This window comes from Dipteris shenzhenensis, chromosome 1 (genome assembly GCF_047967505.1).
Source record: "Dipteris shenzhenensis isolate YYH24624 ecotype China chromosome 1, Dip_SZ_1.0, whole genome shotgun sequence".
NCBI lineage: Eukaryota > Viridiplantae > Streptophyta > Polypodiopsida > Gleicheniales > Dipteridaceae > Dipteris > Dipteris shenzhenensis.
In genome coordinates, this window is record NC_141596.1 from 70,872,052 (window position 1) to 71,016,230 (window position 144,179).

At 44.1% G+C, this 144,179-nt stretch overlaps 2 protein-coding genes across 2 annotated transcripts; both read right to left on the bottom strand.

Moving 5' to 3' along the window:
- Nucleotides 1-11,644: 11,644 nt before the first annotated feature.
- On the bottom strand, nt 11,645-116,713 carry KAPP (kinase associated protein phosphatase). Its single transcript, XM_087377982.1, has 12 exons — nt 116,237-116,713; nt 115,975-116,140; nt 115,723-115,886; nt 115,460-115,627; nt 105,100-105,261; nt 104,908-104,969; nt 69,134-69,269; nt 34,548-34,642; nt 20,161-20,276; nt 19,748-19,877; nt 19,607-19,661; nt 11,645-12,127 (listed from the first exon to the last, which is right to left on the bottom strand). The coding sequence occupies exons 1-12, from the start codon at nt 116,345-116,347 to the stop codon at nt 11,957-11,959; spliced, it is 1,536 nt and encodes a 511-aa protein (XP_087234108.1). The 5' UTR covers nt 116,348-116,713; the 3' UTR covers nt 11,645-11,956.
- Nucleotides 116,714-137,047: 20,334 nt separating this feature from the next.
- Nucleotides 137,048-138,748, bottom strand: LOC147906316 (DNA ligase-like protein). The gene is made up of 8 exons (XM_087384215.1): nt 138,614-138,748; nt 138,281-138,370; nt 138,126-138,185; nt 137,995-138,034; nt 137,817-137,910; nt 137,674-137,733; nt 137,470-137,561; nt 137,048-137,349 (listed from the first exon to the last, which is right to left on the bottom strand). The coding sequence occupies exons 1-8, from the start codon at nt 138,730-138,732 to the stop codon at nt 137,269-137,271; spliced, it is 636 nt and encodes a 211-aa protein (XP_087240341.1). The 5' UTR covers nt 138,733-138,748; the 3' UTR covers nt 137,048-137,268.
- Nucleotides 138,749-144,179: the final 5,431 nt, after the last annotated feature.

The following is a 144,179-nucleotide window of genomic DNA, read 5'->3' on the forward strand; positions in this document are numbered from 1 at the left end:
TATAGAACTAGTCCAATCGTACAAAATTGGGGTATTGGACTTCATCCAATTTGAATTGGATTATCTAGCCTAGCTCAGCCTTGCCCAGCCCTAAACAATTGGGTCAGTCCTGCAGAAGATAAATTTATGCATAATATCATATCAGTCCATCATTTTGCAAGATGGAAAAAGCTTGTGAAACCTACAAATCCTCAAGAACACAATAAATACTATATGAAAATATGCACAAACTTTCAAAGCTCACAAACAAAAGAGACAAAACAAGCGTGCTGGGTGCAATCTCCCCCCATAGGAGTGATTCTCTCCTTCCATCTCCTATGTATTTGAAATATGATTGAATAACTTCCAAGAAAAAATCATACAAGCTTCATGTACATCTTGAATTGGGAAAAATCCCCACAAGTCACTTCCAAACCTGTTGGCATTGGTGCTTATCTTGTGTATAAATATAGGTTGCAGGTATGGATGTTTTCTGCATGATTATATATTGAAGAATATCAGTTTGATTAGCTTAAAATGTTACTTATACATCTGGGCTGATACTGGCTTTTCAGGCATACATGAACTCTGGAATCAGGGCTATTATGGCACAATACATGCCATTAGATAGCCAGAATCAGCTTCACTAGCATTTGCAAGATGAGGAATGGCAAAAGCTATGGCGCGTATGGGGCTTATTTGACTTGGCCACGCGATGCCTAACACATTTGCGGCAGAACACATTTGCCGAACACATTTTTGGGCTCCCTGCGCGATGTCGAACACATTTGCCTTCTGCCGCATAGTGAAAAAACATCATTTGACCACTCAAATTCACACTGAACTTGCATAAACTGATGGAAAGCATCATGTAACATGTATAATAACATGGGAACAGTAATAGAACATAAAAATATCTTTTATTCATTGGCCTCAAAGGGCAGAGATTTACAAAATGATTCAGGTTACACCAAATGAACCTAAACAACATCAAGGGCCTAAGGGAGGGATTGGAGCGAATGCGCTTGGCGAGTGCAAGGTCCTTGTCCATCACTATTACTCTTTTAGCATGGATAGCACATAAGTTCGCGTCTTCAAAAAGACCTACTGTCATATGCTCCGTTGCCTCCTGAATTGCTTCCATAGTGCCTGAAGTGAAACGCACATCACTCTTGTAATGCTGTGCTATTTCACGTACAACACGCTGGAAGGGTGCACGGGGAATGAGATTGTCCACAGTGGTTTGGAACTTGCGAATCTCCTGAAGTGTCTTCACTCCTGATTTTTTGCGCCTCTTAATCTTTGGGGGACCCTGCACTGGCCTTTGGACATGGCTCCATGGCCGCTTGTCCGCTTTGAACTTCTTTCGCCTCTCCTCCCTTGCAACCACCTCTTCAGACTCCTCTTCCTGTGTCTGCTGGGTCATTCGAGGTGGCCTCTCGCGCCTAGGGGTCTGCTTTGTCCTTGGTCTCTTTTCCTTTTCACGAGGCTATGAGACAGCAGGCTAAGGATCTTGCTCAGCTCGTACTAGAGGCTCCTCATATCTGATCATCTCGAGGCACAGAGGGTTGATGGTGCTCTTCCGTGCGGTCTGCTTGGCTGGAGGATTGGGGCCAAGGTTCATTATATCTGCGAGCCCGCCAAATACTTCCTCTTGTTGTGGCCCCTGTAATCTCTCCATCTCCTCTCTTTGCCTTTCTTGCTCCCCTTGTTGGTCTAGATGCTCCACACCAGGACCCCATGGAGGAGGGAGGGGCAGTTGATCAAGATTGACTGGACTATTTTCCCCCTCTCGGGAGACCTCTCTACTTCCACGATTAGTTGTGTGGAAGGACTGAGAGGACCCCTCATCGTGCTTGGATCCTTCATCGTGTTGGGATTCCTCATGGTGCTAAGATCCCTGGGATCCCCCATGAGAGTCAGATGGTGGGGACTCGTGTTGCTTGGACTCCTGATGATGAGAACCGCCTTCAGATCCTTGGTGATCATTGCCCTCTTGGCCACTGGGGCTTGCAGTGTGTTCGGAGGCCATGGCGTTGTAAGGAGGACAACGAGTAGCGTCTAAACGATGTCGAGTGGGTCTAGCAGTTTGTTTAACTCGTGCCATAGAAATGAGGGATTTTAGGGTTTTGAAGTGCTTTATATAGTCTTTTTTAAAGCATTTTAGGGTTTTTCTTTTAAATTAGGGTTTTTTGAGTGCACCTCCTCCCCCCTAAGTCTTTTGTCGCCAGTTCGGTAATACTTAATCTTCACCACCCTCCCTCCCAACCCACTCACCCCTCCGCCCTGCCATGTTGCACATGTAATTCTCTAATTTTCAAACAAATTTGTGAATTTTGGAATCTATAATTGACTTAAAATAGTGTTAACTTTATTCATCAAACATTTTACATTTGGGGCTCTCTTAGGACCCAACGCCTCCCCTGTCTGACTCTACGTTGCAACCAAAGCTTGCAACCAAAGCGCAACCCCTTGGCTCCCTGTTGAGGACTTCCAAGCAGCACATCTCCTTGTCTTCTTGACATATTGAACCGCTTTTGCGAGACTTGAGACCTCTACCTTATCGCGCTTGAGAGTCCTGGCCTCTAGACATCTATAAAACTAATCGAACATTTCATGCAGTGTATTGCTTCGTGCGATACCACCCCCATGCCTTGTATTCTTAAAGTATGTTGCCTTTGCTCTGTAGTGTATTTCTCCATTCCTTGAGTATTCCAAATGGACAGAGGGCCCCATTGCTCCACAAACCATGGTGCATGTGCATAAAGAATATGCTGTAAAGAAAAACATTGTATTAGAAACATAAATTGACTCAAGTTTAAAGCACAAAATTTCAACCTAAGGAGGATTACCATGTAATGTGTAATATGTGACTCCCCCCATGCCTCTACCATCAATGATATGAATTCTCCCAATGCTGTCCTGAATCTCTCATAATAAAGCTCATCTGTTTGACCTTATCTAAGCAACTTTATAAATGCATCAAGCTTTGTCCACAGTTTTGCTCTCAAAGTAGCAATTTGTACTCGTTTTATCGACTTCTCTATTCAGGAATGCATAACTCTTGGCCCAAGAGCTACCTGGCCCTCCCATTTCTTTATGGCTTGCCCTAAAAAGAGTACTCCTTTCTAGGAGACATGTTCCCGAAAGGATTGGAAGGCACATGGACTATACTGTTGATCATGGCATGTGACTATCGAGCATGGCAGAAAAGAGCACTACGAAGATATACATTAAGGTTCTTATACATTCTCTGCCTTTAGGATCTGTAGCATCGTGTTCTCCACAATCCCTTACACCTTGTGTCCTGCTGTTTGAAGCATATGCCTCAGACATTGGCTATGCAAGCAAGCGAGGTGCAGAAAGCCCAAGCAGAAGAACTTGCACATTTGGAAAATATTACTATTGTGGCAATGCATAATAGTATGCAGGACCTCCAATTGCAAAACAAAGAACTCAGTGACAAAGCACATGCATTGGACTTGGAGCGACATGAATCGGAACAATCAATCCAGAAGCTTGCTGAAAGCAAACAAGATTTGGAAAGGTCTATCTGTGGCCAAGTTCAACGTGCTGTGGAGAAGGAACGAGAGAATGGTTCAATCGATTGCAATAACCGAGCAATCCAGCATGTCCCTTGCCAACAAACCGAACATCATGCACTGTATGAAAAGGAGGACTCTTTTGGGTGGCAAGGTCTAAAGGATACAAGTTTCCATCCACCCAAAGGTCAAGATGCTTCTTCCCTTGCAATCGAAGACTGTGGAGCACACTTTGAGGAGTTCCACTATATCTCAAAGAACGTGTGCTTGCATATTCAGCCTCCAGTTGTAGGTTCACATGGTACTTGGATATGTCCTCGAATGGTGCCATGAGTACTTAAAGAGAGGTGTCAGTGATGCAGGCTAAAATGTAGGGGAGAGCTGGCAAAGATGTAGAGAGTAGCAAGGAAGAGGGAGGAGGAGAAGCAGATGAGGGCAAGAGGAAGAGGAGGAGAAGAGTAGGCAGGACCTCCAATTGCAAAACAAAGAACTCAGTGACAAAGCACATGCATTGGACTTGGAGCGACATGAATCGGAACAATCAATCCAGAAGCTTGCTGAAAGCAAACAAGATTTGGAAAGGTCTATCTATGGCCAAGTTCAACGTGCTGTGGAGAAGGAACGAGAGAATGGTTCAATCGATTGCAATAACCGAGCAATCCAGCATGTCCCTTGCCAACAAACCGAACATCATGCACTGTATGAAAAGGAGGACTCTTTTGGGTGGCAAGGTCTAAAGGATACAAGTTTCCATCCACCCAAAGGTCAAGATGCTTCTTCCCTTGCAATCGAAGACTGTGGAGCACACTTTGAGGAGTTCCACTATATCTCAAAGAACGTGTGCTTGCATATTCAGCCTCCAGTTGTAGGTTCACATGGTACTTGGATATGTCCTCGAATGGTGCCATGAGTACTTAAAGAGAGGTGTCAGTGATGCAGGCTAAAATGTAGGGGAGAGCTGGCAAAGATGTAGAGAGTAGCAAGGAAGAGGGAGGAGGAGAAGCAGATGAGGGCAAGAGGAAGAGGAGGAGAAGAGTAGGCAGGACCTCCAATTGCAAAACAAAGAACTCAGTGACAAAGCACATGCATTGGACTTGGAGCGACATGAATCGGAACAATCAATCCAGAAGCTTGCTGAAAGCAAACAAGATTTGGAAAGGTCTATCTATGGCCAAGTTCAACGTGCTGTGGAGAAGGAACGAGAGAATGGTTCAATCGATTGCAATAACCGAGCAATCCAGCATGTCCCTTGCCAACAAACCGAACATCATGCACTGTATGAAAAGGAGGACTCTTTTGGGTGGCAAGGTCTAAAGGATACAAGTTTCCATCCACCCAAAGGTCAAGATGCTTCTTCCCTTGCAATCGAAGACTGTGGAGCACACTTTGAGGAGTTCCACTATATCTCAAAGAACGTGTGCTTGCATATTCAGCCTCCAGTTGTAGGTTCACATGGTACTTGGATATGTCCTCGAATGGTGCCATGAGTACTTAAAGAGAGGTGTCAGTGATGCAGGCTAAAATGTAGGGGAGAGCTGGCAAAGATGTAGAGAGTAGCAAGGAAGAGGGAGGAGGAGAAGCAGATGAGGGCAAGAGGAAGAGGAGGAGAAGAGTAGGTCAACAGGTATAGAAGGGAGGGAAGGAGCTGCTATAGAAGGGAGGAGGGGAGAGACGCTACAAGAGGGAGGAGGAGGGGAGAGATTATGCAGGAGGGAGAAGCAGAGGAGAGGGATCCTGGGCGGCTGGAGAAGGAGGGGAGAGGAAGGAGGGAGGAGGAGCCAGGAGGAGGAGGAGCCAGAAGGAGGAGGAGGAGCCAGAAGGAGGAGGGAGGAGGAGGAGCAAGACGGAGGAGGGGAGAGGAGGAGGGAGGGGGAGGGAGGGAGAGGGAGAGGGAGAGGGAGGAGGAGGAGGGAGGGAGGCAGGGAGGGAGGGAGAGAGAGGGAGGGAGAGAGAGAGAGAGAGAGGGAGGGAGGGAGATTCGAAATTTGAAATTCAAATTTCAAAAAGTGGCCCCCTCCCCTCAGTGATGGGGGGAGAGGTGGGTTCAAATGTGGGCTTAACCCACCTACGTTGGGCTGGTTAGGCCTCTTTGGGACCCTCCAAGCCCCTTGCATTAGCCCACTAAGCATTCCCTAATCCATTCCTTATGAGGCCCTTTTGAGACCCCAATTCTCCCCTAATGTAAGCATCCTTTCATTCCGTTGATGAAAGAGAAAATTCCCGTTGATGAAAGAGAGAATTCCGTTCATGTGAGATTTTTTCGTCCAATTCATTTGAGAATTCCGCTTATTGCATTTCTTTCGTGTGAGAGATCTTTGAGTTCTTGAGAGATTTCAATTTAAGCTCTTGTGAGTCCACTCTGTTGAGAGAAATCTGTTGAGAGAGTATTCATTAAGAGAGTTCTTGCTTTGAAAGGTCCGACTGAGAGGTTCATTTACGTAGTAGCTAAGAGAGTTTCTTTCTCTCATGGTTCACAAAAGAGAGAGTTTCTTTGAACAACCTGCGTGCCTCTCCAACAGCATGCAAGACCAAGCTCCTTGCTCTTCAACACACCTCTTGTAAGCGGCTCCACCCAGTGACCATCTGCGTGACAAGCCTCTCCAATAACCTACTACAGCAAGCAACTCCACAAGCTTTCAAGCGCAGCGGCTCCTACAGCACCGAAGTAGCCGACCTACATGCAACGTCGAGCTTAAGGCTCTTCCAACAACAACGCACGGGCCTTATTCACCACCTACAACATAAGCAACTTGAGCTCCTGTCAACGAGCTTTCCATAATCTCCAACATCCCTGACGGAGGCACTATAATAGCAGGTAGCCTACAACGCACAATGCCATAGCCAAACGAGCCCAAAGCTCTGCCATAGCGACAGCTTCCATAGCTCTAGTGCAAGCACATGGGCTGCAGCCTCCAACTACTATCACTGACGACAAGCTCCATCTAACAGCCTTGCAACGAGCAACGCCTCTGACAAAATGGCCTCCTAAGCTGACTTTGCAACCAAACTCTACAGCGCCACTCCACGCTCAACAAACACAACTCCATCGACGAGCAGTCCAATGCGGACGACGGGCCCTGCTCAACGAGCTCCACCTCTATAGCCCACGACTCGACAAAATTTTTACACAGACAAAATCTTCAATAGATTCCGGTAGTGGCATAATTCGACACGTGGTAGATTTCAATCTCCATAAAGGAGACACGTGGAGGATAGCTTATCATCAGGTCAAGGCCACCACATCCTAAGGTTTGGTCCATAGATTGCCACGTGGTAACCTTATCGCCTTTTGCCACATCACCAGGTCCACATGGACTGCCACATCATCAATACAATCATCAATGCCACGTGGCAACCGCCTGCCACATTAGCAACAATAGCTAGTTCACTGGGGCCACATCAACATCCACTCACCTGCCACATCATCTGGCACTACCATCTCAATGCCATGTGTCTTGCCACATCAACAAGCACAGTCCTCTGCCACATCATCTGACAAGTCATCAACTGACCTTGGTCAACCTGACCTTGGGTTAGTAAACCGAAACCTGGGTTAGTCAGCTTGACCATGGTTGGGTTAGGATGACCCTGGGTCAAGTCAATCACTACTACCTCATCTCCCAAGTGGCACAGATCCTCTGTAAGCACATACATTGCTCCACAGGCACTTCATGTGCACCTACCTGCCACATCACCACAATGCTCCACTGGCACACCTCTTGCTAAGCACAGGGCCACATCATCACTACATGTGACTCAGTGCCACATCAGCACAATGCATTTTTCACTCTTTTTTGTCCCTCCACCTAGATCAAGCCATATCTCTTGATCCAAGAGGAATTCGAGGGTGCTACAAAAAGGTGAAACGATCAAATTTTCGTGCTCTATGCGCTTGTCACATCACGTGCACATTTCAGTGCAAGTTATAAGCTTCGTCAACAAATCCACCTACACGCACATCCCTCTCTACATCGACGCTTCTGACCCAGCACATAAAAAGAACCAAAGAAAAGAAATTATTTGCTGTTCTTTCATCGATCGACGGTTGGTATAGATCTAGATCATAGTAGAGTAGATCGCCATAGAGGGGACGCTTTGAATTTTCCCAAGTTGTCAATCTAAGCCATGTCCCAAATTCCCGACTAGTTCCTACTTGGAGTCAGTCCCTATGCTCACATACGGTTTCACATCATCACATTATCTGAAACCTGACGTTCATCAGTTCAGTGAGCAGACTTCGCAGTGTTCAAAGGCATTGCCGGATTGATCAGTGGGCAAATATCACATGAAATGATATTTGCAAAAAGGTAATTCTAGAAGAGAATCTACTAAGAAGAATTCGAAGTGAGGACTTTTGCATTGTTAAAAACAGCTAAAAGCTAAAAAAGAGCAAATAAAGCTCAACAAAGACCAACAACCAAGCCCCACGACACCATTAGCAAGCAAACGTGTGCTTGGCCAAAATGAGTTGCCAACTAAGTACTCTAACAAGCCCTGAAGAAGAGCTTGAGGTGTACCAATGAGAGTGCTTCTTTGTGTGGGACACTGGTATGTTGTGTTGTACAAAAGGACATGTTGAGCATTTATGATTGGGGAGACCTCTCACCCATGGTTTAGACCCATGGTTCTCACTCCTAGCCATTGATTTAATCTCCAATCCAAGGGTCACATTCAAATTTATGGTAGAGCACTCCCAGCCATTAGATCAATAGGTAGATCCAAGGGAAGGAATGAGGGAAAAATATGCTTCAATCTAGTCCACGGATCAAGGGGTGGATCTAAGGGAGGAGATGAGAGTAATATGTGCTCCAATTTGGGCCATAGATCAAGGTGTGGATCCAAGGGAGGGATGAGTGTAAAAGGCACTTCAATCTAGTCCATAGATCAAGGTTAGATCCAAGGGAGGAGATGAGAGTAAATGGCGCTTTCAATATGGGCCATCCAAATAAGCGCTTCAATCCGGGCCTTGATCTTGGTCTTCATCTCCACCATCCAAAATGTGCCTTCATCCTAGCCCTCCAAACACGCGCCTCCATCTTGGCCATTGATCTTGGATCTAGATCAAGGGTGCACATGAAAAGACGCCTTTCCCTCTTAATGAGGCTTCCACAAAGTCAAACCTTGCCCTCCCCTTGTCAGATCTTGCCACTTGGAGCCGACCAAAGCCATCCTAGGCCTTTGATCCATCCACTACCCATCTCCATCCAAAGGCTAAGGTTGATCAATTTCAAACCATGTCAACTGAGTAAATGCTAAGGGGCCCTTACCATAGTGGTTTACTTGTAATTAATAATGAATTCCTTATGAGACCCTTTTGAGACCCCAATTCTCTCCTAATGTGAGGTGAAAAGGACCATAACCTAGTGTCCTCTGCTTTCATGAATATCACATGCATTCCTTTGTGAAGATCCTTTTATGAACCCATGGAGGAAGCAATGAGGCACAAATGTAAATATTTATTCTAAGAGTGGTTACATATATAAGCAATTGCCTCCATGTAGGTAGATCCCAGATCCATAATCATCTCCCTGATTATCTCAATCAATCACCTCCTATCATCACTCACTCATCACACCAACCTCACACACCTAACTAGAACCTTCTAGCACACCTACACTCACACACTTCTTGCATAGGACTCCAAGCCCATAAGCACACACACACACACATCAATTTGCCCCTTCATTCCCCCCCACAAATTGATGACCTCATCCCTCAATAGTAGTATATGGGATGCTCCTCATCTTCTTCTTCCTGATTCTTCTTCTGATTCTTCTTATTCCTCAATTTTTGCTTCCTCAACAAGATTGGCTGAAGTGTCCAAGTTTGCCATAAAAGTTACATTTCATTTTGCTCTTTCTCTTGAAATTGCTTAAGTTGCTTCTGGCCAAATATGCCCCTTCTTTGTAATCACTTCTTTGTTTGATCTTTCTCTCCTCTTTCAAGAGTGATGCTTCAATTTCTACCAGACTTATCTTTGGAATATTGATGAGTGTGGTTACAATAGTACTATATTCTTCAGTGAGACCTTCTAAGTAAAATGGCAATTACAATATCTTTATAAGATTAAACTTAATGCCAGACAACTATGTCAAAATGCTCTTCATTGAATTTAGATGTGAAGAGATGGACTCCCCTCTATCCAATTTTAAGTAAAAAAACTCAATAAGCAAGCTAAACTTAGAGCATCTTCCCTGTGCTCCAAACACATGCTCAAGATGAGTCCATGCAGCATGAGCAGTCTCACATCCATCAAAGTGATGAATAAAGGAATCACTCAAACCAAGAGCAATTATAGCAAGTGCTTTTTCATCTTTTGGAAGCCATGAAGCTTCTCCTTCTCTAGTTATAGGTTTAGTTTCTTTTCCATTTGTTACCTTCCATATTTTCTTTTTCATGAGAATAAACTTCAGATTTGTTTGCCAAGAGTGGAACCCCTCTCCTTCAAACTTACCTATTTTCAGTTTGGAAGCCATTTTGGGAAGGTCTTACCAAATTAATGACAGCGTCTAATCCCTTTACAAAAGGTCAATCTTTCTGAACAAAAAAATCACCTTCACCATATAGATGCAAATTGCAAGATAAGAATTCTGAAAATCCTAATTGTTTGGCATATTCATAACCAGTTGGCTTCTCCCACAACCTCTTAACTGAGGTCTTCTTTACCTTGTACTTTGTCTTTGTTGTCTTCTTGGCACTTGAAGAAGAAGATTGATAGTTTGGTATTTTGTCAAGAAATCAACATCAACTAAACTTCAAAGAGCATTCTTTGATCTCAAAAAGAAATCTCTGAATCTCTAATTTGAATTTTAACTCCTCAAACATCAACTTAGCATTTAGCGTAGCATCTATTTTTTAAAAAATACTCAAGGACCTTGGAGGATTGCTACCTTACACCACAAGGCATCAACCATAGGGCATTTGCTATGCAATTAATGATCCTTGGGAGTAGAAGACTCAATGCAAGTCTTAGACCAAAAAGAGGTTCACACCTCCAGGGGTAGCAACATCTTCTCCACCTCCAAACACGTCTCCTTGAAAAATCCGACTAGTTTTTCTGTAGTTTCTCCTCATTCCTTTGTCCATTTGCTCTTAAAATTCACCACCAGGTAGTCCATAGGGTCGCCTAAGTGCACCTCAGACCATTTTTGAAAGGTGGCTCCAACAAGCTGTATCATCAAAAATGGCGCGGAATAGGGCAAGTGTAAGCACAGGCTGTAGAGTGGCTTGTAGGAGGAGAATGAGCTTAAGGAAATTCATGGAAGGAAGAAAGAAGAAGAAAACTCCATTTGGGGAAGAAGAGAGAACCTAGAGGGAATCTTCAAAGAATCTCTTCAAAGGCACTAGGATCTTCAGCAAGCTCTGATACCAAGAGTGGTTACATATATAGGCAATTGCCTCCATGTAGGTAGATCCCAGATCCACAATCATCTCCCTGATTATCTCAATCAGTCACCTCCTATCATCACTAACTCATCACACCAACCTCACACCTAACTAGAACCTTCTAGCACACCTACACTCACACACTTCTTGCATAGGACTCCAAGCCCATAGGCACACACACACACACACCAATTTGCCCCTTCACTTTTCTATACAATGATTTGGATCAATTGTCCAAACCCTTATCGAAATTACATACCAAAAGTGTATATACTAAAGCACGGTGCCTCTTTTGCTCAGGACACAATTTACTCTACAGGTAGGACCTTCAAGTATGTCTCTGACCTTCATTATTGGCATGTACTAGCGCATTAGGATCATGCAAGCAGCTATTCAATTGTGACAAGACAGAGAGACTGTTCTTAATCCGCCATCGGCTTCAATCACATTAATATATTTCTTGCTATTTAGTCCAATACATATGTTGACTAAATCAATCCAAGAATAATAAAAGTAAAATCATGACCAGACAATACTTGAGAACGTGCTTTGTTGACTTCAGGCAGGGCAGAGAAAATGTACTTTGATAAAACTAGACAATACTTGAAAATGTACTTCGTTGAAACTAGACAATACTTGAAAATTGATCCACACAACGACAAACATACAGGTCATTAAAAAGAAGAAAAGAAAACATAATGACACAAGATGTGGCACTAGGATGCAAAAATGGATCCTCATGGTTTCCCCCAAGGGAGGAGGGGGTGGAAATAATAAATAACCATTTTGATACTCTTCTTTTGTGCAAATTGCAGTAAATCACGACAGTTATCAAGGTTGGTACAGACCTCTGTACTGTCTCGAAAGTTCACAATAAACCTAAATGTGTGAAGATGATGCAGGCAAAGTAAGCCTGTTATAGGCCACCTACCTGATACAACCTACTGGAAGAAACAGTATATAAACCTGGCAGGAAACACATGGCGAAGGCTACACAGTTGTGAAGGCGCATACAAATTCGCTCACATCAATCTAGCAATAAGTGATACTTACATTGCATTGCAGGAGGGTTTTAGACCACTTACGAAATCCAAAACAATGACAGAAGTGTTATCCTTAGTCCGTAACAAGCGGGCCTTGTTTACAAGCAATTCAGCTATACCTTTTGCTGAAAGTGGTCCTACTTCTGTGCCCTCATTCATGTGATGTCCGTCTCTAGCCTGTACACACCGTAATGCAAAAGCAAGAATAGTTAGATGAAGCATAGAAGATCTATCCATCCCTCTGCCTGTTTCCAGAAACAAAAATATATTGAAGTCATTCAGTGTAATAGTGTAATTCAATGCAACCAACCCAAAAAACTCTAGGAAGGACTACAACAAACAAAAAAACAAAACAGAGCGTTGTGTATGTGTATGTATATGTGGCTGTATTTCCATGAAAATATGTATGTATACAATGCATAGAAATATCCATATGTCTTAACTTTATGTCGAGCTGATTTCTCATCACTTCCATTGTAGAGGATTGTTTGGCAACCTGCTATTTTATAAAGGCATCCAGAATGCCTAGTGCATTTTTAGCCTTAACTATGATTATATCTATCTACAATCTAGAAAATTGCCTCTTACATGCATGCAGTCTGTGGCTGATATGATATTGAATCAAAAGTTATGCATAGTCTTTAGATTGAGCTTCTGCTTTACCAACTTTACTTTTAATCCGCTTTGCAGTTGGCTATCAACTGTCTTATTTGTCACATTCATCAGTGAAGATCATAGTTTGTTTATCATTGACTCCCACTGCATAGTTTGCACAAACCCTTTAGCTTCTCCCACTGAATTACCAGTTTGAAGAAGATCCTTGAATACTACTGATGGATCGCCTCTGCCAGGATGTTCATCATCTGACAGCCCTATCACGTCATCAAAAGATACAGGTGCAACATGCAGTGTAATATTCAACGAGGTAACAAATGTGTGATAGCAGGGGGCAAGACTATTAAGTGTGACTGAAATCATTTTCTTATCCCCAATGCTCTCAGTAAATTGATCATGCAGATCCGTCAATTTCGTGATATGCTCAAGAATCGTCTGATTGTTCTGCATTTTAAACTCCTTGAGTTGAGTTTCCAAGAACAACAATCTGGCCTGATTCTTAACATTGTACATACTGGCAAGTTTATCCCAAGCATCCTTTGCAAATATAGATGATTTCACATCACCAATTTCTTAACTGAATTCACTATCACTGACATAGTGCACTTGCCAAAAAATTTCTGCTCCTTTGATGAAGTGACAGTTGTAGTAGTAGATGCAGATGACGTAGGAGTCGCAGGTGTCAAGAGGACGAGTCTGTTCTCCTGTCACTATAAGGCCTTTGCCAATTACAATATGCTGACCATGAATACCCATATGGCATAATTTGTCCCATCCAATAGTCAAATTCTGAAAAATTAAAGGAATTCTCTTGTGACACGATTGTGGGGAGACCTGCACACAGAAAATCCTATACCCAACTACTAGGTGGGAGAAATAAAGCTTGCAGAACAGTTGGAAAGCTAAACAACCCTTGTTCGTGCTACTGATGAGCGATTTTCTGTGAATTAAAAAATGCACTATAGGTTAACGGACTATGAAAAGCAAGCTTTGAATTCCACCTATGATTTCACGTACCCAAACTTTGTAATCTCAATGAGCTGCTGCCTGCCTGTGTGGAGAACTTACAAGCATATGGAGTTGTTGATCGACTAGCCTGAAGACCTTCTCGCTTGCATACGTTGAGTATCAACAACCAACACAAAGACTAGTCTGTGTTAATCCACAGGTGTACAAGCTACGGCAAATCCTGACCCTTCACGGGAATCTAAAATCGCTGCCAATCTCCACAATAAGAACCCGGCCAAGGTTAGCTAGCTAAAGACTACAAGAGCTCCTCGCTCTACCTTGCCTAATCATCAGGCACTGTGATTGAAGGCGTCCGGTTCTATCTATGTGCCAATAGGTGGTGAAGTTGTGTATGTCAACAGTAGGCTACCACCATGCTTCTGCTCCTATCTCGCTCCTCTCGTCTCTGCTACTAACATTTCTGGAAACAAGAACATGAACACCATCACTGTCCTTCCCCACAAATCTGCTGGAATGTTCCTTCCGATAACAGGTGCACCACTCGTTCAACACGATGAGCCAGAGTCAAGAAAGACCCGTCTGACTACCACGTCAAGAAAGACATGTCTGCCTCCCGCTGCTCAGGACCTTGACGAAGCTTCTACGTGCATCTAAAAATAAAAAAAGAAGCAAAGCTTGCACGATTTGAGAGTCACATTACTAACTTCGTCACTTCTCCCCTGCGTGCACATTTTCCTGTGCCACTTCTTTACGAGACTTCTCTTGTACTAACTCCTCAAGGATGCAGCAAACAAAATCTCCACGCTCACCGCACCAAATGGTGCTTCAGAGGCTGAGCCTCGCACTAGGAACACCAAGTACCTCCTCTCTTGCAATCTCAGCAAGTCCAACAATCGACACCCTCAGCAACCTTGCTTAGATACCATATGTAGGACCACGAAGCGAGGGAGAGAACTGGACAGTAGCATGAGCATACACAGCAAACACGAGAGAGAGAGAGAGAGAGAGAGAGAGAGAGAGAGAGAACCAACGTGAAATCTGGATAAGGAATGAACACAAAATGAGTGATTGTACATTTAGTGATCACTGGGTATATCTATGGACCCACAGTGTCACATAACAGGAGCAAGTCTAAAATAACTGAAATAAATCTAGACTAGCCTACATGTCCATACCAGTGACATAAATGTCCTACAACCTCCTCAAGACACATAGACGAGATCAGGGTACTCAGCCAAATTCTGCCAGATAGCACGAACCAACAGGGCACAGGGAGACATTGAAGGATAGGGCCATCCTCTATTGTCTTTCGAAGCTACTACATGAAGACTCGTTGTACAATCCTCATTGTCGAAGAGGCGAAGCACAAAGTGTAAGGACCCTATGGAAAACTGAATGCGGAGGGCTTCCTCCCAAAAATAAATGTCAAACACAATTCCCTCAACATCAACAATCTTGAGTCATTCCAATCAAATCAATCTGAAGTAGTCATCATGCGACGAAAGCTCGATATGGTTTAAGCCGAAATTGAGCCATTTGTAAGTCAATAAAACATAATTCAGACTATGGATTCTAAAGTAGTCTAGACTTTAATGCAAATTCCAATATACTAAACGACAAACGCTTAACAAGCTCACAAATCATAAATTATAATTCATGAATCATACTTGCTAAACACCAAGAGAACATAGCCAAACTATGTCTTCACGGCTCTCACAAGCTCCCACTCGCACTCCCTTCATAAATAGGACTAGCACATGTCTACTCGCTCAACCACACGAGACACCCACCATGGTAGCTTTCTAATGTTCTCCATCATCAAATCAACAGAGCGTGAAGCGCAAACGTTGCACACAATCTTCAAATACTTCTCCTTAAGGAGACTTCCATCCTCTTGTAATTGGAGTCATCGTTGGTTATGACTTGCATCACATTATCTTCACCAACCTCTCTAATGGCTGCCTCAATATGGTCCCATATCCACTCTCTTGTGATGTAAAGGCCAGCATATGAAGCATCAACCACTCTCAACAAGATACTTTCCACATAACAACTTACCAAGATATTAAATCATGTGCCTCCTCTTTGTGTCACTCCACCCATCAGAGACTCTGGTGCATTCCAAGCCTCATCAGCCACATGTGCTCTTCAGACATGTGCAGAGTGCCTTAGAACTAGCACGTGCAAGGGATGATGCTCTTGCTTTAGCAACAACTCAAAGTGCATCATAAAATTTCTTGTTGCCAGGAGTCCTTGCAACATGAAAGGAAATATTGCAAGACTGATCCTCTAAACTTTTAACCTCTTGCTCTAGGCGTGGTGTCCAATAGCATGTCTAGAAGTTACTCTCGGATTAGATGCTGCTACCCCATGTGCCCCCTTTGTAGGAGATGTGGAGAAACTGCCATGGTAGAGGAAAACCCAACAGATATGGATGGACTAAATACATGTAGAGGCTCAGTAGATGTACTCTCATGTCCCTGTGATGCCTATGGAGCTGTCACAATGTGAGTATAACACACCCAAACACTCCACATCGAGGTATCTGAATGGGATGATGTTTTGCCTCTATGCCCTCTTTTTGCTGCTCCATCAACACCATAGCTTGAATAATTGATCCGTGACTACAAGATGGAGAAGGAAATGATTCTTTGCACATCTAGATGGGGTAAATCCATGTGCCAAGATGATCACACGATACCTGAAGACTCAAAGTCACATGGTGACTGTGACTTAGAGGGGAACTACAACAAAGAACCACAGTTGGAGCTTGATGGTCCAGGTAAACTAGATTTGTGCCTGGGATATGATGTCTCGGGTATGGTGTTTGGTTGCACACCTAGCCAAATGGAGGACGGGCTACAACAGACTCTAAGAGCTTGGTGCATTGACGACTTCAAGCTGTTCACCCATCCCTGCAGAGCTCGAGTTCAAAGGAGGGCTTGTGACTGAAGGCGGTGGTGCCATCAGGTGTTGCTTAAAGATAGACCTGTGTATCAGACTAGTGTGCGAAAGCGGAACCTGACTTGGTGGAGCAAGAGCCACTAGCTGAAAAGCCAGATAAGGACTCTGATGACATCAAATGATTCCAGAGGGCTACAACATGAGAGCTACTAGAGTATCGTCATCGACGTGTTGAAGAGATGCTGAATGGAGCAGAAAAATGTGCCGAATAGATGCAGAAAAGAGGCATGCGGGAGTTTCTAGGCGCAGCAATCCCTAGGTGTTTTGCGAAACTCTGCACGTTTTGGCAAAACATTTCTATGCCTTCCGTGGGAGTGAAACAAGGTTTTTGGTCACACTGCACACACCCCGTGTAGGACCTTTGGCATCCTGCTTGCAAATGATTACATTCAGCTCTCGACAGGTGCTCCTTCCAACAATCTGCTCAGTGCTGCCATTCTGTCTACAGCTTAAAGAAATCGACTTCATGTTGTCTATTGGGAAAATACAAAAGTCACAAGGTGGATATGATTCTATCCTTGTGGTGGTTGATCGTCTTACCAAGAAGGCTCACTCATTTTAACTAGGGAGTCTGTTAGTGCCCCGCAAGTGGCGGATTGTTTATTAAACATATATTTTGTCTGCATGGATTACCCAGATCCATAGTGTCAAACAGGGATGTTAAATTTACCAGTCATTTTTGGATTGCAGTGTTTGAGGCACTAAGGACTGAGTTGGGAATGAGTAGTGGGCATCATCCAGAAATAGATGGTCAGACGGAAATAGTCAACCAGACTTTAGAGGATATGCTGAGAGCATATGTTTCATTGAGGCAACATACGTGGGACAAGTGGCTGCCACTATAGAAATTTGTCTACAATGATAGATACAGGAATGAGTCCGTTCGAGCTGAACTATGGTTATAGACAAGCAAATCCAACTACGGTTGGAATACCTCAGAAAGTGCCTAGTGCCGCGAACTATGTGGTTCAGATGCGGGAGATGCTAGCGCTTGATGCGAGAGCTAACATCCGCCAAGCTATGGATAGAGCTAAGGCATATGTGGATGAATATAGATCAAGGGAATTTAAGGAAGGAGAAAAACTTTTTCTCTTAATTCCTTCACACTTCAAGTCTTTGACTGCAGGAGAGTGTGCTAAGTTATCACCCCGGTATTGTGGGCCGTGGTTAATTCTTAAAAGAATAGACAAGGTGGCCTATAAGTTGGAATTACCACATGGTTGTAAGGTGCACCCAGCGTTTCATGTTTCTCGTTTAAAGTTGTTCTTGCACACAGATGACTCACTAATCGAGGGTGTTGTTTTGTTTCAGGAGATAGAGGATAATGCAAGACGCAAGCCAACAAGAATCCTCCACCGAGGAACAAAAAGTACGCAATCGGAAGATACCCACGGTGTTGGTTGCATGGCATGGTCTACCTCTATCTGAGGCTACTTGGGAATCCATGCACAGATGCGGAGAGCGTTCCCATATTTTATCATCGAGGATGCTGATGCCTAGAGAGGGAAGGAATGTTATGCTCAAGCTGAGATAACATGACCTCGGAAGGGTCGGTGGACATTTTCCTTTAGAGGACCAACTATCGTATTTTATTTAAAAGCGTTTCAAGTATATGGTTAAAGGAATTAATGTCAAGGTCCTTGGTGAGGGCGAACTAGCACTGACTAGATGGTTCTAAGGTCAAGGGCCTAGGTGCACCAAAATGTGTAATTGCCAAGGGGCAAATGGAATTAAGTGATACTCCAAGAGAGGGGTAAATCGTACACCTAAGGATGGCCCTAGGAATGTGACATGTGGCATGTAGAACCATCTAGGGAGTTGTGGGCTTTGTGTACGGCTTGCAGGAGAATTAACGTATGATTTAGAATTGAGCTTGCTGTCACGAAGATTGGCTGGGAAGATTGGCTGGGAGGATTATCTAAGTGCCATCGCCCGTGATTAAAAGGAGAAACTGTATTTCTGCGTTTCATTTTGGTGGCTAGTTATGTTGGTCATTTCAGGTAGCAATCAGTGATGGACCTGAGGAAGCCCAAGAAAACTAATAAAAAGAGAAGTAACCTTCTTGTGTTCCTCCACTAGGTCAAATCCCAAGGTGAAGGGATGAAAATCTTTTTAGAGCTGAGGGCTAGTCACCCTACTGTTGAGGCAGTCTCTGGGCAAACTGAATGTGGTACTTTCCGCTATAGCTTGCAAGGGGAGCTAAAGGGGAACCTAAAGGAAGAACAAGAGTTGAGTGTGAGGTAGGAGTGAGGCGTGGAGGGGACAAGATGGATGGGAGGAGCAAGGGGTAGTGTATAGCCTCTATGGAAGGCTGTATAAGTCCGTATGGTTTACAGAAGGGAAGAAAGAGGGCACTGGGGAGGGGGTGGGCTGATACGAGGGGAACTGGAGGAGGGTGGAAGGAGGCCGAAGGCGCATGACAATATGACCTGCTGTACAGGTCCATATGACAGAGATGGAGGGTGGGGGAGGCTGAGGATGACAAAGTGGAAATGATGGTGGCTAACGGAGGCTTGCAGAGTCTGAAACGGGGGCTGGCAGGCAGAAGGTCGTAGGGACCAAGCAGCGAGCTGTATTTCAGGAATCAGATTTATACTCCTGGCAGCATGGCAATACTGACCGCTTCCAAGGTCTTTCTGGACTGGGTCCTTAACTACACATCAACAAGTGCTCGCTCCTCTTGAAACTTAGTTTTGTATGGAACAGCCCATTTACTGATCCTGGAAGCAGAAAAGGGATCTGAAAGGGATATTTGCAGGCAACAGACAAGTAGGGAGGATGCAGGGGGGAGGGGAAGGTTTTTGTTTTAGTTGGGGTTGAGGTGGAGAATTCAGTACTGTCTGCATAGTTTAGTATGCATGGCTAAGACGATTCCTCTTCAACCATATGCCTTTGCATTTATTGCGAATGTTCCCAGACAAAAGAATGGTCTTAAATTTTGCAATTCACCACTACAAACTGGATTTTATGAAGCCCCAACTTTGAACAACACCATGTAGTCTACACCAAGTGTTCACAGAACAACATCCGTTCTACCATTATCCAGAAGCAAAACACAATGAATATTCTTGCCCAGAAGCAAAACACAATGAATGCAAGCAATGTCACCTCGAGGGCCAGTTGTAAAGCGCGTCTTTGGCTAAGCACATCCCAAAGACCATCACTGCATTACAAAGTTCAGAATTGAATCAAAGCCAGAATCTTCTCTACACCAATAAATTGGATTAATGTGAAATAATGGATTTGAACCTTGCTATGATTGCCAGAGCCTTGCTCTCTTTGGTTATCTGCAATACTTCACTGACAAACGGTTGAGATGAAAACCGAACATCTTGCTCTTTTAGGAATTTGTCACCGAGTACACGAGCAATATTCATGCCTGGCATGGAAGAATAGCATATTAGGCGCAAAAGATGGGGTAACTTGTTTTGTAAAGCAGACATGGTGCAAACAGGGATGAAGAGATTCAACACTCTAATATACCAGAGCTTGTGTGCCTAAGCAGATGCAAAAGGCAACCACGATAAGATTTTTTTACTTACCTAGGATTCCCTAGAATATCAGCAAACTTACCAACAAACGCCAAAATCAACATCAGTGTACAGATTTCAAGCTCCCCTTATAGACATTTGACATATTTTTACAAAATGAAAGGGGCATACCACAAAGACGAGTCTCTCCATCACGCAGCTGTTTACCCATCTCTAACATTCGAGACCTTTCAGAGATGCTAGTCAGCCTGTGATCTTCAGTCATGCTAACATGCTTCCCTCCAATACTGCAGTAACATCAGATTTCATAACGGTCATGAACGTCTTTAAAAAATTACCCTAAAGTCCTCAAAGGGACTACAATCATAGCAAAACAAACAATGCTCAGCTTAGCAAATCCTCTCTGTACACGACCCCTCCCCTCCCCCAAACCAACCAACCACAACCAAAAACAAAACAAAATGATGTGCAGGTTTTTTACTCTCTTTTTTTCCAGGAGGGTAAGGGGTGTGTCAACACAAGTCCAGGACATGTCCATGATCATGGCAACATTTTCTAAGAAAAAAGGCCGCATGACTTTTTCATTAATGGAATAAATGCAGTCTCAAAACTTACTGTTTCACCACTCAAGCACTCAAAGCTGACACTTGTAACGGCATAGAAGTTCTTGCACTGTTCTTGCACTTCCGAAAGCAAGCTAGAGCAAGATAGAGATTTAAAAATCACGCTTTTATGTATGCATGCACAGTGTGGTTGTATGCATGCACAGTGTGGTTAGATGAATTTTCCTCTCTTTTTCTCTTCATTTTCGATGCAGCCTGAAACTAGCCGTCTTTGCTGCCCATGCAGTCACAACTGCCCTCAAATTGCTTCCGGAACCTCCTTGCTTTAAACCTTCAAGAAGACGCAACATTGCAGCCCAGAGATTTGCCAGCCTAGTTCTCAAATTGTGGTTTTATGTTTGAACATGTTTTAAAGCTTCTATCTTTTCCTTTATGAAGTAGAACCAACTCCCCTTGGATAATTATCAATGAGTCAAGGTCATTCCTTAGGCAGAGTGTTCCCCTAAATGTCTATGAAGATCTGCAAAACATGTGTGCTTATAGGAATATAGGTTTGTCTTCTTTGGTTTCCCATATATACACACAAACACAATTTGGGTGAAAAAAGTAACTGCATTTGAGGCAATGAGACTCACGAAAATTGAGATGTGCATATCATACACAGCTAGAAAGGATCTGGCCACAGTGTCGTAAAGTATGTCATAGGTCACTTGCTTTTGCCTCACAGGTTTTAGATCTCACAGTCCACACGCTTATGCTAAGGGCTGACCACTCACATATATCCTTCTATCTAGCTTTGCCCCACCCATCCAACCCCCATGCACCAACGTACTATCATTATGACTTCAACCACCCGCTAGAACACTTATATGGGAGTTACTTGGCTACATTTCTGAAGGATATAGATATGCAACCATCCATTGATGCCCAAACCCAGCTTCTCACTCATTCCATGCACCTAGCCAAACAGCACTCATTTGCTTGCACAATAAGAGAAGATGCTAAACGACATTCTGACATTGTTTCTCGAAATGGTTGGTACTATGAAGAAACAAAGCGATTAGGCAATGTTTGGCACTGTAAAAACAGGGCCCAAACAAGGAAAAGACTGGGAGAGAGTCCTGATGCTTGGTGAGGCGCAAGAAATGACAACAAGGAACTCTGAACATCCTATACCACAATAACTCCAAGGAGTTATGAATGAAACTCTTGGAGAAGAGATCAACCTGCCTCATCCAAGTCCCACTCTTTAGAAGACTTATGCTAACATGCTGTGTTCCCAACCAGCCTGTGCCGATATCACAAACATTCCTTGCCCGACTAGCTCTACACTCTTCACCACTGTATGGTTTTAGGAAGCCACAAAGACACTTTACAATGTGAGTGCCAAGGATAACGGGGGCCTTAGAGTAGAGCTCTTGACCCATGGTTCGGAAAAGTTTCACCGATCCTCTCGAAGCTCTTCAGTGAGGCCTTTGGCAAGGGCTTCTTCACAGCATGGACCATTAACACTATCTTCCCAATCCACATAGCAATAGACCCTATGGATGTAGGGATACCAGACCCTTATGGTAGGCCACTTGATCGTCAAGGTATATGGATCAGCATTTGAGAAGCATATTAGTGAGCAGGCAGAGTGGGCAGATATCAGGGCTCTCAATCTACAAATGAAAGGCACTATTGTGCTTCGATTCATTGAAAGACTGTCATATTTTTGGCAACAGACTGTAATACCGTCTACCCTGTCATAAAAAAGGCGTCACTGAATCTCCAGGGAAGCCTCAACAGCAGCCTGCGACAGTTAGCATCCCCAAGACAAAAACCAACAAAATATGTCCTCTAGCTTGAACTAAACTGGCACCATTCATTCTGGTCAAGCTCCTGAAGCTTGAAGACGAAGTGACGTTTGTTGTGATTAATGAGCTGCATGGTAGGACAGTTCAAAATATGTCATACACAACAAACCACAAATCCATCTAACAAACCGTGCTCATGCTGCTTGGACTATACTAAAGAGTCAATACGAGCGCGACAATTCTACAAGGACCTTAAATCTCTAAAATCAACTCTATACACTAAAGCTGGCAGAGGGCGAGGACTCTGAGGAGTTACTCAACAAGATTAAGCTGTTTTAAGACCAATTAGCCTCGGTGGGGGAGAATCTACCTGGCAAGGCTTCTGTTGAGCAAGCTTACCAAGGGTTTTTGGCGGCACTATCTACAAGTCAAAGGAGCAGCCTGATCACATATGAGGAGCTTGAAGCCACAATCCTTGAAGAACTCCTCCAAATGAAGATGTATGATGGCACGAACACTGACAAAGCTCTAAATGCCCAAACTAAGGCGGAGGCAACCAACATCTCCAAGAAGGATGGGCAAGAGGGGACATCTGCTGACCAAAGAAGAAGAAGAAGACGATGATGATGAAGGTTCAGTGCTTCTACTATGGTTACATAGGGCACTGCGCCAAGGAATGCACGAAGAAAGCAACTGACAAAAAAGAGGGCAATGAGAAGCGACAAAGAGCACCCATAACGTCGTCATTGACGAGCTATTACTCCTCATCATTGAGAGATACCACTGATAGCCAACGTGGTAATAGAAATCAGAGAATATCTGGTATGTTGACAATGGTGCCATCTGACACGAGACCAATAAGTGGGAATGGTATACTATCTTTAGACCGATGGATCCTTTGTCAATCAGTTAGAGTTGGCAAAAACTCAAAATGCCCAATGGAGGGAATAAATAGTGTTCCCTTAAGGAGCTTATAGATGTATTTCTTGTTTCTAAGCTCTGCAAGGATCTTCTCTCTGTTCATGCCATAACGAAGAACAGAATGCATATAGAGTCATGAAGTTAAGATCCTTGATTTAAAAACGGAAAGGTGGTTGCACGAGGGGTATTAGATAATGGTCTCTATAGGCTCTAGCAAGCTATGGTACGAGAGATACAGGCATCTACACATGGATGTGCTCTTTGCCACATGCATTAAAATTGAACTAGTGGATGGTTTAAAAATGGATTAGTGGATGGTTTACCCGAAATCCATTCATCTATTGACATTTGGCCTCCTGGCATGATGGGCACACAAGCAATCAAGCCAGCCATTCCCCAAAGAATTCACACTCACGGCGAATGGTAGAAAAATCTAGGAATATTCCCTCAAGAAAAGTCTGAGGCATTTGACAAAATCAAAGACTGACTAGCAATGGTAGAGAATCAAACTAGAAAGAAACTAAAAGCTATGAGGACAGGTAGACGAGGAATTCTTGTCAACATAAATCAATTAGTTTTGCAGCTCAAAGGGATCAAGCATCAGCTTGCTACGTCACTTACTCCATCCTAGAATGGGGTAGCGAAATGCAAGAACAAAATCATAATGGAAATGGTGAGGTCAATGCTGGCTGGCAAAGGACCTCCCAAACATTTTAGGGCAGAAGCAGTACATAACTACACTGTATTAAATACGAGTTTGACAAAAGCAGTAAAAGAAAATACTCCACACGAAGCCTACTCAGGTAAAAAGCCACCGGTCAAACACTTAAAAGTTTTGGGTTCTAAATGAGAAAAAGGACGAAGGTTGATATGAAAAGTGAAGAATGTATCTCCATCATATACGGTGTCAGCTGAAGGGATCTGGCTCTACTATCTAACCACCAAGTACATTGTAATTAGCAGGGATGATGGGTTTCAACCCGTAGCCCCATTAGAAACACCTACAATCATGGATGTAGGTCACAAGGAGGAAGAACCACTGGAAGAATTGAGGTTCTGAGAGTTCCAAAGCAACCACAACCGACCACACACACAACGAAAAGAGAGACTCCCCAACTGGTACCTATAGACTCTCGAGGAGCTAGGCACTTCTATCGAAGATCCAAAACCCATTACAAATGCTCTACAAAGATCTCAAAGACTAAGGATATAAGACAATATTGCATTGATATCCAGGAGAGGCTGAGCAAGATAGATATGTCCACAGCCTCAGTCAGGAGGTGTTACACCTCTGAGGAGCTTGTTGACATGTCATTAAATGGCAACAGCCCCGAGCAGTGGACCAGCAATGGAGGTGTAGATAGCCACCATAAAGTCCGCCATCGAGGAACCTCCAAATGGGTAGACATTGCGAAAGGGGAGCCTGTGAAGGCCACCGTTTCAGCAACCATTTTAAACAGCAGCAAAGAGCCAGTAAGACTCTCAACATCAAAGTCAAGAGGATTCCTCGTACCTCCACCATTATCATGGATGATGTAACCAGCTTCGTGGCTTCCACCTTGGGAGTCTAGGAGCATGGGATTGATGACGCATGGTGCATGGGATGTGACCCCACCCAGAAGCAGCCTCTTGTCATCTAATTCAAAGACACTTAGGCTCACCTTGCAGCATTATGCTGTCAGACAATGCTACCGGACCACCCCTAGATTCGTATGGATATAGGAATAGAAGAGGCACACCCTCCTACAGCAGCGGGACATCAACCGCAAGAAGGGAAAGTGGGCAATTGTTCGAGACAATTTTTGATAGGCCCCTGATGAGCATCTGGTGATCCACTGCATAAGGGACGAGGTCTTTGAGACTCAGAGCACCAAGACCCTGACCTGCTAGCTTGGAACTATAATGGTACTCTATGGTCAGATCCAAGAAATTTCTCGAAGTCAGACGGCGAGTTTTCTACACAAAGACTCATCACAGCGTAGAGCGCCCATTGCCTAGAGTCTGTAGACACACATGCGAGAAGCATATTGAGATGACACTTTGGAAGACAAGTGGAGTTTGTGGATCAGGAGGAGTGGCAGTGCTATGTAGCTCATCTCTCATTGGGATAGTCTCTGTCGAGAGACGAATAGGACGTCCTCATCATTGTTTGCTATTTCCCTCCTGAGGCCTCGCACTTTGCTAGAGACCTCCATGACGATGCTGACACCTCACCATATGCCATCGTACTCCCAGACATCATAAATTTCTCAAGCCTGAGGAAGTTCTCCTAGTTGGAGACTTCAACATGGGGACAAGTTCGCAACAAGTATCGCTTCTTGATTTCCAAGATGATTCTATTTTACTGCTTGATATTGATCTCGATGAGGCAAAGATGTCTTCAGTATCCACAGACAAGCGAGCCGTGGTCTCCTCTTATGGGCACGCTTTCTTGGACATGGGCAAGATACAGGAGCCTAGCACTTACAATGGTCTGGATTGATGGCCCTCCTCGTGTGGATGTTGCTTCCATATTTGGAGTGCCCGGGGGGGGGGGGGCCTTAGCATAGTTAACTACCTCATGGGATCCCCTACCTCTACCCCACACATCACTGACTTCTCCGTATCCCCGCGACCACCAATAGCTGGCCACACTTTACTTTTCTTTATTATATCCATCCCCCACCACACGACACACACCACATATCATGACATCCACTTCGATCATAGCCTATACTCGGAGTACCTCACACATCTTTCCACCCTACTCACATATCTTAAGGATATTCCGCTCCAAGAAGATTGAGCCGCTCTAATCACCCGCCCCCTTCAGGAGGTGACCTTGCACAGTTTTGCACACACAACCCATTCCACCCGCCCACCACCTCTCAGATTAGTTTCCTACAATGGCTAATACGATGATGAGTGTAAGGCATTATGCTGCCAACTTAGATTTGAGACTAAGCTTCATCTTCCAAGTGAGATAGAGATGATACGTGAGTAGCATCGTCATGACCGTCATAAGAAGCAGGCTTTCATTTGCCAGGACAAGGATGAGCTACTAAATATCCTATTTAGTAACAACTCCAAGGACTTTGTGGAAGTTTCTCCAATGAGCAAGCCCCCTCTTACCATATGCACACTATACAACATTACCCAACAGCCATCGCCTCACCTCTCACAGCTAGCCCGCCCACTTCTTGCGCACTGTCCACCACTGATGCTGTCAGACACACAGCTCTGAATTACATAACTATCGAGCCCAAGATCATGAGGGACTACGTATTGAATACATTGCATATGAACCAAGTATTATGGCATCTTCGCAAAGCTTTTCAACAAAGAAATCTGCACCGGTATCACCCAGTAGACCTAGACCCTTAACACCATCATAGCCTCTCCATCCGTCATAGCCTCCCGTCCGTCCGTCTCTCTCAACGTCCGTCGTCTGTCCCGTCGTCCTTCGTCTGTCAACGTTCGTCGTCGTCTGTCTGCAGCCGTCGTCCGTGGTTTGTCTGTCTGCCTCTCCATCGTTCGCCATCACTCCGTCGTCCATCATCTCTCCATTGTCTGCCACCTCTCCATCGTCTGTTGTAGGTCCGTCCACCAAGTGTGAGCTGCTACTGTGTGGAGCTACTGTCGCTGCGTCACCTGTGGTTGCGCCATCGACACTCCCCCCCGTTGGGAACTGTTGCTGCTACGCTACGCCAACGTAACCCCTCTGGCATCGACGCCATCCCCCCCCCCCCACACACATAACCTGTCTTCCAGCCTCACGCTCAGCGTCGCTCGTCGCTCACCTACGCTAGCCTCTTCGCTAGCCTCGCTACCTATGCCAGCCTCTCCGCTCACCTATGCTGCCCTCTCCCTACCTTCACGTAACTTGTCCACCAGCTCACATAACCTCTCCGTCAGCCTCACGTAGCCTCTCCGTCAGCAACCCCCTCACGTCTCTCTCACTGCGCCGCTGCCTACTTTCATCCGTCGATGCTGCCTACGCTCCCCGTCATCATCCACGCCACAAGCCACGCCAGCGGCACGTGGCATAACGCATGCTTGCCACGTCACTGCTGACACGTGGCACAACACATGCCTGCCACGTCACTACTGACATGTGGTAGTGCCACATCAGCACATCGGGGCTCCCTTGCTGCGGTCACACGGGCTCCCACCAGATTGGCTCCAACTTGACAGAAAAGTGCAGAAGCAGAGAAAACATGTGAAGATTCTCTCTATTGCCGCATTCAGCAAAATAAACAAGGACAGATACTTACATTGCACAATGCCTACACGAGCATGTGTGGAGGACATTTGGGGGAAACAAGCACTTGAAAATGCCATGACAGCTTACACAACAGGGACCACTCCAAACATTACGTCCAATGTCCTCACCAGCCTCCAAAAGATATGCCTTGCATTGATTGAAAGAATCAATAGCTTGGAATCTACTAATGTGGCCCTCCTTGCGGACAAGGCACATGTACATAAAACACTAGCTGAAGTGAAAAAGCATGGAGGGAAAATGCAGGAGGAATGGAGGAAAGGGGCAAAGGAGGAATGGGAGAATGAAAAAGGTGAATGTATATGCGAGAAAAACAAGCTCCAGGACAGGGTACATGCTTTGGAGATTGAATTGCAGCAAATAAAGGACTTGAAAGCACCTCCGGAAGGAAATTGCAAAGCAATGGAGGAGCTGAAAACAGAAAATGCCACTCTCAGGAAGGACATTGCCACCATGCAGGAAACAATGCAAGGCACACATGCTGAGCTTAAACAACAAATCAGCAAAGGGGAAGCTAAGATGTTGGAATGGAAGGATGTGGTCAAAAAGGGCACAACAGCCCCCCCTCATGAGCACGAGGGCTACTTTGAAGGGAATAAGGATCTACCTGGATGACGACCTCACACTCTTACAACGGGAACATCGCAGGGAAGGTATGATAAAAGTAATGGCAGCAAGAAAAGCAGGGAAATGGGCTGTATATAGGGATGGTAGGGTGATTATTTGAGAAAGAGGAGATAAGGAGGATAAAGAAGAGAAGGAAGAGAAGGAAGAGGGAGAATTATGACGGTGTCAAGCTCATAGGATGTGTGCACATACCGGACTGAAAATACCAGTATGGAATTGTAATGGCACATTATGGTCTGACCCAAGGGGGCTTCCTGGAGACATATAATGATAGAGAGACGATTTTCTACACCGAAACACAAGAGTCTAGAGCGAGGGCTGCCCACAGTAACTGGATACACATGGGAATCAGCTCATAGAAGAGAGTTGAGAAGAGATAGTGGAGTTCGTGGCTCCGGTGTAGTGGCTGTCCTTTTCAGATCACAACTGAGACCACTCATATCGGTGGTTCAGAGAGAGGAGCATGCACGACACATGTGGATACGAGTTCAGCTCCCAGATGCTCGGCCTTATCTTCATTGCAGTATGCTACTTTCCTCCAGACACGTCATCCTATGCACGAGAGATCACTACAGATGGATACAGTCCATATGAGACGATCCATGATGACATCATGGAGTTTTCCGCACAAGGAGACACTCTCCTACTGGGGGACTTCAATGCACGGGCAGGAAATACATAGGTGGGCCTACATGACTTCTCAAATGATGACAGAGACCCACACATGGTCATGGAACTAGATGCAGCTGAGCTTGGGATAGTAAGGCATTCTGCAGATATCCCACAAGTGACAGGATATGGACGACATCTGCTTGAGCTGGGGGCAATCCACGACCTGATCATCTTTAATGGCCTTCACAGATGACCATCTTTTGGAAGACTCACTTGCTTCCCACATGGTGGTGGATCTAGTACAGTGGACTATCTACTAGGCCCACTAGACTTTATATAACGGATACACGACTTCGCCGTACCCCCCCCCCCCCACTCGGAGCTGATCACTCATACTTGACCTTCCATATCGCCACCACCAGGAGAGCTCCCCCCATGCCCCCACGCACTCAGATCCACTTTGACCGTGCTCTTGACCCAGTATACATGAGCCATCTAGCCAGGGAGATCCCGGCTATACTTGGGGATGACATAGACCTCACCAACACCTCCGACACCCTTGTCTCAATGGTACAAGATGCTGCTATCAGATCTTTTCCCACGACCCGATCCAGGCGGGCCAGAGATGGGAAGATGCCTCAGAACCCTTGGTTCGACGACGAGTGCAAAGAGGCGAGAGCCCACTTCACACAGCAGCAGACTTTGAATCATCTGACACCACCTAAAGCACAATGGATCTATCGACAACTGACATGTCATAAGAGATGGGCTTTCCTCACACACAGGATGGATGAGATTGTCAGATCGTTCCGAGGAGGAGACCCAACCACTGGATGGGGATTTCTATCAAAGGGGAAGCCACCTATCCCCATTTCTGACCCAGATGTGTGGCACACGTATGCATGCTCCCTCTATGATGCCCAGATGCAGACACCATCGGATATGTCCTCCACGCCTAGGCCCACCACTTGTCATCTGTTCACCACATAGAATGTACGGGCTGCACTTTGCCGTCTACACAATCGGGGAGCGCAAGAACACGAGGGCCTCCGAATTGAGCACTTTGCACATGGACACGAGGTCCTAGCACAGATGTTTAACCGGGTTGTTTGTCACGGATTTCCACCTTCGTGGAGTACCACCACTATTGTACCAATACACAAAGCCGGGGACCCTATGGAGACGGGGAACTATCGGACCCTTATGATTGGCCACTCTGGCCATGATTTATGGATCAGTTCTAGAGAGAGAACTCAACAGTCATACAGAGGCTCGAGGGGAGCGGGCACTAGGACAGGTAGGATTCCAAAGACAGCACTCTACCCTAGATCACATCTTCACTTTGAGGGCTATCATTGAGGAGGCGAGGTCTACACACCAGAAAGTCTACACATGCTTTGTAGACTTTCGGAAGGCTTTTGACACTGTCCCACGATCCCTCATGATCAGGAGGTTACAGGAGCTGCAGATTCCAGAGACACTGATATGGGGGGTGATGAGCCTATATGAGTCGGTCAGAGGCCGAGTTCATGCCCTAGGAGGCCTATCGGATTGGGTCGAGAGTACGATCAGAGTGAAGCAGGGATGTCCCCTCTCATCGACTATCTTCGGGCTGTACATTGATGAGATCACCTCTTTCATAGACCGCCCAGAGGGCGAAGGATCACCACTGGCCGATCTCATGATACAGATATTGCTATACGCTGATGACATAGTCCTCATCTCATCCTCAGCGAAGGGGTTGCAAAGACACTTGGAGGCCCTAGAGGTGTTCTGTAGAGAGAGAGACCTGATAGTCAACCTTGGGAAGACCAAGGTTATGGTCTTCAACACCTCATACGCAGTAATCCGACGACTCAATTTCACTTATCGAACCGAGCCAATGGAGATAGTGCAGTCATACACACATTTGGAAGCAATCTTCACAGGACCCCTTTTCATTATGACACATGCAGCCCAGGCACGCCTCACATAGGGACGGGGTGCTCTGGCCTGATTGGAGAGGCAGTGTTTCCAGGCACACTTCAAGGATCCACCGACGAAGTGCTGGCTTTTCGATACGCTAGTGCGACCGACTGCCATGTATGCAGCACCTTTCTGGCGATGTGATCTACCGATAGCAATGTGGAAGACATTTGAGCGGTAACAGCCATGGGATCTAGGATGATTCGGAGCAAGCCCTCAGTCCTGCATGAGATAATACAAGCAGAGTTCGCCATGAGACACCACTACAGATTGATGCCATCTTTCAGACAGTGACTTTCATCCATAGAGTCTGGGACGTACCCCATTGGAGACTACCGAGGCTGGCTCTAGAGTCATCCAAACGACTAGCTGAGGGTGGGGCGAACACATGGTATGCACGTATATCCACATGGTTTGCCAAACACGGGATTCAGATGGACAAGCTACCCCCCTTTCAACATAGTTTGGATGCACCCCCTGAGTCGATCCCGCGAGATGAGATTAACCGTATCATACGGTTAGATCTTCTCCAGCTCCATACGTCTCGAGCTTGGGGGGGAGATCAGGAGCTCCCCACCAAGACACAATTCTACCGTGACAATTTCCTGAATGTCTCACAAGATGGATTCATCATCAGACCCCTATATCTCAAGGACAGAAGAGTCTCACATGCGCTGAGGATCGCCATTGGGCAGATGCGGGTCTCATCCCATCAGCTGAGGATTGAGATAGGGAGAGCAACGCGTATACCTAGAGAGCAGCGGACCTGCACGCTATGCACACTGGGAGTGGTTGAGACAAAGAAACACTTTCTTTGCACCTACCTAGCCTACTACGAGATCCGAGGATGATACCACTCCCTCTATCAGGACGGGAGTGGCTTCGGCCCACTATCACGCTTGATCCATTTCCATGACCAGGTCTGCATTGGGCTCTACCTACTTGAGATGCACCGACACAAGGAGACCGTGCTATGACAGATCAGAGAGCAACAGGAGGCGATCACACCACACGATGTAGAGGCTGGCCACAAATAGCGGCACGTTACAGATTTTTATGCATTCGAGTCAGCTCTAGGACACAGTGGGGTGGAGGAGCAGCAGCTAGCTGCTATGCGGGCAGCCTGGATTACCGAGAGAGGACTGCAGAGGCCAGCCACGACACGGAGACTGCCCAAAGCACACTCGATTGAGGTTCGCCTATCACAGCTTTCCTCAGAGGGGACCGCACGAGACGAGGGGTCGCTCTGTACATAGCTCAGTCGGTTCAGAGATCGAGGAGACCACGCCCCCCTCTGATGCCACAGTATGAGACAGCCAGACAGACTCAGATTCGAGACATTTTCACCGCTCATAGACGAGCCACCACAATGCCCGGTTTCAGTTTCTGAGTTTCCATTTCTCAGCCTGCTCCCGATAGCAGATAGCACATGATATGATATGATATATTTATTTATTTTTGTACTTGTTTTTGTTGGAGCCAGTGAGCTCTTTTTTTTAAATTTCAGCACAGTACTCAGCAAAAGGTCTTCGCGCGCCCTTTGCCTCAGCCCCTTGTGGCTTGTATGAGTTTTTCTCTTTGGTGTCACTTTGTCCCATATGTCCGCGAGGCCTTCTGTGGACATTAATATATCTTTCTTTCTTTCTTTTTCTATGCCTCAATGCTCAATACACAGGTTAGCCAGTTTACACAGCTCTAAGAACTCAGAGCTACAGCTGACCACGCAAACTGACCGACATCAACGCTCTATCACGAGTCTCATGCTGCTGTAACACTAATCATCACCGGAGTCTCTCTCTACTAAGACCCTCATATCCATTCTCAGCCACTCGTGCGCTTGGTTCCTCAGACAGTATACAGAGGACCACCACAATGATACCATTCCCCATGGGCTCAGATACTTGGTACTAGTGTTTGTGTCTACATTTGCCTTGGGTGTGGATGCCCACTTATGGCTCCACCCATGCAATTCAATTGTATCTAGTTTTTTTAGTCTCATAGACCCTTCGGTATTTCAGAGACCTTAATAAACTTTCTTTCTTTCTTTTGTTCTCCATCAATTCAGTCTCGTCCCTCTTTGTCACTTGAAAAGAGCAAGGGCGTCCAACGCATAGTAGTGCATCCTTCCAATTAGTTTCTTCACCTCCTATCTCAAGAGTTGTGCAAGGAAAAGCTGCTGTCATTCAGTAGTGTTGTGCGCAGTTTCCAAGAATTTTACTTGTGGTGGAGATTCCTTTTCAGCTTGATTGGGTTGTGTTTATATCTCTATCACTTTGCATGAACTATGCTTGGTAAAAGATTGCTTCCGCTCCATGAGGCGGTCCCTCCTGATAGCTCGGTTCCTCATTCCCCTCCAGAGGATAGTGTGTGGGAGGTAGTAGCCAGTATCACATCATGGAACATTTGGGTTGCTCCTTGTAGTATGGTGATAGGTGAGCATCCCGTTCCACCCTCGGCTACCTTGGTTGCCATCTGGCAGGATATCATCTACACCCTGTGCTCCACCTGGGAGCGTGGGACCCCGGGCTCTAGGGCGACTGTCGCGAGGTGCGCACATTTCTGCAAGGCTTCACCTGCATGAGTTTTCTACATATTCACTCCACGAGGGATTCGCTGGTTGTATAGTCCCCCCACTTGGTTGTTAGCGCCTGTACCAGAGATTCCCGAGGCAGTGAGCTGGGTTTCTCTAGAACAGGCTGGTTTTCTTCTTTCAGCCTTTATCAGTTTTTTCCATACTCATCACTTCGGGGCTGCTGTTTTGTATGAAGTTTTTTCAAGCATTAACAAAAGGTTCCGTTCTTTGAAGGAAAAAAAAAGGTTGCTTCCGCTTGGTGCAACATATGCATGGTGAATATCTCTCATAAAGGCCACCTCTCCGTTTTAAGTTTTGTATTGCAATGGAAGTTCTCCTTTGAGAGTAGAAAGAGCCATACTCTCTCTATTGTATCATTTACTTGCCTCAAGAATATATTTCAACAGAAAAGTTTTATGTTATTTCCTCTTCTTTAAGTGAGATTTAGGTCATGCACTACAAATAAATCAAATGTGTAAAAAAAAGCATACACGGATCAAAATTTATTCACCTCTCATCCTTGCACAAATATTTCCAATTACTTCAATTGCATATGAAAGCCCTTTTCTAGCACTATTCAAACCATGTATGTCTTTAGGAGATTATACAAATGCGTATTTCTTGTCTGTAATGATGCCCAAAGTTTTTAACAGCAGGTGACGTTAGGTTCATTCTACAGCTGCTCATAAAAATTTACCTTTCGCGGATGCCTTAACAATATGAATGACTCTAGGAATAGACCTGACCTTCGGGGGAAAACCAGCAATGGTAGAAAAAATTGATAGTTTTGTAAATCAGTGGATGAACAGAAGTCTCCTGTGCATGTGATAATCGACATTATCTATCCTCAATATACTTTCACTAACCTGATGCTAGCAAAACAACAATCTTTAAGGCTACCTCAAGCTTCAAACAGGATCAAGTCCTTGTATTAAGCACTTGTCTCTTTTTCAAAGAAACTGAGACCTAGCCTTTATAAAAAGAGGATGTAGTAAAGAAATAGCCATCGAGGTTTTAAGGCCTGCAAAAAAGGGCTTCGCACAGTAATGGAACCACAACAGAGCTTGCTAGCTTAAGCTAGCAAGCAAACAACACAATGCCATGGACATGTAAAACTGTTCTGAAGCATAGATAACCAGCTTAAGCAGTGGATGAGCAAACCTCACCAGAAGGATACTTTTATTAAAATATCCTCCTTGAAACTGTATCCATTAGTTGATTTCCAAAGGTTAGGTATGAACCTGATAATACAAGCAGAGTCTCCAACATTTGCACACTGAGCATATGCAATATTGTTAGAGTCCGACCATACTAATAATACAGTAGCTGTGCAACCCTGCAATGAAAAGCAGAATATAAGAATTATCAGTAGAGCCTTATTGACCATGAATTATAGAAGTAGCAAGTACCAAATTTCCTCCATCTCAAAAGCTCAGTTTTAAATGTGCATCATACAACATCCAATTTAAAAGATGACAACAGCATCTTATACGTTGTTAAACCGTGTATTTGCATATATAAGCACAAGCCAACTTCCTAATTTAGAATCAGCTTAGGAATTCTAATGCTCCTCAAGAATTGAAGTATGTCTGATATTGTGATTTACGCCATAGCTTTCATTTTTCTTACACTGTATGTATTCATGTTGGAAAAACAGCACACGTTGTTATGCATCATAAAATGATTCCAAATCAAATACTTTATTAGGTAATACAACTATTGGGAACACTACACAGTCTCAAACTGTTACAGTTCCATAGTATCTCTAGGTTTGCATGTCTGTTGGTGATTTGTTGCATGTCATCTTCCTTTTTTTGGCTCCAACTTCATGGTTTCTGCAAGTTACACCTGCAATTTCTTCTTTTTGAATCACAGTTTCAGCCCCATTTCTGTCATTTGTGGCCAGGGGAGGGCCGAGTCAAGGAAGTTGTGTGCTATTCCTGGAGGCACCCTAATGAAAGATCGGCATGTTAGCTCTCAATCCTTGTTGCCCTATCCCCTGTCTCAATCCTCGTAGCCCTACCACCTGCTCTAATAAGAGTACAAATTGGAATGCATTTCCACACTCTAAAGCAAGACTTTTAAAGACTCAAGAATCCAAAGCACAATTTGAAGGATATAGACACAATATCAATGGGTACAACAAATCAAAATCCATTCAAGATTTACTACTAAATAACCAGTCGCAGATGTGGACAGCCAAGATATGTAGCCACAGTCTGAGCACCAACAAGAAAGATGGAAGTTTCTGGGAAAAGAGCTGCTAGAACTGCATCAGCCCTAAATAAAGTCACAGATGTCCTCAAGATCTTCCTCTTACCTTGGGTGACTATCCCACCTCAGCTTTTTCAGGATGATGGAGATGATCTGGACAGCCATAGACCACGCCATCCCCGAGTTGGCATGGGCAACTGTCTCTGAGGATCCTTTTCACGCAACGAGTCATCGGCACTTCCGCCCCCTGCACTTCAGAGTGGGGCCAAGAAGACCAGACTCAGCGGCAGCTTTGCTTGTGGGAGGGTAGTCCCCTAAAGAGGTAGAATGGAACCAGAGTGACTCGTTTTGTCCGCCTAGAGCAGGGCAGTCCGAGAGGATCACAGAAGGTGCCCTTCTTCTGATACACTACACGCATCGGCCGTGTCTACAGCTAGACATGGCTGCGTAGATCTGTAAAGCACTATTATCTAACTTCTACTGCAGATCACGGGAGCAGCACCATGAATAACCTCCCACAGCCAAATCTTGCTGAGACTAACTAGCAGACAGAGGTCTTCGTTACCAAAATCGACGTGAATAATCCTCTTCTCTTCTCTCACTAGCCTCAGCAAGCCCCAATTCCCTAGATAGATCTAGATGCCACATGTCATCCATATAGGGCCTTCCTGATGCAACATTTCACCCCTCTCTTGGGATGCATTAAATTCCTTGCCCCTAGGCACAATCTTTGCACTAGGCCCTTGGCCTTAGATCTACCTAGTCTGGTGCTATCAGCCCTCACCTAGGACCTTGACATTAAATCCCTCCCGATCATTTACATGAAGCGCAAACACATATATTACAGAGATAGATCCATGAAGGGAAATGTCGACTGATTCTTTTGAGGTAATGCTACCTCGGCTAGAGCGTAACATTCCTTCCCTCTTCAGACATCAGCGTCCTCGATGATAAAATCTGGGAACACTCTCCGCAACTGATATACGGATTCCCAAGTAGCTTCGGATAGAGGCTGACCATGCCATGCAACCAACACCGTGGGTATCTTCCGATTTCGTATTTGCATTGTTCCTCGGTCCAGGATTCTTGTTGGTTTGCGCCTTGCAATATCCTCTATCTCCTGAAACAAAACCACACCTTCGATTAGTGAGTCACCTGTATGTAAAAATTTCTTTAAGCGCGAAACATGAAAAACCGGGTGCACCTTACACCCCTTTGGCAATTCCAATTTATAGGCTACACTGCCTATTCTCTTTAGAATCAACCACGGCCCACAGTATCGAGGTGATAACTTAGCACACTCTCCTGAAGTCAACAACTTCGAGTGCGAAGGAACTCTGAGAAAAAATTTTTCTCCTTCCTTAAATACCCTTATAGACCGGTTTTCATCCGCATACACCTTGGCTCTATCCATAGCCTGGCGGATATTAGCTCTTGCAAGTGCTAGCATCTCCCGCATCTGAACCACAAAGTTCGCGGCACTAGGCACTTTCTGAGGTACTCCAACTATAGTTGGATTTGCTGGTCTATAACCATAGTTCAGTTCAAACGGACTGAACCTGGTAGAGGAATGTTTTCTATCATTGTAGGCAAACTCCAACAATGGCAACCACTTGTCCCACGTATGTTGCCTCAATGACACATATGCTCTCAGCATATCCTCTAAAGTCTGGTTGACTCTCTCCGTCTGACCATCCGTCTCGGGATGATCCCCACTACTCATTCCCAACTCAATCCTTAGTGTCTCAAATACCGCTGTCCAAAAATGACCGGTAAATCTGACATCTCTGTCTGACACTATGGATCTAGGCAATCCATGCAGACGAAATATATGTCTAATAAATAAATCCGCCACTTGCGGGACACTAACAGACTCTCTAGTCGGAATGAAATGAGCCATCTTGGTTAGACGATCAACCACCACAAGGATAGAATCATACCCTCCTTGCGTTGCAGGCAGCCCTACAATAAAGTCCATGGAAATGCTCTCCCACTTACTTAGTGGTATTTCCAAGGGCTGTAAAAGTACGGGTGGCTTCACCCGCTCGGCCTTACTTACCTGACACGAGAAACACCGTGTCACATATTCATGAATATGCTTTTTCATCTTTGGCCAAAAGAAATCTCGCTTCACGAGATCATATGTCTTCTCGACTCTTGGATGTCCCGCACACGGGCTATCATGGCATTGTCGAATGACTCTCTGCCTGAGATCATTCTGACTAGGTACTACAACCTTGCCATTTCTAACTAGCATACCATCCCTTATGGCATATCTTGCATAAGTTTGGCCTTTTCTGGATGCCAGGTCATCCTTTTCATTTTCCCCGGTTTTTAACACATGAGCCTTAGGCCATAAGCTCTGGACAAACTCGTCCACTTTTTGAGTTTCTCTTATCTCGGTCATTAGAGCACTCTCTAATACCGTGAAACTCAGGTTGTGCATAATGCGAGACAACGCATCAGCAACCTTATTGTCTTTTCCTCTTCGGTACCGAATCGTCAAATTAAACTCCTGCATGAGCTCTGCCCACCTAGCTTGGCCGCCCCTCAAGTCAGGCTGTTTACAAAAAATGTTTCAGAGTATCATGATCTACATCCACATAAAACTCTGAACCATACAGATAATGTCTCCATGTTTTCAAAGCATGGATAACAGCATACAACTCCAATTCATGAGTTGGCCAATTCCTTTGAGAGGGAGAAAGCTTCTTGCTTTTAAAGGCTACTAGCCTTCCCTCTTGAAGGAGAACTGCTCCTACCGCAATGCCACTTGCATCGGTTTCTAGGAACAACGGTTTCTGGGGATCAACTATTTTTAACACCGGTCCTGAGACCACAGCTTGTTTTATGGTGTTAAAACTTTCTTGTTGATTCTGTCCCCAAATAAAAGGTACTTTATCTGAGGTCAGATCAGTCAACGGCGATACTATTCCGGAATATCCTTTGATATGCCTTCTATAAAACTGGACAAATCCCAAGAATGATCGCAACGCGGTCAGACTCTGAGGGATTGGCCAAGTTAGTATCGCAGCCACTTTCTTCGGATCCATTTCTACCCCCTGTGGAGTAATTATGAACCCTAAATATTCAAGCCTAACCACACACAGTATAGTTTTCTTTTTATTTACATAAAGATTGGCTTTCCTCAGAGTACTGAACACTATTCTTAAGTGTTCACGATGCTCAGTAATACTTTTACTGAATATCAAGATATCGTCAATAAAATGTACTACGAACTTTCCGATATACGGACGTAGTAAATCGTTCATAAGCATGACGAAGGTCGCTGGAGCATTGGTAAGTCCGAAGGGCATTACCAAAAACTCATAATGACCAAACCTGCTTCTGAAAGCGGTTTTATGCACATCCTCGGCTCTAATCCGGATCTGATGGTAGCCACACTTAAGATCTATCTTGCTGAAAATCACGGCTCCATGTAATGCATCTAGCAAATCATCAATCCGAGCCATCGGATACCTGTGCTTAACAGTGATATTATTCAATGCTCTGTAATCTATACAGAGGCGAAACGTATCATCCTTTTTCTTCTTTAATATCACTGGCGAAGCAAAAGGTGAGAAACTTGGTTGAATCTGCCCCAACTTGAGGTATTCTTCCAGTTGTCTACGCACCTCCGCCTCTTCAGTAAAACTCATTCTATAGGGAGGTCTATTTACAGGTTCTGCCCCCGGGATCAGTTCAATCTTATGCTGAACTTTTCGCTCTGGAGGTAACCCATAAGGTAGTTCCTCCCTAAAACATTCAGAGAACTCCTCTGTTATACGATTAGCCAGCTTGGCCATCTCACCACTTTGCGTAACATCAGTGCTAGCCAAAGAATCATCAACCGGCTCTACCGATGCTGTGCAAAGGAATAAAAACTCTACTTGAGCTTTTTTGATTTCCATCACGGAAACCAACGGTCCCTGAGGTAGATCTTTCTCACCTCGCAAGACATAAAGCACATCATTCATCTTGAATTGATATACGTGCTTTTTCCAATCAATGGCTGGATTCTTCTTAGAATGCCACGCCATCCCCAGGGCTATATCTGCATGAGCAAGCTTGGTCATTTCAAAATCAGGCTTCTCAGCATAGTCCTGAATCCGAAGCTCCAACTGGGTAACCCTTTGGTCCCATACTTCAGTTGAACTTCCATCTGCCATCCTGACTGTATACGCATAGTTAGATGGACTTGTCTTTAATTGCAGCCTCTTCACGAGCTTGGAGTTAATCACATTGTGAGTTGACGCCGAGTCAAACAACACAATGACCTCATGATTGGCCACTTGTCCTTTCATTTTAATTAACTCCGTATCATTAAAGGCCGTATACCCCGTTGCTGCGGGCTTAGATAGGATGTTATCAGATGCACTCGTCACTAACTTAGCAACAGACACACATAACAAACAAGGTACTAACCTTTGAGAAGATCCCGCTAGCTGAATCTGCAACTCTTCCACTCTGGGACTTCCCTGCATCTCCACGTCGCACTCTGAGATCACCATCTCAGCCATCCGACGATCTTTGTTACGTGGACAATCCTTCCACTGGTGAGGTTGAAGGCAACCAAAACATAAGCCCTCTCTCCTCGCTTTTTCCCTTTGTTATGGGTTCAAGGGAGACTTAGACCAAGCCCGGGCTGCCATTGGGGTTACTTTCCTTTTCACTCCAATGGTGGTACTTGCTTTAGGAGTTTCAGCCGGTTTCGCCTGCTTGGCTTGACCACTCGGCTGAGAACCACTCCCTCTGCTAGTCCACTTCTTCTTAAACCCAGATTTCTTCGGATACCCATACTGGGTTCCGACCTATGCAAACCCACTTGGCTTGCTGCCCTTGGCATCCTCATAGTTCAGGGCTATAGCTATTGCATCATCCAGCGTGTTCGCGTACTTAGCCCGAACTTCCATTTTTATTCGATCATTCAATCCAAATATGAAATCTTTCACTTGGATTGATTGAGGCAGGGGTTCGTCAACCTTCATTACACCTCTTGAAACTTATCAGTGTATTCTGCCACTGATAAATTTCTCTGACGAAGGTTCCTATATTGATCCCAAGCTCGGGATGCTTCGTCAGGAGGTAAGAAGTGTTTCCTGAACTCTCTTTTAAACCCTTCCCAGGTAGTGGATGCTATACCATCTTTTTGTTGTTTAATCCACCACCGATCCGCTGCCTCAAAAAACATGTGAGTGGCCTCACGGATCTTCTTGATGTCATTTCTGATTTCACAAATGGCGAACGCCTCGTCCCATTTGTGTAACCAAGTCTCAATGACATCGGAGCTACGGTCGTTCATCCAACCAAAATACTTTTCCGGCCTGTAATTTGCAATATTTGGCACTTTAGCCTTCCTAGGCTCGACCGTATGGACACTAGACTCCAGTTCCACTCCAGTTCCATTGGAGCCTTTCCCTTCTCTTCTCGAGAAGGTCTCGTGTAATGGCGACGAAACGGGCATGCCTTTCTTCAATTCCTCTCAGCCGCAGACATACTCTGTATCGCTCTCCTAAGTTCGGATTGCCCTGCATTGGCCTATAATTGCTGCGCTAACAACTGTTGCAAGGCATCCTCCAGCAATGCAATCCTGCCAGATAGAGTGTGAGCTACTGGGCGTGATCCCTGCTGGGTCGGCCGGACTCCTGATTCACCAGGGTCCCTCCTGGAAGCCCCTTCTTCTGCTTCCATTCCGTTCTATGGGTGGTTTGTTTTGTTTTGATTTGGGGTTTTTTTTTTAAAATAAATAATACCACCACTAGCCAACTGTATTTACAAGTTGACACAATTCAGTGTACCAACCATCTGACACAATTCCCTATACTAGGGAATTCCTGCAATTCGACATGCACACTAACTGGGCATTTGACACAAGCATATAACCAAATACCACTTTCCCTATCCTAGGGAAATTTCTGCATAACTCAGACTGAAGTACACAGGCATCTGCACAGGCATAATCTGTCCCTATAGCATCGTAAACTGTAAGCTCTTATGCAAGCGGAGCATCAACAAACTAAATCAAGAAAAGAAAACACAGAATTGACAGAAGTCACAGAGAGCCCCCTGGTCTATGAACTCGCTCCCCAGTTTGACCCCCTGGATATTCACGAATACAGATGTCCACGAAGCCTGCTCTCTAATCAAAATCTGTCTGAGGGGATCAAGTGAAAACTGTCACGGGTCGAGGTAGCCAGATATCCCGAAGCCTGCAGGCCCTATGCCTTTGTGCTTCAACCACTTCGCTAGTCTGTCAACCAGCCTTTCCTGTGCTCTGCGACAACCTTGCGTAGGCCAATTTGTAAGCTAGCGCCGATCGAACCCACAACAGTCACTTCGTTTGTCGTGTGAAGGTCACGAAACCTTCGTCTGTTTCCCCGTTGGGCATCACGCGCAGCAAGTTGCACAGCAAGTTCGTTTCCTCGACTTCACTTTCGCGTTGCAGGCCTCCCCGTTCTTGAGTGACTGCCCGTGCGTCATTCAGCGGCTTACCTAAGATGAATGAAGCTGGTGGCCAAAGAGTCCGTAGTCGAACACTCTGTCGGTGCGTCGCCAATGCACAGAGCTCGCTGGTCTATTCCATGACCACGTCGTATATCACACCCACACATTTGCTGTCACACCTGCGCTCCAGCAACGGCTCGGATTGATTATGCAATACACGGATTAGATCATCCTTGCGGGAACCTTGCGCTCCATCGCTTCATCACTTCACGTTCCATCACCAGTAGCCTTCGTAGGTTTCGTCGTAGATCACGAATCCCCTTTCATCCTCAAGCCTGGCTCTGATACCAAATGTAAAGCACTATTATCTAACTTCTACTGCAGATCACGGGAGCAGCACCATGAATAACCTCCCAGCCAAATCTTGCTGAGACTAACTAGCAGACAGAGATCTTCGTTACCAAAATCGACGTGAATAATCCTCTTCTCTTCTCTCACTAGCCTCAGCAAGCCCCAATTCCCTACATAGATCTAGATGCCACATGTCATCCATACAGGGCCTTCCTGATGCAACATTTCACCCCTCTCTTGGGATGCATTAAATTCCTTGCCCCTAGGCACAATCTTTGCACTAGGCCCTTGGCCTTAGATCTACCTAGTCTGGTGCTATCAGCCCTCACCTAGGACCTTGACATTAAATCCCTCCCGATCATTTACATGAAGCGCAAACACATATATTACAGAGATAGATCCATGAAGGGAAATGTCGACTGATTCTTCCGAGGTCATGCTACCTCGGCTAGAGCATAACAAGATCCCTTTGAGAGCGGCAGAGCGGCATTGGGTAGAGGAGTACCAGGTGCTCCACGAAGTCATTACAAGATTCTGGCCCTGCCTGTGGACTACCTTTTGTCCACGGAAGATTACATATTTCATCTGAATGCTGCCCATGGGGGACTGCTCATTGGCCTGTGGTTGGACAGATGCCACTCGATGGGAGTGCCACCACTGTGCAAAGAGAGAGATATACCTTCATAACACTACAATATATCCAATCTTACAAAATAAAATTTTTATTAAACAAGCGAACGAACAAAGGAAAGAAGGGAGTTTGTAAGTGACTCTAAACAAAGTTAAGAGTAATTGAGAAAAAATAAAAATAAAAATAACTTAGTAAGCAAAGCTATAATTACGTTCTCATCAATACCCAAATATACGCTGCCATCTAAGTTTTGAAAGATTCTAGAATCTCTTGGGTAAACCCACTGCTTAGTAACCTTTGAAATCCCAACCCAAACAACCAAAACTTCGATAGCAAAAAGAAAGAGACAAAGCATAATATAGGAGAGAGAGAGAGAGAGAGAGAGAGAGAGAGAGAGAGAGAGAGGATGAGAATTAAATTAGGTTAAATTTCCACAACACACCCAAAGACAAAAAACAACAACTACCTAATGCTAACACAAGGGAACAAAGATCTAGATCTACACACACACACACACACACACATAAGGTTAAATTTCCACCACACCCAAAAACAAAAAACAACAAATCGTTGTTTTTAATTTATTAGCTTTTTATTTGTTTATTTAATTTAAAACAATAATACATAATAAATGAGTGAGTAGGTGGAGATTATAATAATAAATACACACAACCCCTATATAGCAAAACTAAACTAAACAATACCTAAGAGTAGATGACCTCCAAAAATAGAGCAAACCTATGAACTAAAAAGAAAATGGGCTTTGAAGCTCCCTACATGGGATTTTGATTCTAGTTTCAAGGATCCTAAACATACCCAAAACCAAAATTTCAAAGATATAATGACTACGTTCCAAAGTCGTGTAGTAGAGAGAGACCTCGAGACGAACCACATTTTTCTATAGAGCTGCCTTGAGCACAAATGATTTGGCAAGAGGCCCTCCAAATTGTGGCTCAGACACAGATGATGCAGCGAGACTTCACTAGGGGCATGGCAACTTGGTTGACAAGATTGTTGGACAAAGGGTCTTCAGGATCGAGGTGCAAGACGCGATCCCTCCATCCATCAGTAGCCTATACCCTCACCAAGGATAGTGTTTGGAAGAAAGTGTCCACCATTATTGCTTGGAACATCTCGATCGCCCGTTGCGGTTTGGTGATGGGAGGCCAACAAGTACGTCTGGCAGCCCCCTAGTTGCCATTTAGTTATACCTTACATGCCACATGGGAGTGAGGGACAATGGGTTCTCGAGTGACCGTCAAAATGTTGGAATGAAGATGCACAAGCACACGGCTAAACTAGGGAGGATGGAAGATATCCCTCGTGGTGTCTTGTGCATAGAATAGATGAAGGTTGAGCGAAGAGATCGATCCAAGCTCAAGAAGAGATATCGCACTAGATTCAAAGACAGGACAGAGGAAAATGATACTTACAATGATTGATTGTAGATTGAAAGATACAAGCACTTCCAAAGGTCACGTGAAAGGAACTCACAAGTAACAAATCCAAAACCCCTTTTACACTCACACGAAAACTAGAGGCCTAGTGCTCACACTTGGCTCCAAAATACCCAACAAACCCCCATACCGAGCCAAGGTGGTGAGACCCACACGCAAATAGATAAACCAATCTCCAACTCCACTGCAATACCACAAAGAGATGGCCTCCTTGTGTGCACATCCCATGCCACAATTAACTTGTGACCACCAGTTGAGACCACCACTCACTCCCTCCCTTTGGCTCCTAACTGGATACAAGCTATATCTCAAAAGCCTAGAACTAAGGACCTCACACAAAGACTCAAATACAATCATTTTTGGGGGACTACCAATACTCACACACCTTAAACACGTAAAATATGGGGCAGGTTACCCCCTCAATGCCCGTGATGTCGACCTTTTTGAAGTGATGCTTCCACGACACTATGGCTTGTGGCCTTTATGAAAAATGTCTCAACAACCGCTCTAGAAGTCAAAGAAGAATGAGTCTCGGATGCCCATGATAAAAAATCAGATGTGGAGGCTTGTGTTTCCAATGCCGGCATTATAGGAGCATATGATGATGCAGAATGAAAACATATAAAGCCATGTCCTTGCTTTCTTATGTTAACAACCTTTAAAGACCAAGTTTTAAACTTTTTCAACGAAAATCATGCTCTCAACTTGTGCTTTCCAGTACAGGCTGCCGATTCATTCTACGTAGGATCTCACCTCTCCTCTTCTTGATGATATGCGCCACCAACGCTTCTATTCTCCCTTGCTCCTTATAGGCTTCTTCGCGTTGGACTCTACAACAAGAGCAGCCTAAGGTTGCAGCGGTCAGTGAAGATAAGCACATATCAATCAGGTCCTTTGCTGACTACTCGATGGTGTTCACATTCACAGCAGGGCTTCACAGAATCACCAAGCGACGGCAACCGACAACTCACGACAAGGGCCACTGGGCACACACTCACCAGTAGTCAAACTTTGAGAGTAGCCGATGGATGTTGAAGGCTGTCGGCCAGGCCTGAAAGTGCACACGAAGTTGCCAGCTCAATAAGCGAGACATAAAAAGCAGCCAACATATGTGGGAACTCTTGGCAACCCACTCATCAAGTGAAGAAGAAGCGGAAGAGGCAGAGTTAGATGCATGAATATGGTGACAAAAAAATGGCAGCCATTTTTGCAAATAGGTGCCTATGATATAACTAATACTGGAGTAGTACTTGGTTGTGAGTCTGTTGAGAGCATCTCACAAATACATAGCTAGTCCTCTGAAGTTGCTGCTTGCTAGGGACGGGCTCTCTAAGGAGACTCCCTTCATCATTGAGGTTGTTCCTGCTCCTAAGGTGGTAGTGGGTGGCAATGGAAATTCGATAGATACGGCTACCAAGGTGTCAAAGACCAGCCTCCTTCCCCGTGCTTTACGTTCCATCAAACAGTGGGTTTTCTGGGTCTTGCAATCGTTTCATCCAGATGGTGAATGCCAATTACTGCTGACTAGTGAGCGCTCTCGACACCTTGAGAGCCTGGGAAGTATGCTTTGAAGCTCTTGGAGCACACTGGATGGTATCAGCGGCACAACTACAACTCGGTGGTATCGTTCGTCAAGGTGCAACACCCTGTTGCAGGCTCAAGAGTTTATCGCTTAATGGTTGCTCACTAAAGGGCTTCATCGCTCAATCCTAGGCTAGAGCCTCAGGAATTCATCAATTGTTGCTTGATTGTCGCTCGTTGAATGGGTTGGTTGCTTAGTCCTAGATTAGGCTCAAGAGGTTTTACTGCTCAGCTCAGCTCAAGCCCAGGGATTCGTCCCAGAACAACTCCAATAACCGTCCGCAAAAGAGCAGCTCCCTGAGGACCAAGTGTTGTTTGAGCTGGGGAGTTCTCTGCATCTTGAACTCCAAGCTGTAAGCTCTGATTGGCAGCTTGCTAGTCTAGAGCTTTCGAGGCCTGGTTTTTCAGTGAAGTCTCGCCAAGGGTCTCTTGAACTTTTGACCTCTTTTAGAGCTCTTCCATCTCCAATCAGCAGGCACTTCTTTGGTGGCTCGAGATTCAGTGGTGTTTTTATTGTTGTTCTTTTTAGAAGCAGCCCAATGGAGACCTTGGTGTAGCTTCTACTTCACAGCTCCAGCACTACTTCGAGCCTTTCTTCCTTTTCAGGCAGCTGTTTGTCTCTCGGGAGAACTCACCTTGGTCTGGCAAGAAGGGCTCACATGGCAGCACCTTCGACCCCCACTGTGGTGAAGATTATACTCTCTCCGGAAGACAAGCAGCAGGTCAAGTGTGAAGTAGAGGCTTTGCAGGTAAGGCCCTGGTGGGCCGCATTGTTGGGCTCACCCCGTCAAGGAAACAGGTCAGGGATTGGCTTCATGCGAGCTTAGCCCTAGGGGCTGACCACATCCAGGAGGTCACAATCTATGGGAGAGGAGTCTTCCTCGTGCAGCTGAACTCCCCCGACACCACGGCCTCCCTTGTTGAGCAGAGCCCTATCCTACTAGGCCCTCGTGTCGTCTACCTCCTTCCTTGGTACCATGGCTTCACAGTCGAGGACAAGGATTTGACTCATCACGTGCCACGATTCCCAATGATGCTCCGCTTCCCGAGGCTTCCGAAGGAGTACAAACCTATTCTTCCTTCCATAGGGAATTGTTTTGGCACAGTTCTAGCATCTCCGCCACAGATAGCGGCTTCAGTAGTGGCAGAGGACAAGGTCCCCCGCCTCCAGGTTATCGCAGAGCATCCAGAGTCCCTCCTAGAGGAGATCCTTCTGGAGACCTTAGATGGAGGCGAGTTTAGACAGCGTGTGGGGATCTCTGGCTTGCCCGGGCAGTGTCCTCGGTGCAGACGGATGGGTCACCTGGCACGGGACTATTTGGTGGGCAAGGCCCCTCACCAGAGATAGGAGCATAGGGAGGCTCAACGCCGTCCGTCGGCCAAGCGCCAGCAGTAGGCGAGGCAGCAGCAGACTCAGACACCTTGGATCGAGCCCTCCCAAGGGACTTGGACCAAGGTGGAGAAAAAGCCGCCCTCCAAATCAGCTCAAAAAAACAAAAGAAGAAGACCTAGACTTAAAGAGCGCAAGAAGGCGCAGACTTCTTCTTCCCATGACACAGGGAAGGGGAAGGGGAAGGTACCAGCGGAGTCCCCGGACCGGACACAGATGGAGGAGGAGACCTTTTTCGATCTTCCCTCAGACCCGCAGGTGACAGCAGAGCAGAGTACCCAGGTTCCTGTTAAACGGGAGTCTGAAGCCCCATCAGAGTCGGCCCTGGAGGTCCCTCGGCGGCCGCCCCCCACCACCCCCCTGATCCCGCCCCCCCTCCCCCCAGCTGCTGTTACTCTCACCTCCCACCCACCCCCCCTCCTCTCCTTCTCGCCCCCCCCCCTTACAACAGCCCAGCCTCCTCACAGTCAGGGTCATCGAGGCCCTTCTCTTAGCTTCCATGTCTTAAGTCCCGCCCTGGTCATCCTCTGCCCAGAGAGTTTTGGAGGCTAGGACCATGGAACTACCTAGAGATTCTGGACGAATACCCGCTTGCTCTGGAGGTGTCAGTCCTGATTTTATAGCCCAGAAAAGGGGGTTCCATAGGAGTGTACGGCTCTCGCACTCGTCCCTTCTGGGGATTTCACTTCTCAGCTAGTGGGGAGGAGCAGTGGACCCCCACGCTGTTTGATCTGATGATAGGGCAGCAGATGTTCAGCATGATGGAGGAGTGGCTAGGCCCGCAGGGGAGGGAACTGTGGGTCTCCCATGGGAAGACCGCCACTTTTTAGTTGGGTTTTTCTGCAGATAGACGGGACTTGGGAGTAGCTATTTGTGTGCTTCACCTAGGTCCTGAGGTTCAGCTTAAGCAGGCATCATACTTGGACGCTATAGTAGTGCGCGGATAGGCTTGGAGTCGAGGCCTCCTTGATGCATGGACCATCAAGGTAGGCATCGAGCCAGTTACACCACTAGTTCGACGCCAAGTGGATTTGGACTACTCCCCCTCCAAACCACCGGCGCACAGGAGAGCCTTGTTTCCCCCCCCCCATAAGTTGGACCATGGTGAGTTGGAACGTGCACGGACTCCACGATCAGGCACGTCAGCAACCCCAACACTTGTTACTTCGCCAGGAGTTACAAAGAGCAGCGGTTGGCAAGGCAGTGGATTTCCTTTTGGTACAGGAGCATATGTTTTTTGCCTCGGACATCAGACATAGACGCCACCTCCTTCCTGGGAGAGGCCCAGAGATCTGGTCTCCCGCAGTGGGAAGGAGTGGAGGGGTTTGCATTTCAGTCTCACAGGCAGTTGCATCAGAGGTGTATGACCAGGGGGAGCTCATTACAGGTAGAGTGGTCTGGATGGGATTACGGATGGGAGATTCTAGGATTGGGATCCTAAACGTGTATGTCCCAACTTGTAGAAAGCACCGACCGGCCTTCTTGAGGCACTTGACCGATTGTCTCCCGGATGTAGACTCGTGGATTGTTGGAGGGGATTTCAACAATCTTGAGTTCAGAGAAGACAAACAAGGGGGTGCTTCTTTCGCCGAGATGCCCGCGGCAGAGAAGAGTACTTGGGAGCAGTTTATCTTTTTGGTTTGCGGCAGGGACCCCTGGAGGGAGGCTGAGTTCTCCAGGACCCCTCGCAGTCTTAGTTTCTCCTTTGGCCAACGCCGGCATGATGGATTGCTTGGATAGGTTCTACGTTGGAGATTGGGCCATGCATAGAGGTGGTTCCACGGGCATTCTTGCAGAGACTACCCTCTCAAACTACTCGCCGATTGTGCTTCATTTGGAGCAGCCCCGTCGAGGGCTCCCACAGAGGGGGGTTCGCATCCCACATGTGTTGATGTAGGAGGAGGATGTGCAGCAGGTCATATCGGAGATTTGGTAGCAACCAGAGGACACTCTAGAGGGTGGCTGGGCATCTTGGACAGCCAAAGCGATTCAAAGGAGCGGTGAGGAGCTCCGCACCCCGCTCTTCGCCATCGATTTTCCCTTCAAGAGAGAGAGAGCTTTGATGCGTGACTTAGCCTCCATTGAGTGTCTGAGGGAGCAGGACACGAAGTCCCAGTGGCTTGCTGACAGATATGAGTGTGCACGTCTGGAGCTTCAGGACACGGAGTTGAGGAGGGCTAAGTATTCTTACCATTCCGCTCGTGCTCGTTGGGTACAGCAGGGGGATAGGATGAGCCGCTAGTTCTTTCAGGCCACAGGGCCTAGGCCGGCAGTTGCCCAGTTGCAGAGACTGAGAAACGCTAGCGGCAGGGTGGTTTCGGACCCTCATGAGATTTTGGAGTTGGCTTCGGATTTCTATCGATACCTTTTTCAGGCTAAGGAGAGTCCCCCCAGATGCGGGAGGCCCACGAGGCGGTATGGGAGCATGTCCCAGCCGTGGTCTCTCAAGGTGTGAGCAGCCAGTTGGATTCTCCCTTCATAGATGACGAGCTTCGTGAAGCTCTTAGGGCACTTCCGACTCAAAAGTGCCAAGGGAGGATGGGCTGTCCCCGGTCTTCTTCAGGAGCTTTTGGCCCTTTGTGCACACCCCACTTCGGCTAGCCTTTCAGGAGATCTTTGACTCAAGAGCACTCCCACCGTCCCTGAGCAGAGGCCCTGAGCAGAGGCTGGATTTGTTTGATCCCGAAGGGAGGGGACCGCTCGGATATTCGACAGTGGAGACCGATCACCCTGCTAGACACCGCATACAAGATCTTAGCCAATGTCTTGAGTTTGCGGCTACGACCCCATCTAGTCGACATCACTCACCACACGCATACAGGTTTTGTCCAGGAGCGCAGCATCCTCGACAACATCTTCACCTTGTGGGAGGCGCTGGATTGGGCCAGGGAGGAGGCGCGGCCCCTTGCGATCCTACTGCTGGATTTTGAGAAGGCCTACCATCGGGTAGAGTGGTCCTTGGAGGGCACGATGCAGAGATTAGGCTTCTCAGACAAGTGGATCAGAGGGGTCTCTGCCTTGTATGCAGGGAGTTCTAGTCAAATGTTGATTGGTGTGGGTTCATTGGGGAGGCCTTCCCGCTCACCCGCTCCGTGAGACAGGGCTGCCCCCTAGCTGCCTTCCTCTCATGGAGGCATTGGGCTATTTCTTGAGGTCGCAAGTTGGCCTCAGAGGGATGAGGCTACCGATTAGACAGGAGGAGAAGCTTCTGGACTCCGAGTTCACAGATGATAGGCCTTGTATGTGGAGGGTTCGGAGGAGAGCTTGGATGCGGTCAGGGGGGCTCTTGAGGTTTATTGCACCGCCTCAGGGGCAAGGATTAACTGGGGCAAATCAGTCGGTTTTCTTTCAATACTGAGGAGTCCCAAGAGATTCTTCGGTGGGGCGCATTGGTAGGCTTCAGGTGGATCCGAAGTGGCCAGTCGGCAAGGTACTTGGGATGCCGTGTGGGCATTGACATTTCCGCAGAGCAACAGATAGCCCCGATCCTTGAGAGCGTGAGGCGCAAGCTTCTTTACTAGAGCTCAGCCAAACTCTCTCTGGCAAGCCTTGGTGGCTAACCAGGTCCTGTTGGCCACAGCCTGGTATATAGCCTCTTGTTGGTGTTTTCACAAGGGTTGCATGGGACAGTTGAGATGCTTGGTGCGTAACTTCCTTTGGGCAGGATCAGATGGCACTCGCAACACCAGAGCTAGAGTAGCGTGGCAGACAGTGATACTACCACAGGCACAGGGAGGCCTGGGTATTATAGATCTAGAGATGCAGAGCAGAGCCCTGTTGGGCAAGTTGATAGTCAGGGGTCTCACTCCAGGCATGGAGCCCTAGAAACTTCTCCTACAGTGCGGTCTCTTGAGGAACACCCCCGCACAGGTGGTCAGTGGCAGCTGTCCCACAAGTGGATCTTTTCGGAGGCCCCTCTCACAGGGAAGGGCTCACCCCTAATGAGGAGTCTCTTGAGGGTCTGGTAGCGGATCTCAGGAGGTCTCATCCGAGTCAGCCCCCACTACGCAGAGAAGTTTGCACGCCAGTCGCTTATATGGCACTCGGAGGTCAAAGACCAGGATGGTTTGATGCTAGGGCAGCGGCTACACATTGGCTGAGCACAATGGGACAGCGTGCTCGCTCCTTGCGGAATGGTCTAGACTCCCAGCGGAGGCAAAGGCACGATTGGAGGTCCTTTCTCATCTGAGAGGGGCGGGCCAGAGGATGGTGGAGATAGAGGTAGCTATTCCGGACTCTTGAAGGGAGGGACTGCAAGTTTTCACTCCGGCACACTGGCTAGGACAATTCTCTAGGACGGGTGTACCTCTAAGGATTCAACTGTGCCCGCAGGTGCCAGCCCCCACGAGTGCACGGTCCTATGATGTGGGACCGGGCAGATTACTGCAGCCCTGGATCACAGGGGATCAGGAGATGGATGGGGTGTGAGGCCACGTGGGTTGGCAGAGGGTCAAAGTAGTGGGACGTTTGGGCAAGGAGTGGTCGATCGACCCTTCTTGCATCACAGACCTAGATGCGCCCCACTTGAGACTATGTTTATGGGAGGGACGCCCTCTCAGCGAGATACAGTGGGACCCCGGAGAGTGGTTATGGCCGGTCAGAGCAAGTCTCTCAGAGAGAGTGGAGGAGATGCCTTTCTTCTCATACACCACGCAGATAGGACGCCGCATCCAGATGGACGCAATGGCCTGGACCCCTTCGCGGGAGAGACACTGGAGTGCGCAGCAGGTGCCTGAGGAGGTTAGATCCAGATTTTGGGCCCGCCTATAGGCGTTCACGGAAGATATCCTATTTCTTTTGGACAGTCGCACATGGTGGTCTCCCAGTGGGCCCGTGGCTTGAGCAGATGCGGGTGGATGGAAGCTGCCACAAATGTACAGTTGGAGCTATGGAGACTATTCCTCACTAAAGGAGCTGCCCAGCAGCTCACAGGATCTGGCTTGGAGCGCTTCGGATTGTGACACAGCTTCAGAGAACGCAGAGAGATTTCACATGAGGTATGGTAGCTTTGCTTATAGGCGCCTTCTCCATAGACACGGTCTCGCCAGTTTACCAGATACAAGGTCGGAGCATTCACAGCATTGAGCTTCACTTGGCTACTCCCCCCCCTTCTCACCATCCCCCTCAGTCGAGAGAGGATAGTGTCTAAGAGACGGTGGCCAGCATCACGGCCTAGAACATCTGGGTGGCCCGTTGCAGCTGGGTCATGGGCCAATACCATGTTCCTCCGACGGGTACGCTAGTTGCGTTCCATATGGGAGCACGGCATTCCAAGTTCTTGAGCTACCGACGATAGGCGGGCACGTTTCTACAAGGATTGGCCTACAAGTGTATTTTATGATCTCACGCCGCGAGGGATTCGATGGCTGTATAGTCCACCACTGTGGTTGTCAGCCCCTGTTATAGAGAATCCCTAGGCAGTGAGTTGGGATCTTTGGCTACAGGTGGGTTTTCTTTTAGCCCGTTTTTGTTTTTGGTCAATCACGATTGGCACCTTTTCCGTTTTGCCAATTTGTATGGTTGGATTTTAAGCATTAATAGAAGTTCCTTTTCTCTGTAAAAAAAAAGAAAGAAAAATGGCGGCCCCAAATCTAGGGAGAAATCCCGAGCAGATCTTGTCATGAGGATGTGAATTTATGGAAATTTCGATTTGCAACTCCCGTAATTTAAGTGTAATTGTCGTGGGCCTCTAGGGCACAGAAGTCTAGCCACGTGTGCGGGACTTGGGGAAAAATAGTGGTGCAATTAAAAATTGCTATTTTTGGCACGGGACTCTAAATCAGCACAGTACACCTGTTTGGCATGCAGGAGGCCAAAAAGCAAGCTAAAAAGTAGAAATTTGCTTTAAGGCCTGTTTTTTGGACCACAGAAGAACAGGAAGAGGCAAGTCACAGGTGGGAAAGTGCTCCAAGGCTATTCTATCACATTGCCTTGCTACTTTTTGACTACCAAGGCACTCTGTGGGCTGTTGGTGGGCTGCCAGAAGCTCAAAAATGAAATTTGTTTTTGTGCCAACAGCCTCCAAATCACATTGCCTTGCTGATTTTTGACTATACCAGGGCCAAGGCAGGCTGTGGGCTGCCAGAAGCTTACGAAATTCGTTTTTGTGCGAAGAGCCTCTAGATCAGTTCATTTTTGCTGCTTTCCGGGACGATTTGATTTTTGGCTGATTTTTGTCAGCTGCTACTGATTTTGGGACTATTCCAAGTGGGGGGCGACCTGTTCTGTGTTGCTTTCGGGCTGTTCTAGGGTTGAATCATCCGTTCCTTGCTGGATTCAAGGTTTTCCAGATCAGATGGCTTGTTTTCTGAGGATTCCTGGCAGAGGAAGGCTGATTTTTGACTGCTTTTGCTGTTCTCAGACTGGTTGTGGGCTGGTTATTGTGTCTGGTATTCCAGGCAGGGAAAGGCTGATTTATGCTATTGGGCAGTGGCAGGGGTGTCTATAGATTGGGACGAACTGTTTGGGAAGGGTTTCCTTGGTTGGTTGTGCCAGAGTTTGGCTGTCCTCGTCTTAAGGATGCGTAATTGCCTAGTGATCAGATGCATATTCGCCATATAAAGTTGAGCAGGAATTGCAGGGTGTGCAGGATATTGGAAGTCTGTGGGCAGTGGTTTGCCTGTATGCAGCTTTTAGGAGATCTTGTAATCATCCTCTTGGCTTTATATGAATATTAAAGAATATCGCAAGGGGGGCTAGTGTTTGGGGCCAATCGGTGTCTTTGTTTCTGAGAAGGAGCGCTCTAGCTCCCTGTGATTTAATCTATGGTGATTGATAATTTGATTATTTACTGTGTATGCAGTGGTTAAAGTGGATTCTACCAGCCTTTGATTAGTGAAGGCTGGTTTCATGGTTCCATTGCCGGGATCCGCCTAACTTCTTCAAGAGGTGAGCCTGTGGTTAGCTTGGTGCAAGTCCAGCAAACTAGGCAAAGGATACAGCATACAACTTAGTAAATATGTTTCACAAGGAGAGATCTCTAGCTCTCACAGAAGAGGAAGATGAAGATAGGATGTCGTAGACCCTTATTGATGATCATGGCATGAGAGAGGGATCCCAGCACGTTGCTGAGCAGCAGAATGACAATACTAATGAGGAGGACATAAATTTATTCAAGGCACAATTGCAGAGCTTTAAGAGTGCTTTATGAGGACCCTCGTCTTCAGAAGATTCTGAATTCTGAAACGCAGCCAAAGAAAAGGAAGCCCGATTATGCGGATAAGGAGTTCAAAGTAAACAAGAGGCCGCATGTGAATTTCCAGGATCAACCCTCGCAAAACCCCTATGGTTTGCAGCAATCTAATGTTATTCCAGGATTAAATCGAGGTATTAATTTTCAGTCTATGGTTTCCGGACGGCAAGGAGTTATTGCACCCCCTGTGCAACAGGGTTATTTTGGTGGAGATTAGTTTTTCAGGCTATGGTCAGCCATCAAGCACAATTTGATGGCATGCTAGTAAGACAGATGGTGGGATTTCAGCCTATTATGCAGCCCATGGGACAGAATTTAATGTATGCCAATGTTGGTGCAGCCCCAGGGATGCAAACATGCAGTAGCAAGCAATATGGTTATGCCAAATATGCAAAATTCAGGAAATGGTCTGGATAATACAGCTTTGCCTCATGGTGTTGGTGCTGGAGATAGTGCGAGTGCTGCTGTTCCTTTTGCTCAGACACTTGCATATGATAATTTTGCACCGAAGGCGAAAGTGAAAGACTATAAAGAAGTTGGAGCTGCAGTCAAATTCGAGATATTTAGTGGTACTCAGGATAAGCTCAAAGCTTTGACCTTTCTCAAGCAATTTGATGCAGCGTATACTAGAGGAAATTTTTCTGAGGCATCTAAGATACATCGGGCTGCAAGCTTTCTGAAGGGTAATGCTCTCCAGTGGTGGACCACTATGCTTATGAAGAACACTGCACCTAATACTTGGGTAGGCTTCAAACAAGTGTTCTCAGCTGCGTGGCTTCAAACAATTGTTCTCAGCTACTTGGGTAGGCTTCAAACAAGTGTTCTCAACTACATGGCTTGCTATGACTTTTGAGATTGACGTTATGATTGCCTGGCATGAGCTGAATTCAAACAACTGCTAGATATCGAGGAGTACAATAGTAAATTTTGGGTAGGTTTGTTGCCTGTAAGCTCCTATCGACATGTCCCTTTCTCTGAGCAGGTGGAGAAGTATTGTTGTGGCTTACCAAAGGAGCTTAGAGACTACTGTACGAAAACGAAGGTTTCTAACATGTCTCAATTGATTGAGAATGCTAGCATAGCCTATGCATTGATGCAAGGAAAGAATTCTGGATTCAAGGGAGGTCAAAAGCGTGAAGTCAAGAAGGACAGAACGGAGAAGAAGTTTGGATCTCGTCCCTAGAGTGATCAAAATGGAAAGAAATCAAAGAGACCATGGCTGGTTTGATGCCAGATGTAATCAGTGAACAGCCCCAAGGTGAAGAAACAGAGTTATGTAGGGCTTGGGGCAAGATTCGGGATCAAACAGCCCTCATCTTCTTTCATCCTGGCGCAAAGGCCAATTTTCTCTCTCCAAATATGGCAGCCAGATGCAGATGAGATGTGGCCAACTTGTGAAGCCGGCATGGCAAATCCAAAGTTTAGCGTTCATGTCACTCTCATTATAGGGAAGCTTCGCTTGCATATTCAGTCTTTGGTGGACAGCGAAGACTTCTATATCATGCCTCTCTCTGGTTGTGATGTTTTGCTGGGAATTCCATGGATGCACCGCTTGAATGCAGTGATAGAAGCCAAGAAGAGAGAATTTACAGTTTGTCATAAAGGGAAGACCCATGTAATGGATACAAAATTGAAAGGAGAATCTATCCCAGTTGTAACGGCTTCTGCCATTAATTCCATAATGAAAAGTCATGTTTCAGCGTACATGGTTTTTGCTAGGGAGATTCCTCCACTGAATGAAGGGCATACTGTTTCTCGTTTGGATAGAGAAAGATCTATCTTTTTAAATCAGTTTTCATATTGTTTTTCAAATGAATTGCTAGTGAGCTTCCACCAGAACGGCCAGAGGACCATGGGATTGATATTGTGCCTGGCAGTAATCCACCTAATAAACCACCCTACAGGGTCAATGCGGCGCAGAAGTAGATCATGAGTCAAGTTAATGAACTTTTGGAGAAGGGGCTGATTCAGCCAAGTTCGTCACCTTATTGTTCTCTAGTTCTTGGCGTATGTGCATCAATTACTGCGCCTTGAACAAGATCACTATTTAGAATCGCTTCCCAATACCCAAAATAGATGATATTCTGGATAGGTTGAAGGGGGGAGCTGTATTTTCCCGCATTGATTTGAAGAGTGGGTATCACCAGGTTTGCATCTGCCCAGAAGATGTACATAAGATGGCGTTCACGACTTCTTTTGGGTTGTACAAGTTCTTGGTCATGCCTTTCGGACTCAATAATGCTCTTGCGACATTAAATCGCATGATGGACAGGATCTTTCGAAATCACAAAGCCTTTGTTGGTACGTTCTTTGATGGCATGATTGTGTTTTCGAAAGATGAAAAGGAGCATCGAGAGCATTGGGCAATTGTGTTTGTAGAGCTGAGCAGACAGAGGCTGTTCATTAACCCCAAGAAAAGTGAGTTTTTCATGGCTGAAATTCATTTTCTGGGGCATATTATTTCCAAGGATGGGGTCCGGATGGATCCGGCTAAGGTGGAGGCCATAAAGAGTTGGCCAAAACCGAAGAACTTGCATGAACTTCGCAGTTTCTTGGGCTTGTGTTCATACTACCACCGCTTTATCTGTCATTTTGCAGATATTGCAGCTCCTATAGATGCATTCTCAAAGAAAGAAAGGGGATTCCTGTAAACAGAGTAAGTAAATGACTCTTTTGAAACAGAAGCTTATAACAGATCCGGTGCTGATTTTGCTTGATTTGCAAAAATCTTTTCATGTGCACACGGATGCCTGTGGTAAGAATGCTATATGAGCTGTTCTAACACAGGATGGGCCTATGAGAGTCGCATGCCGAAGTCTATCATGAGTGATAGAGACCCTCACATGACCAGCTCGTTTTGGCCGAGACTTTTTGAGAATATGGGCACTAGTCTTCAGTTTTCTTCTGCTTTTCATTCGCAATCAGATGGGCAATCGGAAGAGGCTAATTCCACAGCATTGGATTTGCTTAAATGCTATGTTTCGGAGCACCAGTCACAGTGGGAGAAATTTATACCGTTGGTTGAGTATGCATATAATAACACGGTACATTCTTCTACACGTAAAGCTCCATTTGAGATAGCGGAAGGCAATCGTAAGATTCCACCCATCTTGCAGACAAAAGATACAATCTTTGAGGTTGATAAGTATGTGGAAAGCATGGATGTAGCTTATCAGAAGGTGAAGCAAGCACTTCAGCGGGCACGGGATAAGCAAAAGAGGGCAGCAGACAAACACCGCCATCAAGTTGATATTAAAGAAGGTGATTATGTCTTGCTGCGTTTTCAGAAGGCAAGGCTAAAAAGTACACGGGGTCGTACTTGGCTTGTTCCTAAGTTGAGTATGAGGTATTATGGGCCTTTTAAAGTAACTGAGAAGATCGATGATGTAGCATTCCGGTTACATTTGCTTGATCATTGGAGGATTCACAATGCTTTCCATGGAGTCTTCTCAAGCCTTTTCATGGTGATGTGCCTGAGGATCTACCTTGGGAGATGCAGCCAGAGGTGGAAGAATTAGAAGAAGTTCTTGCACCCGAGCACACAAGGAAAGGAAGGTAAGAGGTAAAGTTACCCGATGCTACTTGGTGAAATTTTTTAATTATTCATCATTGCATGCGAAGTGGTTGGAGGAGGAGGAATAGGCAAATACTCCTCAGGTGTTGCAGCTTTACCTTGAGGCCTTCCAAGTAGAGCCAACTTTAGTTGGCACTTCTTTAGGTTCAGCAGAGCGGCTGGTGTCTGGAGCATTGCATGATGCTCAAGGGGAAGGTCAGCACCTCCACTCTCTCTATACAGACACGCTCGAGTATGTAGAGGTCGCTTGGTGTTACACTATGTCTCACCCGAGGTACTGGATGCTGACAGTATTTCTACCGCAGGGCCCATGTGATTGGTGTACTAGTCACTTGGTTATGATGTATCGAATGTGCAGTGCTATACGTATTTGTTATCCATGGCTCTACAAATATGTATACATTGTTGGTTGATCTGTTGGTGGCATGGTTGGATGTCCTTTCAAATTTGGTTGGTCTGTTGGTTGGCTACCCTTTCAAACTTGGTTGATCTGTTGGCAGCATTGTTGGTTGTCCTTTCAGATTTGGTTTTTATCTTTGCTATTCTCCTTTTCTTTTGCTGTTGTTTTTGTTTGCAGAAAATCGTGGACTTTTGCATTCTTTCAAGAGGGGGATATGTCACAAGGACGTGAATTTATGGGAATTTTGATTTGCAACTCCCGTAATTTACGTGTGACTACCTTGGGCCTCTAGGGCGCGGAAGTTTGGCCATGTGTGCAGGACTTAGGGAATTAAAATTCCTTAGCATGCCTTTGGAAATTGTGAATGTGCAGGCCAATTACTAGTCAATTAATTCCTACGACAAGTGTGTGCAACATAGGGGAAAAACAGCAATGCAATTAAAAATTGCTATTTTTGGCACGAGACTCTAAAATCAGCACAGGACACATGTTTGCCATGAGGCCAAAAAGCAAGCAGAAAAGTCAAGATGGCTGTTTTTTGAACCATAGAAGAACAGGGAGAGGCAAGTCACAGGCTAGGAAAGTGCTCCAGGGCCATTCTATCACATTTCATTTTAGTCTCTCCCAAACAAGCATCTAAATCTAAATCTAGCTGATAGGGCAACGCACCATTTAAGATAGAAAGAATTATCGCAATACCAGCAGGCCGCAACTTGGACGAAAACTTCACATTGTGAAATTTGCATGTCCGCTAATACGGCAGAAGCATATACCTAGATGAATCCAGGAACATTCCCAAACTCATCCTCGAGGACAAAGAGAGAGTTTATTCCTTTGGGATCTATTGCACACTTGGTCAGAAGGAAGGATGCGTGATTGCCTAGTGATCGGATGCATATTCGCCATATAAGGTTGAGCAGGAATTGCAGGGTGTGCAGGATATTGGAAGTCTGTGGGCGGTGGTTTGCCTGTGTACAGCTTTCAAGAGACCTTGTAATCAGCCTCTTGGCTTTATATGAATATTAAAGAAATACCGCAAGGGCGCCGGTGTCTTTGTTTCTGAGTAGGAGCGCTCAAGCTCCCTGTGATTTAATCTGTGGTAATTAGTAATTTGATTATTTACTGTGTATGCTGTGGTTAAAGTGGATTCTACGGTCTACCACCCTTTGATTAGTGAAGGCTGGTTTCAGATCTCTCCAAAAATATGGGCACAAAATGGCGACAGTTCAAGAATATGACAGCAACTTGCAAGGTAAAATACCAACCAGTAGAAAAAAGAAGCACGAACAGATCAGATTCACAAGTTGCCGACCAGAGACAGGCGACGTGCTTCAGAAAAATGGCGCTCAAAAAATTGGCGATCCAGTTTCAAAATGCAACAGCAGCAACAGAACACCTCCAAATATGACGATGATATTCCCTCCAATATGGTGGTAGGGAGGTCTAAAGACTATGAGCACATGGCTATGCTAGCGAGGATGGAAGATATCCCTCGTGGTGTCTTGTGCATAGGATAGATAAGGTTAAGAGAGGAGATAGATCAAAGCTCAAGTAGGGATCTTGCACTAGATTTGAAGTCAGGACTGAGGCAAATGATACTAATAACAATTGATTGTAAATTGAAAGGTACAAGCCTCATTTTTTAGGTTGGGCTGGCCTTATCTTACACACACCACACACATCACTAATGATGTCACACAAAATCTAATCTAATCTACTTCCAAGGGTCACGTTACCTTTCAAACTCACAAGTAGCAAACCCGAACCCCCTTTTACACTTAACATGAAAACAAGAGGCCTAGTTCTCACACTTGCAAGGCATCGATTGGTTGGGTAGTCCACACCCTGGTTGTTGAACAATGTTTCTGAGATTCCCTAGGCAGTGACATGGGTTCCCTAGAAGTAGGCTGGACAACAGCCAGCACTTCAGCATCAAGGCCACAAGGATAGCTGGTTTGTATGGTTAGTTTTCTCTCAAGCTTGATAGAAGATTTTTTTCTTTGGAAGAAAACAATATGTCGAGAGAGCGAAAACGTTGCGAGTGCAAGTTAGTGAAAGTGGTCTCACGGTGTGAGTATATGAAGATGGCATCGATCCTGACCAGGTAGACAAGTATGTTACAATGTATGTGCAACCATTGCAATAAAATGATTGAGCAAAACAATTGAAAAGAGACTCCAAAAGAGGAGATGAGCACAATTTTACTCTGGTCCACAAAATAGAAGATCATATTGCCTTGAGCGAGAAGGAACCTTTGAACACCACAGCTCAATTCCCTCCTCCACTCAGCCCAATGGATGTCACCAATAGGACCTCGCTCCAGTTGCTCACTCTCGCTCAAATCCACCAAAGACTCCAATGCTTGCCATGTAATCTACCAAACCATATTCACTCCTGTGAGCACCAACTTCCCTTCTACCTGTCCTCCTATTCGTTGTTCGATCTTTGCTGTTCATTGCTAAATTAGGATGTGGGGAGTGGTGGTGGTGGTGTGCAGGTTTGGGGAAGGAGAGGGCGGGGGGGGGGGGGGGGAGGGTCTTACGCCCAATTTCATTTTCCCAAAAAATTTACTCTTACTCAAAATAACTCCCGAAATAGCAAAATACAATATGATATGAATAATGACATAAATTACTCCCAAAACTATCTACAAAGGCCTTGATTTTTAGATTTCAGCCAACCAAAATCAAAATGCAAGGCTGACTTTTCAACTCTTAAACTTTCTATTTTTTTCATATTTGTGATCAAAAACTTATGAACCAAGCTATCCTAGTTATGACTTCAAATCTTTCTTCTAAGTCTACTTCGTATCCAGCGATATTAGAGCTCACTTGTATTCTACACTCCGGGAGCAGTTAATATACATTAGGGCTGTTATAACTCCCATTGAATCATTCAAAATGTAACATAAATATATTTAAATATCAACCCTCTCTCAAATGGACCACTCGTAACATGGCCTTGAAACAATAACTCAACAACTTTGAGACATCTATTAGAGAAGTTTGACAAGCATATGTAGTGAATTTGGGTTTTTTAGAGTTTTTAGAGCTTGCCATTGCTTGCAACCAGAAGAACCTCAATATGGAAACTCAAAATGGAGAAACCATCTTCAGACATTGTGTCTAAAATCCATTCTTAATGACCTATTCTATGCAAGTACCAGGAAGAGGAAACTATGGCGAGGCCTGTTAGAATTATAGATATAATTCAGCAGTGACCAATGTAATATAATAAGCTAGTTAGGGGCACTTTTCCCTCTTTAAGAGGTTTTTTCCCCTAACCGCAGTTAGTTCACTAACTATGGTTAGTGACTACTAAGGTTTTGTCGCTAGGACAAAACCTTATCTTTCTTTCAGTGTGTTGTACTCTTACTCTCTTCTATTGCAACTAAGCTTTCAGCTTCCAAGCTTCCAGCTCTCACACTCTCTCTTGCTCTCTCTCACTCACTCTCTACTCACATTTGGTATCAGAGCAGGTTCAAGAGCTTCGGGCTCCCTGCTCCCTTCAAGTTCCAGCCCTTTGCCTCAAGCTTCAGCCTGCTCCAACTCGTCCGTACAGTCCGTACGACTGTACGGAATCCTGACGTACTGCATCCGTACAGCCTCCGTACAGCTCCCGTAAAGCCTCTGTACAGTTTTCGTGCAGCGCCGTACAGCGTCCGTACAATTTCCGTGCAGCGCCGTACAACGTACGTATAGTTTTCGTACAGATCGCCGTACCTGCATCGTTTCTCCCCGTACAGATTCACCGTACATTGCAATCACTTCCGTACCTGCACGTACATCTGTCGTCGTACCTGCTCGCCGTACCAGTCGTACAGTGCCGTACCAACTGTACGGCACTTCTGTACTGTTTTCAGTACAGTGATTCCGTACTTATTCTGCTTCCGTACAGCAGGTAGCTACTTGGTTTAGTACAAGAGATCTAGCAGGTGATCTTTGGCAACAAAATTTTGCAGACAGCCATTGTTTGGCCCAGTATTCTGGGAGTACATTTGGGGCATTTTGTATATTGCAGACATTGCAATCATTGTGCAGTTTCGGAGCTACATCTAGAGCAAAATTGCAGATTTTGTTTAAAATTTGGGGCTTTTATAGACAGATCTGCAGATCTAGTCTGAAATTTGGGGCTTTTGTTCAAAAATTGCAAATTTGGGGCTTTTAGTAATTTTGCCCCTTTCTGGTTGCAATTTCAAGCCACAAATTGGGGCTTTTGTGTTGGGAGAGCATTTTTTGGAGTATTCAGTTCATATTGCCTTTCTTGGAGTGTTTGAAGCACTTTTGGCAGATTTTGGAGAGTTTTGATGCTTGGACAGATTTCTGACAGTGCAAGTACAAAAATCTAAGTTGCATTTACAGCCCGTGCTTGGCTGTGTTTTTTGGGAGTTGTGCATTTCATTCCCAATAAGGGAATTCAGCTTTGTATCTGCTTCAATCTTTTTCTCAGAAATGGCCCATCAAAATCAGAATGAGTTCCAGTTCGGTGGTCTTTCACAAGAAGACAAGTTGGATGATACCAACTACTCCCTCTCGAGTTTCATGGTACGTAATATTCTGATTTATCGAAATTTATGGGATTATGTCAATGGGGATGAGATCCGACCAGCAGATATTGCACCTGCTACCCCTCCTCAGCAAGGAGGTGGAAGAGGTCGTGCACAAGGTGCAGCTGCAGGACAAGTTGTTGGTGCAGCTACAGTCAATACTCCAGAGCAGAAGAGATGGGATTCACGGGATGCCTTAGCATTGTCATGCATCTCTCTTTCAGTGAAAAGATCTATCATTCCGCATATCCGGTCGTGTAAGACCTCCAGGGCAGCGTGGGATATCTTGGAAAGCATGTATGCAGCACGGAATGATGCAAGGGTATCTTTCTTGAAAAGAGAGTTGAGCAATACACATATGGAGGAGGGTGACTCCATGTCAGTCCACCTCACAAAGCTACAGGATCTCAGAGAGCAATTGTTAAACATAAATGAAATTATTCCTAATTCAGAGATGATTACAACCACTCTAAATTCTCTTCCTGAGTCTTATCTCAGCTTTCACACTTCGCTGAACTCATCATTGAGGGGGGGTGCAAATCCTCTCACTTTTCATGAGTTGATAGGACTTTTGCTTCAGCAAGAGCAGACCAGGAAAATTTTGGCTTCACGTGCAGGTGAACAAGCCATGCTCTCAAAATTTAAATCAAAAACAAAGGGACAGGCAAAGACATCAATAAATCAGCCTTCCAGTGGGTCAGGAGAGCCTTCACAAAAGGCTAAAAATGATGCAAGTAAGCCCAAAAAGAAGGGTTTTTGTCACTACTGCAAAAAGCCAGGTCATCACATAGCAGAATGCAGGAAAAGGCTTGCAAAAGAAAAGAAAAACAGCTCAGGTATGACTGTTTCAGATTCAGCCCCTCATGCATCTGACAGTGGGGATGCTGCAGCCAACTTTGTTGGACAGGATTATGCCTTTTTATCTTGCATTTCAGATTCTAGGTTGGCTGTTCCAGATGCTCGGGATAGTACAGCCTCTTGCAGTGATGATACATATGCATTTTTAACTTGCAGCTTTGACTCTTCTACAGATGCATCTACTTTCAGTGTTAATGAAACACTGAACACATGGTATTTTGACAGCAGTGCATCCAAGCACATCACTTCTAGGAAGTGTCTTTTTACTTCCTTGCATCCACCTCCCGTTGGTAAGAAAGTCACTTGTGCCAATAACTCGTCATATTCAGTACGTGGCACAGGAGAGGTTGAGCTCACTGCCATTGATGGCTCAATTTTCAGACTTTCAGATGTCTTATATGTGCCTGGCATAACCAAAAATCTCCTTTCAGTGTCCACTCTTAACAGAGGGGGATTTCAGGTCATCTTTGAGGATGACAAATGTGTTGTCCGAGACAGGGAAGCTGACTATGCCTTAAGGTTATCTGGTACTCTGCTGCGTGGGCTTTTTCAGCTTGATATTTTTGAGAAAAGAGCAGCCCATGCTCCGGCAGTTTCTACCCCTACAGCTGCCATGCAAAATGCAGAATGATGGCATGCCAGGTATGGCCACATGCATTACAACAGCTTGATGACACTTCAGAAGTTTTCAATGGTTGATGCATTGCCACCTCTTGAGATACCTCCTCCACATGCCTGTGAAGGGTGCATTTTAGGTAAGATGCATAGATTCCCCTTCAAGAAGGATGGTTCAGTTAAAGCTGTCCGCAAATTGCAGCTTATACACAGTGATGTCTGTGGTCCCATGAGGACTCCATCCTTGGGTGGTCATCTCTACTTCGTTAGATTTATTGATGACTACTCCAATTTTACTTGGGTTTATGGGCTGAAAAAGAAATCTGAAGTGTTCACGGTGTTTAAACACTTTTCAGCCATGGTTGAAAATGAAACCGGACTCAAGATACAGACATTGCGCACGGATAGAGGTGGGGAATACCTATCTGCAGAATTTGATGCTTTTCTCAAGGGCAAGGGTATTGTGCATCAGCTCACAGTCAGGCTGACCCCTCAGCAAAATGGCAAAGCTGAGAGGAAAAATAGAACCCTCATGGAGATGGACAGATGTATGCTGAGAAGCAAACACATGCCTCATAAATTCTAGCTAGAGGGTTTGATGTGTGCTAATTACATTTTGAGCAGGGCTCCCACTAAGGCTTTAAAAACAAAAACTCCTTTTGAGGTCTGGAATGACAGGAAGCCTTTAGTGGATCACTTTCGAGTCTTTGGATGCCTTGCCTATGCACATGTGCCAGTTGAATTTAGGCACAAATTGTCAGATAAAGCCATCAAATGCATATTTGTTGGATACAGTGCAGAAAGCAAGGGGTACCGTCTCTACAATCCTGCTACACGCAAAATCATAATAAGTAGAGATGTGATATTTTCTGAAAATTCAGCTCATACTCAGGCTGAATTTCAAATGCCTTCGTCTTCAGAGGATGTCTTTGAGGGGTTGCTACCCATTGCTTTGGGTTCCCCTGCTGATTTTTCTGATCCAAATCAGAATTTACAGCAACCTCGAGATGCTTCAGTTCCGCCACAGGATGTCTTGCCCCCTCCACAGGCAGTGGAACATGTGGTGCAGCAAGAAATTGCAGACATACATGCAGCAAAAACAGTCCCAAACTGGCTGTTACAGACTCTCAAGGAGAGTAAACTTGATGCTCCGTTACCTGGCAGGACTCGCAGTGCAGCAAGGCACATGGAAGGTGCTAATTCAGTGGAATCAGCATATGCAGGTACTCTCCTTGATGAGGAGGAGCCTGCCACATTTGAAGAGGCAAAGGATAATGTGCATTGGATGAATGCCATGCACGATGAGTTGCAGTCCATTGCAAAAAATCAGACTTGGGATATTGTGGACTTGCCACAGGGTAAACATGCCATTGGCACACGATGGGTATTCAAAGTCAAACGGAAGCCAGATGGCTCCATTGACAGATATAAGGCCAGGCTGGTTGGTAAAGGCTATGCTCAGAAAAAGGGCATAGATTATGAGGAGACATTCGCTCCCACATCCCGGATGACCACCATCCGATCAGTAATTGCAATGGCTGCACATTTTGAGTGGAATGTTCATCAGTTGGACATAAAAACAGCCTTCTTAAATGGGGACTTGCTGGAAGAGGTGTATGTCAAACCACCTCCGGGCTTTGAAATTACAGCAAATGCACTTCAAGTATGCAAGCTCAACAAAGCTTTATATGGGCTGAAACAGGCTCCTCGTGCATGGTATGCCAAGATACATGCCTTTTTGACCAGCAAGGGGCTGCACAATAGTCCTACTGAGAGCACCCTCTACATCAAGATGGATGGGGGGGAAATATTAGTCATCCTTCTTTATGTCGATGACTTACTGCTCACAGGGTCCAATGAAGAAAAATTGCAGATTTCAAAGCTGATTTGCAGACCAACTTTGACATGTCAGATTTGGGGCTGCTTCACTTTTATCTGGGGATCCAGTTCTCTCATGAAAGACGTGGCACTGTTATGTCTCAGTCCAAGTATGTTCAGAAACTCTTGGACAGATTTAACATGCAAGAGTGTAAGCCCATAGCCACTCCTATGGAGCCGCGGCTGAAACTCACAATGCATGATGCAGGAGAATCAGTTGATGCCACACTTTACAGTCAGGCTGTTGGATGCCTCATATATCTCTGCAACACTAGACCTGATATTCAGTTTGCAGTATCTCAGGTGAGCAAGTACATGCACAGCCCAAAAACTATGCATTGGCAGGCAGTTAAGCGCATCTTCCGTTATTTGCAGGGCACAAAGTCTTTTGGCTTACTATTTCCCAGGGGGGGTGACTTGCAGATGCATGCCTACAGTGATTTAGATTGGGCTGGTGATTATGACACTAGGCAGTCCACTAGTGGCAATTGTTTCTTTTTGGGTAAATCTTGCATTTCATGGCTGAGCAAGAAACAATCTACAGTGGCTACCTCATCATGTGAAGCTGAGTACAGGGCAGCTTTCACAGCAACAGTTGAATGTGTCTGGTTGCGACGTCTATTTGCTGATCTTCATCTGTCTTTGGAGGGTCCCTCTCCAATTCTCACTGATAGTCAGAGTGCCATTGCAGTGGCAAAGAATCCAGTGTTTCATGCTCGCACGAAACACATCGAAGTTCACTATCACTACGTCAGAGAGAAGTTGCATGCAGGAGAGATCAGTATGATCTTTGTGTCCACACATGACAACGTTGCAGATATTTTCACCAAAGCACTACCACGTGAAAAGTTTGAGGCATTTCGCAGTGCCCTGAACTTATATCCGTTTGGTGACTGATCAGCCTTGTACATGACATTAGCACTGCAAGGGGGTGTTAGAATTATAGATATAATTCAGCAGTGACCAATGTAATATAATAAGCTAGTTAGGGACACTTTTCCCTCTTTAAGAGGTTTTTCCCCCTAACCGCAGTTAGTTCACTAACTATGGTTAGTGACTACTAAGGTTTTGTCACTAGGACAAAACCTTATCTTTCTTTCAGTGTGTTGTACTCTTACTCTCTTCTATTGCAACTAAGCTTTCAGCTTCCAAGCTTCCAGCTCTCACACTCTCTCTTGCTCTCTCTCACTCACTCTCTACTCACAAGGCCACCATCAAAACCATGGATCTTAAGGAGGATAGTAGTAGCCAAGGGTATGGCACATTCAGAAGTGGAGAGCATATTCTACTTACAACTCCTAGAGCTCACTCTACACCCACCATAATGACAAAATGTGTGGGGATCTATCTCCTTGGGGGGAACCCAAACATGGTGCTACAAAATGGACCCTACCATATTTACATCCCATTTTTGCAAGAGTGCTATCTTCAAGGTAAACATGGCTTGCCAGGCCAAATCACTTTGGCCATCTCTCACAAAAGCTATTGCTGATTCTCATAGTCGCAATCTTCTTGATTGTCCTAGGCAAGTGAAATATGGGAAATGATGGACAGCCCCCATAGTTCTATCTTCAAGGTAAACATGGCTAGCCAGGCCAAATCACTTTGGTAATTTCTCATAAAGCAATCGCTGATTCTCATGATCACATCTTCTTGATTGTCCTAGGCAAGTGAAATATGGGAAATAATGGACAGCGCCCCATCGAGACATATGAAGAAGTTAGGTGCACTAATAAGGTATGAAGAACCTGTTGGTTCAGCATACTTTCGTAGCCATTAGGTGGACCTTATCACATTGCCATTTTGCCAAGGTGAAGCATCAAACAAGAAGGCACAAGGCCGAGGGAGGCCCAAAACAGCAACTGCACTCTTTAGCGTTCGATTAGAAAAGTCAAGGAAGTGTCAAAGGTGCCTTTTTCGAGTAAGGCATGGAGTACTAGAACAAAGGCTTGCAGTTATGCACACAAGCAATTGAGCTGAAAAAGGCATTAAAGGGAGAATCCCCAAATCTAGTTGCTCATGCCAGAACATACCGTGATAGAGCAATGAGGCTTGTTGAGATAAAGAAAGATGTCTCACATGAAGCCGAGTTCCAATTAGCATGAAAGAATACTTTCCATTTTGACATTGTTGTGCAGTGTGCCTTTGTAATGCTTAAGCCTATAAAGCAGTTTGCTTCAGTCAGTTTAACTCCAGGTGTTTGCACACTGTGTATAAGTGTAAACTTTAAAGTATATCCATGTGAATCAATTTTCAAGTAATCCTTTAAATAATGAATTTGTGGTTTTGCTGTATATCATAGGCAGTGAAGGTTGTGAACACTCGTGCATTGGCGATCTTAACCACATTGTAATGTGCATAGAGTTTTTGCACACTTAATATTTTTATATTTCAACTTTAACCATTTACAAGACCCATGTAATGTACATTACTGAATAGATTCATGCATACTTCCATAAAGGTAATACTGGAATACTTGATTTTCATTGGTCCTTGTCTGTTGTATTTTTCCTTCCTAAATAATGAAGATATTTTTATAAATACTCAAGGGTCAGGGCATATCTTAAATGGTTTGCATGTCAAACCCTCTCCCTGGCCAAATAAGCTAAATCAGAGGAAGAAACCAGAAGCTTCATATTAAAATGATCATAACACTCTGCACAACCATAAGAAGGAAGGGAATCAGGCGAAGGAACCTCATACTCGTGATCCAGAGCCTCCTCTGTAGCATTGAATGCAGCCTTCAAAACATCTGTGGCATTAGAGTTGCAGAGAACCTCAGATCGCTTTGCATCCACCCTAAGAAAATCGAAGAGCTTCTGGGGCAGTATCCTGGGAACAACACAAATCAAACCACTGTAAAGGCAAAAAGGAACGCTAAAACCAGACTATCGCATTGTTATCACTTGTGCCTTTCTATTTTAAGAAGATGTTCTAGAAGTCTCACGAAACACACCTTTAATCACAAGAAGGGCCCTCAACGGTTTTGAATGGTAATTCTTGAAAAGAGAGTTGAGATGAACAGTTTTCAAAGCTGAATTTCTACAATAAACAAAACTATGGCAAAGCTAGAGGGCATGCAATACAAAGCATGTCCTCCTCACCCCAAAAACCCCCAGCATGCCTAGCCTAGCCATGTTTAGAAGCTAAGCATTGTCTTGGGGGAAAGCTTCTGGACAATACAGAGCTTTTCCAAAAGCTAAACATAATAGATTAACTTAAATCTCAGCTGCCATTTGCAACTTTGCTCTGCCAATATTTTCTTTAGCTCTGAATTGGTCTTGATGAACTATTACCTCAAATTCCAGGGCAAGAAACTGTCCTAAATTTTTTTGAAGTATTCTTCAAGCCAGTAAAATGAATCCTCCCACATTCATTGGGACACTTGAATGTTACTATGTTTGATTTTTCAAATCTTTGACAGAGACAGGCAAGAGCCTCGTGCTATAGATTTTGACTTAATAATTGATACAAAACTAAAGTTCCCACCTTCCTAAAAAATCGCCTTTGACTAAAATTCTCACCTCTAGAGGATATTTGGTATTTTGTATGGCTTCTCAGAAAAGCATGTCTTTCACTATCGAATCCACCTTCTATGTTAAGCCAGCATCCTTCCTATGTTCAATCAAGCTTAATCTAAGGTGATCTAGACATGACATGAACGAAAAAAATCTCCCCCAACCTAACTACTGCTACCAATTACCCCACATCATATGCATTAGATAAAGATAACCCTGAATTCAGAGTGTGTTTTCCTGTTATTCCCAGAGGTAATGAAATACCTCTGGTCGTTAGATAGACATATCAGAGAGCTTTTGTTTGATATGCATATTGTATTTGCACATAACGGAGATGGATTCTAGAGTAGAGAGCTTTCATTTGATATGGATATTTTAGATAAGGCTGACATGGCATCCATAGCCGCATGTCAACAGAATATGGATTCTAGAGTGGTGTTATACATTCGTCTCATTATTAAAACCTGAAACCCTATGCCACCCCTTATTCTTGTTGATGTATATGTCCACCATCCCAAATCCGTGAGAAAATGGCTAAAACAGTTAGTTAAGTCTAGGAGATGACAGATCTTGTTATCATGGTGAGGCAAATGGAGTCAATGCTTAAACAGACTTGTCACATGTCAAAGGCATCATGTATGAAAGCCTCATACACTTGTTTCCTAAGTCAACCCCATTTATGCCTATTGTAATCCCAAAGCAATCCCAAATCTGTGGAAGCACATCTTATTTTTTACATGTTGTTGCATTTAGGCTCCCCCATCCACCCCTTCTACCATCGGAGGTGCAATACCAGTAGTTGTATCACCATCCCCGCCACTAATTGCCCCTATCAAGGTATGTTACCACTATTTTCTATCCTTTCTTATATGTACCTAGTTGAGTTTTTATTATAGACATTATAGAATTTACTTGTATTTGTTATTTGACATGTCGAGATACTACTGGCGATTAGATTTGCATTGAAATGCACATGTGGGTACCATCCTCAACTTCTATTTTTGGGGCCTAGAATTGGCTCCCCTAGCAACCCATGGAGAGGCTAAGAGTAAAAGCAGCTAGCAGCAAGATTCAAGAGATTCAAGGGGACATCCCAGAGGGACGGTGAGCGGGGCTTCATAGGAAACCCAAATGCCATGACCCTCCACATTGGGTCTATCATTTCTCTAGGACAAAGTCCCTTTCAAAGTTTTCTTCTTGTAATAGGTTCAGGCCCATTACTCCAAATGGATCCAAAATGAGGAGATAGAGATCCACGGGATGATAAGATCATGGACTCACTGGAATGACAGACAACCAAAGTGTTTGGTCGTTTGGGATAGAGGTCCACCATTGACCCTTTCACTACGAGAGGGAAGATCCTTGTGTGAGGTACAATGGCAAAAGCGAGTCGTTCTAGCCATTCAAGGTTGAGTACTCACAGCAAGTAGTATAGGTTCCTTTCTTCTGTTGTACCGCCCCCATTGGTAGACGACTTCAATAGGAGGCGTCAACTTGCCCCCCCTCACATAGGCGACACTTGCTCAAGCAACAAGTCCCAAATTAGGTCCTTCCCAAGTTTTGGTCTCAGCCTTTGCCCAAGGAAGATCTCTTATTTCTTGCATGTGGAGCTGTCTAGGGGCTTAGAGCATCTATAGTGCTCCATCAAGACTGTGGCTATCACCTACGACATGGCAACTTGGTTGTCACAGAGGCAACAAGCTTTCCCCCTTTTGAGAGTCTCTTCAAACCTATAGAGATAGATGGATAGTGTGTCACCCACTTGGATATTCAAGACTCGGTCCCTCCCTCTCAAGAAAAACCCCAAGTTCTCTCCAAAGATTGGAGTTTGGGAGACAGACGCCAACATCACTACCTGGAATATCTGGGTAGCAAGTTGTAGTTTTTTTTCCTTTTTTTTTTTTGGGGGGGGGGGGGCGGCTGCACACTTGCCCTACAGCCAACCTTGTCAATATTTGGCACGATATTATCTATACCTTGGAAGAAGGCTATGGAGGGGTCTAGGAAGACCGCCGAAAGGTGGGAGCATTTCTGCAAGGAATGGTACACTCACACAGATCGAGAATTCCACTAGTTCTATTAGCTCTCCACCTTGGTTGCTAGCACGTGACACCTGTTTCCAAGATACTCTAAGGCAATGAGCTGGCATATAATGAGTGGCAAAGCTTACAATCAATATGATTCTATTATGCTTGGCTATAGGTGCAAAGGTCTTGTCATAATCTATACCTTTCCCATGTACATATTCATTTACTACCAATATAGCTTTATACTATATAATATACAATCACTCTTGGCTTTGATTTGATAGAGCCATTTATTGGCAATGAAAATTTTGCCTAGTGATAAGTCTACTAGTTCTTAAGTCTTGTTCTATTTGATACTATCATACTCCTCCTTCATCTCTTCCTACCACTTCTAAGCAAACGATTAATAGCTCCAATTAAAAGCACAATTGAAATCACAAACCAACGAAAAAAGGACCTACATCCTTATCTCTCAGCAAAGCCAACAAGCAATGATGAGGCTCCCCCTCCTCTCAAAACGGGCTCCAAGCACCTTCTCTTGATGTGAAAAGGTAAATAAGGTTAGTAATTACTATCGAGCAGTTATTGTTAAAGAGGCAAGTGAAACAACACGTGTTCTTCATAATCACTCATCGGTGATTATGAGTTACTAAGCAATGTAAATAAATACCAAATTACCAATCTTGTGTCTTTTTATTGTTTGCAAGATGCACAATTTCAGATCTGTAAGTGCTTCACAAGGCTTCTTCCAATGAATCGAGCTATGGTTGCTTTTAGCAGGCCATACAAGAAGATGTCCTACTACTGTGCTTTCTAGCATAGTCCTTTGCGCATATCTTTTCTTAAATCACAATCTATAACATCTTTTCTTCGTTCCGGAAAATGAAGCCTCATCTTGCTGAAGCAAAGCCTTGTCTTTTCTTGCTGTTAGGGCTACTCATAACACTTAAAAAGAATTTCGACCATAGGTTGCAATTGAGAGTGTATGACAATTATCCACAATCCCTACTTCATTCCCTCTATGAAACCAAACAAGGAAGATGAAGAGAGAAAGTAGAAGAAGATCAACATGAATAACCCCCAAAAAAATACATAAAACAAAGGTAAATCTTAAAGGAAGACAAAAACAAATATTTCACCACACCCGCCTATGATGAAAAGCATTCATCCACAAGTTTGAGTCCTTTACAGTTAAGTTGTGGATTAAGGCCAGCTAATCCCACTATAGTTGGAGTTCCACAACAAGTACCAAGTGCTGCAGATTATGCTATCCAGAAGTGAGGAATGTTGTAACTTGCCAAGTCAAACATCCACCAAGCCATTCCGAGTTTCTTCCAGCAAAAGTAGAGGCCCTAGCTCCTCATGGTGCCAGCCGTTGTCTTGCAATCACGATAGTTACAAACTGACCAGCTGCTAACAGTTGATCCCTCACCACCTTCATTTTAATGATGTGATCCTCTACCATGTCCCCCTTCTCCATCTGCATTGTCTAGAGTTCCATCTCTAGGTCAAGGATTTTGGCTGCATTGTTGATCTCTTACATGTCTTTTAGCGTGGTCCATGCTGAAAACACAGCGTTTGCCAGCTGAATATGGGGTAGGACCAAGTCCACAATCGTGCCAATGATTATGGCCAGGGTGTTTGCATCCCTTGGGTACCCAATCTCTTATTGGATCAGGATCCGTTTGTGTAACCACTACCCCGACCACAGCGTTTTTGATACCTTGAAGCCTTAGCTCCACTCGCATCGTAATCTCCCACATCATCCGTAGTGCAAAGTGGCTCCGGACCTTCATCTTCTGGAGAGGGTAGTTAGTTCGGTGGAGCTTACCTGATTCCCCAAAGCTTGGGATGGGCAATCTACCAGCCATGATGAGGATGTGAAGGGGGCTTAGGGGGCGTATACCTGTCTGAATCCTGATCACTCTCCGTCTCACAAGAGTACTTGCCCTTTAGATGTAGGAGATAATTTCTACAAGTTTGAACTGAGATCTCATTCCAAAGGTTCGAGCTTCCAGCACTTGTGAGTCTCCCTCAGGGCTCTAATACCATGTTAGAAAACAAAGGTGAAGGTTGCTTGCTACAGCTAACACTCCCCGCAGCGAAAGATGTGTAAGCGCCTGCCCAGAAATCAGACAATGCTATTTCAAATCTCACTTCTTTCTTTGATGTGTACACAAGTGAATGCAGACGGATAGACATAGACTTAGATCCTTGAGTTGTGCAACAATAGAGTAGAACAATAGATTATGTATTGAAGATTGCTGCAAACAAATGGACAAAACCTGATACAAAAGGGTGTGCTCAGTGTGTCACCATCTAGTGTACAACGTACTGCCTAGATGTGGACCCCTGACCACTCAGGATTGTCATCTACCCCTTCAATCTCTGTCAGCCAGTGTGCTCTCTAGAGCTTCAGTGGGCTGCGTGGTGATGCACTTGTGGACACTCCTTGCTGCTTCTCTTCCTGATAAAGACCTGCAAACTGATTGCTCCAGTAACCTTTTAGGTCCTGTAAACCTTATGTGCAGTGTACTGCTCTGTACGTGGATGATCTACTTCCGGAATCCTGATTATTCCTGGCCTCTCCGTTGCCCTGGTAGACAGCCAGAATTACTGGCTCTTGTGAATGTTTTTCTGGACCTCCCTGCTGCTAGATGTGCAGTCCAAATTAAGGCACCAGAAGACCCAGACACTGAATGAATGGACTGCCCCTCCAGGGGCCTTTATATATGGTTGGAGACCCCCCGCATCAGATGACCCAGTCAGCAAACGGGCCCAACCAGTCTCCCAACCTGTACCTACTCCATATGGTCCGCCTGACTGCCATGTGGCAGCCGTACACAGCTGTGACTGTTCTGGTACTGTCTTGTCTGCCCCGACGTGCTGTACTGCCCTGACCTGACGCTATAATGCTCTGATCTGCTGCTACACCTTGAAGTCGCTTTCTGCAGGCCTGTGCTGCCCTGGAGCCAGGCGTATGGACAGCGGACAGCCCCAACCCCCCAGTAGCTGCTGCTACCCTGCAGCAGTCATATTCCTGCTCCAGTGTGCTGTCATGCATCTGTACAGCCTCCATACAGTCTCCTAACAGTAGCTTTTTCTTGCTATCCACTATGGCGGCAGCCCTACTTTCCATCTCACTTGCCCCGTGGCAGCCTCTCTCTCCTGCCCACGTGGCATCTCTCTTTCTCAACACATGATTCTGATACACCTCCCCCATGTCCTCCGCATTTGGGGGCTCACAGGTGGGGAGGTGACCGTGATAAATCCAACAACTAATCAAAGAGAGAGAGAGAGAGAGAGAGAGAGAGAGAGAGAGAGGAAGAGAGAGAAAAATAGAAAGTTTATTAAAAGTCTTTGAAAGACCGAGAGAGAAAGAAAGTTTATTAAAGTCTGCTAAAGACCAATGGGTCTATGAGACTGAAGAATATCCTAATACAATGAGCAAAAGGGTGGAGCTACTAAGCAAGCATCCTAACTCATGCTAGAAAATTGTGTAGACATAGTCAATGCTATCATAACACATGTCCATCAAAATCATATGCAGCCATCCTGAAATCATCCTCCTCATGTGGAGACACAGTTTGATCCAATACAATATAATAGGCATATGGAGCATTAAGCTGCACCCAACCGCGGACTGGGCTATGTAGGCAAGAAGCCTGTAATGGATCGCTGTCTACTATTTGGATGAGTAACCTGATGTGCCTTCCTGGCTGCTACCCGACGTCTGACGAGCGCCATTGTAACCCCAAGTCTGAAAATGGAGAATATGTCAGTGAGTGTGATCTGTGTGTCTGTCCTCTGCCGGGTGTGCCGCGTGTCGGTCTGAGGGTCTCTCCCTCTCCTACTAGCAATAGCCGGGATAGCAACCTACTCGGCCTAGAAGAAATCTGTGATTGTACTCTGAGATGGGCCGAACATGGTCCCCTGCTCCTGTCTCCTCGATATGATGAGACAGTCTCTATGTCAGACTACCTCGTGAATAAAAGCTGCCAGACATCTCTGATCTGGGTATAGGAGTCGTCTGGAGAGGCCCTCGAATCTCTCTGTGAAAAGGCAACGGTATCATCCACGAATCTCATAGTAGACTAGGCAATGGAAAAGAAAGTGCTCCTCTGACTCTACCTCATGGCACTCACACACAATGTGCAGATGCGACTCTCCCTGGGTATCCCCTCTGCATGCCCGCTCTCGATACAAAGCTGGTGCGATGACACACGTAACTGTCCAAGGGCAATCTTGAGTGAATGTGGTAGGTGGATATGGGTGTATCCTAGTGGAATGATGAAACCCTCTGCTGAAATGTGCAAGCAGTGGTCCCGATAGAAGCTGAGCTTCACAGGGAGCTCTGTCTGTGCCATCCATGTCTCGAATGTGTGTAGCTGTAGGAGATCCTCCCGGATGATTGGCTTGAATTTGTTGCCCCGGAACGGGACAAACGGAGCATCAATGCTGTACCAAAAGGGTGGCAGCCTGTCTATATGAAAACCCAATCTCTCAAACCATCTGCATGTGCACGCATACGAACATCTCTGATCACCCTGAGCTGCTACTGCCATAGAAGATGTTAGTGCCAACCAAGGTAGCCTGCATCTCCCTATGGTACATGAGCCATACGCACGGACGCGGTAGAGGTAAATGATAGTCTAGAATGCCGCATCTAGTTGCAATGGGGATACCCCGAGCTCAGCCTGAATGATCTGATGAGGAACAGATGGCTTGTTGTGTATCATCCGTGAGAGTAGAAGAACTTGTAATCTCTCGACTTGAGTCCACTCTGTGTCGGAGAGGTCTGGTCCCCAACAAGTGCTACCATACATGCCCGAATGTCAGACCAAGGAGTCGAAAAGGAGAACCTTATTCCGTCAGTCCTAAAAGTGCAAGTGGAAGCATTGTCTCTACAGTCGGCCAAGGAGGCGTAACCTCTACTTAGACCTGCTTGCATCACCGGTCTCATCATGAAGATAGGTCTTGAAAAGATAACCCCCAAATATGTGTATGATGAAACGATCTTAACTGGTGCCCCGTCAAAAGTAAATTGCTCTCTGTGCGCAACTGCTCTAGAGGTGTTGAAGATCATAACCTTAGTTTTACCCAGGTTGACCTTCAAGTTATGAGACTCGCAAAAAGCCAATAGTGCATCTAGGTGTCTATGGAGCCCCTCAGCAGACGAGGCTAGGAACACATCATCATCAGCGTACAAAAGGATCTAGAGCAAATTGTTGGGTGTTGGAAGCAATGGAAATGAGAAAAATGAGATGTTGTAATAGATTGCTGCAAAATTGAAGTGTGGAGGCTCAAGGGAGAGCCAACATAACAAAACCCTAGGGCTAACTACCCTAACTGGACTAAGTGTCCTAACTGACCTAGATGGTACATAAACTAACTGTACCAATAGTCCTAACTGACTATAACTAGGCCTACAAGGCACATACCAAGGTATAAGTGGCATCTATGGATAGCCCACGAGATGGCCTACAAACCCCCCTCCATGGTATGGGCTGAAAAATCCTGGACATGACTCAGGATACCTAAATATCTCGTGTCATGGTTGCACATGTTCGTCCCGTAGGGATATAGCAACCTATGATTGTACAGAGTACAACAGATCAAGTTACAAGAGGTGCTAAGTTTAAAGCCTGCCAAAAAGCCTCAAACTTAGGTCGAGGTAGAGCCTTCATAAGAAAATCTGCGAGGTTAAATGATGAAAACTCTTCGTGTTATCTCGTGGGTCAAAGACCCCGACGAAGCCTTTGGCTTTTGTTCGCTTCGCGAGCCAAGAAATTTCATTCTTCCGAGGAAACCTGCCGGGTGGTTGTCTTCAATGGGAACATAGGACAACTCAATATCACCTGTTGATAATCGCTCTCTAACATAGTGATAGTGAATCTCAATGTGCTTTGTGCGAGCATGGAAAACTGGATTCCATGCAACAGCCAAAGCACTCTGACTATCAGGGAAGATGACGGTAGGAGCAGTTTGACATGCACAAAGATCTGCAAGTAGCTTCCGAAGCCAAACACACTCCACTGTAGCTGTAAAAGCTACTCTGTACTCAGCTTCACAGCTAGAAGTAGCAACTGTACTTTGCTTCTTGCTGAACCAAGAAACACATGAAGTACCAAGCATAAAACATTTGCCACTATGTGACACACGAGTGTTAGAACAACCAGCCCAATCACTATCAATGAATCCATGCATGACAGTGAAGTATCAACCCCATAAAGAAGGCCTAAATGCTGAGTGTCTTTGAGATATCTGAAAACACACTTCACGGCATGCCAATGGTGCATTGATGGGCTATGCATATATCTGCTCAACTGAGAGACAGCATACTGTACATCAGGTCTCATATGGCATAGGTATATCAAACAACCAACTGCCTGCTGATAGAGAGTGACATCATATGTACCGCTGCCATCCTCAGAAGAGAAGTGAAAACCAGTCTCTAATGGTGTGGATACTGCCTTGCAATCCTCAAACTGAAAACGCTGCAAAAGCTGTCCAATGTACTTGGATTGTGACATCAAAATGCCCCCCTTACTGCTAGCAAATTGGATGCCCGAATTGTTAGAATTATAGATATAATTCAGCAGTGACCAATGTAATTTAATAAGCTAGCTAGGGGCACTTTTCCCTCTTTAAGAGGTTTTTTCCCCTAACCGCAGTTAGTTCACTAACTATGGTTAGTGACTACTAAGGTTTTGTCACTAGGATAAAACCTTCTCTCTCACTCATTGTGTTGTACTCTTCACACTCTTCTATTGCAGCTCAGCTTTCAGCTTCCAAGCTTTCAGCTCTCACTCTCTTGCTCTCTCTCACTCTCCATCTTCTCACATTTGGTATCAGAGCATTTGATCCCGCTCCCTCCTAAAAGAAACCCCGTCCCAACAAACGAACAGCTTCTTCCCCGTTCAGCTCCAGCCTATAGCTTGCCGTACTGCTCCAACTGCATCCGTACCTTCCGTACCTACAGACTCAAAATCCGTACCGTACCTGCGTACCTTACCTGCCATACCGTACCGTATCTGCTCACCGTACATCGCGTACCATACCTGCTCGCCGTACATCGTGTACCGTACCTGCTCGTCGTACATCGCGTATTGTACCTATCGTACCTTACCTGCGTCCGTACCGTAACGTCCGTACATCGCGTCCGTACAGCTCGCTGTCAGACTGTACGGTTCGCCGTACAGTGCCGTACCAGCCGTACAGCTCGATGTCTTCCGTACTTCCGTACAGCACGTACGTTTTCCATATTGTCAGCCGTACAGTACTTCCGTACTAGACCTGCTTCCGTATAGCAGGTAGTCCTTTGATTTCGTACAGGAGAAACTCGCAGGTGATCGTTGGCAAGCGCATTTTGCAAACAGCCATTGTTTGGCTCAGTTTTTTGGGAGTACATTTGGGTCATTTTGTTTGTTGCAGACATTGCAATCATTTTGTAGTTTCGGAGCTACACTTGGAGCAAACATTGCAGATTTCGTCTGAAATTTGGGGTTTTCTGCTGAAATTGCAAAATTTGGGGCTTTCTGTACTTGTACCCCTTTCTGGTTGCAATTTCAAGCTCGAAATTTGGGGCTTTCAGTTCTGCAGTACAATTTCTTGAAGAAATTTGGGGATTTTGTAATTACATTGCAATCTCGCAGTGAAATTTGGGGCTTTTGCAGACAGAGCGCAATTCTTGCAACATTTGGGGCTTTTGATCAATTTGCCCCTTTCCGGTTGCAATTTCAGGCCTATTTTGGGGCTTTTGTATTGGGAGAGCAATTTCTGGAGTTTTCAGTTCATACTACCTTTCTTGGAGTGTTTTGCAGCACTTTTGGCAGATTCTGGAGAGTTTTTGATGCTTGGACAGATTTCTGACAGTGCAAGTACAGAAATCTGAGTTGCATTTACAGCCAATGCTTCGCTGTGTTTTTTGGGAGTTGTGCATTTCATTCCCAGTGAGGGAATTCAGTTTTGTATCTGCTTAAATCTCTTTCTCAGATATGGCCCAGCAAAATCAGAATGACTTCCAGTTCGGTGGTCTTTCACAGGAAGACAAGTTGGATGGTACCAACTACTCCCTCTGGAGTTTTATGGTACGCAATATTCTGATTTCTCGCAATTTATGGGATTATGTGAATGGGGGTGAGATCCGACCAGCAGGTATGGCACCTAATACCCCTCCTCAGCAAGGAGGTGGAAGAGGTCATGCACAAGGGGCAGCTGCTGAACAAGTTGTTGGTGCAGCTATAGCCACTACTCCATATCAGAAGAGATGGGATTCACGGGATGCCTTAGCTTTGTCATGCATCTCTCTTTCAATGAAAAGATTTATCATTCCGCATATCCGGTTGTGTAAGACCTCCAAGGCAGCGTGGGATATTTTAGAAAGATGTATGCAGCCCGGAATTATGCAAGGGTATCTTTCTTGAAAAGAGAGTTAAGTAATACACATATGGAAGAGGGTGACTCCATGTCAGTCCACCTCACAAAGCTACAGGATCTCAGAGAACAACTGTTAAATATAGATGAAATTATTCCTGATTCAGAGATGATTACAACCACTCTGAATTCTCTTCCTGAGTCTTATCTCAGCTTTCATACCTCGCTGAACTTATCATTGAGGGGGGGTGCAAATCCTCTCACTTTTCATGAGTTGATAGGACTTCTGCTTCCGGAAGAGCAAACCAGGAAAAACTTGGCTTCACGTGCAAGTGAACAAGCCATGCTCTCAAAGTTTAAATCAAAAACAAAGGGACAGGCAAAGACATCAGTAAATCAGCCTTCCAGTGGGTCAGGACAGCCTTCACAAAAGGCTAAAAATGATGCAAGTAAGCCCAAGAAGAAGGGTTTTTGTCACTACTGCAAAAAGCCAGGTCATCACATTGCAAAATGCAGGAAAAGGCTTGCCAAAGAGAAGAAAAACAGCTCCGGTATGGCTGTTTCAGATTCAGCTCCTCATGCATCTGACAGTGGGGATGCTGTAGCCAACTTTGTTGGACAGGATTATGCCTTTTATCTTGCATTTCAGATTCTAGGCTGGCTGCTCCAGATGCTCGGGATAGTACAGCCACTTGCAGTGATGATACATATGCATTTTTGACTTGCAGTTATGACTCTTCTACGGATGCATCTGCTTTCAGTGTCAATGAAACACTGAACACTTGGTATTTTGACAGCCGTGCATCCAAGCACATCACTTCTAGGAAGTGTCTTTTTACTTCCTTGCATCCACCTCCAGTTGGTAAGAAAGTCACTTGTGCCAACAACTCATCATATCCAGTACATGGCACAGGAGATGTTGAACTCACTGCCATTGATGGCTCAATTTTCAAACTTTCAGATGTCTTATATGTGCCTGGTATAACCAAAAATCTTCTTTCAGTGTCCACTCTTAACAGAGCTGGATTTCAGGTCATCTTTGAGGATGACAAATGTGTTGTCCGAGACAAAGAAGATGACTATGCCTTAAGGTTATCTGGTACTCTGCTGCGTGGGCTTTTTCAGCTTGATCTTTTTGAGAAAAGAGCAGCCCATGCTCTTGCAGTTTCTACCCCTACAGTTGCCATGCAGAATGCAGAATTATGGCATGCCCGATATGGCCACATGCATTACAACAGCTTGATGACACTTCAAAAGTATTCCATGGTTGATGCATTGCCACCTCTTGAGATACCTCCTCCACATGCCTGTGAAGGGTGCATTTTAGGCAAGATGCATAGAATCCCCTTCAAGAAGGATGGTTCAGTTAAAGCTGTCCGCAAATTACAGCTTATATACAGTGATGGCTGTGGTCCCATGAGGACTCCATCGTTGGGTGGTCATCTCTACTTCGTTACATTTATTGATGATTACTCCAATTTCACTTGGGTTTTTGGGCTGAAACGTAAATCAGAAGTGTTCACAGTGTTTAAACACTTTTCAACCATGGTTGAAAATGAAACCGGACTCAAGATACAGACATTGCGCACAGATAGAGGTGGGGAATACTTGTCTACAGAATTTGATGCTTTTCTGAAAGGCAAGGGTATTGTGCATCAGCTCACAGTCAGGCTGACCCCTCAGCAAAATGGCAAAGCTGAGAGGAAAAAAAGAACCCTCATGGAGATGGACAGATGTATGCTGAAAAGCAAACACATGCCTCACAAATTCTGGCTTGAGGGTTTGATGTGTGCCAATTACATTTTGAATCGGGCTCCCACTAAGGCTTTAAAAACAAAAACTCTTTATGAGGTTTGGAATGATAGAAAGCCTTCAGTGGATCACTTCCGAGTCTCTGGATGCCTTGCTTATGCTCATGTGCTAGTTGAATTTAGGCACAAGTTGTCACATAAAGCCATTAAGTGCATATTTGTTGGGTACAGTGCAGAAAGCAAGGGGTACCGTCTCTACAATCGTGCTACACGCAAGATCATAGTAAGTAGAGATGTGATATTTGCTGAAAATTCAGCTCACACTTAGGCTGAATTTCAAATGCCTTCTTCTTCAGAGGATGTCTTTGAGGGGTTGCTACCCATTGCCTTGGGTTCCCCTGCTGATTTTTCTGATGCAAATCAGAATTTACAGCAACCTCCAAATGCTTTAGTTCCGCCACAGGATGTCTTGCCCCCTCCACAAGCAGTGGAACACGTGGTGCAGCAAGAAATTGCAGACATACATGCAGCAAAAACAGTCCCAAACTGGCTGTTACAGACTCTCCGGGAGAGTAAAATAGATACTCCGTTACCTGGCAGGACTCGCAGTGCAGCAAGGCACATGGAAGGTGCTAATTCAGTGGAATCAGCATATGCAGGTGCTCTTTTTGATGAGGAGGAACCTGCCACATTTGAAGAGGCAAAGGACAATGTGCATTGAATGAATGCCATGCACGATGAGTTGCAGTCCATTGCAAAAAATCAGACTTGGGATGTTGTAGACTTGCCCCCGGGTAAACATGCCATTGGCACACGATGGGTTTTCAAGGTCAAACGGAAGCCAGATGGCTCCATTGACAGATATAAGGCAAGGCTGGTTGCTAAAGGCTATGCTCAAAAAAAGGGCATAGATTATGAGGAGACATTTGCTCCTACATCTCGGATGACCACCATCCGATCAGTTATTGCAATGGCTGCACATTTTGAGTGGAATGTTCATCAGTTGGACATAAAAACAGCTTTCACAGCAATAGTTGAATGTGTCTGGCTGCGACGTCTATTTGCTGATCTTCATCTGTCTTTGAAGGGTCCTTCTCCAATTCTCACTGATAGTCAGAGTGCCATTGCAGTGGCAAAGAATCCAGTGTTTCATGCTCGCAGGAAGCACATTGAGGTTCACTATCACTACGTCAAAGAGAAGTTGCATGCAGGAGAGATCAGTATGATCTTTGTGTCCACACATGACAACGTTGCAGATATTTTCACCAAAGCACTATCACGTGAAAAGTTTGAGGCATTTCGCAGTGCCCTGAACTTATATCCGTTTGGTGATTGATCAGCCCTGTACATGAATTATAGATATAATTCAGCAGTGACCAATGTAATTTAATAAGCTAGTTAGGGGCACTTTTCCCTCTTTAAGAGGTTTTTCCCCCTAACCGTAGTTAGTTCACTAACTATGGTTAGTGACTACTAAGGTTTTGTCACTAGGACAAAACCTTATCTCTCATTCATTGTGTTGTACTCTTCACACTCTTCTATTGCAGCTCAGCTTTCAGCTTCCAAGCTTTCAGCTCTCACTCTCTTGCTCTCTCTCACTCTCCATCTTCTCACACAAATAGTAGTGCAGAAGACCAAGATCAGCCGTAGCAAATGTCTGCTGCAAATCAATTTTAAAATCTGCAATTTGCTAAGCATGTGTCCCAGTCACAAGCATGTCATCCACATAAAGGACTAAAATCGGCAAATCTGTCCCACGCTTGCGGATGTAAAGGGTAGCCTCTATATGGCTGTTCTGAAAGCCAAGTGTAAGAAAATGAGTATGAATTCTTGAATACCAAGCCCGAGGTACCTGCTTCAATCCATAGACCTTTTTCAAGCGGCATACCTTGCTTTCAGAACCTTCAACCTCAAAGCCAAGAGGTTGGGAAACATGGACCTCTTCCTGCAAATGCCCATGAAGGAAAGCTGTCTTAATATCAAGCTGATGTATCTGCCAATGAAAGTGGGCAGCAAAGGCAATAAAAATGCGAATAGTAGTAATCCTGGAAGTGGACCAAAGTCAATGCCATGCTCCTGAGCATAGCCCTTAGCAACAAGACGGGCTTTGTAATGGTCCACTGAACCATCAGCTTTCCCTTTGATTTTGTAAACCCACTTAGTTCCAATGGCATTCTTGCCATAAGGCGAATCACACAACTCCCAAGTGTTATTCTGATGAATAGAATCCAATTCAGCTTGCATGGCCTTCATCCAACGATCATTTTGAAAGGCATCTTGATGACATAAGGGCTCTTCATTGCATGCTGTAGCAACTAAAGAATAAGCAACAAAACTAGCATGCTCTTTCCGAACAGCTGCTCTCGTACGAGCTGGCAAAGGAGTATCTTGTTTGCTATCTTTTAATGTGTCAAGGAGCCAACGGGGTACCTTTTTGGGCTCCTTAATTTCTGCTCTTTCCTAGTCAAGAGCCCTGTGCAAATGATCCTGATCAATGATAGGCATATCAGGCTGAATTTCTAGCTGCACATGTGGCTACAAATGACCAACAGATGGAGGAGGTACAACCTCAGATGAAACATCATCCCGAGCATCAGATGAAAACAAAGGCATTAAGCTGTCAAATATGTCAAGGGCATCAACAACAAGCAGTTTTTGACAGTCCAGCAAAGGCATAGTGGGAAGATTTATCAAACACAACATCCCGACTCACACAACACTTGCCCGTGCAGGGCTGATATAGTTTATAGCCCTTGCTCTCTGAACTATACCCAAGAGAAATGCACTTGACAGCTTTATCATCCAACTTAGTGCGTTTCTGTGAAGGCGCATGAGCATAAGCTAAGCATCCAAAAGTCCTCATGTGTGAAATGCAAGGCTTACGACCCGTCCAAGCCTCATAAGGTGTGATAGTCTGCAATACCTTTGTAGGACATCTATTCAAGATGTAATTTGCACACATGACCGCATCCAACCATAACTTATTAGGCAAATGTTTGCCTTTCAACATGCATCTGGCCAATTCCATCACTGATCTATTCTTCCGCTCAGCCACGGGATTCTATTGAGTATAAGGTACCGTGCATCGATGATTGATGCCACGGGAAGCCAAAAAGCTAGCAAACTCCTTTGACATGTATTCACCCCCCCTATTTGTATTAAGGTGAGCAATGTGCAGCCCACTCTCATTCTCAACCAAGGCAACAAAGTGCTTGAAGCATGAAGAAACTTCAGATTTGGATTTCAATGCGAAAATCCAAGTGTACATGGTGAAATCATCAATAAAAGTAACAAAATAGTAGAACCCCCCAAGAGCTGCAACCCTCATGGGTCCACAAACATCACTATGAACCAGATAAAGCTTGTATGAAGCACCAACTCTCCTATCCTTGGGAAACGCAGCACGGTGCATCTTACCATGCAAGCATGGTTCAGAAACATGTTTGGTAGGCATATGCATTTTGGGAAGATCCACAACCATATCTTCCTTATATAACTTCACCAGGGCTCCAAAATTGAGGTGTCCAAACCTCTCATGCCACAAATGATTATCTGCCATGGTAGAATCAAGAGCAAAGGCATGTGCATCAGCAAGCGCAGCATCATCATCTAAACATCTTTCATATGCATCAAGTCTATAAAGACCTCTCGACAATGTGCCAGTCAAAACCATGGTAAAGGCATGTATAGCATCATACACTTGCACACCTCACACCATCAAAAAGAACCTGAAAGCCACATGTAGCAATGGCTGAAATAGAAATGAGGTTCTTACGAATGCCTGGAACATAAAGCACATGCTCTAGAGTAACAATACCACCAGAGACAGAAGTAAGACCAACTTGCCCAACACCTTTCACGGTATATGATGTATTATTGGCACATGTGACACTGCCCCCCTTAGATGTAAGTTCCGATGAGCTGAATAACTTCCTGCAGGAAGTGATGTGCTTGCTAGCACCACTATCAAAGAACCAGGCATCACAAACATCTGAAACTGCCATACAAGCATCATAAACATCAAGATTATACTGACATGTAACCAAGAAAGCCCAATGCTGGTCTTGTGCGAAATTAGCGGACTCATGTCGATCTTCTGCACTACAAGAACCAGATACTACAAGACCAGACTCTTTCTTTTTCTTTTCACGTGCTATGCGCTTTCTGCATTCAAAAATATCATGCCCAGGTTTCCTGCAATAATTACATCTCTTCTTCTTTTTGTTATCCCCTGAAGAAGAGGCACCATGTGAATGATCAGCATGGGAATGAGAGGGCTTTCCAACGGAAACCTTGCCTTTACCTTTTTATTTGTGATGGGCAGCAAATGCTTGATCACTAGCCATAGAAGCATTCACAAGTGGTGGGCCTCACACGGTTGAGGCTCCCAATCAGACAGGAGGAGGAGTTGCTTGACTCGGAGTTTGCAGATGACACAGCCTTGTATGTTGAGGGCACCACAGCGAGTCTGGGGAGAGTCAGGGGCGTTCTGGCTATCTACTCTGAGGTCTTAGGTGCACGGATCCACTGGACAAAATCCATAGGTTTCTTCACAGGCTTTGAGGAGACATAGGAGATCCGTGAGTGGGGGAGTGACCTTGGCTTCAGATGGATACCATGGGGCCAGACAGCGAGATACCTCGGATGCCAAGTTGATATTGACATTACAGCAGAGAAGCCGATCGCCCCGATCCTTGAGAGTGTTTGGCGCAAGCTTCTCTACTGGATCGGTCAAACTCTCTCTAGCAGGTTGCGCCTTAGTAGCAAACCAGGTCCTTGCCACGGCCTCGTATATCGCCTCCTGCTGGTGCTTTCACAGAGGATGCATTGGGCAGCTTTGACGGTTGGTACGGAACTTCCTTTGGGCAGGTTCAGATGGCACGAGGAACACTAGAGCCCGAGTAGCTTGGCAGACGGTGATCATGCCACGGTGATCATGCCGTAGGCACTGGGAGGCTTGGGTATCATTGATACGGAGATGCAGAGTAGAGCCCTCCTAGGCAAGTTGGTGGTTCGTGGTCTCACCCCCCAGCATGCACGACCTGCAGATCTACCCGTCCTTCTTATTTGGCCAACTAGGACAACAACCCTTCACACCCTGTTGTGGAGGATGGCGGGCGGAGTTGTTCGAGGTGGAAGCCTCCTTCATGATGAAGTGGGCACAGAAGATCGGTATTGAGCCAGTATCCACCCTAGTATAACGCCGCACAAACACTGACTACTCGCCCTCCAAACCCCCAGCAAAATCACACAAGACAGTCTTTCTAGGATAGGCACCCACTCACAGGAGAGCCTTGTTCCCGACTCCCCCGTCCTCATGAGCTGGACCATAGTAAGTTGGAACGTACACGGGCTCCACGACCGTGATTGTAGCCAACCGCAATATATGATGCTCCGACAGGAGTTGCAGAGAGCAGTGATAGGGCGGGCAGTGGACATCCTTATGATTCAGGAGCACATGTTTTCAGCAGCAGACATCAGACGACGCCATCATCTTCTCCCAGCGAGAGGTCCAGAGGAGTGGTCTCCCGCAGTAGGACGGAGCGGAGGGGTCTGCATCTCAGTCTCACAGGACGGGCGATTTGGATGGGAGTTCGGACGGGAGAGTCCAGGATTGGAATCCTGAACGTGTATGCCCCAACATGCAGACAGCACCGCCCGGCCTTTTGGAGGAGGCTATCAGAGTGTCTTCCGGATGTTGACTCCTGGATTGTTGGAGGGGACTTCAACAACCTAGAGTTTGGGGAAGACAAGCAAGGCGGCGCCTCGTTCTCATAGGACCCACTTACCATATGTGGATTGCTCCCATTCTTCTACTCTCACACTGGCTTTCGGTGATCTTAGTGAAGCTATATTGCCTTAACCTCTCTCTCTCTCTCTCTCTCTCTCTCTCCCTCTCTCTCTCTCTCTCTCTCTCTCTCTCTCTCTCTCTCTCTCTCTGTGAGAAAATTATGCTTCCACATTGTGTGCAACTTTGACAAGTCACTGAGACAGACACCAGAAGTTTTGTGGGCACTTTTGGTAGGAAGTGTTTAAGAAATTAGTAACTTCTTTGAGTATGAGTTCTACTGATCATCCTGAGGCTAATGGGCAAATAGGAAAGGTTGAATCAGGCCTTGGAAGATGTGCTTTGAGCCTAGTCTCCAAGAGGCCATTTGATTAGGAGAAGTACATTGCAATGGTATAATTTGTCTACAATAGTGCTAAGGATACGACTATTGGGCTTAGTTTGTTTATGCTTATGTATAGATTTCAACCCAGGGTCTCCCATGGTGGGCGGTTGGATTGAAGGGTATTCAGCTAGATGCAGCGAAAGATCTCTTGCGCAATAAATGTGGGTGACTGCATGAAAATCTATTGAGAGTGCTCAGGATAGTGCTAGTTTTTCCAGCTTTTCCATCGGAATGTCCCGTAGGTTTTATGTTGCAATGCAACTCTTCGTTCTACTACCTCTGAAACTATTGGCCGCAGCAGGATCGTAAGCTTTGTGTTAAACATTGGGAGTGACTCCTACACATATGCTGCTTGCAACGTACGTTTATTATTATGTTCATGGAATGGAACGGACAATGCCCCTATGTGGTAGACCTAGGAATTTTACTGGACTTCTCCATGAGGGGTTTTTGTAGGGAGATCTCCAAAGAAACGATATGCTGATAGAGAGTGTAGCCATACATTTATTCTGATTTACCTCCCGAGATCTGGGGATGACGATATCAATGAGATGTTCATCCGAGCTCGGGGTGGACAGGATACATAAGTAAGGCCCGATTCACACTTGTCCGCGGACAAAAGTAAACAATTCTGTGCATGTCTGCGGCCGTTTGAGCGATTGTCCGCTGTGCATAGCGCAGACAAGTTCCTGTTATATAGTAAATGCTGGGATTTATATGCACGAATCAGAGTTGGCTTGGTGGTAGGGTTTCTGGGCTCGTGCATTGAAGTTGTGGGTTCAAGTCTTGGTTGGAACCAATGACATGCCACTTTTGCAGGCGGACAAGCTCATGGGTGGCCTTGGGAGGCTATCCATCAAAAAATCCTTTTTGTGCTTCCACGTAGGAATGGCCGTGGCCCATCTACGGGCGTGTGTGAAAGGCTTGCAAAGGGGCTCTCGAATTTCATTGGTGCAAATCCCATTTTTGCCCATGTACGCGGACGAGTGTGAATCCTACCTAATGGACCCGTTGCATGATCATCTTCGAAAGATGAGTGACACCAATGTTCCTTTACATTAAAATGGACTGACATAGTTGGTATCCTTAGCGAGCTGTGTTATCATGCTAGATATTTGTTGTTGGGGGAAGCTTTAAACTGGTTGAATGTCAGACTGACTAGATTTTTGAGTTTCATATAAATGACTCCTCATGTAACAACACGAAGCTGATGGTCTACATTTGCAATGCTCCCCACTGCTTTACTCCTTTTCTCAGTGATCAATGCAGGCCTGGTTCTTACCCAGATATGCCCAAGAATGCTGTGGCATTCCATGTGCTGGACTCGGGCAAACTTGAGTAAAATATGCTATCACCAAAGACCGTGTGCTGAACTCACTTTGTTTCTTTCAATTAGAAGATGTTAGGGCTTATTTGGTGATAATAGGTGTGCTTGATGGGCTCTGGCATTAGTTTAATGGACTCGTCATTGATGTGGTGTAGGCTCCCTTAGAATGGTCGTGGGCTGCAGCTTCCATTTGGTCTTTGCCAAGGACTAAGAATACGTCTTTGCTAGGCTTTCAATAGACTGCATAAATGGGGAGTCGTTGCTATCGGCTTGGCGTATGCTTCTCTTGAGCTCATAGTTCCTACCTTGGTTGGTGTTCGGAGTGTCGGCGGCTTTGCCCAGCCTTCATGCAAATCTGTTCAGCTTAGTCATACTCCTGCTTGCTGCTGCTTTTCTTTCTCGGGTCCTCACTCGATAGATCCTATGGCCAGCACTTATTTTGGTTAGTTAATTACGTTCTTAGGTAGCCTCACATGATTAGTGGAAAAGTGCGACGTGCTTGCGTTTGCCAATGCTATTTTGCTGGTTGTTTCTCCTGTAGCTGCGGGTGTATTACTCCTTGGTGCCAAGAGGTTTGCTTGCTTCAGTTTTGAGTCATCGTAACTCGCCACCCGTTGTAGTGGGTTGATCTGGTGCCCGTTTGGTGCTCATGCTTGCTGATCTACATAAGGTGCTTGCTCTACTAGTATTACACCACCAACGACATAGAGGGCTTATTGCAGTCTACCCAGCCGTGATTCCACAAAGTGCCCTCCCGATCAACTGTGTCCTCCTTCATGAGAGCTCTTTCTTTGGAAATCTCCCTCCAAGCCCAAGGCTTACTCATGGTGCCATGTGTCCCTCATTGAACGTTATCCCTCTCTTGGGCCTACTATTGCACCCTTCCTTAATGCCTAGACATAGGAATCCCCTAGGTCTTAGCCTTCGCATCTGTAAGCACTGTCAAGCCATCTGGCTTCCCGCCTTGCCATAACGATGCCATGGGCTTCCACGATTATGGCTGACATAACATTTCCTTCCCCTTAAGAATGGTTTACGTCTTTGAAAACAAAATTTGAAAACCTCCTTTGGAGATTGCTTATCCTTTCCCATATTTAACTTCTTCACGTCTATCTTCCCACTTTACTAGACATTCTTGCCATATTATATGTCATGTTCTTTTTTCTTGTCTATCTAAAAGTCTTTCGGGTTCATGTGGTAAAGTAGCAGGTTCAATGAGCTCAACTAGGACTTCATTTCCAATGAGATTATCATCATCTCCTAACTTTCTTTTTACTCACATGAAAAACTGGATGTATTCTACATCCCTCTGGTAAGGCTCATTTGTAAGCAAGTTCTCTAATTCTTTGAAGTATTGTGAATGGTCCACAATACCTAGGAGACAACTTTGGACATTTACATGTCTTAGGGATTTTGAAGATGCGGGTACCTTGAGACATACTTTCTCATTTTCTTCAAACTTCAACCTTCTGAGATGGGGGTTTGCATAACTTCTTGCTTTATCCTGAGCTCCTTTGATGCTATCTTTAGCTAACTTAAGCATTTGATTCATATCCTCAAGAAAGTCTTTGGCCGCTTGAGCCTTCTCTTTTTCGAGTCCCACTGCAATTGGGCTCTAGCTTGAAATCCATACATCATCATGAATGGACTAAAACCTGTAGTTGAATGTTTGGCATTGTTATATGCAAATTCTAATATGGGCAAATATCATTCCCAAGTAGTTTGTCCTTTACTTCCGTATGCTCGAAGCATATCCTCAATGACATGATTGACTCTTTTAGTTTGACCATCACTCTGTGGATGATCCACGGTGCTCATATTTAAAGAAGTTTCCAACCTTTTGGGGTCTTTTAGGGTTTAGAAAAATCGGCTCTCGACCAATCAGTAAAGGTCCAACGTAAAATTGAAAAAATACCAAAATTCACGTAAAAAGATAGAAAATTTCATATTCAAAATCTCTCTTTTATTAGGTCTGACATACGTGAGCTTCAAATATGTTTTTCTGTGTACAATTTGATGAGATGCCAGCAGCAAAGTGCAGTACCTGCGTGCACTTCATTTTCATGATCAATGGCAGAGACCCGTGGAGAGAGCCAGAGTTCAGCAGGACTCCTGGCAGCCTTCTCGTCTCCTTTGGACAGAGGAGACACGATGGATTGCTCGAGAGATAAGACCGCTTCTATGTTGGGCATTAGGCATTACACAGAGGCAAATCTATCGGGATTCTGGCAGGTGCCACGATGTCCGACCACTCTCCAGTGGTACTTCACTTGGATCAACCCCGTCGAGGTCTCCCCCAGAAGGGGATCCGCATTCCAGAGTACCTCTTGCAGGACGAGGAGATTCAGCAGGTTATGGCAGAGATGTGGAAGCACTCAAAGATGGCACCGAGTGAGAGCTGGGCTACGTGGGTGGTCGATGCGATTCAGAGGAGCAGTGTGGAGCTGCAGGCTCACGCCCTTAGGTGGAGGAGGACCCTTCAGGAGCGCGAGCGGGCTTTGAGGAGAGACCTCGCCTCCATGGAGGCGCTTAGGGAGCAGGACCTAGATTCTCAATGGCTTAGTGACAGATTGGAGAGCGCTCGTCTCGAGCTTCAGGACACGGAGCTGCGCCGGGCTGAGTTCTCCTACCATTCCTCCCGAGCCCGATGAGTACAGCAGGGGGATAGGATGACAAAGTAGTTATTTCAGACCACTGGGCCCCGATCGATCGACACACAGCTACAGCGTCTCCGGGACTCACAGGGCATCATGCACACTGACCCACAAGAGATTCTTGACATGACCAGAGGATTTTATAGCCAGCTCTTTCAGACAGAGAGGATGACCCCAACTGGTCTTGTGGCCCGAGAGCTAGTTTGGGATCACGTTCCGACAGTAGTCTCGTGGGACTTATGCAGCAGACTTGAGAAGCCTTTCATAGATGAAGAGCTCTGGGAAGCCCTCAAGGCTCTACCGACCCATAAGTGCTCGAGGAAGGATGGCTTGTGTCACGGGGGCGTGAAATTCTAAGTACTTTAATGTACTACAAGACCGTGACAACTTTGGTTTTAAAAGTCCAAGCGTGGGCTTAATAATGTGTAATTAAACGTGGCATGGTGCCTAGCACATAAGCGTAATTAATCCCTAGGCCCAAAGGCATTCCAAGGAATTAAAAGAGTGGTTGTTGGGAAATGATGATGTGGCATTTTTAATGGGCCCCCTAGAGGGCCATGTACCTTCAGTGGCCCCCCTAAAGTTCCAGGTGGCTCTAGTGCCTTCTACATGCTCCTTTGCCATTCCTGGACCTTCCTGGGCCTTCTAAACTTCACATGTGTGGTTTTCTCTCTCATCTTCTCCCTTTGTTGAGATTTTGGACTGGTTTTTCAGCCTCCTTCAGCTGAATTCCGTTTTTCTTCATAACTCCTCACCCGTTTGGATTCCTCGACTTCCGTTTGGCCCGATGGCTTCTCCTCTGCCTCCCCTTCGTAGTGATATGCTTTTCCCTCCATGCGTTTGGTAGAACGGACAGAGCTGAGCACTTCTTTTGCTGGTCGAATTTGCAAAAGTGGCTTTTTCTGGACCTTTTTTCTTCTACCGCCTCATGGGCCTCTCCTCTTGCAAAGCAACAACTTTCTGTTGAATTTCGAGTGGTCCGACGCGCTGGTTGACTGGTTTTTCTCAGTTTTGGAGGACTTTCCGGCGATGAAACTTCTCCAAAACCTTCTCAATGCATTCCTCTCTGAAGCACGCTTCTTTTGAGCCCAAGAACTCCCACTTCTTCGCGACAGAAGTGCTTCTTTTCGCATTTTTCAGTGGAATTCTTGCTGGTCGGCTCTTGTAAATGCTCTTTCTTCGTGCCTTTGCACTCCTCTTTGGCTGAGAATGCAATTGGGCATTGGCTACTATATCCTCTTGGCGATTAAGGACTTGGTTCGAGTCTTCAGGGCTTGGTGAGTTGTGATTTTGCTACTGCAATTTCTTTTTGCCATAAGCTATTGGTTGGCCTCGTGTGCCGCCTCTTTCTTGGCTCACAGGTGCCCAGGCAATGCTATATGAGTCATTCTTTGGTTGGGTACTTTGCTGATTTTATTTTGGAGCTTTGAAAAGCTTTGTGAATGCCATCTGGAAACCACTCAAACAGAGTGCAGCTGGGATGCAGTGTGATTGCATCTGGACAGCCAATGGAATTGCACTCGGAAAACAGAATGCCTTTGGGTTGAGCCTACGGGTTAAGTGCACTTATGTGATGGTGTTATATGCTTGAAAGCCTTGCGAAGGCTTAGTGAATTGGGGCTGCATGCTCAGTTGCAGGGAAGGTCTCCCAGATGCAACTTGTAATCATTTCACTATGAAATATAAAGAAATACCGAAAGAAGCGCCACGGTGTTTGGGGCCAATCGGGTGCACTTGTCTATGTCTGTTGATCAGGGGCATTCTAGCCTCCATCCCTTTTTCAGTGGTTTTGTTTGTGAACAAATGGGTAAATGCCAAATGGTGATCATGCAATGGTTAATGGTTGTGATATATGCTTTGTGAGCAGTAAATAAGTGCTGAAGTGATTAAAGGTTTAGTTCCACTGCCCTCTGAGTGATTAGAGGCCGGTTTCATTGGTTCCATTGCCGGGATACCACACACTCTTTCTCAAGAGGTGGGCCTCGGTAGTTTGGTGGAAGGATATCTTTGTTGCACTTTTTGACAGCTGAATATTACAACCATAAACATGGTGAGTACCCATGAGCAAGAGAGCTCCACAACTCCTCAAAGGAGAAGGCAGGAAAGCCTTAATGATCCAGCTAGTGTACAGCTGCAGGGAGCACAACAAATGCCTTTTGAGCAGGCCACACATGAAGCTACAACTGAGCTCAACGGTGATACTAGTTCTAGCAGTGAGTCAGATGATGCTACTATGTTGAATGCACAGCTTGCAAGTGCAGTGACTGCTTTGACTCAGCTGGCTCAAAATTTGGCTCAGATTGTGCAAACAAATGCCAAGAAGAAGAAATCAAGAAAGCACAAGCACGGAAAGAGTGAGTACACACATGCATCAGCTTCTCACGGCGGACCGCACACTCATGCATCAGTTTCCCATGAGGGAAAGCCATCAAAAATGACTCAAAAAGTGACTTCCAAGAGAGAGGAATCGCCCAAAAGAGCACTTGAGAAAGAGGTACAAAAAGTACATCCAGTGCAACAGTATGAGCAGCCAGCACAAGGCCTTGGTTTGGGTATTTCTACTCCTCAAAATAATAATGTGCAGTCCTTTAATGTGGCTCAACCACCTCAGCCATATTTGAGGCAGCAACCTGAATATTTTGGTACAGATTCTATCTTTGATGCTATGTTGATTTCACCACCAATTGGGCATAGAAAGCAAGCCATGTATGACCATGTGGGAATGCAGCCAGGCATGCAAGCCACAGCATATGCTCCCATGCCTAATGTTCAGCCAAGCATGGCTCTCCCTAGTGAAGGGAATGCTACAAATATACAGCCATCTTTGGGACAGCCAATATCAAATGTATATAAAGAATTTAAGGATGGTGGTTCTCATGTCAAGTTTGAGACATATAATGGAGTACAGGACAGGTACAAAGCCCTCACATTCCTTCAACACTTTGATGCTGCATTTCTTGGAGGTTTGTTTACAGAAGCATCCAAGATGAGGAAGGTTGCCACATTTTTGAAAGGCAATGCACTTAAGTGGTACACTAACCTTATGCTTCATGGAGATGCACCTGCTACTTGGCTGGAATTTAAGCAAGTGTTCTCTTCTACTTGGCTTACTCCAACTTTTGAAGTTGAAGTACTTTCACACTGGCATGACTTGTCATACAAACTTTGCAAGAATCTTGATGATTACACCAAGAGGTTTTGGGATGTTTTGCTGCCATTGAGCTCTTACAGGCATGTTTCTTTGAAAGAGCAAATAGAGAGGTACTGTTGTGGATTGCCTAGTGAGCTACGTGATTATTGCATCAAAACCAAGGTGGGTTCTATGACTCAATTAATTGAGAATGCAAGGACAGCATATGCATGGATGCAGGAGAAGAATTTGGGCTTTATGGACAGCAAGAAAGAAGACAACAAACGGGCTGCCAAACACCAGGATAAGGACATCAAATCTAAAAATAAAAATTATGGCAAACGACCGTTTCAAAAGGGAGGAAAAGCCCAATTCAAAGCTGGTCAAAGGCGTGGACAGCCTAATAAACAGCCCCGTACCAAGTTATCTGATGATGAGAAAAAGTCACTCATGGAGCAAAACAAATGTTTTATATGCAAAGGAGAGGGACACCGCTCTTATGATTGCCCATTCAAGAAAAAAGACCGGTCAGATGATGATAAGAATGGTGATAAACAGGCTGATTGGAAGGGCAAAAAGCCTAAACCTTCTGCAGGACTTCTTCCAGATGTGATTGGGAGTTTGCCACACGTACATGATGAAGAGGAAATGAAAAAGACTTAGATGTGCAGAGCATGGGGAAAAATCAGAAATCAGAATTGTTTGTTTTTCTTTGATTCTGGGGCAAAGGCAAATTTCATAACTCCTGATATGGCAGAAAGGCTTGGCATCGAGCCTGAGGAAATGGGGCCATCCGGCATGTGTGATTATGGCCAACCCTGAACTCAACACACCTATCACTCCTATCAGTGGCAAGTTGAGGATGCATATCCAGGGATATCAGGATGCAGAGGACTTCTACATTATGCCTTTGCCAGAGTGTGATGCTTTGCTTGGGATGCCTTGGATGTACAGGGTGGGGGCTGATGTGCAGATGAGAAACAAGAAGATTTCTTTAACTCATAGAGGCAAAAATCATGTACTTGATGTAAAGTTGAAAGGGGAGTCCATCCCTGTAGTTTCAGCTTCTTGTATTTCCAATGTAATAAAGCGTCATATTTCAGCGTACTTGATTTTTGTCAAAGAGGACAGCCAACCAGTTCAGGAAGGCTCTACTCTTTCTGCTTTAGATAGAGAAAGGGCTGCTTTTATTTCAGATTTTCAGGATTGTTTCCCAGATGCACTTCCTCAAGAATTACCTCCCAAGAGGCCCGAGGATCATCAAATTGATATAATTCCAGGAAGCTCACCGCCTAATATACCTCCCTATCGTGTCGGTAAGGCACAACAGGAAGAGATAATGTCACAAGTGAAGGAACTCTTGGAAAAGGAATTAATACAGCCAAGTAATTCTTCTTACTGTTCCCCTGTGTTGCTTGTGCAAAAGAAGGATGGCAGTTGGAGAATGTGTATTGATTATAGGGCTTTGAATAAAGTCACAATTAAGAACCGTTTTCCAATTCCACGCATTGATGATATATTGGATCGGTTGGAAGGTTCCTCAATGTTCAGTCGTATTGACCTTAAAAGTGGATACCATCAGATAAGGATACGGCCTGAAGATGTCTACAAGACTGCCTTCCGCACTTCATTTGGCTTATATGAGTTCCTTGTGATGCCTTTTGGTTTGACTAATGCACCTGCCACTTTCAATAGAATGATGGAAAGAATTTTCAGAGCACACAGAAAGTTTGTGGGCACTTTCTTCGATGACATCATTGTGTTCTCTAAAAATGAGCAGGAGCACTGGAAACACCTCACTATTGTGTTTCAAGAGTTGAAAAGACACAAGCTATTAATAAACACCAAGAAAAGTGAGTTCTTTATGCATGAGATTCATTTTCTCGGTCATATAGTGTCAAAGGATGGAGTCAAGATGGATCCTGCAAAAGTTGAGGCTATAAGGAGTTGGCCATATTTGAAAAATCTGCATGAAGTCAGAAGCGTTCTTGGGTTGTGTTCATACTATCGGAGGTTTATAAAGTACTTTGCAGAAATTGCTTCTCCCTTGCATGCTTTACAAAAGAAAGCTGTACCGTTTCGGTGGGGACCAAAGGAAAATGCAGCTTTTGAAGAGCTGAAGCAAAAATTGTGTTCTGAACCCGTTATTATCTTGCCAGATCTTGCAAAACCCTTCGCTGTAACTTGTGATGCATGTGGGAACAGCATAGGAGGCACTTTGATGCAGGATGGCAGAGTGGTTGCATATGAGAATAGAGTTCTCAAAGATGCTGAATTGTACTTGCAGACATACGAGAAGGAAATGTTAGCAGTGATACATGCTTTGACCACATGGAAACATTACCTTCTTGGAGCTGATTTTTATGTGCAAACTGATCATCAGTCACTTAGATATTTTCTCACGCAGAGAAAATTATCTGAAAAGCACATGAGATGGGCTAACTTCCTCTCAATGTTTCATTTTCAAATTGTACATGTGCCGGGTAACAAAAATGTCATGGCTGATGCACTTTCCACGAAACCACAGCCTGAAGCAGTCTAAAAGAAACCCAGTGTTTCAGCAGTGAGCATTGCTTATAACAATGTGTTGGATGTGATGAAAGATCAGTATGTTAATGATGCTGATTTTTCAACTATTTATGAACAGCTTTCTGATGGTCAAAGGCATGATCACTATATGTTGAAAGAGGGTTTCATTTTGATGCATGGACGACTCTGTGTCACTGATCAGATGCGACAGAAAGTCATAATGGAAAGTCATGCTCCTCCATATGCAGGACATAGGGGAATTACAGCAACAATTACAGCAGTGGAGCAATACTTTTATTGGCCATCTTTGAGGAAAGATGTGGAAGAATATGTGAGAACATGCATGGTTTGTCAGAAAGTAAAGTTTGACAGACAGAAGGCACCTGGGTTGTTACACCCTTTGCCAATTCCGGATAGACCATGGCAAAGCATAGCTATGGATTTTGTGTTTGATCTTCCACGTACTCCTACTGGACATGATGGATTGTGGACAATAATTTGCAGGTTTAGCAAACAAGCCCACTTTGTGCCAGTAAGAAAGAAAATTACAGCAGATCAAATGGCCAAATTGTTTTTGCAGCATGTCTTCAAGTATCATGGGATGCCTGAATCCATAATCAATGATAGAGATCCAAGGATGACCAGCCTCTTTTGGAGAGGACTGTTTGAAAATATGGGCACTACGCTGAATTTTTCGTCATCTTTTCACCCTCAGTCTAATGGACAATCGGAGCAGGAAAACTCTACCATCTTGGATATGTTTAAATGCTATGTCTCAGACCACAAAAGCAAATGGGAGCATTACTTGCCTTTGCTGGAATATGCTTACAATAATACGGTGCACACATCCACAGGTAAAGCACCTTTCGAAATAGTGGAAGGTGCCAGGAAGATACCTCCCATTTTGCATACAAAAGAGAAAATCTTCGAAGCTGATCGTTTTGTGGAAAGCCTTGAAGAGGCTTACAAGAAGATTAAATATGCCTTGCAAAGAAGTCAAGACAAGCAGAAAAGAGCAGCAGATAAGCACCGCAGGGAATTGGTATCCACAGAAGGTGATTGGGTTTTGCTGCGTTTTCAGAAGGCAAGGCTGAAAAATAAGAAAGGCAAGGAAAGGTTGTACACAAAGCTGAACATGCGTTACTAGGTCCTTTCCAGGTTTCTGAAAAGATAAACGAGGTAGCTTACAGGCTGAAGTTGCCTCCGCATTGGAAGATACATAATTTCAAAATTACCCATCACTTGATGCGAAATGGATGGAGGAAGGTGAACTGGCAGATTCACCTGGGATATTGCAGCTTTACCTTGATTCTTTTCAATTAGAGCCGACTGCGGCCCGGGCTCCTATAGGTAGTTCAGCGGAGCGAGCGTCTAGAGCATTACCTGATGTTCGAGAGGGGGGTAGCACCTCCACTCCCTCAATACAGACGGGCTCACTGTGATTTCATGAGGTCGCTTGATGACACTGTATGTTTCATCCGAGATATTGAGCTGACAGTATTTCTGCTGTGAGACTTCATGATATTGATGCATCTTGACTATTGATCGCCGAGGATCACATAGATTTTGAGCAGTATATATGGATGGATGCATGCCTCTCCTAGCCATATTTTCACTGTCTCTATATACTTAGCTGTAGCTTTCTTGTATACTCTTTTATGCTATATTTCATGCTCGCTCCTGTGTTTTAAGGCAGCAAACTGTGGTTTGCTGTTTCAAGAGAGGGGTATGTCACGGGGGCGTGAAATTCTAAGTACTTTAATGTACTACAAGACCGTGACAACTTTGGTTTTAAAAGTCCAAGCGTGGGCTTAATAATGTGTAATTAAACGCGGCATGGTGCCTAGCACATAAGCATAATTAATCCCTAGGCCCAAAGGCATTCCAAGGAATTAAAAGAGTGGTTGTTGGGAAATGATGATGGGGCATTTTTAATGGGCCCCCTAGAGGGCCATGTACCTTTAGTGGCCCCCCTAGAGTTCCAGGTGGCTCTAGTGCCTTCTACATGCTCCTTTGCCATTCCTGGACCTTCCTGGGCCTTCTAAACTTCACATGTGTGGTTTTCTCTCTCATCTTCTCCCTTTGTTGAGATTTTGGACTGGTTTTTCAGCCTCCTTCAGCTGAATTCCGTTTTTCTTCATAACTCCTCACCCGTTTGGATTCCTCGACTTCCGTTTGGCCCGATGGCTTCCCCTCTGCCTCCCCTTCGTAGTGATATGCTTTTCCCTCCGTGCGTTTGGTAGAACGGACAGAGCTGAGCACTTCTTTTGCTGGTCGAATTTGCAAAAGTGGCTTTTTCTGGACCTTTTTTCTTCTACCGCCTCCTGGGCCTCTCCTCTTGCAAAGCTACAGCTTTCTGTTGAATTTCGAGTGGTCCGACGCGCTGGTTGACTGGTTTTTCTCAGTTTTGGAGGACTTTCCGGCGATGAAACTTCTCCAAAACCTTCTCAATGCATTCCTCTCTGAAGCACGCTTCTTTTGAGCCCAAGAACTCCCACTTCTTCGCGACAGAAGTGCTTCTTTTCGCATTTTTCAGTGGAATTCTTGCTGGTCGGCTCTTGTAAATGCTCTTTCTTCGTGCCTTTGCACTCCTCTTTGGCTGAGAATGCAATTGGGCATTGGCTACTATGTCCTCTTGGCGATTGAGGACTTGGTTCGAGTCTTCAGGGCTTGGTGAGTTGTGATTTTGCTACTGCAATTTCTTTTTGCCATAAGCTATTGGTTGGCCTCGTGTGCCGCCTCTTTCTTGGCTCACAGGTGCCCAGGCAGTGCTATATGAGTCATTCTTTGGTTGGGTACTTTGCTGATTTTATTTTGGAGCTTTGAAAAGCTTTGTGAATGCCATAAACCACTCAAAGAGAGTGCAGCTGGGGTGCAGTGTGATTGCATCTGGACAGCCAATGGAATTGCACTCGGAAAACAGAATGCCTTTGGGTTGAGCCTACGGGTTAAGTGCACTTATGTGATGGTGTTATATGCTTGAAAGCCTTGCGAAGGCTTAGTAAATTGGGGCTGCGTGCTCAGTTGCAGGGAAGGTCTCCCAGATGCAACTTGTAATCATTTCACTGTGAAGTATAAAGAAATACCGAAAGGGGTGCCACGGTGTTTGGGGCCAATCGGGTGCACTTGTCTATGTCTGTTGATCAGGGGCATTCTAGCCTCCATCCCTTTTTCAGTGGTTTTGTTTGTGAACAAATGGGTAAATGCCAAATGGTGATCATGCAATGGTTAATGGTTGTGATATATGCTTTGTGAGCTGTAAATAAGTGCTGAAGTGATTAAAGGTTTAGTTCCACTGCCCTCTGAGTGACTAGAGGCCGGTTTCAGCTTGACTCTAGCCTTCTTCCGGAACTTCTAGGAGATCATCTCCACCCCTTTCCATTTAGCTTGCCAGAGATTTTCGACGCAGGCATTCTCCCTCGGTCCTTGTGCAAGGGGTGGATCTGTTTGATCCCGAAAGGGGGAGATAGGTCAGATATCCGACAGTGGAGGCCGATCACTCTGCTTGATACTACATACAAGATCCTCGCCAAGGTCTTGAGTTTGTGGTTACGGCCTCATCTTTATGACACAGACTGGGTTTGTCCAGGAGCGCAGCATCCTGGACAACATCTTCACAGATGAAGAGCTCTGGGAAGCCCTCAAGGCTCTCCCGACCCATAAGTGCTCGGGGGAGGATGGCTTGACTCTGGCCTTCTTCCGAAACTTCTAGGAGATCATCTCCACCCCTTTCCATTTAGCTTGCCAGAGATTTTCGACACGGGCCTTCTCCCTCGGTCCTTGTGCAAGGGGTGGATCTGTTTGATCCCGAAAGGGGGAGATAGGTCAGATATCCGACAGTGGAGGCCGATCACTCTGCTTGATACTGCATACAAGATCCTCGCCAAGGTCTTGAGTTTGTGGTTACGACCTCATCTTTATCACACAGACTGGGTTTGTCCAGGAGCGCAGCATCCTGGACAACATCTTCACGTTCTGGGAGGCAGTGGATTGGTCCAAGGAGGAGTCACAGCCACTGGCCATCCTTCTCTTGGACTTCGAGAAGGCGCACGACAGGGTGGAGTGGTCTTTTCTGGAGGGCACTATGAGGAGATTGGGTTTCCCAGACAGATGGATCAGAGGAGTTTCAGCGCCATACGCAGGGAGCTCTAATCAGATGATTATCGGAGGACACACAGGCGAGGCCTTTCCTCTCTCTTGCTCAGTCTGCCAGGGCTGCCCACTAGCCCCCTTCCTCTTCTTGTTTGTAGCGGAGGCTCTGGGCTATTATTTGAGATCACAGGTGGCAGGCCTCACAGGGTTGAGGCTTCCAATCAGACAGGAAGAGGAGCTCCTTGACTCGGAGTTTGCAGATGACACGGCCCTGTATGTTGAGGGCACCACAGTGAGTCTAGAGAGAGTCAGAGGCGCCTTGGCTATCTATTGTGAGGCCTTGGGGGCACGGATCAATTGGACGAAATCCATAGGCTTCTTCACGGGCTTTGAGGAGACACAGGAGATCTGTGAGTGGGGGAGTGACTTTGGTTTCAGATGGATACCGCGGGGCCAGATAGCGAGATACCTCGGATGCCAGGTGGATATTGACATCACAGCAGAGCAATAGATTTTGAGAGTGTTCGGCGCAAGCTTCTCTATTGGAGCTCGGCCAAACTCACTCGCATGTCGCGCCTTAGTGGCAAACTAGGTCCTTCTTGCCACTGCCTGGTATATTGCCTCCTGTTGGTGCTTTCACAGAGGATGCATTGGGCAGCTCGGACGGTTGGTACGGAATTTCCTCTGGGCAAGTTGAGATGGCACGAGAAACACTAGGGCCCGAGTAGCTTGGCAAACGGTGATCATGCCGCAGGCACTGGGAGGCTTGGGTATCATTGATCCAGAGATGCAGAGCAGGGCCCTTCTGGGCAAGTTGGTGGTTCGTGGCCTCACCCCAGGTGCCGAGCCTTGGAAGCTCCTCTTACAGAGAGAGCTTCTGAGGAACACCCCACGCACTGGGGGACAGTGGCAGCCTTCACATAGATGGATCTTCTCAGAGGCCCCCCTTACGGGGAAGGGCTCCCCCCTGATGAGGAGTCTTCACAGGGTTTGGCAGAGACTAGCAGGGGGTCTCATCCGTGCTCCGCCCAGATGCAGAGAGGAGTTGGAGCGCCAGCCCCTTATGTAGCACCCAGAGGTCAGAGATCCGGAGGGACGTATGCTTGGGCAGCGGACTCACATTGGCTGGGCACAATGGGACAGTGGTCCAGCAGGGTCTTTTGGTCATAGGAGCAGACTACCTATGGAGGCAGAGGCAAGGCTTGACGCCCTAGCCCATCTGAGAGGGACACGGCAATTGATGGGCGAGATCGACTTAGCCATTCTTGCGTCCTAGTGAGAAGAACTTCACATTTGGAGAGACAACAAATGGTTGGGGCAGTTTTCCCGTACTAGTATTCCTTGAGGATTTTGATGCAACGCAGCAGCACGCACCCCGGCTTCTTCCGTGTAAGACCTGGAGGCCTACTTCAGCCCCTCACTGGGAGTGACCCTGAGATGGATGGGAGTCTTGATGGGATACAATGGCAAATGATCAGAGTGGTAGGATGCTTGGGGAAGGAGTAGCACATTGATCCTCCCAGTATCTCAAAGCAGGACGCCTCTAGATGGCGCCTCTCGCTGTGGGAGGGTAGATCCCTGAGGGAGGTCCAGTGGGACCCAAGGGAGTGGTTCTGGCCCTCCAGGGGCGGCCTAGCTGAGACAATAGATGAGGTGCCTTTCTTTTCCTACACCACACAGATTGGCAGGAGACTTCAGATGGACTCGTCAAGGTGGACTCCCTCGAGGGAGAGACACTGGGTGACCTAGAGAGTGCCCCGGGATGTTCGCTCCACGTTTTGGACGCGGTTGTGGTCCAGCTTGCGGCCGAGGAAGATTTCATACTTCTTTTGGCTGGCAGCCCATGGAGGCTTGCCCATCGGCCCGTGGTTGGAGCAGATGCGAGTGGAGGGACAGTGCCATTGCTGCTCAAATGGTGTCCTGGAAACTATCCCGCACTGCCTATGGAGCTATCGTAGCGCAACAAGGATCTGAATGAGAGCCCTCAGGATCATGATACATATGCAAAGTCTTCACAGAGACTACACCTGGGGGGTGGTGGCTTGGTTGACAGAGGGAGGACACGCGTTTCAGATTGATGAGATCTCCCCAGCCTACCGGATATAGAGTCAGAGCATTCAGAGGATTGCACTCCACGAGGCAGTCCCCCCTAACACCCAAGCGCTCCTCCTCCTAGGAAGGATAGTGTTTGGGAGGTGGTAGCCAGCATCATAGCTTGGAACATTTGGGTGGCTCGCTGCAGTCTTGTGATGGGAGAGCACCCAGTTCCACCCTCAGCTACCTTGGTTGCCCTCTTGCAGGATATCATTTACACTCTACGGTCCACCAGGGAGCGTGGGACTCCAGGCTCCAGGGCGACTATTGAGAGGCGTGCTTGTTTCTGCAAGGCTTGGCCTGCAGGTGTTTTCTACATCTTCACTCCGCGAGGGATTCGCTGGCTGTATAGTCCCCCCACTTGGCTGTTAGCCCCAGTTCCAGAGATCCCCTAGGCACGGAGCCGGGCTTCTCTCGAACAGGCCAGTTTTCTTTCTTTCAGCCTTTTCTGGTTTTTCATACTCAGCACCTTCGGGGCTGTTGTCTTGTATGAAATCTTTCAAGCATTAATAGAAGGTTCCTTTCTTTGAAAAAAAAAAAAAAAGATATTAGCCCTTGGCTTATAGCATCATACTTCTGGTAATCCTGATTTCATATTGACTACAAGTGATTACCAAGACACATGACAAATCATTTGTTCCACCAACCAAAACTTCAAACTAGCCACAAATCAGCCAAAAGAACTTAATTGATTTTGACTGAAAACCCATAAGTCACACTCTTAATATCATTTCAAACTTGGTTGGGCCAGATTATCTTGCCAAATGGGATTGCCACGAATTCTATCAAGGGAACTCACTTGCTTGCAGCTTCTGCAGCCGCTGCGCCACCATGGCCATCAAAAACACAAAATGCTCCAAACTGTACAGTTACTGGAGACTTTAGAAAAGGAAGATGGCATTATGCACTTATGTGCTATGAAAATAAAACTGCAAAATATATCAAAAAGAAGGAATGACCATATCTTCAAGTATGTAAAGCATAAGCACACCTGTTGAAGGCCTCGTAATGGCCATTCACAAAAGGATACATCTTCCATAAATAGCCGCTTTCCTCCTCTGCGCAGAGCCATGGGATCAGAGGCGACACCCACTTCAAAAGGGCAGGACCTTATGTTCAATGTAGAGCCCTTCTTATCATTGCAGACTTGTACCTGCAGGAGACAACTCTGTTACTTGCTTTTAGCAGCCCCTTGTTCCAAAGTAGTGTACACATTTAAGCTACCATGAATACCTGTCAGGTTCAACATCATAAGATGCATACAGAAAGAAAGAAAGAAAGAAAGAAAGTCTATTAATGTCCACAGGAGACCAACAGGTCTATGGGACAGCAGAAAAAACCATCTAGTACATCAGCTTTAGGGAGAGCACATGGCACCTCCCAAGGAATGCAAAAGCAACCCTATTATTTAGAGTACCTACATATATAGTCTTAAGAAACATAATTGACCATACATCAGTTTAAGACTGAGAGTCTTTAGTTTGGATTTAAACTCCTTGATGAGTGATACGCCCTCACGGTATATTGCCCATTTTCCATCCTTTCTAGCAGCCTTGACCTTAGCTAATTCAATTGCCTTATGTTTCAGTTGGCCTCGTGTGAGTTCCTCGGCTATCCATACCTTAGTCTCTTTCAACTTTTAAAATTGTCGGAGAAGTTTGATCTGTAAATCTCATGAGGTAAGGGTAATGATAGCATGTCCTCTAGAGTGCCAGAAATTAATTGCTCCATCATCAACCTTCATTCAATGCAAGGCATGGCTGCTTTAATATGTGCTAAAGTCACACTAAAAGAGGCCACCTTTGTACCAATCTTTAGGAAGTCCCCCCCACACTAATCTTCAATGCATTCTTGTGTCTAGCTTCTTGTTCTTTGATCTCTTCTTGGACATCAGTTTTACTTGCCCTCATGTCAACCTCCACAATCACTTCTTTCTTGATTGTTCATACTTCAGTGTGATCCAAATCTTTGACTGTATAAACTAGTTGAGGAAGCCTTGCAAGACTTCACAGCCTCGTCAATAAATGCCTCCTTGCTAGGCCCCTCAAGAACCTGGAATCTAGCTATGACTTCAGCTAGTTGCGACTTCGATTCTCTCATCTCTTGCTGTAAATTAAAAATCTGTTTAAGGTGCCCAAGAATAGGTCCCCGAAGCATCCTTGACATCCTTAGAATAGAGTTCTATTTCCATTGTTAGCTTACAGAGTTTCCTAGCCACAAGGTGGAGCTTGATCTGTCACGGGGGCGTGAAATTCTAAGTACTTTAATGTAGTACAAGACCGTGACAACTTTGGTTTTAAAAGTCCAAGCATGGGCTTAATAATGTGTAATTAAACGCGGCATGGTGCCTAGCACATAAGCGTAATTAATTCCTAGGCCCAAAGGCATTCCAAGGAATTAAAAGAGTGGTTGTTGGGAAATGATGATGTGGCATTTTTTATGGGCCCCCCTAGAGGGCCATGTACCTTCAGTGGCCCCCCTAGAGTTCCAGGTGGCTCTAGTGCCTTCTACATGCTCCTTTGCCATTCCTGGACCTTCCTGGGCCTTCTAAACTTCACATGTGTAGTTTTCTCTCTCATCTTCTCCCTTTGTTTTTGGACTGGTTTTTCAGCCTCCTTAAGCTGAATTCCGTTTTTCTTCATAACTCCTCACCCGTTTGGATTCCTCGACTTCCGTTTGGCCCGATGGCCTGATGGCTTCCCCTCTGCCTCCCCTTCGTAGTGATATGCTTTTCCCTCCGTGCGTTTGGTAGAATGGGCAGAGCTGAGCACTTCTTTTGCTGGTCGAATTTGCAAAAGTGGCTTTTCCTGGACCTTTTTGCTCCTACCGCCTCCTGGGCCTCTACTCTTGCAAAGCTACAGCTTTCTGTTGAATTTCAAGTGGTCCCACGTGCTGGTTGACTGGTTTTTCTCAGTTTTGGAGGACTTTCCGGCGATGAAACTTCTCCAAAACCTTCTCAATGCATTCCTCTCTGAAGCACGCTTCTTTTGAGCCCAAGAACTCCCATTTCTTCGCAACAGAAGTGCTTCTTTTCGCATTTTTCAGTGGAATTCTTGCTGGTCGGCTCTTGTAAATGCTCTTTCTTCATGCTTTTGCACTCCTCTTTGGCTGAGAATGCAATTGGCCATTGGCTACTATGTCCTCTTGGCGATTGAGGACTTGGTTCGAGTTTTCAGGGCTTGGTGAGTTGTGATTTTGCTGCTCCAATTTCTTTTTGCCATAAGCTATTGGTTGGCCTCGTGTGCCGCCTCTTTCTTGGCTCACAGGTGCCAAGGCAGTGCTACATGAGTCATTCTTTGGTTGGGTACTTTGCTGATTTTATTTTGGAGCTTTAAAAAGCTTTGTGAATGCCATCTGGAAACCACTCAAAGAGAGTGCAGCTTGGGTGCAGTGTGATTGCATCTGGACAGCCAATGGAATTGCACTCGAAAAAGAGAATGCCTTTGGGTTGAGCCTATGGGAAAGGTCTCCCAGATGCAACTTGTAATCATTTCACTATGAAATATAAAGAAATACCGAAAGGGGTGCCACGGTGTTTGGGGCCAATCGGGTGCACTTGTCTATGTTTGTTGAGCAGGGGCATTCTAGCCTCCATCCCTTTTTCAGTGGTTTTGTTTGTGAACAAATGGGTAAATGCCAAATGGTGATCATGCAATGGTTAATGGTTGTGATATATGCTTTGTGAGCAGTAAATAAGTGCTGAAGTGATTAAAGGTTTAGTTCCACTGCCCTCTGAGTGATTAAGGCCAGTTTCATTGGTTCCATTGCCGGGATACCACACACTCTTTCTCAAGAGGTGGGCCTCGGTAGTTTGGTGGAAGGATATCTTTGCTGCACTTTTTGACAGCTGAATATTACAACCATAAACATGGTGAGTACCCATGAGCAAGAGAGCTCCACAACTCCTCAAAGGAGAAGGCAGGAAATCCTTAATGATCCAGCTAGTGTACAGCTGCAAGGAGCACAACAAATGCCTTTTATGCAGGCTACACATGAAGCTACAACTGAGCTCAATGGTGATACTAGTTCTAGCAGTAAGTCAGATCATGCTACTATGTTGAATGCACAGCTTGCAAGTGCAGTGACTGCTTTGACTCAGCTGGCTCAAAATTTGGCTCAGATTGTGCAAACAAATGCCAAGAAGAAGAAGAAATCAAGAAAGCACAAGCACGGAAAGAGTGAGTACACACATGCATCAGCTTCTCACGGCGGACCGCACTTTCATGCATCAGTTTCCCATGAGGGACAGCCATCAAAAATGACTCAAAAAGTGACTTCCAAGAGAGAGGAATCACCCAAAAGAGCACTTGAGAAAGAGGTACAAAAAGTACAGCCAGTGCAACAGTATGAGCAGCCAGCACAAGGCCTTGGTCTGGTACTCCTCAAGATAATAATGTGCAGTCCTTTAATGTGGCTCAACCACCTCAGCCATATTTGAAGCAGCAACCTGAATATTTTGGTACAGATTCTATCTTTGATGCTATTTTGATTTCACCACCAATTGGGCATAGAAAGCAAGCCATGTATGACAATGTGGGAATGCAGCCAGGCATACAAGCCACAGCATATGCTCCCATGCCTAATGTTCAGCCAAGCATGGCTCTCCCTCATGAAGGGAATGCTGCAAATATACAGCCATCTTTGGGGCAGCCAATATCAAATGTATATAAAGAATTTAAGGATGGTGGTTCTCATGTCAAGTTTGAGACATAGGTACAAAGCCCTCACGTTCCTTCAACAGTTCGATGCTGCATTTCTTGGGGGTTTGTTTACAGAAGCATCCAAGATGAGGAAGGTTGCCACATTTTTGAAAGGCAATGCACTTAAGTGGTACATCAACCTTTTACACTGGCATGACTTGTCATACAAACTTTGCAAGAATCTTAATGATTACACCCAGAGGTTTTGGGATGTTTTGCTGCCATTGAGCTCTTACAGGCATGTTTCTTTGAAAGAACAAATAGAGAGGTACTGTTGTGGATTGCCTAGTGAGCTACGTGACTATTGCATCAAAACCAAGGTGGGTTCTATGACTCAATTAATTGAGAATGCAAGGACAGCATATGCATGGATGCAGGAGAAGAATTTGGGCTTTATGGACAACAAGAAAGAAGACAACAAACGGGCTGCCAAACACCAAGATAAGGACATCAAATCTGAAAATAAAAATTATGGCAAACGACCGTTTCAAAAGGGAGGAAAAGCCCAATTCAAAGCTGGTCAAAGGCGTAGACAGCCTAATAAACAGCCCCATACCAAGTTATCTGATGAAGAGAAAAAGTCACTCATGGAGCAAAACAAATGTTTTATATGCAAAGGAGAGGGACACCGCTCTTATGATTGCCCATCCAAGAAAAGAGACAGGTCAGATGATGATAAGAATGGTGATAAATAGGCTGATCGGAAGGGCAAAAGGCCTAAACCTTCCGCAGGACTTCTTCCAGATGTGATTGGGAGTTTGCCACATGCACATGATGAAGAGGAAATGAAAAAGACTGAGATGTGCAGAGCATGGGGAAAATTCAGAAATCAGAATTGTTTGTTTTTCTTTGATTCTGGGGCAAAGGCGAATTTCATAACTCCTGATATGGCAGGAAGGCTTGGCATCAAGCCTGACAAAATGGGGCCATCCGGCATGTGTGATATGGCCAACCCTGAACTCAACACACCTATCACTCCTATCATTGGCAAGTTGAGGATGCATATCCAGGGATATCAGGATGCAGAGGACTTCTACATTATGCCTTTGCCAGAGTGTGATGCTTTGCTTGGGATGCCTTGGATGTACAGGGTGGGGGCTGATGTGCAGATGAGAAACAAGAAGATTTCTTTAACTCATAGAGGCAAAAATCATGTACTTGATGTAAAGTTGAAAGGGGAGTCCATCCCTGTAGTTTCAGCTTCTTGTATTTCCAATGTAATAAAGCATCATATTTCAGCGTACTTGATTTTTGTCAAAGAGGATAGCCAACCAATTCAGGAAGGCTCTACTCTTTCTGCTTTAGATAGAGAAAGGGCTGCTTTTATTTCAGATTTTTAGGATTGTTTCTCAGATGCACTTCCTCAAGAATTACCTCCCAACAGGCCCAAGGATCATCAAATTGATATAATTCCAGGAAGCTCACCGCCTAATATACCTCCCTATCGTGTCAGTAAGGCACAATAGGAAGAGATAATGTCACAAGTGAAGGAACTCTTGGAAAAGGAATTAATACAGCCAAGTAATTCTCCTTACTGTTCCCCTGTGTTGCTTGTGCAAAAGAAGGATGGCAGTTGGAGAATGTGTATTGATTATAGGGCTTTGAATAAAGTCACAATTAAGAACCGTTCTCCAATTCCACACATTGATGATATATTGGATCGGTTGGAAGGTTCCTCAATGTTCAGTCGTATTGACCTTAAAAGTGGATACCATCAGATAAGGATACGGCCTGAAGATGTCTACAAGACTGCCTTCCGCACTTCATTTGGCTTATATGAGTTCCTTGTGATGCCTTTTGGTTTGACTAATGCACCTGCTGCATATTCAGATGGCTTTCGAGGCCTAGACGACATTGAGGGATATGTATGAGCTGGACAATGAGGCGAGAATCTTGGCCCTCGAGATGGAGCTGTATAGCATGAGTATGGATCATAGTCACAAGAAACGTTTCATCTGTTTCACCATTTCCACAGTTTTGTTTCGTTTCGTTTCGTGTTGTCAGATGAAATGGATAGGTTTTGAAATGATAATATATATATTCAAGGCTATTGGCTACTAAGATATTTTATACTCAAGTTTAGAGTTAACAAAGAGGAATACAAGTCAAGAAACCCAAAAAGGATATATAAAACACCAACACATTCTTCAAATTTATTTTATTAATCAATCTTTAAGGATTAAAAAGCATATGTATTCTAGAATCTAGATATATGAACATTGAATCATTGAAAAAATGGAAAAATTTTGCTTTAAAAAATATTTTAGGATTTGGGCGAAACAGTGTTTCGTGCAGAGCATTTCATCCCGTTTCGAAATGTTTCGTGACGAAACGTTTCGTAGCATTTCGACAGGACGAAACGCGTTTTCATGTGACTATGGTGGATGAAGGGGAATTGGTACGGGCACACATCTTGGACCTCGAGACGGAGCTATACAGCATGAGTATGGATGAAGGGGAATCGGTGCAGGAACACATCACCAAGTTGAAGATGGTGCGGGATCAACTAGCGACAGTTGGTCAAAGGACGAGCTTGATCAAGATGATAAGGCTGTTGCTCGGAATGCTCCCTTGGAGCTATAGTAGTTTTGTGAATAAGATAACTGCAGGGCACCGGTGACTTCCGAGGAGCTGGTTCCACTACTGCTCTGTAGTAAGAAGCTATAGAAAAGAAGTACAATGATACGGATAAGGATGACAAGGCCCTAATAGCGCAGGACGCGAGCAAAGGCAAGGGCAAGGGCAAGGGTAAGCCTGGTAAAGGTAAGCCCAAACCGAACAACAGAGTGGATTCTTCAGATGAAGACAACAGGAAGTAGAGAAAAAGAGAGGAAGTGCTACTACTGCGATCAGCCAGGACATTTTGCCAAAGATTGCAAAAAGAAGAAGGGTGCTAGCTCAAAGTCAAAGGAGTCATCTCATGTGGCGGTAGGAGAGGCGATGGAAACCTGGCGTCTAGGGTGCTGTTACCTTTTAGATGATTGCGAAGCACTTCACTTTTTTAATTTGGTCAAGAATAGAAAAGCATCGCTGTTTTTGGCAGCATGCTTTTGGAAAAGCGTGGATGAGATTTTCCTAAAAGCCCTTGTGTTTTTTTATTCAAAGCATTAGGCTTTCGGGATCCCCACCTCTATTTACCCCAATTTCCCCTTCACCCTCTCCGTCATCCTTGCTCGATTGTCTGTTCTTCATACCTTGTTGTTCCTATGGAAGGCCATCAAAGCAATCAAACTCCATCCCTGGACTATTGATTTATCGAGATAGAGGACGAGGCTACCTCGAAGATTATTCCTTGTAGGCCTCATGACCTACTACGAGAGATGGATTCCTTGATGGATGAACTCTCGGTAGCTCTTCACTACTACAAAACCCCTTAGTACCAGAAATATATCGAAGAAGGCTCGTGCTGTTCTAAATGTACACAACTTGTTTATAGTCTTTGTACTTTTTCCGAGTTCTTAAGAAGCAATGAAGAGTTTGAGATCCCTAATTTTGACCGACACCCACTTATTTTTCGACTGGATCTTCGAACCACTTTTGGTTCAAGGAGTTCCCCAATTTTTTATGAATTATGATCTAAATTGTCTTGTTATTAAATTGACTGGGTTTTGAAAATTTGGTTTTGATTTGTAATTAAGTGGCATTATAATTTGATGGTTTTTAACATGTACTTTTGTTGCATATCTCTTGAAGTTTTTTAGATATATGGTACATTGATGATGCCTAAGTATTTGTTACATATTAAACCGGACTTAACAAAGGCAATTGGATCTCCCTTTCTCGCATCCTAGTGAATAGATTCCTCTTTGGTTTCTATTTGGAATATGATCTCGATGTGATTGTGAGTTGTGAGATTTTTGGACATATGAATCTTTTCTTTGATTAGAATACTATGAGTCTTGCTTGGATACCTTCTTGCGTCATGTCGAACGGGAAGATCATTTCGATTCTCACTCTTTCTCTTTGGTCAGTATTTTGCCCATTGTTGATACTCCCATGAAGATTCTTCCATCATGAGTAAAGAACTTATGGTCTACTAGTTTTTCGTGATTATTCTCTTGGTGGTGTTAGAAAATAACCAATAGAGGGTACGCACAATGGAAGACTGATAGTAATGCCCAGGAGCTCACACAGTGTGGTGTGGGTGTGGAATCACAAACTTCTTAACTTAATGTGCATAAAATAGGTGTGCAGACTCATCAATAGACAATGAACCAGCCAGATAGAGACACCACCAAAATATATATTTCCGTCCAAAACTATGGACACAATACATTAGAGATAGATCCAGAGTCCCACCAATGGTGTGGTCCTCTGATCTAACCACAAGGTCCTTCTCCTATCTGTCGGCTATCTCTAGACTCGAGCCCGCGTGCTCCACCTCGAGCGTAAGTAGACTTTCTGTCCAGTGTGTTCTTCTCCACCTTACTGCCTGTGAATCAGCCTAGGTGGGCAGCCCCTGCCAAGCTTTGTCTGCAGCACTCAGGTCCCTGTTCCACTGCTCCAACCTGCTTGTGAATGGTTGCTCCAGAAGGTATGATGATCTCAGCACCTTGCTGCCCTAGAAGACAGCCAAGGTCCAGTCTCTCCCTAGAGCTAAGTCTGCAGCACCTGTTGCACTCTCTCACCTCCTGTAGATAGGCCCAGAGCGTAGGCTTCCTGCTGCTCCTTTCTGCCCTGGAACTGCTGGCTGCTGGATGATGAAATGAGGCAAGTGCCTCTCCTTTTATAGGCCCCAAGGCCTGCTGCAAAAAACCAACCGGCCAGCTTCATACTGGCCGACCAGACTGACCGACCAGACTGCTGCTGGTCCAGCCCTTTAAGGGCTCACAAAACTAGGGCCCTTTAAGGACCAGACTGCTGCTGGTCCAGCCCTTTAAGGGCTCACAAAACTAGGGCCCTTGGCCCACACTTCTAGGGCCTTTAGCCCTCCAATCAAGGCAGGGGCCCAGCCTATATAAGGCATGCCACTGCCCACTGTCAGCCCCATTTGCTGCTCCACCAGGCCCCAGCCATGTCAGCGCCTGTTCACCCTGCTGCTGCTGGTTCTGCCCTCTGCCAGGCTCTTCTCCAGCCACGTGTGCAGCGCTGTACTGAACCGTACTGCTGCTGACATCATCGCACCCAGCCAGGTCAGATCTAGGGCTTGCTGTCCCCACCTTCTGCTCCTTCCACAGGTTCCGTCCTTTGCAGCCTTCTTCTCTTGTGAGGTGCTGCCCATGTGGCAGCCCCCTCTCTCTCTCTTCTCTGGGCATCTTCTGCCCTAGGTCTCCCTCCCCCACGCTCTCCTCATTTGGGGCCTTACAGATGGGGAGGTGACCTTTCCAACAGGTGGCCACTCCGTGTGCTGCTAATATTAGATATGTGGACCCTGGTGTTACTGTCAGAATGTCAAACATTGAGGATTGGTTAGAAGACGAGTCAGGATCCTTTGTGAAGGTGATCAGTGACAAGTGCATGGAGTCATCTAGGTGCTTGGCTGGTATTGCTGAAGCAGAGGGGAATTCTTCGACAGAACCTGAAGACTTAGGGTCAGATGGTGGCTGTGACTTAGAGAGGGACCATAATGCAAAACCACAGTTGGAGCTTGACCGTCCATGTAATCTAGATTTGTGCCTGGGATATGATGTCTGGGATATGTTGTTTGGTTGCAGACCTAGCCAGATGGAGGACGGGTTGAAACAGACCCCGAGAACTTGGTGCCTAGAGAACTTCAGGCTGCTCACCTATCATGAGGGAGACAGTTGGGGGATCCTAGTACCTAGAGAGCTCAAGTTCAGAGGGGGGTTCGTGACTGAAGGTGGTCATGCCATCAAGTGCTGCCAACTTCCAGGTGTGCAAAAGCGGAACCAGACCTGGTGGAGCAGGAGCCACTGGTTGAAAAGCCAGGAGAAGAAAATGACGACGCCAAAGTGTTCCAAAGGGCTATGACACGGGAGCTGCTGGAGCATCTTCATCGACATGTTGGTATTGGGCCAAGATGGATCAGTGACAGCGGGAATATAGAGGTCACCTCCCCGTCTGTAACCCCCCATATGAGGAGAGCATTTTGGGGGGGGGGAACCAGGGAGTGCCACATGGGCAGCATCCTGGCTGCCATGTGGGGACTATTCAGACAATAAGGGAAAGAGTTAAGGGGCTGCCACATGGACAGCATCATGGCCGTCACGTGGGCAGCACATCTGGAGCCATACCTGGCTGGGAAGGGAGGCCTGAGGGTGTACAATCATCCCAGTTCCTCAGGAGGACAGGAACGGATCGAATGTGCTGCAATAGCTCAAGGAATGCTTTCTTCGTAGACACTCTGTAAGTTAAGGGCTAGAGTCATTATTTGCGGCAGTTTGAGCATCCTCTACTGTGTGATAGTGGATGAAATGTGTTTCCTGCAATTCCAGCTTCCAATAAGGCTTCATTTGCTGAGATAAATAATTTTATATACTGCTGCTTTGTGCTTGTATAGTTCTTCAATCTAATACCCGACAGATAAATGCCATGTGAGAAAAGCAATCCGTTCAGCACATCCTTGATTGAGTGGTGTCTTTTTGCTGTCTTGTTTTTATGAGCATCCCCCCCTCTTTTAAGAATGGGCTTCCAAAGAAAAAGGGTCTTTAAAGTGTGGATATGAAGCAAAGTACAGCAGAACCAGCTCACCAGGACTTGAGAAGTCGCTCCTAATGATACAATATCTCCCGTGGCCAATTCAACTGGAACACCGGGTTTCCTCAAGGCTGTACTACGAGATTGATTTAAAGAAATGGCCTGATCATTTATAGAAGTCCCATTGAGGCTACCCATATCCATGAGCTCCCACACTGATTTCTGCAGAGAGGCCAAAAAAGAGAGAGATTCAGTTGTGAACACGAAACGTTCAGGATCGCATTTTAGAGGCTGTCGCCCTATTGCAGCGAAATAACCTGTGAGTTCCATTTGATGCAAGCGTGCTTTCCCGAAACCTCAGGGTCGTTTAGCACGAGATTGTTCTGGGATATTCTTCCAACAGTAACAGACTGACCAGATGGATGAGAGACGCGAGTCCCAGTTGAAGGCCCAGAAATGACCTCCAAAGTTATAGTATTTCCTGCGGCCAGAATAAGCACAAGTTGTTAACCGAAATACACGAACGTAAGTAGTGTGCAAGCCAGAACGCGACGCATTGAAACACCCACTAGATTGGGGCTCGTGTGTGTCAAAATCGAGAGCAACTGCTTCCGAAAGCTCAGGAGCCTTCGCAGGACGGTTTAAACTGTGCTCGCGCGCGACTCCCTCTTTCAAAGTCTGAACGACCGGGACATCTTCTACTTCTAAGATAAGAGGCTCAGACGCTTCATCTGACTGGAGATTCCAAGTAACAAAGAACAAAATTAGCCACTGAAGCTCATCGAAGGAGAAAGAAATGTACTCAAGGCAACAAAATTAAGATAAACCCACCGTCTCATCGCGACGATACTGGAACCAGCAATGCCAGAGTTTCCAGATGAACAGAAAAAATATGAAAGCAGACGCAACCAAAATCGCTGCGAAGATCCCTTTCTCCAACATTGTTTCCACTTCACCAGACTCATGCTTCAAGTTCCTCGCGATCCCAGACTCGCCAATCCCTGTTAATCACCCCTTGCCAGAAGCATGTCTTTCTTACGGAGCTGCTGGGAGCACTAATCACCATCTGACCAATCCGATGACGTATCTTGTTCTGCTCGCTTCTTCGTCAGGGATGGAAGTTGGGTTCGATATCACCTGAGAGAGAAGCTCTGTCGACAATCTTTGTGCATGAATCACAGTCCGAACTCTTCAATTTACTGTTTCTCTGCAGCCATGATGTGTAAATCCTTGAGTAGCCTCTTGTTAACAAGGCAACAACAATCATCACGGGGATTCACCACCACACAACTAAAGAGAAAACAAGAGTGCTCTTCCCAAACGCCTATGCAAATGCAACTCTCTATGCTATGTGTTACTATCTTCATAATGAGTGTATAACCCTTGTCCTATGGACCTCACTCGTCCATTAAAAAAAATGACATGAGGCGCTTGATTAAGGCGACTTACGTAAGGTTTGAGGGTCGATTAATGTTTGGAAGGTTCGAGACGGTCTGAGTGGGGAGCTTCTTGGAGAAGTTTTCGCTCTCCAAGATGATGTTAGAATAAACATAACTTCTAGCTTGGGATTATAGGTGTCACACAGCCTGACTACCTATTATTCTAATACCATAAATTTAAAAAGAAAATTTTGGCTAAAGACTGGGGGGCAAGAGAGTGGGGCCCTTCATTTGATAGGAATATCAACTTTTTAAAGGAGGCGAAGAGGAGGGAGAGAAAGTATTAGCAAACCCTCATGCATAGTCCAGTATAATGGTGAGCATGAACAAACACATGCTAGATTCCTTAAGTTTTTTATATTAGAAAACTTTAGACAAACCCTTTGCCGAGACTTATATTATAGAAATGAAAACGATAGCTCTTTAGCTTGCAAATCTTCATTATGTCCACACTGACAAATTATAGTTTATAGAGAGGACATGTATTGGCCTACAAGAAGAAAGTTTGTATAATTGCAAAGAAAACAAATTAAAGTTTGTATACTTGCAAAGGAAGAGGGGAAAAGGGATATGAAAAGTGTTGCGTATGGGTTGTGGGTTGTGCAGCATGGGAACATAAATCAAGGATGGCTCCAATTGCAACATGAGGCAAGGATAGTCTGCAATGTGCCTAATTATTCCATACATCATAGATAAACCAAAGGATGCCCCAAGTAGAAAAGTTCCACATATTACCAAGACATTCATGGGATAGCAAGTTGAATCGTATTAAGTACATGGATACTCTACGCAGACCATGTAGATATTGAAGGATGGGTTGTGCATTGTGGGAACATATGGATATGGGTCATGGGTTGTGCAGTGTGGGAACATAAATCAAGGATGGCTCCAATTGCAACATGAGGCGAGGATAGTCTGCAATGTGCCTAACTATTCCATACATCATAAATAAACCAAAGGATATCCCGAGCATAAGAGTTCCACATATTACCGAGACATTCATGGTATAGCAAGGTGAATCATATTAAGTACATGGATACTCTAAGCAGGCCATATAGACATTGAAGGGAAGCAAAGGGTATGGCATATTGGAGATTAACTAAGATGTATGTAGGATTAACAAAACTGATAGATCATAGATATATGCAAGGCCTTCGAAGATATCTCTTTGGCCAACATTATTTATCCTTGCCATTTGAAAGCATACTTTAATGGCTAGATATTGGCGTGTATCTCAATTACATCTTCTGTTTGAAGGGACCTTGTGGAAGGGATGTAACCCACACATAGGCCTATAATACATCGAAGACCTAGTAGGCAAATCATTGGAGAACCCATCAAAAGATACCAAACCACCTTTCATATGGCATCCTTATAACGTGTGCCCTTCACTAAAAGTCCATAAGTTACAATATCTTAAGCCTTATCCACATCATCAAAGAACCATTATGTGGCTACATGTAAAAGGGAAAAATTAGAGGTGTTATGTAGAGCTACCATGGTAAGGCCATAGGAAAGGATCTAAACAAAAGACAATATAGCAAAGAGTTATGAGACCACAATCAGAGAACCACTAAAGGAAGGTAAGGATTATGAATGACCATGGCTTTGTGGGATGAGATCAAAATCACAGCTTCACCTAATTTGGTGCGAAACATTGTCAACTTGACCCGAAGACTCAACGAATTTGCTTGACAGAAGAGCACCTAAGCTAGTAATTTCCCATAGAAAGCCGACTGTGGGTAGGGCAAAAGGAAGGAAGAAAGCGACCTAGCTGGGGACATAGCAAAGAGGGAGGCATGGAGATCAGAAGAGGGTTTTAATGTTGGCATACTAACGTTGGAAGTCAATTGGTTGGGATTTGGGCCACTACAAGGCTTGCATGTTACCAATTTGTAGTTTCTTTCTCTAAGAAGATTTGGATTTTAGTCCCTTGATTAATAGCATCATTTTTTGTATGTACACTTGCATAAGTATGTGCATGTCCATGTGTACATATGAATTATGTGTGTGTGTGTGCGCGCATGCACGCACGTGCGTGCATGCTGGCATATGTGTTTATGTGTGTGCATCTATAATAGTGTGTGTGGGGGTGGGGGGTGGGTTGGGTTTGGGAGGGTTTACATTAGGTAGGGTAGGGAGTGAAAAAGTGAAAAAATAGAATGAAAATTAAAAGGGATGAATTCGGAACAAATAAGCAGGAAAAATAGATAAAATAAGAGAAAAGGAAACAAAATAGGAAAATTAGGATAATAGGAAACAAAAATGAGGAAAAGATAGAACTAAATAAAAAGATATTAAAATATAAAATATATAAAATTATGAATAATTTGAATAATTAAAGAAAAGAAGGAGAGAGAGTTTAATGAGGGGTATAATAAGGAAAAGTAAGGAAAATAAGAAAAAGTAAGGAAATTAAGGAAAATTTAAGGAAAACATGGAAAAAAATAGGAAATTTAATTAAAAATTTAAGGAAGATTAGAAATATTAAGGACAATAAGAAAAAATAGGGAAATTTTTAAGGAAAGTTAATAAACATTAAGGAAAATAGGAGAAATGATTAAGAAAAACTATGAAATTTTAGCAAAATATTAGAAAAAAATTCTTTGAAAATTTTGGGGGAAATGGGGAGAAAGTATTAGAAAAAATAGGAAAAAAGGGGGAAAGGAATAAGGAAAAATTAGGGAGAATTAAGGAAAGTAGGAAAAAGTATATAATTTTAGGGGGGAAGAAAAAGGATAAGGGAAAAGAGGAGGGGGGGGTGGGGGGGGGCTAGGGCGGGGAGCTAGAGGAAAAAGGAGAAAGGGATAGAAAGTGTGTATGTGTGTGTGTGTGTACCCACCTTTGCCCCAGTAGGGTACATCACATTAGGGAGCATAGTAGGTCATCACCTAGTGTGATGACCTACTGTCTACCCAAAAGGGAAATAAGTTTAAGCAAATTTAGTTTAAGTTGGGGAAAAGTATTGGAAGAGATGTACTCGTGGATGATTTTTCTAATTTTGTGAGGTTGGAAGCCATTGTGTTTGCAAATGTCAATAAGAACGGAAGTGAAAAAGGGCTTCAAATGTGTCAAAACAAGAATAGAGAATGGGAAGGACAAAGGTTAGGTAGACTTTGTAGGCAGAGGAAAGGGGTCTCTTACTATGACAACTTGGGAAAATTAAGAAGTTTTTTCTTCCAAACAAAAGTGGTAAAGGATTCTTCAAGGAAGGGAGGAGAAAGAGTAATGTGTGTGCTTAGGATAGTGGTAGAGAGGCCGATAAGATTTTGATTAGTGTCGACAAAGGATGAGGAAAGACTACATTTAAGAGAGATAATGTGTAGTGGATAAATGGTAAAGGGGTCATTTTCATGGAGTGGCCTAGAAGGGTCATGAAATTTTGTAATGATAGGATTATTAATGAAGAAAATGCCGTCAACATATCTGAAGATTAAAAGGAAGAGGGAAAGGAAATGGGAATGACCAAGTCATGCTAGTCTTTTTATGACTTTGAATTCGAATGAGGTAAGATAAAGGTGACACCAAAGAGGTGAACAAGAGAAACCCATAGGGATACCTTTGGTTTCGGTCCAATAACGTGGGCCAACCTGAATGATACAAGAGTCAAACATGAGGCTGTTGTAACTAAGAAAGGTGTCAAAGCAGTAGAGTGTTGTAACCTTTTTTGTTTTAGTGACGTAGAGACAACCGTTTTTTAGGAAGAATCCTTTGAAACCTAGTTTAGTAGCAAGCTTGCAAAAGTAAGAGAGAGAATCCATGAGACTGAGTACACGTGAGATTGGGAAGGTTACAGGAACTGTGAGGAAGTATAAGGGAATCAAGACTGTTAGAAATGGATTTTAGTGTGAATAGGGGATCAGTTAGGGGTAAAAATTCATGTGAGTTTATTCTAACTAGGGTGAGTTTTCATACTAGAGATATTTGCAAAGGACAATGGGAGTTTGGAAGCTTTATCCAATCCAGTGATAAGCACATGGTTTGAAAGCTAGTTTACTTCATCAATAAGAGTTTTGTTTTCTAGAATGGATTGTTGGCCTTTAAGGTTGGGGAAATGAAAGAAAAATATTATCCCAAAAAGATGGCAAAATAGTGAGTCGTAAGAGGTGTGATCCAAGTTGAGAGTAAGGCAAACATCTTGGAAAGCAAGAGTAAGTGATTGAAGTGCGGCATGGGGATATAAGGGGGTAATGGGGATTGTTGAGGCCAAAGAGTATGTGAGAATTGAAGAAAGGATGATGAAAGAAGTTAGGGTCAGAGGTGCAAAAGTGAAATTTATCATAAAAAGTTTGAGAAAAGGTTTGAATATCTTAAGTGAGTTACAATGACAATGGAGATAAAGGAATTAGCTAAGAAAGTGAGTTTGGGCTTGTAGAGTAAGGATCTAAAAGGTGGAATCTACTTCCAACTAAAGGATAAAGAGTCAAAAGTGTGGATAATGTCAGTCTCAATGCTAAAGTGTAAAAGAAGTGTATCTCTAAAAAGAGACTTAGGGGGAATTTTAGTTAAAATTTCATTTGAATAGAGAACACGAAAGTACTTCAAACTTTTATCCTTTGGAACTGAGTGAAATTGAGATAACCCATTATTGAGTATTTTGGTGGTATGTACCTCGGGCATGTTGGAGGGAGTGCTCTTCCAAACCAAGAAGTCACAGAAGATCAATGTTTATCCCAGTCAGAGAAGACCAAGAAGTCAGACAAGATCAATGTTTAGCGCAATCGATGGAGTAGTGTGAGGTATCATCATTATCTAGTACTTTTCTTTTGGGAGCAAAGGTGGCAAAAGAGTCCGGTTGGGAATCTTTTACATGAGAGGTGAGAGAGGGATTGCTAAGTGGGGAAGAAGGGATAGTTTTTTGAAATTTAGGGGAGTATTTTGGGGGGAAGCTATGTCTTCTTTTGGGTGGAGGGGGTTTGAGTTTAGAAGTAGAGTAAAGGGAAATAATATTGAGGGCTAAAGAGGGACTGGGAGGTTGAGAAAGGAGAAAGGGAGGGATTTCAACGGAGGGGATTTCCTGTTTCAAGGAATAGGATCCTGAAGTGGTAAAAGGTGACGAGAGAAGATGACCTCTTTGGGTAACTGTGACATCCAGTTTAGGAAGGCAACAAATTATGCTTGTAAGGAACTAATAGGGAAAAAAATGTCAATATGGTTGAGCATGTACCAACATGATCAAGCCAGAGGATAGAGGATTTGCACGACATGTTCATCTTTTTTATGAGGCAGGTACAGTTTATATATGGCCTGAAGACGTTCCAACAATTCTTGACATAATAATTTTCATATTTGTTTGAAGAGCTAGCATCATTACGATTAGCACCTTTTGAGCAAAAGAATACTTATTTGGTGAGGCCACATCTGGAGTGGTTAATAGAGTTTAGGAAAAAATAGGTGTTAAAGAAGTAGTTCGAGTTAAGATGTTGAAGTCCTCGATAGGCATCTTCCTTGCAAATATCAGCCTCTTTAGATGAAAGGTTGCAAATGAAAGCAAGGGGCTAGATGGAAAAAGGTGCTAGAAAGAAGAGCACCAAATCTTATGATTGACAGAGAGAACTTTCATTTCAATGTGTCTAGGAGGAAGAAGGGGCACACAAGAAGTGAGATTTTTGAGTTCTCTACTATCAAGAGGTTTAGGAGGCTACAAGAGACATTGGGAAAGGGATTCAAAGGACGATTTGTCTTAAGGGGATAAGAGATCAAGGTTAATGAAGCTGTGAAGATTGCTATTGGAAGGGGCTAGACCAGTGGGGATGGGGAGGGGAGAAGCATCGTTGAGAACAAGGATAGCTATTTGCGAGGCTAGGAATGATAGAATGATACTTGTTTAAAGTACTAGTATCATTGAGATTTATGGCAGCAAGGTTTGAGGCAACTCTTTCAAGTGTGTCAAGGGCACCATCACTTTTGCTATGCAAGAATTTTACGAGTTTAACCCAATCATTGAGGGAGAGAGTTTTGATGGGTAGCGGAGAGTTTTTAGAAATAGATTCGAGGTCACGAGTTCTAATAAAGGCAAAGAAATCAAGTTGCTGAAAACAAGAAAGTACCGCTTGGGAGGTGAGTGGGCTGTTGAGAGATTTGGACTGGAGTGTAGGATCCCTGGAATACTTCTGAAAGGACAAGAAGAGGATTAGCAAAACATTTAATGGAAAATTTAAGTAAATAAAAAGTTTAATGAAAGGAGTCAAGAAGCCAAAAAGTCTTTAATGACTTAAGTGTGCTATGTGCACTGGTCCATAGTTATACGGGAAAGGACGTGTGTGGAAGACAAGACAAAACCCCTTTGCATAGTGTGACAAAAGAGCAAGGACAATGGAGTAGAAATAGAAACTTATAGAGTTAAGGGAAAGCTTGAACAAGTAGGTAAATACTTTCTAATATTTATAAAAAGTTAACAAGAGTTTGGTCATAAAGTCAAAATGATTTCGCTAAAATTGCAAAAAATGCAACGGAATCTTTCAGAGATTCTGACATATTTGAAGATTTTGTCAAGCTCTTAGGATTTGACACGTGTCCGACATGTGGAGGATAAGCCTACACATAGGCTGACATGTGGCAGCCAATCTTCACCTACCACATTAGTAGACCCTACCAAGGTACCACATCATCAGTCTCAGCATGCCACATCATCGTTGGACTCGTGGACCAGCCACATCATCAACTGACTCAACCTACCATGTCGTCCTCTAGAGGCCATGTCACCCTGTCCAGTTAGCTTGCCAGCTCATCCAAGCCATGTCATCAGTGACACCTTAGCTACTGCCACATCAACATTACCACGTGGCAATCACCCCGTGCTTGGTACTCTTACCTCTCCACAGGCACATTGTGCATGTTGCATATGATCCCTGCTGCAACCTAAGCACAATGCCTCATAGGCATAGCTCTTCACAAGTGCACACTCTGCATGTGACTAAGTGCCACATCACCCTTTTTGCCCCTCCACCTAGATCAAGCCGTATCTCTTGATCTAGGAAGAATTTGAGGGTGCTCCAAAAATTAAAAATGCTTGATTTTTTGTGCTCTATGCGTTCATCACATCACATGCACATTTTGGTGCAAGTATCACACACTTTGGAGCCTTAACAACAAATCCACTTCTTGCATGCACATCAGCCTCTACATCAACGCATCTGACCCAACACCTAAAACGAACAAAGACAAGGAATTATTTGCTGCTAAGAAGAATTTGAGGGCGCTCCAAAAATGAAAAATGCTTGATTTTTTATGCTCTATGCGTTCGTCACATCACATGCACATTTTGGTGCAAGTATCACACACTTTGGAGCCTTGATGACAAATCCACTCCTTGCATGCACATCAGCCTCTACATCAATGTATCTGACCCAACACCTAAAACAAACAAAGAAAAGGAATTATTTGCTGCTTTTTCATTGCTCGACGGTTGGTCTAGATCTAGATCAAAGTACACTAGACCTAGATCAAAGTACATTAAATCATCAATAGCCGGAGAGAACTCCAAAGCAGCCAATCGAACTTATGCCCAAAAATTCCCAAATAGTACTTACTTGGAGTCTCCCTTTGCTCACATGCAGTTTCGCATCATTACATTTCCTTAAACCCGACGTTCCATAGTTTAGTGAGCAAAGTTTAGAGTGTTCAAAGGCATTGATCGATTGATGAGAGTTCATATTGCACATGATTTGATTTTACACATACATGCCATCACTGTAAAGCCTATTTGGCTATTTTTCGACATTGTGCACATCATTAAGCCTTGTAAAACCTCTTGGCTATTCCCGGCATCATTTGTGCCACAAGCCTTGTAACAGAGATTGGATTATATCTTGTAGTTCTATCTTCAAAGATAGTTCAGATTGCACTAGATATAGATAGTGTATTGTAGTTGATTCAAACAAGGATTTTCATACCACTTTGAGTACATTTCTTACACCATGTCTACCACTAGCAACCTCAATTCGGAGGCATCTGCAAACCTAGACAATTCCAACTACGGCACATGGAAATACCAAATGGAGACCATTCTTGTACTTTAAGACAAATGGGAATATGTCGATGGGTATACACCTAGACCATTTGACGATCCAGCCAATAGTAGCTCCACTCCCACTTTTGCCCCTGGCAGCATCAACATCGGGATCTATAGTTGCACCACCAGAATCGGCACTTGCAATAGATCTTGCCATTGCCCGAGCACAAGCAGAATGGGACAAGAAAGACAAATATGCATATTATTTGATCGAGTAGAATGTGCAAGATGTCATGCTTGGGCAACTCAACACAGTCAAGACATCAAAAGAAGCATGCGATATGTTCACAGCTCTCTATGAGTCTTAAAACACTTCCAAGATTCACACTAAGAAACCAAATAAACCAAAGTTTTTGCAACAACAAATGAAATTGGTCATGCTTACGTACTCAGAATCAAGGATTATAATAATCAACTGGCAGCAGTAGGAGAGACCATGAATCCCACAGAAATGGTTAGTCATCCTGAATGGAATAGGAGAGGGGTACGAGAATCTAGTCCAGATTATTGCCATTTAATGGCAAATTCCAACACTGGAAGAGCTATAGTCAGTGTTACTTGGCAAAGAACTCAAGATGCAAGCTATTCATGCATGTAAAGGTCATTCCAATGATCAAGCATTCAGAGCTTCAGATAGAAGTAGAGGTAGAGGCAGAGGCAAAGGCAGAGGAAGAGGTAGATCATTTCAGCGAAGGGGTCATCATCAGCACAACAAAGTCCTCAGTAAAATCAACATCAACATCATCCTCAATAGCATCAACATCACCAACCAAGAGAAATCATTCCAACCGAGGAATATTCCAAGGATGAGGGAATGCATCCACCAATGTGTCAAACATTCAGTGCAATTACTATCATAAGTTTGGACATTATGAAAGAGATTGCCATAAGAAGCAATACGACCAAGGTGGTTAATCCAGCAGCAATCAAGGGAATTTTCTTTTTATATCTCTCCTTAAATACTTTTTTGATCTCTCCTTAAAACCTTTCTATATCTCTCTTTAAAATGCATCTCCCTTAAACCCCCTTTATCTCTCTTTAGTTTTAATCTTTCCCTATTAGTCTTATAGTAATTAAATGCTTGCATAAGTTTCTTTATTCTTCATCTGTTAACTTATTACCCTACAGTTTCCAAATATTATTTTAACCTCTTCTTAAGCTTTCATTCCCCCGTCTTTTTCCCATATTTTTCTCCCTATTTTTAATATTTTCCCCATTTTTAATATGCCTCTCCTTACCACCCCCTCTTTTTATTCCCCCATTTCAATATGTTTCTCTTCATGTCCCCCTTTTATATCTATGTACTTATTATCTCTCCTATTAATCTTCGTATAATTTAATACTCACCTTGAATTTTTTTGGATTTATTTCTCATTATTTTCATCATGGTTACTTCAAATAGCTTTACACTCATAAGTTCTCACTAAGCTTGACTAGTTTGTGGTTTTTTATTGTGGCCTCAATAACAAGGTAGTGGCATTTATGGCACCTGCCTTACTAAAGGTTTAAACTAGTTTTTACCCATTTTTTCGTGTTGGAAGGTGGCAGGTATGCAGACTCCCCTCTTTAATAAAAGCGATGCTTGCCATGACTTTTGCAAGCTCAAATTCAACGTTTTAGTCGACATTATAGTTCAGGCTCTGTCATCATATTTTGAAGCGCTTGTTAGAGGTGGCTCATGGGCTATGAAAGCTGTTTTCATTAGAGGCGATGCTTTGGAGCAGAGGCTGCTGGAGAGTCACATTAGTTAGTTGTTGTAGAGACAATCTGTGTTGTTTGTAGCCGTCTGTGTTTTCTGGAAGGGTTCGCCTATCATTAGGAGATGGATCTTTGAGGTTTAAGGTTGTTCATGGATGCTGGAGCAGTGGGCTGTGTAGCCTGGTAGGAGCCTTCATTGCCCAGCTAAGTCCATATGGGTCTCAGGGTTGTGGAGCAGATGTGTGGAGTCATTTAGTTGGCCGGTAAAGCTGCTGTTGGGTGAGTCACTGTTGGTTGCATGGCTGATGGCGTTGAAGGTAGGCTGAGTAATGGCAGAGTTTGTGGTGTTGCTTTGCTAGTCAGTCAGCCATGGCATGGATGAAGGGTCCGGGTCATTTGGGAGGCATGCCAAGGTCGCAACGTACTGGAGCTTGGAGATCAATAGTCAACTGGTGCAAGAGCCATTGGGTGATTGAGTCGTTGTCTATGTTGTAGAGCTAGTGGTTGTAGAAGGCGTTCATTGGAGGTTTGTTGTGACAACTAGGTTGCCAGTTGAAGGAGCTGTTGTAGGGGGTGCTTGGGAGCATGTAAGTCGATTGGTGGGCTACTTGTATGCAGCTTGTGAGGCATGGTCTACTAAGAGTAGCTTGCTTGATGCTCATTGTCTCGTTAGTTGCTGCTTGTTGCTATATTGCTCGTAGACATCATTGCTGCCTCTATTGCCTTTGCTTGAACCCTACCCATTCCCTTGTTTTTGGAACAAACACTTCAAGAACGTCTCTATCTCAGTCGAGGATAAAAAACTCTCTCACTCAAGGAATCTCTCATTAAAAAGGAAAAAAAAACTCTCTCTATTAAAGGAGTAGAGATCACTCCTTAGACTGTCCTGATCTCTCTCTCTCACACAGAGATTAAAAAAGATGGGACTCTCTCACAACAAAAAATCTATCTCTTTAACCAAAATCCTCTTGAAGGAATAAGCGAATTAAATGGAAGTAGAAGGAGATTAACACAAATCTCTCAAGAATGAAATCTCACAATCTGTCAATCCCTCTCACAAGGATCTCAATGCCTCAACGAAAGGCAAGGGAGCTTTGATACTATGAATAACTATGGAGAGAGCAGAGGAGAAGAGTGGAGAGGAGGAGAGAGGGCACAGCTAGAGAGCACACCACAAATGAGTAACTGTACACTAGATTTAGTTCAAAATGTAGAATATATAAAAACCTCTTTAGGGTTAGAGTTAGGGCATCTAACCCTTTCCTTTATAACACTCTATGTGTTGGTGCTATGCACAATATTGAACACATGATATGGTTTCTCAACAGGAACTCTAATGGCTCTTAGTGCGTAGGCGTCCAATTGAGCCCGTACTCACTGTCAACGAGGGAGGTGGAAACAACAAGGGTAGAGTAGTGTGAAGTTAACGAGGTTGCATGGCACTTAAATAACTAGTGGCTACTTACATAGATTCCCAACTAGAACTAGCATGGTGGTTGTTATTTTGTATATTGCATCTCTCTCTCTCTCTCTCTCTCTCTCTCTCTTCAAAATTAAATAAGATGAAAATGAAAATCAGACTCGCACTTATATAGGTCGCAACTAGAACTAGCACAGTGGTTGTTATTTCAACCACCAGGCTTGGAAAAGAATATTTCTTCTATCTATCTCTCTCATAAGATGCAAATGAAAATTAGCCAGTTTGCGAGAAAAAATGATGGCCAAATTTTGGCATTGTAAGTCTGACTACTTCTGTCAAAGCATGTGTGTGATGTGCTCCTTGTACTGCTTCCCATCCTATAAAAAGTCTTCTTGTTTTGAGAAACTCTCATGTTATTGTCAAAAGAATGTCACTATAGCAATGGCTTCCTTACTTCTTGTTTGTAACTCGTTGATTGAGGGATTAGGCGCACGCGGAGAGACTGGGGCAAGGAGGACAAGGAGGGTGCATGTAGAGAGACCAAGGGTAAGGAGGGCAAGGAGGACAAGGAGGACGAGGAGGGCGGGGAGGATGAGGAGGAGCAATAGTAGGATAGGACATTTAGTCGTTTAGTATTTTGGCACTTTTGCCCTTTTATAGTGCATTACTTTAGTGGATTTGCCAATTTGGAGTTTGGCACTTTTGCCATTTTTATAGCGCATTACTCAGCGGATTTGCCATTTTGGAGTTTGACACTTTTGCCATATGGCAAGGTAGGAAACCAAAGGGCTTGATACCACTTGCATTAATGGAGGCCTAAAGGGTTGAGTCTAGGGTAATACCTAGGCTTTAGAAGGTGCACTGGGCAACCCAAGAGAGGGCTAAGAAGGTTGTGTTAGAAGGGAGGATTCTAGAGGGAACTGAGGTTTAGAGAGAGAGAGAGAGGGAAAAACCTTATGGTAGAATTGGGATGACGATGGAGCTCATAGTAAGAATCTAAGGTTGGGTGGTTATTGACTTGGTAGGTCTCTATTGTAGCGGGTATCACATTGGTATCAAAAGGACGTATGATTCTCAAATTCATATTCCAAGACCTCAAACCAACAACCAAGAAGTAGATAAAATGATTACAAAGAGTGAGGAAGGGGAGAGAAAAGGGAAGGCCATTGTGAAAGAAGGAACATGAGGATACTCACTAGGACACTATGGATTTGGAGGATGTGTATTATGTTGATAATGGAATTTTGTATTCAAAATTCACTAAACTAGAAAACCAAAACACAAAAATGTAGGTAGAGTTTATCAATCACTAATTAAGAACTCTAAGTGAAATCATCCCTAAATTATTCCATTTTTAGTCAAAAACTCATGTAGTAAAATCACCAACTACCTCTCGCCTTGAAAAAACCTAGAATATTCTTAAGGACTTGAAACCATCAATATTCAATGAGGAAGAAACAAGGATTACTATTAACACGTTCTTGCAAAAGTGGCAAGACTTTCATTGACTCAGGAAACCCCTCTTGAGAATCAAGTCATCGAAGCAAGTCTTTCCCTTGGAAACAAAGCATATGAATGGTGGATGAGCATCAAGGAAATTGATAGGATCCGAAAGTAGTGGGTTAAGTTTGAGCAAGCTTTCCTAAAAGAACTTTTACCTAAAAATGAGTTGGAAAGGGCTTGGGAAGCTTGGGATAATTGTAGTATGCAAAAAAGTAATGTAGTTTAGTACATAGCAAATTATGGGCATGTAGTTCTTAAGTTAAAGATTAGAGGTTTGATGAGAGGCTTAAAGACAAGGTTGAGATGAGATGAACTTCTCCCAAAACCTTTAAGAAAGCCATCATGCCCAGATATAGACAATACTACAGGATATTTAGAGCTAGACCTTCAGAACAAGCTGGTTTTTTTCCAAGGTAGACAAAAATTTTTAATCTAAAAAGGAAGGGGTAATTTAAGAAGGAGGTCTCTTAGGCACCGCACAAGAAACGTTGAACACAAGTATATCCTCTTCCAAAAAAGAGGAATATGAAAAGACCAAGCAAGAAAATCTTTGCTTTAAATGTTTACATAAATATCATGCTACTTGGAATTGCCCTAGAAATAGGTAGGCGAGAGCTAAAGCCCCAAATAAACCTCCATAAAAACAAATACATGTGATGCAAGCGTTACTGCTTAAAGGTACTAGAAAGTACACCAAGGTAGAGGTTATCATCGGCAATGTGGCAACCCACTTTGGTTAATGAGGATGCACAAAAAAGTTAAGGGGCAAAAAGTAAGAATTATGATCGGTGATAGTGCCACACATGATTTCTTAAACTATCTATTAGTTAAGAAATGGAAGTTAGTTGAGGGTCCAAGTGCCGATAAATATGTGGTCTCTCTGGCAAAGGGTAGTGACAAAAAGATTTGGGACACTGTGATTCATTGTGTAGAGGTGGACATTCAAGGCTATCAAGATACCTTGGATTTTCAAATTATGCATCTCGACAGGACAAATTATTGTTCTTGGTCAAGAATGGTTATATAGCCTTGGGCATAGCTCTCAGTGAATTTATTTAAATAACTCCATTATTTTTTAGCAGGATAGTAGATTCTTCAAAAATCTAGGAGAACATGATGTAGCAAACTCTCCCCTTATTTGTTCAATGGAATTGGAACCACTTCTACACCAACAAGAATGCAACTAATTTTATTTCTTCTACATCTAAAAAGAGTAATTTTTTTCTTGATGTTGTTAAACAGTAAAAATCTTCTGTAAATCCCCATATAGACTTAGTCAAATGGAAGAACATGAGGTTCAAAGACAATTAAGTGAATATTTTAGGAAGGACCAAATTCAACCAAGTAGCTTACCTTGGTCTTCACTGGTATTACTGAGAAAGGAAAAAGATGGTACTATGAGATTATGCATAGATTACTGGGATTCAAATAAAATCATAATTAAAAATAGGTATCCTATGCCTCTCATTCATGAGCTCTTTAATTAATTGGAAGGGACAAAATATTTTACTAAAACTAACTTGAGATTGGGATATCACGAAGTGCAAATTAGAGAAGAGGATGTCCCTAAGACATTATTTTGTATTAGTAGGTAGGGGCATTATCAGTTTAGAGTAATGCCATTTGGTTTAACAAATGCTCCAACAACTGTTATAACACTTATGAATAGTCTCTTGAGGCTATATTTAGGATAATTTGTTGTGGTATTCTTAGATGATATCCTCATCTATAGTAATATGAGGAAAAATCATATAGAACATATAAGAAAAGGGTTTCAATCACTTAGAAATATCTTTTTTTTGCTAAAGAATCCAAATGTTAAGAAGTGAAGCACTTGGGATATATTATATTCCAAGAAGGGATTCGTATGGATCCTGAAAAGATGAAAGCCATTTTCAAATGGCCACATCCTCCAAACCTACAAGAATTACAGATTCTTAGGTTTATTTGGACTTTCTAGGAGATTAATCCAAGATTATGCTAAGATTGTTATTCCGATGATGGATCAGCATAAGGGGAAGGGAAGTGCCTCATATGGGATAAACCTCAAAAGAGAAGTTTTGAAAAGTTAAAAGTAGCTATAGTATTAGCTCTTATATTAAAAGTAGTGGATCCCAATGAACCATTTGTGGCTAAAACAAATGCCAATGATTTTGCTATTGGGTCCCTACTTTTACAAAAGGGTCAACCAATGGCTTTTTAAAGAAAAAAGTTAGATCATGCCCAATGGAATTACTCGGCATATGAAAAGGAAGTGTATGCTATAGTCTTTGCCTTGAAGAAATGGAGGATGGAAAAGATATAAATCCATAAGGGGAAAAACCCCCACATCTATGGAAAAAGATGCCCGTGCTAATTGTAGGGTGCCAAGTTTGAGATCATCTTTTATTAAGAAAGCATGAAATGGATTTGCAATCAGCCAAAGCTTAAAGAAAGAAAAGCTAGTTGTGTTGAAATAATGTAAGAGTTTGATATCCAATTGACATATCGGAAGGGAAAGTTTAATGTGGTAGAAAATTCCCTAAGCCAAATGTCACTGGTTAGTGAATTGAGCTTTACTCAATTCTAAAATGATTTCCTAGAGTCCTTAAAACGAAAATATGTGTATGATCCTCACTTTTTTGAAATATGGACAGCAATTATGAGGAGGGTTTCAACTAATAGAGGAGCTTTCATTGAGGAGTAACATGGAAATGGTGACACACCATAGGTTGGTGATAAAGGACTCAAGTGGAAGAAATATACTATTAAAGATGGCTACCTACTCTACAAGGGTAGAGTATGTGTGCCTAATAATAATGGCATTAGGCACCAAATTCTTTTTTAAGTGTCATGATAGTCCGATGGCTAAACACCTAGAAACTCAAAAAAGAGGAATGCGCTTTTAAAGGGGTAATCCTTTTGGTCTGAGATAGATAAGAGCATCCAAGACTATGCATCCAAGACTATGTATTGAAGTACCAAAAATACCAAGTCAATAAGGCTGAACACCTTAAGATAGGAGGTCTCCTACAACCATCGAAGATTCCATCTGGCAAATAGGAAAGTAGGTCCATGGATTTTTTCATTATTGGATTACCTAGGACACTGAGGGGGCACACTCTATGTTGACCAATGTCTCATTTAAATCCAATCAATGAAGTGGTTAAATATCTATAATTAGCAAGGTTATCTGTGGAGCATAGCTATAGGTTATATGGACTACTAGCTACTATTATTAGTGACTGCAATAGAAAATTTAACCGCCATTTTTTGAGGGTTGTGTTTATGAGGTTGGAAACTACGTTGAATATGAGCACCCCAGATCATCCACACAGTGATGGTCAAGCTAACAAGGTCAATCAAGCAATTGAGAATATGCTTTGAAAAGGAAAACTAATTGGAAATGGTATTTGCCCATATTAGAATTTGCATATAACAATGCCAAACATTCAGCTACAAGTTTTAGTCCATTCATGATGATGTATGGATTTCAACCTAGATCCCTAATTGCAATGGGACTCAAAAAAGAGAAGATTCAAGTAACCAAAGACTTTCTTGAGGATTGAATCAAATGCTAAAGTTAGCTAAGATAGAATTAGAAAGGCTCAACATAGAGCAAGAAGTTACGCAAACTCACATCGTAGAAGGTGGGATTTGAAGAAAATGAGAAACTCTATCTTAGGGTGCCTGAATCTTCAGAATCCCAAAAGACACCTAGGTAAATGCCCAAAGTTGTCTCCTAGTATTCAAGGACCATTCATAATACTTAAGAGAATTGGAGAACTTGCTTACAAATTAGCCTTACCAGAGGGATGTAGAGTACATCCAGTTTTTCATGTAAGTAGGCTAAAAGGGAAGTTAGGAGTTGATGATAATCTTATTGGAAATGAAGTCCTACTTTACCACATGGACTAGAACAAATTTTAGATAGATAAGAAAAAAGAACTAAACATACAATATATTAAGAATGTTTGGTTAAGTGGAAATTTAAAGAGAATTCAACATGGGAAAGGGTAAGCAATCTCCAAAGGAGGTCCTTCAATTTTATTTTTGAGGACATAAACCATTCTTAAGGTGAAGGAAATGTTATGTTAGCCATAGTTACAAAAGCCCCATGGCTTGGTTATGGCACAGCGGGAAACCAGAGGGCCCAACAACACTTGCAATAATGGAGGCCTAAAGGGTTTGAATCTAGGGTAATACCTACACTTAGACATTAGTAAGGAGGTGCACTGGGCAGCCCAAGAGAGGCCCAAAAAGGAAGGGTCTCCTGTGGGACGTGTGGCACCAGAATGAAAGGCCAAGTGGCAAGGGTTAAGCTAGGAGGGAGGATTCTAAAGGGAGCGCAAGAAGGAGGTTTATCACATCTCTCTCTTCATTCTTTAGTATTGTATCTAGTCTTAGACTTCACAGCTTATTCAATCCCTTCCTTGGTTTGAGTCTCCTCTTTGTTCACAATTCCAAGTCCACTAACTTGAGCTTCCAATCCCCTATTTCATTCGTCTCTCTGGTATTGAATATCTTTGTCACCAATGAGCTCTTGAATCATTTGGCTTAGACATTCATGTAAGTTGCTTTGCATTCTTTATTCCCATTACTTCATTGGCTCATCCATACCACTTTATTCCATAGCAGGATCATTAAAAATTTTAAGTACAAATGGTGGTCACACATCAATTCATTTGTTTAGTCATGCTATCTCAATTCACATTCGTTCTAGGTGTTGGAAGAAACATTGTCATTTTTAGACTCCCAAGTAAAGTGTGAATTGATGGGAAGCACGAGCTACAATAATTGCTCGAAAAATGTATGGACGAACAGTCGAATGGAAGGCAAGTAACATAGCTGCTTGGAACATATGGACAGAGAAAAGAGTAGTACTAAAGCAATGGAATGATAGAATATTTCTTTGTATCAAGAAAGTCTTTTGTGCGATGGTAATACAAATAAGCTCCATGGATGAACACAACAAAACCACTGCATGCATAGTAATAAGCAAGACCATATCTACCTCTCATTCACTCTCTTATATACATTCCTTTCTAACAGGGTGGGGTAGGTACCACCATTTTGCATTTACTCGTTCACCCCCACCCGATAGTGGGGTAGGTTCCATTAAGTCCATCATTGAAATGCTTTTGACACAAGTGGCTCGCGTTGTTCGGCTTGGTGCATTTCAGCAATTGTCATCTCGTTTCAGTCCATGCTATGTTGACCTAGCCGAACGGATCCTTCCTTCCTCCAAACCCTTTCTTCATTTTGCACTTGGTTGCTAGCATCCTTCATTGGGGTTTCACAATACTATGTTGTTGTTGCTACCCATTGATGTTTTTCTTGATCTTAGTGCTATTTTGTTGTTGCATGAACTATTGCTATCGTTGATATTGTATCATGTGCTTTGTCATGATTTGTTGCTATAAAATACTTATTTTTGTTGATGCATTACATTGCTAGTATTGTTGTTGTTGGCAAGGTGCTCAAGGCTGAACCTTATTCTCTCCCCAAAATGCCATGTGCTCCCTATTTTTCTGAATCAAGAATGTAGTGTGTAATTTTATATTTTTAGTGGTTAAGAAATTTGGTTTTGTCGCCTCAAGAGCCTAAAATGAGTTGATCTAGTGTATTTTAACTGTTAAGGACTTGTACCTGTGTGTGTGTGTGTGTGTGTGTGTGCATGTACGCTTGTGTGTGTGTTTACATTGTCTATTGTATATAGAGGACATCACGTGATGGTGATAGAATACTATGGAAGTACTTCTAGCACACTCATGTAACCTCTTACTAAATTTTAGCATTTGGTGTCTCTTTGTTCAGATGCTTGGTAAGGCATAAACATGCAATGGCATTGATTCCTTATGTTTGTAGAAAGTCATCCCTTGTGGTGGCACATATAGTACATGTGAATACTCAATTAGCTTTTAGGCCATGAAAATACCCACCTTGAGATATAAGCCAAGCTAGTCAATTCGCTTGTCAATATATAAGCCAAGCTAGTCAAGTGGACCCAGATATAGCTTTGGCAAAATATTTGATGTGGACACTTTAACTTTTATCACATGAGAGAGAAACTCTCTAGGCATTATATAAGCCTCTAAATGCATTGTTGGAAAGCTTATACGGTAAGAGAAATAGTTTCGAATTTATGATAGTTATCCATTTATAGCTAGCTACACACTTGAGCTCAAAATACATATTCGACCACTTATCCAGATTAAGAATTTGAAAGTTCACCATGTTACTATCCAATTGATTGTGTTATCAAAAGGGAAATTTCTAGGTTTTTTTAAATCAAAGATTATTTCTTTTAATTTAGATATAATTTTTGAAACCTAGATATAGTATTTATCTTTTAAGTAAGTGAAAATATATTTTAAGAATATAAGAATGAAAGCTTGCATGCACACATTATTTTAAGAATAGAAGAGCAAAAGCCTACATGAATAATTGGAGAAAGGTGGTTATTTTCACGTATGAGATAGTTGTGGACTTTACATTTTGATGAGCACAAACCATATTTGATTTTGATCAATATATTTGATAGGAACATTAAAAGGACCTATAGAATGAATTTTTAAAACTAGATTCATTGTTATGGAAATCAAAGTGGCAAAGCTTTTCAAGCATGATAAGTTATAAAGTATTATATCATTTATTAAAGGTATGCATTTCATCTATAACATCTACAAACAAAAAACGCTAATATAAGTAATGGTTCTTAATAGTGCCACTATTTCAATTATAGGTAGTATCTTGTAAAGACTTCATATGTTTTTGGTGATTTTTTCCTTTATAAATATACTAAAAAATGAATTGCCTTTCTTTATAGACTTCAAGTTGTCCTTTTAATATCGATTTTAATGTTATTACTCTACTAAAAATAGCATGATATATTGTATAAATTTAAGCATTTTTCCACTGCCATCATGTGAATGATTTTTATTGCCACGTGTCTTAAAGTAAATAACTTACAAGAGTATGTGAAAATAGGCAGTTTAAAGGTTTTCATGCCTTCGATCCAAATACACACGATGCAAAACAATTACATATTACTGAGTTTTTTAAGCATTGCAAATACCATATTATGTTGTTATTTGCTTGAAACGTATTTATGACTTGTGAAGGATTTTCATATGCACTAGTAGTATGTGTGTAATTATCAATGCATTTCATTTCTCTATAACTTGAAAAGCATTTAAAATTGTAAGGTATGTGGGAACATGGTCCATAAGGGAATCCCTATTCTAGAGGAGGTATATTAGAGCCTATGATACTATCAATGGGGCGAAGGGGAGGGAAGGCGGGGAGGGGAAAGGGGGGCTCTCACATGCGTTGCCTTGTTTGCATCATGTGAACATGCTTATCATTGCATCAATAATGTATCTATGTACTCAAACATTATCCACTTTGGAGGATACCTTAGATAAATGAAGATTTAACGAGAAAAACCAAAAGGGTAGATGCTATTGTGTGAGGCCAAACAGCCATGAGAAGGCGGGTTTGCCGAACAATTCGAGAAATATATCATAGTTTTTCCCGCCTTGAGGGTAATGGCATCGTATTTAACAACCGTTGCAAGGGGTGTACATTATGAGACGAAACAGGACAACGAGAAGAGTTGATAGCTCGCAGGAAAGTTCAGGAATCCTAGAATTTTTAGACAAGAAGCAATGCACGAGTCTGATACTCGGGAGAATCACAGCAGATTTGCAGGCACTCAAAATGAGAACTGTCAACATTGGTAGCATAAGTTGCAAAGTTTAATTGTTCGGGAGTAAATCAAGCTTGAGGGGGTATCAGCTGGAGCTTTTCAATCGTCAAGATCATCGTCCGAATTGCTGTCTAGAAAAGAACCTAGTGACTTTCGCAAGATGCTGAAAGATTTATCCTCCTATCGGTTAACAAAGAGAAACCCCATCAGTTGAAAAGAGGGCAAAGATATAAGCAAGCGCAGCACCTTCCGTGTAGAAGCCGCAGCAGAGACTTACAATACGATTTTGCTTAAGATTACCTGCTTGTTCTTTTTCAATAACTCTTCCGCAGCAGCAATCTGATCCCCGCATGATTTCTGAAGATCTGCAAGAGCACCTTTATCTTTCTTTCCTGTCGTTTGCAGTCATTATCACAGTCAATCACGTCATGCAGCAAAAATCTGATGAAATTTAGAGTTTGCAAATATATTTGTAGACAAAGGCAGATGAAACGAGATCTCGACTTTGCTGTTCGAATCGAGCGTTCAATTTGTCCTTTTCGTCTCCAAACTTGGCGAAGATATCTACATTAAAAGACAATTTCCGGATTCAGCGACATAAGGCGGGTTGTCACTCCCTAAGATAGAGATTGAGACCTATTGTCTACCTTCGTAGGTCTGCATATATGAAGCCTTTTCCTTGGCGAACCTCTCTCTTGCTGACTGATACTTTGCAAATTCGTTTTGTAAAGCAGACTCATACTGCGAAAAACATAGGAAGAATGAACGCTTTCAAATTATTAAACTTCATAGCGTAGAACGCACGCCCCGTCGCACATTGCTTACTTCTTTGCAAAGCTTTGTCACTGCTTTGACGAGGTTCTGCCTGCATGACCAAGAGAGATATAACGCCTCGTTCAATGCGAGAGTTGATATGTCCAAACACCTTCCGAAGCTACGTTCTAAAGTCCACTCACCACTCCTTCTCAATTTTCTGTGTGGTCCCATCAGTTTTGGATTTGATTTCCGCTGCAAGCCTGCGGAGAAGTAGAGCAAAAGTTTCACACGAAAAAGATGTTACTACTTCATTTCAGCCATACAATGGTTCCAGAACACTATTGACGTACACTACCTTTGAATGACCTCCTCGTTCTTCTTCTGCCCGTCCTTTTGAGCCTTCTGGCGCACCTGCTGAAGAGCTGCAATAATACCTTTGATGTCGCTGCTAGAGCATCATGAAGAACAGGATGTAAATGAATGACCAGGCTTCAACGTAGCAAAATTCTTCAAAGCGATTGGGTAGGCGAAATGCATACTCTTAAAGGATGAAGCCGCCAGATGTGGAGATTAACAGGTAGCAGAATCACGAAAGGGAAATGCACCACCAAGACGAAATGCATGATGAAAAGCCGGGATGTGGATGAGAAAAGCGGAATCGGGTAAATTAGCCAGAGAGGAAGAGAACCTGGACAAGTCAAGGCCGATATCGTCGTCATGAGGTGCGGGCTGAGCTCCATGAGCATGAGCAGCAGGAGGAGCAGAGTCTCTGGGACGCTTCAAATCGTGAGATTGGGGGGTGGCCATGGCAACAGCAACAGCAACAGCAGCAGCAGCAGCTCCTCCTCCTCAAAATGCGAAGCACTCCAACATTAAATGATTTTAATTAGAGCCCGGCCACATGCACAGGTGAAATGGATGTATGATATTGTTAGGGTTTCATCACATGCATTTTGGAATGTCCTCAAGATCGAGGTAGGCTGCTCAAGTGGATTTCTAAGCTGAACATGCACAAAGCAAGAGGTGTCATCCTCTCCTGCTCTCTCCAAAATTCATGTCTCCCAGTTGTTTAGGGGTCCACATCACATCGAACATAGTATGCCCTCGGGGGATGCACCTACCAAGAAACCCTATGCATAACATGCGTTCAAAGCGTATTTTAAAAACCCCTTTCCTAAAATATTTTTATTAAATTAAAAACCCCTTCATTTGAACACACGTGGTAACTTACATATATGTTAGGTGAACCCCAGAGAGTATGCCCTTACCTATGAGTAAGGTGATAATTAAAGAAAGTTGATTTCATCAGGCCAATGGATGCCAATAAACCAATGAGCAAATTAGTACGAGGTCATTGATCAAATTTTAGTCAAATTAGCATCCAGCTGTGGGCTAATGTTCAAGTCATCAACCACCTCCTTTGGCATTCATGCACTTAGGAGCTAGAAAGCCTCCATGTGCTTTGTGTCCACATGACTCCCATCAATTGGTGCTTAAGGAGTAGTGGCCTCCTACATGGCAATCCTTTCCCCTCCTACTCACAAAGGAAAATGAGTATTGAATTTTGAAAAGGTTCTATTTTGCACTCCTTTTTTTTAGAGCATAATTTTCCATGAAAACATCATGTTACCTTGTTGCTTATCATTTCTACATCTCTTGAACTACACTCTACCATTTCTTATGAACTCAACCCTACAACACATCTTGTTTCTTCCACTAGACCTTAGAGCCACCTTAGGAGCCTTGTTAAGAATACCATGCATAATGGTTTTGTTCATATGAATCCTTTAGTCTTGAAATATGATGAGTCTCCTCTCAACATCGACTAAGAGCACACTTTAAGTAAATCAAAAAATGAGAGATTTAAGATTGGAGCCAATAGTTCTAAAGTAGGGGTTCTCCATGATTAGCAAGGCATATGGACATGCAATACTAAAGGCCTAATGAGCCTTTTGAATATACATGGATAAAAGATGTCTACATAAGATATTTAGGAGGCCTCAGAGTAGGCTATGCATGGTGATGATGGTTTGGCCATTCTATACTTAGGATTTGAGAAAGTGTATAGTATAGTGGATTGGGTTTCTTGGATGGTACCCTACTACGTTTTGGTTTTTCAAATTCTTGGATCAGAGGGGTTTCTTCCTTGCATAAATAATCCACAAAGTGTCTACACCACCTACCTCTGCGTGTTGTGTGTACACATGTGCATGTGTATGTTTGTGCTTGTGTGCATATGTGTGTATGTCTACACACCCCATCCCTATATGTGTGCTTGTGTGTATGTGTGCACACCCCATCCCTATATGTATGCATTCATATGTGTACTAGTATGTGTGGTGTGTATATATGTGCATGTATGTTTCCATATGTCTATGCATGAGCATGTAGGTGTGTGTTTTGTGTGCATGTATACATGTGTCTATGTGTGTTGCATGTGTATATGTGCGGTGTGTAAGTGTGTATAAGTGGCCATTGGTAGTCCAAGAGTCCATAAGCTGATGGTAGTCCAAAAGTTCAAGGGCTTAGGGTAGTTGTCTAAGAGCCCATGATAGTCTATGAGTACAAGCCTATGGTAATTTAAAAGTCAAAGACCATGAGCTTAACAATTGAAGGGTGGTGGTCTAAGAGCCAGTGGTATTCTAAGTGCAAGGGTGGTAGTCCTAGAGCCCATGATAGTTTAAGAGTCCAAAGGGTGGTAGCCCAAGAGCTTGTGGTAGTTCATGAGTCCCTAATGGTCCAAGAGTCCAAGGGTGGTAATCCAAGAGCTAGTGATAGTAGTCCAAGAGTCCAAGGGTGGCAAATGGCAACGTATCCTAAGCTCATCTCTCCAAGCTACCACATGTCCAAATTTTGTCCTTGTTCTTATTTTATCTATGGGTATATGGGTAGAATAATAGTACAATCATACATTTTGATGAAGTCTAAGCTTTTTAATTTGTGTTGGATTGCATTTTGTGACCATGCTATTTTTTATCTATTTCATTCACCGAAGTCAACTATGCTAGAAGATGACCGATGAGTTTAGAATCTCCTTTTATTTTGGACAATCATACAAAAGGCTACGTATCCATGGACAATAATACTTTGGATAGTAGTATAGAACGCTTATTCTAACCTTGAAAGCTATTTCACCAAAAGGGCTTCTGCAATCAATAGTTCTATCCATTATTGTTTTTGTTATTGAATATGAGCACCTTAGGAAGAATTCATTTTTTAGCTTTGGCTTGACCATTTTGTATTAGGGGTCATAACAATCTTCTTGTTTTGAGAAACTGTCATGCTATTGTCAAAAGAATGTCACTATAGCAATGGCTTCCTTACTTCTTCTTTGCAGCTCGTTGATCTAAACTATGCACCCCTTTTATATTATTAAGGTGCAGGGTAAAGCTTCTGAGGACACAAGCCTATTAGTCCCCCAAATGACCCGATGTTGTTGCCTCAAAACCGCAGCTCACTACACAAATAGGTGCATCTACTACCTCTGAGGCTAGCTACTCAACAAGGAGGCATTTATATTGGCTGTCTCTCCCCTGCATTTGTTGCAAATGTGTGTTCCATTGCTGTCTGGATATTATATCACCAGTTTCCATGGCCTTTAACCTCCTCCTTGTACCTTGATCAGGTATATCAAATTTCCATAGCCTATGTCTACTTCTCTTGTAACCCATGACAAATTGCATCACACCATGTGGTTCCTTATTTTAAATAAAGAAAGTGAATGAAGAAATAAGAAACAATTTCTATAATTAAACGATCTAGATTGTGAAGAGAAACAAGGACTTGCCTAAAAGCTTTGTGATAGGAATAAAAAATTGTGCACATTCCAACTTCCAAGAGAGCCTGAGGAGAAGAGAGAGCCATGGGGGAAAACAGGGAGAAAATTCCCCTAAGGAGCATAGGAAAACCATTTTCAAAACAAAGCAGGGAGGGGAAGAAGCCGAGGATTCTGGGAGAATTCAAATTGTGGGAGAATGCTCAGGTGACAGGGTGACAAGGCAGGACACCTGTGTGGGAGAAGTAAATTTAGAAAATATTGTGAATGTAAAAGTGGGAGTTGTCAAATTTTAGGAAAAACTAGTGGTATTGTTTTGCCACCTTCGGCTATACATGTCACCAACTTTTGCCCCCCAAGGAAGCCCAAAATGGCTGAAAAAATAAACCATTGCAAAATGATAAATAATATGGGATTTAGTCAAAGAGCATCTCAAAGTTTTTTCTAGTGTATCTATTTATGGCTGAACTAAGATACAAATTTCACGCAATATTAAGACAACCATCTATTAGCTCCATAAGTTTGGAGTAATTTTTTCCAAAATTTTGCCTTTCCAACCAAATGGAAATAAGTTATTGAGCTTTCCCTCAATGGTATGAACACAATTGCATCATAGTATTGGAGGCCCCCTAAACTATAGCAGAGGTTCTCAATTAATTGCCTCCTTTGGTTCATGAGAAGCTCAAGTAGTGCACTTTGAAATAAACAATTGCTTCCATATATGTGTAGGACAATTATTTGATGTTTTTAAATTTTTTTGGATATCCTATACAATCCAAGCTACATGCTTCATAGGCATTATAGCATTTTTTAAAATTTTATAGCATTTGATGTTTTTAAAATTTTATGGATATCCAATACAATCCAAGCTACATGCTTCATAGGCATTATAGCATTTGATGTTTTTAAAATTTTATGGATATCCTATACAATCCAAGCTACATGTTTCATAAGCATTATAGCATTTGCATTAGTTTAAAATAATCTCATTTAAGATGTCAATTGTGTAATTTTTTGATCTCAAATTCAAGTTTAGAATGTGTAGATTAGTTTAGAGACCAAGTTTGTCAAATTCCATTGAGAAATTCATAAGTTACGAATCAAGCAAGTTAGCCATATGCAACACATTCCCTGAACTTCACAAAAAATGGCTACACCCAATCATGCATTGGACCAATGGCCATTGTCTTCTCCTCCTTCAGGCTAGCCTTTACAACCTCAGAGTCTATGTTGACTTGAGGTAGAAGCTTTAATCAACGTACTTGCATGAGAGATGTTCCTTGGTGCACGAAGATCTCGCCAAAGATGAGAAGAGCTTAGTGAAATGTGGATAGATTCCATACAAGATTTGAATTTTGGATCCATGATTGCAACTCTTGCTTAAGAGGACCCTATCAGACGTCATTTTGAATTGCAAAAGTGGCAAAATTTCAAAATCCCATGTAAGGCCAGGTGACTTCCTTTGTTGTGCAATAGTGTAGGAGTATGTACACTAATCCATTGAAAGGGAAATATGTTCCTGAATTGGTTGCATGTCCAAAAAGGAAACAGGCAAGAAGGGGGAACAAAAACCAACCATGTTTGGGTGTTCTTAATGTTGAAGAAGTAGACATACTTGTTTATGATTTTCAACTTACAAATGATGGAGTCTAAGGAAGTTAGACAATAGACATCCTCTTTGCTCTTTGAGAGGGCTCTAGCCTATGTCACACATCTTGTTAGATCCTCCTTGAGACTCAGACAGTTGGAAATGGAAGAGCATTAGGTCTTGATAGGGACAAAGGGAATGTCCTTGTTGATAATGCTGAGGAGGATGCATCATCCACTTTGAATCATCGTGACAATGACCTTGATAATGATGAAACTATAGGTGCTGATATAGAGGAGATGCACTTGTAGAGTGGAAGTGTGCATGTACACGTTTTGGTTGTGTAGCTATACCAAAAATCGCATCTTTTTGAGAATATCATTGTACCATAAAATTGTTAACTCTTTAGGATTACATAAATATTGACAACTTTTGAATTTGCAAGGAAAATTCCTCCTAAATTTAGGCCTCTTTTTGGCATGCTTTTTTTCCCATAATGATACTGTGCAATAGGTTTTCAAATTTGATAAATCAAAAATTTCCCTTTAAAACTAAACATTCCATTTAGTTCTCGTTTGTGTGCAATGTTATTTGCTTTATCCACAATAGTGTTATTACAAAATTAATCTAAGGCTTTCCTAAAGGAGGTGAGAGTTTGGGGAGGCATAACTGTGGGGGTTAAAGGTCACTGTGCCTTTACCCCGGTTATGTACAATACTTAAACACATATATAAATGAATGAAAAAGAAGATTAGGGTGGTTCTGCACCCACCAAAACTTGTGTGGCTCTCTGTTTCTCTCTCTCCCTCTTCTGTTCTTGCTTCCGTTGAGAGCACTCTCAACTGGTATCAGAGCCTGAGTGATCTAGCTGAGTGTGCGTGAATGCTTGAA

Excerpts from the sequence above, each read along its gene's own strand:
- LOC147906316 (XM_087384215.1), bottom strand. The coding sequence starts at position 138,732 with ATGGCCACCCCCCAATCTCACGATTTGAAGCGTCCCAGAGACTCTGCT. Across the intron at positions 138,035-138,125 it reads CAGAAAATTGAGAAGGAGTG|GCAGAACCTCGTCAAAGCAG; the intron begins GTGAGTGGACTT and ends TTGGTCATGCAG. Across the intron at positions 137,562-137,673 it reads CGCTCGATTCGAACAGCAAA|GAAAGAAAGATAAAGGTGCT; the intron begins GTCGAGATCTCG and ends TGCAAACGACAG.
- KAPP (XM_087377982.1), bottom strand. The coding sequence starts at position 116,347 with ATGTTGGAGAAAGGGATCTTCGCAGCGATTTTGGTTGCGTCTGCTTTC. Across the intron at positions 105,262-115,459 it reads GAGCGACTTCTCAAGTCCTG|GTACAAGTCTGCAATGATAA; the intron begins GTGAGCTGGTTC and ends TGTCTCCTGCAG. Across the intron at positions 19,878-20,160 it reads TGGAGAGACTCGTCTTTGTG|GCATGAATATTGCTCGTGTA; the intron begins GTATGCCCCTTT and ends CTTCCATGCCAG.